The sequence below is a fragment of the Dipodomys merriami genome, unplaced genomic scaffold, assembly GCF_024711535.1.
Source record: "Dipodomys merriami isolate MVZ:Mamm:240054 unplaced genomic scaffold, mDipMer1.0.p SCAF_60, whole genome shotgun sequence".
In the NCBI taxonomy this organism is placed as follows: domain Eukaryota; kingdom Metazoa; phylum Chordata; class Mammalia; order Rodentia; family Heteromyidae; genus Dipodomys; species Dipodomys merriami.
The window spans coordinates 2,824,825-2,961,117 of NW_027206180.1; the positions used below are offsets into that span (position 1 = coordinate 2,824,825).

Here is a 136,293-nt window from a genome sequence, read left to right on the forward strand (position 1 = left end):
TTATCAGTGGTCTCCATGTGGAATGAGTATTACCATTTATCAAAGACTTGGCCACTTTTACATTGTGATTTGTTTCTGAATAAGATGTTTTATAATTGTATGTCTAATAACTTTGTCCATTCCCTATAATCTTGCTCCTCAGAAAAGCCTAGCCCACTGTGTTCCTGTATTTACAGTCACAAAATGTAAACTTTAATAGTGATTTCTAAACTATGAGATTTCTGTTCATGAGACAAATGAGTCTTAATCTTTAATGGAAAGGGCACTGTTAATGCCCAATGCCCTATAGTGTCTCAAAACTACATCTGTGGCTACTAAGTTACATGAAATCTACATTTCATTATGTCTACAAGTTTCTGGGCTTTTGTTTTTCTGGGAAGAATGGGAGGATGAATCAGGGAAAAAAAAGGTTCTTTTTATATGTTCACATTAATAAGAAAAATTAGCAGTTGCTTTCATCTTATTCTTTAAAAGCTCATGTCATTGAAATTATTCCCAAAGAAATTTCCCTTTTTAAACTGAACATGTTTTCAGAAACCATTTATTTGCTTTTCAAACAAAATATTACATGCCTGTTGCCAAGATTCCCAAGTAAAATGATTTGGATAGAAACTGTGAAGCGCCTACCTCTACAAAATAATGTAATAAAAGTACAAAATACAACTGTAGTTTTCTTTGGATCCTTAACACATTTGCAAGATTAATCCCTACAGTACATTTGACGGGCTTTGAAATCCTTCCAGAAGTGTTTCCAGTCTTGATTATATTTAGTTACAAGTAAGGAAACAGTGTCTGACAAAAACCTGCAGTGTGCAGATGTTGAATTTCTAAAAAAGCAATACACAGTCCTGCTGTCACTACATGTGCAAACTATGATTGACAGGGAGACCTACTACACAGGTATTAAAAACCTCAATATTTTAGCATAGATAAGGTTAGGATCATAAGTTCACATCTTTTTTTACATTAATCATCTTTATAAACAATTTTCATGCTGGGTTATTTAAGGCTTTTAATTTAGTAGGCTGAATTTTAAGAGATAATTGAAATAAACATGTAAGTAGTTGCCGTTTTAAGTCTTTATTTCTTACCTGTGGAAGAAGGGAAAATGTAATATTTCTTGTTTTAATTTGCAGAACTCATCCAGTGAAAATCTATGTAAAATCAAACCAAAAGAGTTGGATTAAGTGTATATTGCCATGGAAATAAGTGACAAGTAGTATTCCTGAATTATTGAACCCATGTGTATTTCTTGTTTTGAACTTTAAGATCTTGAAATACATGTAAGTGAATGTAAGAAAAATAACAACAAAAACAACTTTGTAAAGTACAGGTTATTCCCTGTAATAGGAGGTTAACTTACACTTGTCTGTTAAGAAAACTACAAGAACTTTCACTGGAGGACTTTGAGAGGTGTTTAGGGGAACAATTACTGGCACATCCTCCGAGTTGAAATGCTGCGGATATTTTGAGTTATACTTGCAAGCAGGTGGAGTTTTGCAGCTGAAGGGAAACAGTTGAAACTGCTACCATCTGAAACTGGGGTAGAAACCCCAGCCAGGCTTCAGGAGCACTGGATGACTGCCAACGTGGCAGCGCTCTAGCACCTTTCCTTCCTGGCAGACTGAGTCATGGACTGCTGCTTCACAGAGGAGAGCTTCCTTGCCTTGGGTAGGGATTTATGACAGTCAAGAGACAAATACACAGTATTTATTACAGCTCTTAACATCAGGCAACTTTCAACCTTTAAACCGTTTGTGAAAATTCCAGTTACAGCACTAGAGCTCTGATTGTAGAATGATTAAATGTAATATTCAGTGTTGGCCTACTTTATTAGAATAAACTGTGCAATTAATCCTCTCACAGACATGTGTAAGGTAGATATAGTAGTCAACTGAATTTGGGGGTGATTATCTGTCTCCAAATACCGCATCTTCTCCAGCTTATTTTCCAGTGATCCCAGCACATAGGTCTAGTTACTTATGCTCTTACTTTTTTTCTTAGTTGTTGCCATGGCAGCAGTTTATTAAATAAATGTAACTGTAGGCACAACTCAGAAGACAACTTTAGCTATTGTTTTTTAGGTTTCACAGTAAGTGGACTAGGAAATGCTTTTATTTTCTAGTAGTAATTCAGTGGATTGCATTTGAGCCAGTTTACTGCCAGAATTGAAGTATAGTTCAGATTTGATTCTTGATGGTTTGGGTTCTAGGATATTTCTGATTTTTCAGTATCCTTGAACTTACTAAGTCTTCCCTTCAATAACTAATACTATTCTCACATACCTCTAATCTTATGCTTCCTCGAAACAGTACTATGCCAGCTGAGTTGTTTACTAAGGATTATTGTAAGGGCCTGGGGGTGTGGGAGTAGAAACTAAAACCTATCAGAAGGTCTGATTAGACATAAAGCAGAATTTCCTTGTTTTTCCTGCTTTGTCATAGGGCCACTGTGCCCTCTAGATGGTAACATGGGAACCTTGGGGTCCACCTTGGCCAGGCACAATAGCTCAGTGCTCCAGATGTCAGTCCTTGCTACCTCCTTTCCTGCAGTGGTGGAAGTGAGTGCTGGAGCTGGCGCTGGCACTCTGGCAATCCTCAGGTGATGGCTTTCGCCTCCATTTCCTCCACATGCATTAGGTGGACCAGGTCAGAGCTTGCAAGGTCTGCATTCTAGGGACTCCACATTAAGCTCTCAAAAGCTTACATATGCTTGATGTTTTAAAGGAAATGTGGGTCTCTCACAGGCCAGGACTTACTGACTAGTTTTTACCAGACAACCACTTAATACCTAGACATTTCTAAAGTAGCAACTAAGAGAGGATTAAGTTTGCTGGGTTTTTAAAAACCTAATTCCAAAGCATAGAAGAGTGCTCTGCTAGGTAGAAAAGAAGCCCTTTATGATTTGTAGCTACCTTCTGTGCCTGACTTGGTGCCTGTGTGAGGATTAAGCCCTTATTAGTCTGCTCTTGCAATTAATTATTCAAATGACTGAAGTTAAAAAGAATTGCTTTTGTAATAACAATAAAAGTTGTCATCTTCCCTTTTGACAGACTTGTCTCGTTTATAGTCACTTGTGTGGATAACTCATACTTTTCCATACAGCACTGTATGCAATGTAGGAACCACCTAGCAGAGTTGTTGGATAGAACTAAAAAAGCTGTCATGTAAGGCATTTAAGGAAAATTAAGTGCTTGCACAGAGTTCAAGAGGTCATGCCCTGCCTGACTGCTGGCCTCATCTCCCACTCCGTCTCTGCTCCAGCCACGTAGTTTCCAAATATACCCTGGCCTTTCATCTGATTCGTGCCATTTCCCTCGCCCAAAAGTCTTCCTCCCAAAATTGAATTCTGATGCAGAGCACCTGACAGTCCCACAGCTCTTCCAACATGCTGACACCCAAAGAGCAGTGTAACTACTAACGCTGTTCCAAAAACCAATTTCATCTCAAAGTAAATACCGGGACAGACAAGCTGAAAGAAGCAAAGTATCAAAAGTTTTTTCAAAAGCCGGGTACCAGTTGCTCACGCCTGTAATCCTAGCTGCTCAGGAGGCTGAGCTGTTTGAAGCCAGCCCAGACAAAGTTTGAGACTTAGCGCCAATAATCTCACACACACACACACACACACACACGTGTTCTCTAAGTCTACGGAGGACAACGCCATTGTCTGGCTTAGCCTCGGACTTCCACGGTCTCAAAACCTTACTAGCTGTAAAAGCGCTGCCACCGCCCGGGACGTCCACGCGGTGCCGCCGAGCGGGAAGGTGGTGCGGAACTTCCAGTCCTGCCTCCCAAATACCGAAGGCAGGGGTCGGTTCAACGAAAATGGAAACCTACCCTTCCTTACCAACACAAGAAAAATACCTCTTAAAACACGCCTAGCATATTTCTGGAAGGCTCCAGGAGGTTCTGGGGACTGGTAACCTCTGGGGAGCAAGATGGGGCGGGAAGAGGCCGTTCAATCCACTCTGTCCCCCGGGGACCCCCAGCCAACCTCCCGGCCGGTAATGGCCTGCGGGATCTCACCGCCCGCCGCGGGGGACCGGGAGCTCCGAGGCCGGCCGGGGAATCGGCCCCGGGGAGGGAGGCGACGCCCCACGCCGCGGCCCAGGGCTCCGCGCTCCTTTCTCAGGCTCCAAGGGAGACGCCGAGCCCCGGACGGCGGGAAGACAGGAGAAGCCATCTCCACCATTGCTGCGCCAAGCCCGGAAACCAAATTGCGCGCCTTCCCGGAAGTGACGCGTGCGGATCCTGCCCCCCCGCCTAGTTTCCGGTTCCGGGCCTCCGCGCGTGCGCACGCGGATGCGCCGTCCTCAAGTTCCGCCGATCGCGCGTTTGCACGAGGCGAACCAGCCATGGAGGACGCGGCTTCCACCTCTCCAGAGGCTCTGGCCGTCGGTGCGACCTCCGCCTCGGCTCCAGACGGCCCGACCTCCCTAGAACATCTGGACAAAAGCCAGGTGAGTCCCTGGGTAGGGCAGGTGTTTCGAAAGGAGGGTGTCTGTCCTTTGTGAGGCGTGGCGGTGCCGACGGAAAGGCCTGGAAACCTGGGCCTGCCTGGTGCGGGGCGCGGGGGGCCGTCCCCAGAGCGTTCCGGCTAGCCCGTCGGTTATTCCGCACTGACTCTCTAGCTTCCCCCCAGGCCTGCGACCTGGCGGTCTGTAATTAGATTGCAAAAGTAGTCGGGCACCCGTAGCAGTCGCCTGTAATCCCAGCTACTCGAGGGCCGAGATCTGAAGATCGAGATTCGAAACCGAGCTTAGGCAGGAAAGTCCACGAGGTGGTTTTTTTTTTTTTTTTTTGTCGGTCGTGGGCTTGAACTCTGGGCTCGCTCAAGGCGAGCGCTCTACCACTTGAGCTACAGCGCCACTTCCGGTTTTCTAGTGGTTCACTGGAAATAAGAGTCTCACGGACTTTCCTGCCCGGGCTGGCTTTGAACCGCGATCCTCAGATCTCAGCCTCCTGAGTAGCTAGGATTACAGGCGTGAGCCACCAGCGCCCGGCTCTCCACGAGGTTTTTTAGCAACAGGAAGCCAGAAGTGGAGCTGTGGCTCAAGTGGTAGTGGTACAGCGCTAGCCTTGAGCAGAAAAGCTCGGGGACAGTGGTCAAGCCCTGGGTCAAGCCCCAGAACCAGCCAAGCCCTGGGTCAAGCCCCAGAACCAGCGCGAATAAAAGAAATTACCTTGGACTAGTCTTTTCGCTTTGTTAATTCGTACTTACCACGACCCTGTCTGCTACCTTGCTTTCCCAGAACGCAGGGAGGAATGCTTATGAAGTGCTTTCGGTGGGGACCTAGCACACAATACGAAGTAAATGCTGCTGTCAGTGGGGTGGGGTCTTTTCCTGTGAATCAGTGCCGTCCTCGTCTCCTGTGGTTCAGTCTCATCCTTTTGAGACTGGGTCTCACTTTGTAGCCCAGGTTGACCTCTAACTCTTGATCCTCTTGCTTCTGCCTTCGGAGGTGCTGGGATTACAGACATGCACCACCTCTCGACTACTTAGGCATTCTTTGATTGGTTCTTAAGTTGCTCTGAGTATAAATTGCACGATTCAGTTGTGGTTGTACAGGTTACCTACTACAATTGAATATGGAGCAAAGAAAGTATGGAGAAGGAGGAGTGGACGTTAACCTGAGAAGTTTATATTTCTCGTTTGCAGATTAGGAAGGCAGTAGAAGCCCTGTTGGCCCATTCTAAGGCCAGAAGAAGCAAAAGAGCATTGCTTTTGAATGACAGCGACAATTTATTTTTAATGGTGATATTATGGAAAATTCCCAGTAAAGAACTGAGGGTCAAATTGTAAGTTCTAATTTTCTACTCTTGATCTTTTTATCTACTCATTTATTTGTAGCTTTTAACAGTGGAAATCTGGCATACTCAAAAATCTGAGATCAAATAAAATCACTGCCTTAAAGAATGGTAGAAATGGGGCTGGGAAAGTGGCTCAGTGGTAATAGTGCTTGCCTCCCATGCATGAGGCCCTAGGTTCGATTCCTCAGCACCACATAAGAAAAAGAAAAAAGCCGGAAGTGGCACTGTGGCTCAAGTGGTAGAGCACTAGCCTTGAGCTGAAGAGCTGAGGGACAGCGCCTAGGCCCAGAGTTCAAGCCCTATGATCCAAAAAAAAAAAAAAAAAAAGGTAGAAATTTGGGCTGGGTCTGCTGGTGGCTCACACTTCTAATTCTAGCAGCTCTGTGATCTGAGGATCACACTGTTCAAATCCAGGCAAGGCAGCAAAGTTTGTGAAACTTACCTTAAACAAGCTACCCAGAAAGAGCAGAAAGTGGCTCTGTAGCTAACCTTGAGCACAAAGACTCTCAAGCAGCATCCAGGCCCTAAATTCAAGCCCCAGGAACAGCAAAGAAAAAAAAAGATAGAAATTTGGACATTTTTAGCAGTAAAATGTCTTATAACTTGGGGCCTAGACTTATACTCTTTAAAACAAAAAATAAAGAACCCTTAACGATTTTATTTTATTTATTTATTTATTTATTTTTGGGTCCAGCCGTGGGGCCTGAACTCTGGGCCTGGGCGCTGTCCCTTAGCTCTTCAGCTCAAGGCGAGCGCTCTACCACTTGAGCCACAGCACCACTTCAGGCTTTTTTCTTTTTGCTTATGTGGTGCTGAGGAATTGAACCCAGGGCCTCGAGCATGCAAGGAAAGCGCTCTACCACTGAGCCACCTTCCCAGCCCCCCTTAACGATTTTATATTTATATCTGGGGTACATTTTCAGTCAGTCTTGCTGTCTAGCCCAGCTTGTTCTGGAAATCTGGGTCCTCCTACCTCAACCTCCGCCAGTGTTGGGATTATAGGTGTGTATAACCATGTCAGGCTAGCTGTCTCTTCTTAGTCCTAAGACATGCGTTAAAAATTTAAGGAGCTAGGCGGGCGCTGGTAGCTCATGCCTATAATCCTAGCTACTCAGGAGGATGAGATCTGAGGATCACGGTTCAAAGCCAGCCCAGGCAGGAGAGACCATGAGACTCCTATCTCCAGTAAACCACCAGAAAACTGGAAGTGGCACTGTAGCTCAAGTGGTAGAGCGCTCACCTTGAGCTGAAGAGCTGAGGGACAGCGCCCAGGCCCAGACAGAGTTCAAGCCCCACGACCGACAAAAAACAAAAAACAAACAAAAAAAATTTAAGGAGCTAATAAGTTCAAATATACCAGAAGATAACGTTTTAAACCTTGCAATATGGTTATTCTCCCTCCCACATTACAATACATGAGTCACTGTAACAACACAATTACATTATAGTGTTTACATATGTATTGTTTGGGTGTCTTTGTATTTTTATTTACTTCCCAGTTGTCAATTGACATTTTAAGCCTCTGGGAGTTCATAGTAATTTCTTGGAATATAAAATCTTTTCTCTAAAACATAGCTTGTTGCTTTTTTTTTTTTTCTTTCTATTTCTTTTTCAGTTTTAGGCTAGGGATGGAACCCAGGCCTGTCACATGCTACACAAGCACTTTACCTCTGCACTAAGGCTCTAGCCTTTTCTTTCCCCTGGGTGTATTTTTTTTCCATTGTCAAAGTTATGTACAGAGGGGTTATAGTTAAATAAGTAAGGTAATAAGTACATTTCTTGTCAAACTTGTTATCCCCTCATTTTTCTTCTATTTTCCCTCATCCCCCCAACATCCCCCCCAACTTGTATAGATCATTTCCAACATTATTGTCTGTGTATATCACTGTTGCCCTAGGTGTATTTCTAAATGGTGTTTTGGTGTAGTGTTCACATAAATGAAGGTTGGTCAAGTGACATAATGATCTTCAGATGGTGTCTGAAATAACACTTTACTCCTGGATGTCTTCTCATGTGTTTTGCAGGTCCTTGCCTCATAATATTCAGTCAGATTTGGCTGAAATCTGTTTATTTACCAAAGATGAACTTGAATCACCTGAAGATACAGAACGTTTCTATAGAAAGCTTTTGAAGAAGCATGGGATTGAATCCATCTCTCGAGTAGGAAGTAGACTAATACTTTTCCAGATGTTTCAAGGATTTTTAATTACATTGATGTAATACATAATACACTTCTAAGTTGCCAGATTGGCTTCTAACCTGCATCTTCCCCAGTAGTTGGGCTTATAGGCATGTGCTGTTAGCTCAGCCAATCCTTCCCAGTCTCAATCTAGGGGCCTTGCTCATTTATCACCATGACCCTTACATGGTTCTTGCAACATTTTAGGTGCTTATATGTTTGCTAAACCATAAAGGGCAAGGTTCTAGGTTCATATTGTTGCCTAAGTATTTTTCCTTTTCTGTATTCTTATTCTTATATTTTTACTGTTTGTATTTTCTAGATCATCCCTTTCCATACTTTAAAGACTGAATATAAAGCATATGAAGCCAAACTCCGCCTCCTGGGGAGTTTTGATCTTTTCCTTACTGATGAAAGAATTAGGCGGCTTTTACCCACGCACATAGGGAGACATTTCTATCAAAGAAAGAAGTAAGTTTCTTAACAGTGACTAAACGTCAGCATGAAATGACGTTTCTTTGTGTGCGTTATTCTGATGCCCATGTGTTTTGTAGAGTTCCAGTACCTGTAAACCTTCTTGCCAAGAATTTATCCAGAGAGATCAACTACTGTTTGGGTGGAACTGTCCTGAACATCTCCAAGAGTGGTTCCTGCAGGTAGGCAGCTAGCATGCGTTGTGTATCACTTCACATTTGGTAGTGACTGTCCACTCTTTTAAAGGTGCTGTTAATGAAACCATGTTCTACAGTTTAAAACTAAAGTCTTCTCTCAAGAGTGTTCCGTTCTCATCAGAAAACTAGAAGTGGGGTTGTGGGTGAGAGTTGTATATCACTAGCCTTCAGCAAAAGAGCTAAGGGACAGCATCCAGACCCTGAGTATATTATTCTCTGGAATAAGGCTGCCTGGTAGAAGTTTATATTCTGTCCAGTGGCTGAGTATTGGAATGGGGCCTCTGTGCCTGTGGAACTGAGTTTTTAATTTGATGTGGTTTAATGAGTGAGAAGGACACATGTAACCTAGTGTTGTGGTTATTGTATTGGACAGAACAACTCTGGGTATTAAGGAAAGCCAGGGTAAGATCAATGCTTAGAGAGCTGTTGTAGTCCTGGGCTTGCATGTTGCGCTGTAAGATCCACCTCAGTCTTGTTACATAATTCCGAATCCATCTTGATCCATCTGGCTCTCTGAAGCATTTCTGATCCCCCTGCCTAATGTTGGGCTGAGCTGTATGGGCTTCCCACTCTGCATCTGCTGAAGGGTGGTTTCTAGCGTGAGAATGAATTACATTTCAGTCTTTAAAAATTAGTTTAGAACCCAGTGCTTTTAACATTTTTACATTTTAAAAGAAAAGGCTTAGAATGATGTGTTTCTATTTCTCAGGAACATGCCAGCGCTTTATTTTGAAGCATCATCTTAAATTTTTTTTAAATGTTCACTGACTACTGTGTTTGATTCCAGTACTGTACGCATCGGTCACACTGCAATGGAGCCTCAGCACCTCACTGAAAACATTGTTGCTGTCGTGAAAAAGCTGGCAGAAAAGTTGCCAAAGGTACATCCAGTGTGCCGGGCAGGTGTATTGGTGACTCATGGAAGAAAAGCGAGGAGTAGATAGTTGTTGTTCTTTTCTTTGTTTCAGAAGTTGCAGAGCATTAAACTCCTATTCGTGAAAACCGAGAGGTCTGCTTCCCTTCCCATCTTTTCCTCATTTGTCAGCTGTGTGGATGAAAACAGCCCACTATCCTTCAATGGTCTTCAGAGAAAAGTTAGTAGATGTTTAAATACTAGATGGGCTTGATGAAGGTGTGAATGTGGTTCCCAGTGGCCAGAACCCTTGCCTTTCCTGCGTGCCCTGCCCATGCCCCTGGCTGCTCCCGAGCCTGTGCTTTGTTCCTTGTTCTCACTTCTCAGAGATGAGCTAAAGAAGTTGTTTTTTTTTTTTTTTTTTTTAAGATTCGTTGGAGTCTGTGAAGGTATTGAAATGTAAAGATGGAATTATTAAGATCGGTTGTTGACAAACCATGTCATATAGTTCAGGAGTACATCATTAAGAGTCAGAAACAAAGTGACAGGTGTGGTGACACCTGTGGTCTCAGCACTCAGGCTGAGCAGGAGGATCCAGAGTTCTGGGGTCTGCTTGGGCTACAGAGCTGGGCTGTAGGGCCCTGTGTGAAAGTGGAGTTGAGGTTCCAATGTTTATGGTAGAGGTCAAAGCTCTTGGAGGGGCGGGGGAGGGACTGTGAGTACTGAGAGCTACCAGCGCTCATTCTTTATCCTTTGGCTCATTCTTTATCCTTTGTTTTTCTTCGAAAGTCTTCCTACTTATCTTTATCTTCTGTCTGATGTTCTTGGTAGGAAAGAAAGAAAAAAGAGATGAAATTGCGTGCAAAGCAAAAGAAGAAAAACAAAAAGTTGAGGGCAAGAATTCGGAAGTCTACACCAGTCTTACCATGGGACCTGGCATCTCAAGGTGGGGATGATCCAGTGAAGGACTCTGGGTCTCAGAAAAAAAAGACAGGCAAAGTGAAAGGCCAGCCTAAAGCGACAGGCGAAGTTAACGTCCAGCCTAAAGTGACAGGCAAAGTCAAAGGCCAGCCTACAGTGACAGATGACGAAGACGAAATCCCACAGTTGGTACCAATAGAAGGAACTCCAGCAAAAGAAAATGTCCAGGTATTTTTTATTGCTGTTTAATAGTGATATTGAATGGTTTGGTGGCCAGTTGTGTCTGGGCAGGCTCAGTGCTGAGTGATGACTAATGAAAAACATGAGTAAACCAAGAGCCATGTGGTAGCCAGTTTACTTCATCCTGTAAACACCTGTTGAGGGGTAAGTCATGTTTTGGTTCACAGTGGGACACTTGAACATGACTGTAGTATAGGCTGTGCACATAGCTGGAGTGGTGTGGGTCACTCTCCCCTACGAGCTATGAGATATAAGCTGCTGCTGTGTTGATGTGGTCGCATGCTAGGTCATTTGGTTTTCTGATTGAGCTAAGGCCTAGCACTTACCACTTAAAAACACTCCCCACCCTTTTTGGTTTAGTTGTTTTCAGATAGGATCTCACTTTTTGTCCAGGCTGGACAAAATGCCATATAACTGGAATGTTAGGCGCACGCCTCCACACCCAGTTTTTGTTCATTGAATGAGGGGTTCACAAACTTCATTTGGGCTGGCCTTAGAACCAAGATCCTCCCAATCCCAAATAGCTAGAATGACAGACAAGAGCCATCACTCCATCTTATAGCATACTGTAGCTTCCCCCCCCCGACATGGTCTCCCTTTGTACCTCAGTCTGGCTCAATAGTAATTCTATTTTCTATGTGTGTATGTATTCATGCCATCAGTGAGGCTTGAACTCAGAACTTCATATTCTATTCCATTCAAGACTGGTGTTCTGGGGCTGAGAAGGTAGCTCAGTGGTAGAGTGCTTGACTTGCATGCATGAGGCCCTGGGTTCGATTCCTCAGTACCACATAAGCAGAGAAAATAAAGAGCCAGAAGTGGTGCTGTAGCTCAACTGGTAGAGTGTTAACCTTGAGCTAAAGAGCTGAGGGACAGTGCCCAGGCCCACAACTGACAAAAAAAAAGAAAAAGCCTGGTGCTCTATGACTTGAATGATTGATGCCTCTAGTTTAGCATTTTGCTGATTAATTGGCAATGGAGTCTCAATGGACTTTTTTCCTGGGCTGGCTTTGAGCCTCAGCCTCAATCCTCCAGGTCTCAGCCTCCTGAGTAGCTAGGATTACAGGCATGAGCCTGGCAGTAATCTTTAAAATATTAACTTCTTTTTACAAGTGATAGGTTAGGACCTGAAGGGTAGTGTTGGCAGGGATAGGTCAGTGATAGCGCACCTGGCTGACATGAAGGCCCAGTCCTTTAAACCCATCTAGGAAATAGAATCGTGGCAGTTTCATAATTTCAGTGCTTACCTAGAAGCTCAGCTACTAGGAAGACAGGCAGGAAATTAAAACTTCAAAGACTTAAAAATAAACATATGGAGATACTATAATAGGTTGATTTTGGGGGTTTGTGTTTGTGGTTAGGTTTATATAAAAATAGTTTTGTCTGGTGCCTCTTCTGAACCAGCAGAAAAACTGGAAGTGGAACTCTGGCTCGAGTAGAATGGCAGCCTTGAGCAAGAATGCTAAGGGAGAGTGCAGAGAGTTCAAGGCTCCAAGTACTGGAACACGTACAAAGTTTAGTTTGGTCTTCAGTTGTATCTGTGGACTGGGTAGACTTTGCTGCTAGATCCTTGCTGCATCTTGGGCTGCTCCCCCTTTTGAATAGCTTCTTTGAGTTAGAATGGGAACCTGAAGGCCGCCTTCAAGGGACTCACTAACAGGAAATCAGGTTGGGGCACAGCTCTCTCTGCACTTAGGAAGTGTTCACTGGTCACTTTCCTTAGGAAGAGGGGCCTCTTGAGAGACCCTCAGACTGCCTTTACAAAGTCTTTAGTAGAAGGCTGGAGGTGTGGCGGTAACAACAGCAACATGCCCAGTAGGCATGAGACAGTGAGTTCTCAGCTTGCCCCTCCTGTAAGGTTAAATAGAACAGCTACTCCTGCCAGACTTAACTTTTCTTCTCTTGCAGGTGCAAAACAGTGCCACAGCAAAGAAGTCTCCAAAGAAGAGTGTCAGGCCCAGCACACCTGTTGGCAAGAAGAGAAAGGCCCTGCCTACCACAGAGACCCCTGGAAAATCTCCAGGGAAGAAGCAGAAGGTGAACCAGAAAGACAAAGTAACAGACTCTGTGCTGGGAAAAAAAGACCCGAGACAGACTCCAAAAAAGCCAGAAGCCAAGTTCTTCACCACTTGTAAGAAATCTGGAAGTAATGATCCCAGCACCCCTAAACAGGGGCGAAAAATCCCCTCTGAGGGCCAGTCTAACTAAAAAAAAATCACTGGCTCTGCCCAGGACTTAACAGTTACCTGAGACTCTGTTTTTTTTTTTTTTTTTTTTTGTTATTATAAAGGTGATGTACAGAGGGTTACAGTTACATAACAGCTTGAGATGCTTTTTTCTAATATAGTTCATTTGGGCACAGCAGGATATGCCTGCCACTGTGGGGTGCTCAGGCTGCGGACCGCCCGGGCTGGAAAACAGTAAACCTGGCTTCCTTGGGCTTGGCTCAGCATGGGGGCTGAGTTCCACCCCAGCATTGGGGGAATAAAGAAGTGAAATTAAAAGTATTTGGATCCCAACCCCCATTGCTACTTTCTCTATGAGTGGGGTTTTAAGAACCTCCATAGGTGATTCTAACCTATACTCCTGTTTGTAAAAGCCAATGGCAAAGTAAAATCTATTTTTCATTGTTGCTCTGTGTATTTGCTGATGTAACAGTCTTCTCTGTGGTCATCATACAAATAAACTGTAACATCTGTCTCGTTATTGGATAATGAGCATATGTGAGCTGTTTTGTCATTTGCTGTAATATTTTTACTTGTGCATCAGTTCACAAGACTGCAAACATTAGCAAAGTAGTGCTGAGGGGCTTGATGCACAAGAATCTCAGAATGTAGAGACAGTCTGCCTGTCCCATCTAGGCACATATGCCTACAGTAAAGGAAATTTCTTCTTTTCCTTCTACCTCCTCTGTACAGATAGAGTGGCCGTCCATATCCAGCTCACTTGTGAGGCTTTCAGTGACACTGGCGTTGCATTGCGTTTAAGCTGCATGTGTTCCCGGCTAGGAAGGACTGTACTTCAGCAATGCTTCCAAGGGTTACTAGCTCACAAACAGGTGATACCAACATGCTGGTATCAGGTTTATTGGAGACAGTTCTGAAATGTAATGGAAAAGTCTCCTAACTCTGGACTCGGGTTTCCAACACTTAAACACTGCAGAGCTAGGCTCCTGTGTCTCTCACATAATCCTAGCTACTCAGGAGGCTGAGATCTGAGGATCAAGGTTTGAAGCCAGCTCAAGCAGGAAAGTCCTTGAGACCCTAGCCTCCAGTAAAACTACTCAGAAAAAGCCAGAAGTGGCACTGTGGTTCAAGTGGTAGAGTGCTAGTCTTCAGGGATAAAAAAAACCAACAAAAACAAAAAACAAACTAGGACCCTAAACTCAAGTACCAGGACCACAAAAACAAAAAAAAATGGGGGGTGGGTGCTGGGAAGGTGGCTCAGTGGTAAGAGTGCTTGCCTTGCATGCATGAGGCCCTAGATTTGAGTCTTCAGCACCACATAAGCCAAAAAAAAACAATTGTGCTGGTCCTGGGGCTTTAACTCCCTCTGGGTGCTGTCTCTGAGCTCCTTTTCGCTCAAGGCTAGTTCTCTACCACTTGAGTTAGAGCTCCACTTCGCACTGTTAGGTAGTTAATTGGAGATAGTCTTACGACTTCCCTGCCTGGCCTGGCTCTGAACTGTGATCTTCAGATCTCAGCCTCCTGAGTAGCTAGGATTTCGAGTGTGAGCCCCTAGCATCCGGCTAGAAAGACTTAAATACTTAAGAGTCCCAGTGGCTCAAATGCCAGTTAGCACTGAGATCTGAGCACTTAAATTCAGAGCCAGCTGGGTAGACAAATCCAAGAGACTTTCCAGTTAGCTAGGCAGTAGCCAGACCTAGAGATAAAAGGCTCCTGTGGTAGGAAGCCAGCCTTGAGTGAAAAGTGAATTCTAGGCTGAGTTCAAGCCCCAATGTCAAAAAATGGCAAAGTAAGCAAGTACAGTTTCATCAAATAAGGATCAGTGGCCTCATCAGCACCTTTTTGGCATTAGACACATGTAACTGGTCAACCTGTGTCTAAGGAGGAGCCAGATGGTTGTGTGGTTGGCTTCAAACCTCTATCAAATCTAAGGCTTTGAGTAGGATTACAGGCATGAACCACCAGCACTTGATCAGCTAAGGTGATTCTTCAGCAGTTCAAACTCAATGAAGGTCAACCAGAGTAGGGCAGATTCTTTCTTTAGTTTTCCTACTAGAAAGTATCTATGTAGATTTCAATCGAACTACTGTAGCATTCGTGGCCAGTTTCTCCTTGTTAGGAGTCTTCCATATCTGGAGAATATTGAAGGCATACCAGGTCCCTGTGGCTCATGCCTGTAATCCTAGCTACTCAGGAGGCTGAGATCAGAGCCAGCCCTGGCAGGAAAGTCTGTGAGACTCATCTCCATTAACAATCAGAAAACTGGAAGTGGCCCTGTGGCTCAAGAGCTGAGGGACAGTGCCCCAGGTCTAGTGTTTTAAGTCCCACAACCAACCCCCTCCCCCTCAAAAAAAATTGAGATTCCTTCATTGATCCACTTCATTGAATAGCTGCAGGCAAACATTGCAGTGTCCAATCCAGTGGTCCTCCTGAGGCACATTTGGGAGGACCCTAGCTCATGTCCTGCATGGGACTGCTGGGTTTGGGTCTGGAATCATCCTCATGTAGAACACCTTGGACCACTGTATAAGCCTGGCTGCTGGAAGATCTATGGCAGCAGCAGGTGTTTTCCTCCTTGTCCTTAGCAGCCTGTTTTCTTCAGAGCCAGTGAAGACCAGAAGGGATTCAGGAGACGGGCTGGAAGTACAGGTGAAGGGCAGGCGTCCCCTACACAGTGCAGAGTCCTGAGCATCAGAACATCTGCATGTCACTCCAGACTGGACCAGGGCATCTTACATCCCTTGAAGTTTTTAAGTCTTCTAGGTGTATTTTATTTATTTTTATCAGTTGTGGGGCTTGAACTCTGAGCCTGGGCATTGTCCCTGAGCTCTTCAACTCAAGGCTAGTGCTCTACCACCTGTGCCACAGCACCACTTTGAGTCTTCTGATGGATAGTTGGTGATAAGGGTCTCACATTCTTTCCTGCCTGGGCTGGCTTTGAACTTTGATCCTCAGATCTCAGATCCTGAGTAGCTCAGATTATAGGCGTGAGCCATCAGTGCCTGGTCTCAGCATATTTTAAATAATAATAAACATTGACTTTTAAAAACTTATATTCTTTCTCTTTCTTCCCTCTCCCTTCCCTCTTTTTCTTTCATTTTCTGATCTGCCAAGTTAGCTGGAATTGTGAACAGGAGTCAACATGCCTAGTGGCTCCCCCTGCCCCTTTCCTATTCTAACATCCACTTCCCAAGTCCACACCTGGGAGGAAATCCTCAAATAGCATTTTTTTTTTTTAAAAACAGGGTCTCATTAGTTCTCAAATGGCAGATCCGCCTGCTTCAGCCTTCCAAATACTAGATTACAGGCATGTACTACTCTGTGTGGCTATCAAATAGCTTTTGAAGAATCTGTAGGGATGTCTTTCTGTTGCTGTTTGTGCTTCTGGGGATGGAACCCTGAGCCTTGCATATGATAGTCAAGGGCCATATCCACTGAGCTACATCCTCAGCCTTAGGATCTTGCCAGTAGAAACCATTGCTGTTACACGGTCGTTCAAACCAAGTGCCCTGGGGGTAGTTGACACAGAAGGTGCACTTCCAGGTGACCTGAGTGTCAGAGCCTGGAGGCCCCATTGCTGAGGAACCTTGGGGTCATTCCAAGAGTCAGAATGGAGGGAGAAGAGCCAGCAGGGCACGGAAGACAGAAGCCATAAAATGGAGCCTGCATTCCAACGTTGGGGCCTGGGAGGCTGCAGAAGAGAATCGGACCTGGCTCTGGAAAACCAGAAATGCTCACTTCCCAAAGTTCCTCCTCCCTCGGAAGCGCCTCAGGTGTGTGTGTGTGGGGGTGGTGGTGGTGTAGAATTAAATAATTTCCTGCCTATTAAATGTGACATTTTTCACAAATACAAGTAGGGAACTGATACACTGTGGCAACCCAGTATCAGATGGAGGTTGAGAAGCAAAACGCTGCCTTCTCTCTCTCTCCTTTTGGTGTCTTTTCATTTTTGATACTGAGGATCGAACCCAGGACATGGCCTAGCAAGTCCTTTGCTACTGAGTTACATCCAGGCCCGTTTTCCCTCTTCCCCGCCCTCTCCCCCTCGGTGTGCCTTTCCTGGCCTGGACTCTTGGAGCTTTTTTGCTCAAAGACTAGAGCTGTACCACTTGGAGCCACAGTCTCTGACTTTCCTGCCCGGGCTGGCTTCGAACCGCGATCCTCCCATCTCAGCCTCCCGAGCAGCTGGGATTGCAGGCGGGAGGGGCCGGCGCGGGGCTCGCACACGAGGACGCGCGGCGCGCACCCGGTCCCCGTCCCCGGCCGCCACCCGCAGGGCCGGTTTCCTCTCCTGTCATTCACTATTTTAAGTGTGCGTTACCCGCACCGGGCGTCCGGGCGCGGTCTGCGGGGCTCTGTCCGGTTGGGTAAACCGACGTCCCGGGCGCGGAGCGACGACACAGGCGGCCGCGGCGGCCCAGCTCCGCGGGGACTCGGGCGACCCCCGGACGCCTCCCGGGCCGGCACACCCGGAGCCCGTCGTTCGACTAACCGCCGCCGTCGCTTCCGCCGCCGCCGCCGCCGCCGGGAGCCCGACGTGGCGCCTCCGCCTCCGGCCCCACGCTCCCGGGCGCAGCCAATGGCAGCGGCTCCCGGACGCGGGGCGCGGCCTCCCGCCGCCAGGGGGCGCCGCCGCGGGCGCCGCCGGGAGAGCCGCCGCCGTCAGCGCCGCGGTGGCCGAGGGAAGCTGCGAGCGTGCGAGCGGACGAGCCAGCGAGCGCCGGGCCGCCGCCGCCGCCTCCGCCGCCATCGCCCCCGCGCCCCCCGCCGCCGCGTCCCGCCGCCCCCGGCGCGCGCTCCCGCAGGTAGGGGGAGGTCCCGCGCGCGCCGCCGCGTGCTCGTGCCCGCGTTCGCGCGCCGCCGCCGCCGCCGCCGCCGCTCGGGTCCGGGCCGGGTGGGGGAGGGGCGCGGCGGGGAACGCGGGCCCCGGAAGCCGCGGCAAAGCCCGGGAGCCGCGGGGATGACGGGGATGAGGGGCGGGGGGATCGCGCGCGTCCCCGGATCCGGAGGCAGCAGGGCGCCCCCTGCTCCAGCCGGGAAGGACGTCACCCCGTCCCGTCCTCTCGGTAGTTACTGCGCTTGAAATACCGTGATGGTCCCCCCTCCCCCCGTCCCCGGGGGTGCTGGGTGGGCGTGGGGGCGCCCGGGGCTGGGGCGGGAAGGATGCCCGGCGAGTGGGTTCCGCCTCGACGGCGAGGCGCACCCCTCGGGCGGGCGGGGGGCCGCGGGCCCCGCCGGGTGTGTGGGGGGGTCTGCGCCGGGCGGGCACGGAGACCTGTCAGTTCCCATCAGCGCGCGTTTCCGGTCCGGGCCGGTCCGGGCCGGGTCGGGGTGGTCCCCGCAGGGGTGTGGTCACTCGGGGACGGGGCGCGGTGGCGCCTGCGCCGGGATTGGGTGACTTTCCCGGGCGTGGGGCGTCTTCCGGGTGGGGTTGGGGGGGGGAATGCTGCGCCCGAAAGAGGAAAGGGTCGGTGTCCCGGGGACGGGGGCGCGCCGGGCCTGGAACGGAGATGGGGCCGGGCTGAGCTGTCAGAGGTTTAGGATGAGGAGAAAGAAAGGTCAGCTTGCACACTCGCGTGCCCGCCGGAGTCGGTGGAGCAGCCGCTGGATCCGTGCCGCCTGGACAGTTGAGCGGGGCCGGGCCGGGCTGGCACCGTGTGTGGCGGGCCTGGGCCTGGGCGTCGGGGTGCAGCCGCCGGAGGCCCTGCTTGCTGGAGGCCTCTCGGGAATGGGTGCCACCCCACCCCGGTGGATCTGGAGAGCTGAAGTTGCTAGGTGGTGTGTCCCGGTTTGCAAGGTGCAAATCCTTCTTTTTGTGGGTCTTGGGGCTTGAACTCAGGGCCTGGGCGCTGTCTCTGAGCTTTTTCACCCAAGCCTGGTGCTCTACCACTTGGAGCAGCCAGCTCCACTTCTGAGAGTTTTCTGGCGGTTAGTTGGAGATAGGAGTCTCCTGGACTTTTTCCTGCCCAGGCCGGCTTTGGACCACGATGCTCAGATTTCAGCCTCCTGCAGTAACTTGGATGACAGGCGTGAGCCATGGGCACCGGGCCTAGAGGTGGAATTCTGTCTGGAGAACAGTTTCCCCTTGTTATGTGCTGGACTGGTCGGGTGAGTTCAGAATCTAATGATGAATATTATCAACGTGCTTGTGTTCTGCACAAAGCCACATTGGATTTCCTGCTGTCCACGTGAACAGCAGGCTCCTGCCCTGCTGTGTACCTGTGGCTTGAGGTGTGTGCCTGTGTGAGTGGGTGTGCATGCTTGGGGGTTGCACCCTGACCTGCGCCCTCTTTCCTGTCATTCTGGGGACACTTGTCAGGTTTTGCTAGTAAGAGAATCAGTTGTTACTTCTGGCTGATTAGGGTTGCATTAACAGTGTTGCAGGTGGAGGAATCTATTAGGATAGACCCTTAAAGCTGGGAAGATCTGAACATTGTAATAAAAGAAGTAGAAACGGAATATGTCTGCCACTGGTTGCACAAGTCCTCTGAAATGGGCTTTTAAACAAAGTATGCAAGGAAAGTCTAGATAATATCTTCAAGTGCTCAGTGTAGATGAAATTAGTTTTTCTCTTGAATCTTAGAGGTAGAATATGTGTTCTTTAAAGTGTAAAGTATTAGCAATAACTTGAGGTGTTTTCAGATCAAGAAAAAGCCATATATAATTACTATTTATTTATTTATTGTCAGTTGTGGGGCTTGAACTCTGGGCTTGAGGACTGTACTTGAGCTCTTCAGCTCAAGGCTAGTGCTCTACCACTTGAGCCACAGTGCCACTTCAGGCTTTTTCTGTTTATGTGGTGCTGAGTAATCAAACCCAGAGCCTCATGCATGCAAGCCAAGCACTCTACCACTGAGCCACCTTTCCAGCCCATAACTACTATTTATTATATATTCATTAACTTACAATTTAATGCCAGTGGCCCTATGTCTGTTTTAATTCTCTCCCTCCCTCCCTCCCTGGCACAATATTTTTATTTTGAAATGTGCTCATTACCTCACTCATGTAACTGTAACCCCTCTATACAGTATTTTTACAATAAAAAACATATAAAAAAGAGACCAATAAAAAAGAATCATTAAAAAAAAGAAACCAGACAACAAATTTTGCCTTTGAATTTTATGAGTTCAGTACTGTGTTGTCTAGTTGGCTAATTAGTGCTAATTAATTTCACGGAGCCCGTGAAGCCTTCAGGAGCCATGGATGGAAGGCAAGGCCAGCAGAACATTGCTGTTTGGCCAATAGAAAAGTGCAGGTGTGGGCTGGGATGTGGCAAGTGGCAAAGCACTTGCCTAGCAGGTGCAATGTCCTGGGTTCAATCCCCAGTACCAAAAAAAGAAAAGTACAAGTGCTATACTTTATGAAAGATCCTCATTTGGAGTTTGCATTCTGAGGCATTTGCTAGGGAGATGAGTGCCTTGTGGGGTGGGGGTGGGGGTGTGCGTTTCACTCTAGAAGGAAAACCTCTTGAGGGTCCTGGGCATATCTTGGGGTCTGAGTGACCCCAAGCAAGTCCAATTATCAGATTTCACTGGGGCTCTTTCTTGTTGAGTCCCTGGAAGAGAGTGTGGATGAGACTTAGTGTCCTTGTGAACCACTTGGTTGACCAGCACTTGTTTCACTTTACAGAATCTCAAAATATCTCTCTCCCCCCTCCTTCCCTTTTTTTCTCTCTCTAGCTCTCTGTCTCTGTCTCTCTGTATATATCTCAGTACTGGGATTTGAACTCAGCCTTGTGCTTGTTAGGCTGGTGCTCTACCACTTGAGCCACATTGTGCTGGTCATATTAAAGATGTAGTTGATAGGACTTTTCTACCTCAGCTGGCTTCAGACCTCCATCCTCCAGATGGTTACAGGTGTTAGTGATCAGTGTCCAGTTTCTACCAGCTTAAAACTCCGGGCCTAGGTATTCTTTCTTACATCTTTTTGCTCAAGCCTAGTGCTTTACTACTTTGACCCACAACTCTACTTCCAGTTTGGGGGTGGTTAATTGGAGATAAGAGTTCATGACTTTTCTGCCAGGCTGGCATTGAACCGAGATCCTCAGATCTCTGCCGAGGCTTTGAATTGTGATCCTCAGAGCTCACTCAGCCTCCTGAGTAGCTAGGAAAACAAGTGTGAGCCACCAGCACCCTACCTCCACCAGTATTTTTTTTTTTTTGGTTGGTCGTGGGGCCTGAACTCTGGGCCTGGGTGCTGTCCCTCAGCTCTTCAGCTCAAGGCTAACCTCTACCACTTGAGCCACAGTGCCACTAAGGCTTTTTCTGCTTCTGTAGTGTTGAAGAATTGAACCCAGGGCCTCATGCATGCAAGACAAGCACTCTACTACTGAGCCACCTGCCCAGCCCCTCCACCAGTAATTTCTTTTTGTTTGTTTGTTTTTTGTCCGTCATGGGGCTTGAACTCTAGGCTTGGGTGCTGTCCCTGTGCTCTTCAGTTCAAGGCGAGTACTCTACTGCTTGAGCCACAGCACTACTTCTGGTTTATTAGTGGTTTATTGGAGATGAGAGTCTCATGAGCTTTCCTGCCCGGCCCGGGCTGGCTTTGAACCGCAATCCTCAGATCTTAGCCTCCTGTGTAGCTAGGATTATAGGCGTGAGCCACCGGCGCCCGGCTCTGCCAGTAATTTCTTTTTTTTGGCGGGGGGGGGGGGGGGTCCAGTCATGGGGCCTGAACTAGGGGCCTGGGCGCTGTCCTTCAGCTCTTCAGCTCAAGGCTAGCGCTCTACCACTTGAGCCACAGCGCCACTTCCGGCTTTTTTTTTCTGCTTATGTGGTGCTGAGGAATCGAACCCAGGGCCTCATGTATGCAAGGCAAGCGCTCTACCACTGAGCCACCTTCCCAGCCCCTCCACCAGTAATTTCTAAGTAAATAGTTACATCAAGAAAACATGCTGGAGCAAGGGCGGGACAGGAAGTTACCTGATGCTGGATGCCATAGCCTCCATCAGGAAGTTTTTGGGTTTTTTTTCACAAGAAGAGAGAAACTTCCACAAACTGTCCATTAGAGTGTTAGAAGAAGGTGGGCAAATGTATACAGTAATGTTTCTATACCTGGTTTGCAGCCCATTAAGCTGGCACCGTGCCCACTCCACCCCCAGACCCTGGGAAGTGTTGGGAGGATTAGCTAGGACGCTGTTCCTGGACAGGCTTGTCAGTAATGTTACTTAACCTATGCAGTAGATGCTTTACAGTTGTTGAAGAGAAGCTGTAGAATGGAAGGCAGACTGCTGGTTAATGTTTTTTAAACTTGAAAGTCAAGAATACTTTCCTAGGCGAGAGTATCAACGCTGTGTTGCCTTCCCTGCAACTCCTCTGGTCAGTGTTAAGATCTTCAATTTCCGCAGTACTGGGGTTCAACAGGCATCACACTTACTAGGCAGGTGCTCTGCCACACATTCATAGGCAGGCTGCTTTGCATTAAGGACTGGCATCTGAGCACCTGGAAAGCTTTCCTGGCGCGACACTCATGTCCTGGTGTTGCTTTCCTGGCAAAGCCCTTTGCTTGTGCCCACGTGCTCCGAGTGGCATCCCTTGAGCGGGTCTGTTGCACACGGTGTGGGAGTGTGGAAAGTACTCGCTCATCTGTCAGCATCCAGCCCCGGCCATCCAAGATGGGTGCTGCCCGGGCAGAGCCCCGGCCCGGGGCCAGCCTGTCTGGCTTGGAAAGCTAGCTAGCTCTGCCACTTCCTCCCCAGGATTCTGGGCTCCTGTAAGCTTCACTTTGTCAGGATTAAATGACTTAAGTCTCCGAGAGCTCTGAGCCAGTGGGAGCCAGCTCCCTCCCGCCTCCGTGCGGTGCAGACACAGCCCTGGGGTTTTCTCTAACCTCAGCCTGCTTCTGTCATCCAGAGGTGCACGGGTCTCGTGTGGGCATCTTCTTATTGCTCTGTACTAGGCGTTCAGACGTGCTTTGCAGGGGAGGCACTGACCACACTCAGAGTCACAGTGCATATGGGGTACATTCTACCCTTCTCCAACTTCTTAGTGAGCAGGAGATGAAGTCAGCTGATGCCAGGAAGGTGGAATTCCAGCCCGTGATGCTTTAGTTCACTTAGTGGCCCTAACTCCTACTTAGCTGTTCACCCTCCACCCTTCTCTCCACCCTTTGGCTCCTGGGAAGCCCTGGTGGTTTTGGGTTCCTCTCTGCTTCTGGCCATTCCCTGCCAGGCATGCTCCTTCCTCTCTGCTCTTGTGAGTTGTCTATCTGGTCAACCTGAGGCCTCTGGACTTGTGTGAAGTCCTCCTTCTCCCCTCCTTCATTCTCCACAGAGCATGTTAGAGTCAGGACTGAGAAAGACAATGTAGCATAGGCTCAAGCCTGTAATCATAGCTACTTGAGAGGTGGAGATTAAGGCATTATAGTTCAAGGGCAGTCTAAATTTGAGAGGCTGTCCGTCAGTCAGTGGCTGGTCATGGCTGCTTGTGCCTCACATACCAGCAGCAGAGGGAGCCCAAATAGAGGCCAGCCTGCTGCAAGTGATACCCTTGTGTGTGTGTGTGTGTGTGTGTGTGTGTGTGTGTGTGTGTGTGTGTGTGTGTGTGTGTGTGTGTGTGTGTGTGTGTGTGTGTGTGTGTGTGTGTGTGTACGCACGCGCGCACCCGTGTACAAGTACAAGTATACAAGTCCAGGGGCTTGAACTCTGGGTCTGGGCTCTGTCCCTGAGCTGCTTTTGTTCAAGGCTTGCGCTCTACCACTTGAGCTCAGTTTTTTGGAAGTTTAGCAGAGATAAGAGTCTCATAGACGTTCCTGCCCAGGCTGGCTTTGAACAGCAATCCTTAGATCTCAGCCTCCTGAGTAGCTAAGATTGCAGGCATGAGCCACCTGCATGTCCAGCTAGATCCATTCTGGTAAAGCAATACAGGAGATAGTGGGGGCTGGGAAGGTGGCTCAGTGGTAGAGTGCTTACCTAGCATGCATGAAGCCCTGGGTTCTAGTCCTCAGTACCACATACACAGAAAATGCCAGAAGTGGTGCTGTGGCTCAGGTGGTAGAGTGCTATCCTTGAGCAAAAGAAGCTCAGGGACAGTGCCTAGGCCCTGAGTTCAACTGCCAGGACTGGTAAAAAAAAAAAAAAAAAAAAAAAAGGGAGGGCTGGGAAGGTGGCTCAGTGGTAGAATGTTTGCCCTGCATGCATGAGGCCCTGGGTTTGATTCCTCAGCACCACATAAACAGGAAAAAAAAAAAAAAAGCCAGAAGTGACTCTGTGGCTTAAGTGGTAGAGCGCTATCCTTGAGCTGAAGAGCTGAGAGACAGCACCCAGGCCCAGAGTTCAGGCTCCATAACCGACAAAAAAAAAAAAAGAAAAAGAAAAAGGAAAAGGAAGGGACTGTTGAAGTGGTAAAGTGGTAGAGCATCTGCCTGGCAAAAGCAAGACTCTGAGTTCAAATCTCAGTATTGCCCAATAAATAAATGTATGAATGAGTGAACAAATAAATAATAAACCGTTTGTTGTCAAAAATTCCCTGATTGACATCAGGAACTAAACATACCCAAGCCCTTTATCTGACAGAAGTTCTTAGAAGGACACAACTTGACCTCCTAAGCTTCCAGGATGTGGACAGCAAGAATGTCTGCCCCAGGCCGGGTTAGGTTAGGGAAGCACACGTGTACTAACACAGAGTGACAAACCACTTCATGTGGAAAGCCAAGTGCAGGCCCCGTTCACAGCCCTGGATTGGTGCAAAAACAACACAGGTCCTTTCAACTTTCTGCTTGAAGATAATTATAGACGCACAGGAAATTGCAAAAGTAGAACACAGAGTCCAGCTCCCCACATGGGTGACATAACTGTAGCACACATTGCCTCCAGGAAGTCGCCGTTGGTATGGTGCTGTCCCGTGCCACCGGATGAACTCCATCCTCCCCTCCCCCCATCAGTGCCTGTGCACTGGGGGCATCACATCTGCACACGAGGGATTGCAACCTGTGTCGGTGCCACATTCATCAGGTGAATCAGGCGAAACAGCGGTTGATTGCCCTTGGGGAGGGCTTAATGTGGTGGCCAAAGGTGACAGTGTATGAGACACTCTTTTTCACTGTCACGTTAAACTTTTGTGTGTGTGTGTGCGTGTGGGTCCCTGAGCTTTTGCTCAAAGCTAGCATTCTACCACTTTGAACCGCAACGCCACTTCCAAGCCTGTGACTGTGAGCGGACTCATGTCTCAAAAAACTCACAGCCTCAAATGCAGTTAATACAAAGCTTATAAAGGCAAAACCACATGATTAGTATAAGGAACTAACCCCAGGTGCTGTGTTCAAGCACCAGGACCAGCCTGTAATCCTAGCTAGTTCATGCCTGTAATCCTAACTACTCAGGAGGCTGAGATCTGAAGATCATGGTTCTAAGCCAGGCTAGGCAGGAAAGTCTGTGAAACTCTTATCTCTAATAAACCACCAGAGAACTGGAAGTGACACTGTGGCTCAAAGTGGCAGAGTGCTAACCTTTTTTTTTTTTTTTTTTTTTTCCGGTCGTAGGGCTTGACTTCTGGGGCATGGGTGCTGTTCCTGAGCTCTTCAGCTCAAGGCGAGCACTCTTCCATTTGAGCCATAGCACCACTTCCAGTTTTCTGGTGGTTTATTGGAGATAAGAGTCCCACAGACTTTTCTGCCTGGGCTGGCTTTGAACCGTGATCCTCAAATCTCAGCCTCCTGAGTGACTAGGATTATAGCCGTGAGCCACAGGCGCCTGGCTAGAGTGCTAGTCTTCAGTGAAAGAGCTCAGGGATATCACCTAGGCCCTGAGTTCAAGCCCCAGGACTGAGAAATTTAATAAAGAAAATTGTGTGCTTGCTGTCCACGCTTCCCAACACCCTGAAGTCTTCCTCTGTTCTCCTGTGTAGCTTGTTGGGATACTTTAGAGCAAATGCAGGCATCTTGCTTTTCTCCTGTGAGCACCTCAGCACACCTAGAACTTGTCTCCCGTGTAGCAGACCTTTAGAACTGGCAGTATTTTCCAGGCAGTTATCAGCCTCACAGATTTACAAGGACAACTTCCAGGGGTGTCTGTATCAAAACGGTTCCAGCTCTGCGCTTATGGTGGGGGCACTTCCGCTTTGTGTCCCCCTGGCTGCCCTGGTGGGCGTGGACTTCCACCTTGTGTCCCCAAGGTGGTCCAAGCCAGTGATTTTTGTACTAGAGTGTCATCTCAGTGTCGGACATCCCAGGTGGCCTTCCCTGCCTGTCACCAGGGACACTTGGCGATACGTGGCGACCTCTTGGTTGTCACAGATGGTGGGGTGACATGGGGTCAGGGGCTGCCACCGATGGGTAGACTGCTAACATCCCGATGGCACTTGTCTGGCGCCAAGCACCAGCCCTGGGGGAGCTGACACTCCTCAAGCGTGTGACTTGCAGGAGCCGCCTGGTGCCCGCTATGCCCTGCTCTGTGTGGGCACACCCTCCTGACATCTGCCAATGCTGGGGTGAACACAAGCCCTCCATTCAGGGAGCTCCCCTTGGAGTGTCCGCAGAAATGGTTTAGAAATTTGTGAGTTCTTGGGGGGGGGGTCTAGAACCCTTGCCTAACTTGGAGATGGGTGTGTCTACCACTCATTCGAGGGGTGGTGAATTAGGGGTGTGGTGAAGGTGATCCAGGAGCCCAGGTGCCTGATGGGATGTGTGTCCTGTTCCTTTGCAGACCGTGCCCCCAGCAAGCGGATGTGCGGGGTAACATGTCCAGCGTGTCTGAGGAGAGGAGGAGAAGGCAGCAGAATATCACGGAAGGACTGCAGTTCATCCAGTAAGAGAGCCGAGCGCGGTGGCCTGCCTCCTCCTCAGGGCCTTCTTGTCTGGGGTGGAGGTCGCACATTTTTGCCAACATGGAGAACTTTGCTCGAGTGTAACAGGTCCTGGTAGTGGGGTTAGACGTGACATTTGTGCTCTGAAATGAGCCATGCTGTTGCTGGTTTCGAGGGCGTCCACAATACTGAACTGGAGTGTTTTTGCGTTTGTCTTCCTCCGTCTATCTGGGTCCTCCGACATTAGGAAATGTGCTAGTGACGGGTGACAGCCCTGGGGTGGGGGGCAAGCGGGCGGATCAGAAGGAGATATTGTCCTCCAGTAAATTGGATCAGATGGTGTTAGTACTTCTGAACTATTTTTAACCTCTTTGGTATTTGAAGAATTAGGCCTTCTTTTAATAGAAGTACATTTGAAAGGATCATGGTATACTTAAGAAAATAACAGGAATAACTTAGATTTTTTCTTCTTCATAACAACCACAACAAATACTATTGGTAAAGGAGATGTGAATCTTTCTTTAAAAAGTGCTTTGTGGAGCTGGGCGACAGTGGCCTGTAATCCTAGCTACTCAGGAGCTGAGGTCTGAGGATCACAGTTCAAAGCCAGCCTGGGCAGAAAAGTCCCCAGAAGTGATGCTGTGGCTCAAGTGGTAGAGCACTAGTCTTGAGCACAGAGAGACTCAGGAACAGCACCCAGGCCCTGAGTTCAAGTCACAGGATCAGCGTGTGCGCGTGTGCGTGTAAACACACATAAACAGACAGACATACACACTCAAATGTGCTTTGTGCCAGCAGCAAGCTGATTGGATCTACAGTTTAAGAACATGTGTTTAAGAACACGTTCTGCTATGTGCCCAGTTCTGACTTTTTTTCTTGTTCTTAGGTCTCCACTGTCATACCCAGGGACCCAGGAACAATATGCGGTAATGACCCTGGGAAGGTGGGCTTGGAGGTTGGGTGTGGATTGCTGGGGAGCTGTAATCTTCAGCAGAGGCTGCCACACTCCGATCTTGTGGCTCAGATCAGCACAGCTGCCCTTGTTCACAAATAAAGTTTTATTGAAATGTCCCAGCCACGTGCTGCTGTTGGTATATTATCTGTGGCTGCTTTTGTGACATGTGGCCATTGGGACAGAGATCATACAGCCCAAGAAGGCTTAAAATAATCACTATTTTAGCATTTATGGAAAAGTTTGCCAGACTCTGCTAGGCAGCCTTTGTGGAGGCATACTTGGACAGTTACCCTGTATTTGCTGAGTTCGTATCCTTGGAATTAGTTTATCTTTAGTTTCTTGAAAACTGCCCCTCCTTTTACCAAAGATAAGTGATGCAAGATTGAGAGGAGAGGGTTGGGTGTGTGGTTTTTATTTGGAGGACAGGCGATCTGGATAGCTAAATGGGAGGGGTTCACCGTGGGCAGCCCTGCCTGCAGGACATAATGGCCAGCTGTTTGAGCCTTGAGCAATAACCAGCAGCTGGTCACCCATGGCTTCTCATCTCTGAGGATTTGGTGCTACTACCTGTCAGCTCAGTGCCTTGACCGCTCTCTCTTCCCTTCCTCTTCCATTCAGTTCTTTCCTCTTCCTTTTCCCTGCCTCCATGCTGATGCGGAGTCAGGAAGTATTGAAAGAATCCCTTTCATTTTGAACATGGGGCTGGGGCTCACAGACTGTCACGGTCCTACTAGCTGTTAATCTAGTCAGCTTAGACATGAATTCATAAAATGAGACCAGAAAAGTTTTGACTATTTGTGATATCTTCTGATGGAAAAGGACTTTTGAAATACCTTAGCAATGACAGACAAAACTTTGGTACCAACCCAGAGAATGTCCACCCTTACTAAAGAAAATGACTTAGCTCCCATCCCTCCCCCAAACCAGTAAATGACCAGGCAAATGCTTTACCTAAGACGCCATACAGATGGTCTCAAGGCTGTGAAAACCAAAAGTCACACAAAGAAAAAAAGAATAAATAGTATTTTCCACCTAGAAACTGTCCAATAACACACAGGCGCACGTACAGGCACTCATTTACATATGCATGTCTTCTGTCAGAGGTGAAGTTAGTGTAAAGCCATGTGCTGACATGTTCCTCATTGTGTAAGCGGGACCTGGCTCGGAGCGATCTTGCTGTGGTAGGCTCAAAATCAGAGCTGGGCACCCGCGCCTCTTGACTTAAAAAGGCCAGAGTCCCTACCAGGAGGCACCCATGGCTCTGTCCCAGCATCTTAGCTGCTTCCCTGCTCCAGTCAGATGGGTTCTGAGAAGTGTTACATTTAAACCATAGAGTTTATTTAGACCCCCATCTTGCTTACAGAGGCAGCTTTCTCATTTTAGGTGTATTTGCGTGCTCTTGTGAGAAATCTTTTTAATGAAGGAAATGATGTTTATCGGGAACGTGATTGGACTAGCTCAATAAGCCAATATACAGAAGCCTTGAATATAGCTGATTATGCAAAGTCTGAAGAAATTTTAATCCCTAAAGACATCATTGAAAAACTGCATATAAATCGTATTGCCTGCTATTCTAATATGGTGAGTGTGTTTTTTGAAACAGTGTTTCTAGAGGAAAGATCTTCCTCATTGCTATGTAACATTTCTCTGTGTATGTGGGATATGGGATGTGTGTTTGAACCCTAACACTGATCTATATCCCCAGCCATCTTCTAGCTTTCTTAAAAAACACAGCATAGGGCTGGGAAGGTGGCTCAGTGGTAGAGCGCTTACCTTGCATGCCTGAGGCCCTGGGTTGGATTCCTCAGCACCACATAAGCAAAAAGAAAAAAGCTGGAAGTGGCGCTGTGGCTCAAGTGGTAGAGTGCTAGCCTTGAGCTGAAGAGCTGAGGGACAGCGCCCAGGCCCAGAATTCAGACCCCACGACCAGGACCCCCCCCCCCCAAAAAAAAACCCACAGCTTATTGTTACCTGTGCTCACCCAAGACATTTTTCTCCTCCTCCTCCTCCTCCTCCTCCTCCTCTTCCTCCTTGTCTTTCTCCTTTTTTGCTAGTCATGAGATGAGACTTAAACTTAGGGCCTAGGCACTATCCCAGAGCTTTTCTGCTTAAGGCTAGTGCTCTACCACTTTGAGCCACAGCTCCACTTCCACTTGCCTGCCTGGGCTGCCTTTGAACAGTGGTCCTCAGATCTCAGCCTCTCTAGTAGTTAGGATTATAGGCGTGAGCCATCAGCGCCTAGCTACCCATGACTTTTTTTTTTTTTTTTTGGTCAGTAGTGGAGGCTGAACTCTGGGCCTCGGTGCTGTCCCTCAGCTCTTCAGCTCAAGGCTAGTGCCCTACCCTTGAGCCACAGCACCATTTCTGGCTTTTTTCTGCTTATGTGGTGCTAAGGAATGGAACCCAGGGCCTCATCCATGTGAGGCAAGCACTCTACCACGTAACCAACTTCCCAGCCCCTACCCATGACATTTTTAATGTACTTCAGAAAGGTGACAACCCAGGGGTTCTTAGGATGGGGAGGGGCACTGGGCACCAGCCATGTCTTGGGGACCTGAGCATTCATGGCCAAGTAGTAACATGCAAATGTTCCTGACTTTTTTTTTTTTTTAAACAGTCATAGGGCTTGAACTCAGGGCCTGGGCACTGTCTCTGAGCTTCTTTTGCTCAAGGCTAGCACTCTACCACTTGAGCCACAGCACCATTTATGGCTTTTTCTGTGTATGTGGTACTGAGGAATTGAACCCAGGGCTTCATGCATGCTAGGCAAGCACTCTACCACTGAGCCACATTCCCAGTCCCTGACATTCTTTTTTTTTTTTTGTCATGGGGCCTGAATTCTGGGCCTGGGCGCTGTCCCTCAGCTCTTCAGCTCAGGGCTAGCACCCTACCACTTGAGCCACAGCGCCACTTCTGGCTTTTTCTGCTTATGTGGTGCTGAGGAATCCAACCCAGGGCCTCAGGCATGCAAGGCAAGCGCTCTACCACTGAGCCACCTTCCCAGCCCCCTGACATTCTTTTTATTTCTATGTATTTGGAATCTTTTTTTTTTTTTTTTTTTGCCGGTTGTGGACCTCTGGGCCTAGGTGCTGTCTCTCAGCTCTTCAGCTCAAGGCAAGCACTCTACCGCTTGAGCCACAGCGCCACTTCTGGCTTTTTCTGTTTATGTGGTGCTGAGGAATCGAACCCAGGGCCTCATGCATGCAAGGCAAGCACTCTACCACTGAGCCACCTTCCCAGCCCTGTATTTGGAATCTTATAACAAAAATCATCCACACAGGAAACAAACGCTTTGGGTGTGGGTGAAGGGCCTCACACAGGAGTATGGTGTGGCACTGACTCTCTCTGGCCTTCCACTCAGGGTTTCCACGAGAAGGTTTTGGAAGACTGCAACGCTGTCCTCAGCTTCAATAGCGGTAACTGCAAGGCTCTGTATCGCAAGTCCAAGGCCTTAAGTGACTTGGGAAGGTACCGAGAGGCTTATGACGCGGTGGCCAAGTGCTCCTTAGCAGTGCCTCAGGTATGCACCTAATACTCCAGTTCATCTATTTTCCCACCTGCCTCTGGCCTGCTCTCTTATACCCAGTTAGAGGAATGGGAGTGAATGGGTTAAATTTCCCACATAGCTGCCAGCCTGCAGGACAAGTGTGTAGACAGGGAAATGGCGCCTCTTTTCCCTGTTCTCCGGCACGGTTAGCCGGGTATCCTTCCATGAATTAGACATGTTGTCTTTTTTTCAGGATGAACATGTAATCAAACTAACACAAGAGCTAGCTCAGAAATTGGGATTTAAAATAAGGAAAGCATATGTTAGAGCTGAGGTAAGCCAGAGTGCTCCGCATTAAGGTCGTCTTCATTTTGCCTTAGTGCTTGGAGTCAATTGTGTTTCTAAAGATGTGTCCTGGTTTTATTCCAGCTCTCAATGAAAGCAGTCCCTGGGGATGAAGTAACTAAGGTAAAGTCACTGTCTGTGTCAGAATTTACCTTAAGAGTCCTGCTGTTCACCTCTTCAGTGTGAGCCTCCTAATTCCACAAGCTCATAGCAGGCCATAGCTTCCTGTCACTTATTTTATATTTTATTTTTGTGCAGGTCCCAGGGCTTGAACTCTGGGCCTAGATGCTGTCCCTGAGCTTTTTTTTTTTTTTTTAATTTAATTTAATTTTATTTGTGAACATACTGTACAGAGGAGTTACAATTACGTGGGCAGGGTAATGTGTACATTTCTTACCAAGCATTGCAGCCTCCTCCTTTGTTTACCCTTCACATCCCTTCCCAGCCTCCCCCCTCCCCCCCCAATCCCGATCCTTCTCCCCCCCCCCCCCCCCCACCGACGTTGTAAAGCTAGTTTTGGACATGACAACTTGTACTTCTAATTGTTGCAACAGGTCTACCTGTATCCTTAAACAACTGGTTTTTCTCCATCTCCTCCACAAGTTATACTGACATCAAATATAGTGAAAGCAGGGGTTATACTGTGGGGGAGGGACATACAAAGCAACAAAGAGATAATCTTATAAATGTGTTAGAAACACATGCATGAAAGAAAAAAACATTAAAATACACATCTAAGGGTTCATTTTCCTGACATCACATTATCTGACCTTTTCCGCTTGACTCATACATATACTAGATATTACAAATAAGGAAAACCATGGGACCTATGTTTCTTTGGGCCTGGCTTACTTCACTTAATATAATTTTTTCCAAGTTTTTCCATTTCCTAACAAATGGGGCAATGTCATTCTTTCTGATGGAGGCATAGTGTCCCTGAGCTTTTATGCTCTATACTAGAACTGTATCACTTTGAACCACAGCTCCATTTCAGGGCTTTTTGGTGGTTAATTGGAAATAAGAGACTCATGGACTTTCCTTGTCAGAGCTGGCTTTGAACCAAGATGCTCAGATCTCAGTCTCCTGAGAAGCTAGGAAGCTCTATAGAGTGAGCCACCAGTGCCCAGACAAGTTACAGTTTCTTTATTTCGTTGTAGTTTGATTTTCAAGCTTAGGCCAAGTCTTGTATTGGGGTAGCTAGGATGCCAGCGGCCATGGCGAAGGGATTAGAAGTGGAGTGGTGATTGGATTAGTCCTTGGTGTTCAGCCAAGTGGTTTTTGTTTTTTGTTTTCTTTGTCAGTCCCGGGCTTGAAATCAGGGCTTGTGCACTGTCCTGAGCTTCTTTTGCTCAAGGCTAGCACTCTACCACTTGAGTCACAGTGCCCCTTCTAGCTTTTTGGTGATTAATTGGAGATAAGAATCTCATGAACTTTCCTGCCTGGGCTGGTTTCAAACTGTGATCCTCATATCTTAGCTTCCTGTGTCGCTGGTTACAGATGTGGGCCACCAGTGCCTGGCTCCGAGTGGCCTGTGAGCAATGTGGGCCACTAAAAATAAGTGGTGGTGGCCAGATAGGGTGATGCGCCCTCTCATCCTAGCTCCTTGGGAGGCTGAGGCAGGAGGATTGCTTGGGCCCACATATAATGAGATTCCTCCTCAAAAAAAAGGACCAGGGGCTGGGAAGGTGGCTTAGTGGTAGAGTGCTTGCCTAGCATGCATGGAGCCCTGGGTTGGATTCCTCAGTACCTCATAAACAGAAAAAGCCAGAAGTGGTGCTGTGGCTCAAGTGGTAGATGACTAGCCTTGAGCAAAAGAAACTCAGGGACAGTACCCAGGCCCCGAGTTCAAGTCCCAGGAGTGGCACAAAAAAGGAAAAAAAAGAAAAGGAAGAGCAAAGAGATGCTACTACTGCTCTGTAGGTTTGAACATGTCTTTAGTTCTGGGAGCTAAGTCAGATTTCTATGCAAGTCTGTGTTGCCCACTTAAGATGAGTTCTACAAAGTACTTTGCAGTTTAGAATGCTGAAAATTCTATGTTTGGTTTGATTTTTAGCCCATGAGCTGTTCCGTGGAGGATATCGAGCCAGGTAAGTTTAAGTTTCGTGTTCTTCCTGTGACGTTGCTCAAGCACCATGAGATGATCCATGTGGCCAGGCAGTGTCACTGGACTGCACTGTCACGTGGCCACGTCTTCCCTGGCCCTTTGCGGTCCCCTCACACTGTTTCAGATCTATTGCACATCTATTGCACATCTGTTTCAGATCTATTGACCCCAAGGCAAGAAGTGCTTCCTGTGGTCTCCCTGCCCGCACCTGTTTTTTCTCACGGCGTTGGAAATGAGCTGGCCTCAGTCCCTATGATGCCTTTGACTTCTGTCTTGCCACTGCACGTGGAAGAGGGCGCTCTGCCACCCACGGTGCTGGCCAATGGAGGGAAGACGCCCTTCTCCGCGTCCGAGGCTTTCCTGGACGACGGAGACATGGTCCTGGGTGATGAGCTGGATGACCTGCTTGATTCTACGCCCGAGAGCGAGGACGCCATTATGGTGAGTAGTAGCCTTCAGCCTCTGGTCTGGAGGATTTACTTTTTTGTTTAAATTGCAGCTTAGCCTGGGAGGACGCCTTCCCATGTGCCTGCATCAAACTTGGGGTTTCTTACTTTCAAATGATGTGGGTTTTTGTTTGGTGTTGGTCCTGGGGCTTGCACTCAGGACCAGGGCACTGTTTCTTAGCTCTTTTTCTCTGATGCTTTATCACTGGAACTACATACACCTCCACTTCTGGCTGTTTGCTGGTTAGTTGGAGATAAGTCCCACAAACTTTTCTGTCCAGGCTGGCTTTGAATCAAAATCCTCAGGTCTCAGCCTCCTGAGTAGCTAGGATGACAGGCGTGAGCCACCAGCGCCCGGCAATACATTGTTCTGGGAACACAGTCTTGGGCCCTCTTGTGCTATCTGCATCTGCCACCACTGCTGTGAGTAGAGTGGGTGCGGAGGGGACCACGTCACCTGCCAAGCCTAGTCCTTCCTAGAGAGCACTTCCCAACCCCTGCCATGCAGGGAATATGGAAAGAATATAGAAAGACCCTTCACACCCTGGACTTGATAAGAAAGAAGAGCGGTGGTGAAATTGTCCAATGAATCATGGCTCCTATGAAGCTGGTGCAGGACAAGCCCACCTGTGCCGTTTGTTTCTGGGCAGCTAGAAAAGAAGCCGGCAAAACTTGGTCAGCTTATGAATGGTATTCAATCTTTCTTCTCCAGCCCTCAGCTCTAGTCCGAGGACCCCTCCAGACAGCCAGTGTCCAGTCCCGGCTGCCCTTCTCTACTCCCTTACTGGGAACCTTGCCCCTGGGTGCAAGGTGCGCACCCTTGCCCTCCTTTGCCGAGCTGTACCCACCTCTGACCTCCTCCCTGGAGGACTTTTGCTCATCTTTCAGTTCATTTGCAATGACCGAGCCCAAACCAGGTAAGCATCCAGCTGAATGCTGCATGATTGCAGTCACTTACGAGCAGGAGAACCCGTGTTGTCAGTTACAGCCTTGTAGGGATTTGAGTTGTTTTTACTGTAAGGACAAAGGGTAGGCTTGAACCTCCATCGGGAGAGCAAGGGGCCAAAGTGTGAGTTTGGACATGGGCCCTGGTGTCCTGCAGGGGGCTTGGTGCAGGTGGGGCAGGGTCTCTGGTGCATTCGCCAGTAAAGATCAGCCCTGTCCTAAAGGTTTCAGAAAATAGTGCATCTCGTCTCATCCCGAACTGGAAACACACCGTTCACATGTACCTTTAGATGATCGCAGATGCCATGTCTGGGGTGTGTGCTCTTAGGCTCAGCATGCTGCCCACAATGCTAAGGGCTTAGGCACACTCCCATTTTTGTCTTCTTCTTTTTTTTTCCCCAGTCCTAGGGCTTGAACTCTGGGCCTGGGCACTGACCCGGAGTTTCTTTTGCTCAAGGCTAGTGCTCTACCACTTGAGCCACAGCGCCACTTCTGGCTTTATTTGTTTATGTGGTACTGAGGAATCGAACCCAGGGCTTCATGCATGCAAGGCAAGCACTCTACCACTAAGCCACCTTCCCAGCCCAGTTTTTGTCTTCTTTAACAAAAACTTTGTGTGTGTTTTTGTTTTTGTTTTTTTTGGGGGGGTCCTTATGAATGTTAGAAAGAGCTGTACCACTGAGCAAACCCTCTGCCCTTTATTTATATTAGTGAGGCATTGTGATGTGGCTAAAAGGCCTAAATTGAAACCCATTAAAACTTTTCTAATTAAAGAGGAGACAGATGGCAGAGAGGATATAGTGGCAGAATAAGACTGAGTGAGCTGTCCTGCCTTTCAGAGGGAACTCTTTTTCCATTTAATTTTTTTTAATATGTAATTTTATTATTATTTTTTGTTTATGTGATATTGAGGGATCGAACCCAGGGCCTCATGCATGCTAGGCAAGCATTCCACCACCAAGCCATGTTCCCAGTCTTCTTTTCCATTTTTGAATGGGAACAGTTCTCTTAGATTTTTAACAGCCCCCTTGATAGGCCTAGCTTAGGTCAGGTCTCCCAGGGGTAGCTCATTATTTGAATTTGGTGACGAAGGGTTAATTCCACTCTGGTTTCTAGAGGGAAGGGAAAGCCTCAGGGCTCTGTGCAAGGCAGTGGTGAGCACAAAGGTTTCAGGAGCCCAGGGAGGGAAAGCGTGGGGAGCCGGTGGCAGGCAGCCCTCCTAAACCCTGATGTTCTTATTGCATGGTTAGAAAAGGTCTGTTAAAGTTTTTTTTTTGTTTGTTTGTTTTATCATTTTAGATGTGTCCACCTCAACTACTAGAGAGGGATCAACGTTTAACAGCAGTAATTCCTCCCTTTTACTTGTAAGTGCCACTTCCTCTTTTGTAATACATCGCTTCCATTGAACCTCGGTCTTGTAATGAGTAAACTGAATGACGTGAGTGAACACCGCAGGCTCGCTCACGTTTCCTGTGTGCTGTGGAAGAGTCTGTAAGGCTTGCCTGGAATGCCAGTAACAGATGACACTGTCAGAGCAGACCCACACATGGGGCAGGTAGCCCACAGGCTCGAGGGCTGTCACAGATCAGGCACGGGAGGTGCGTGCCCGTGCTGCACAGCACTTGTGTTACTTCAGCACTCACAAAGCAAGGACCACAGGAAGGGGCTCAGACCCACAAGAGAAAATCCTAAACACAGATGGAATCCCCTCGTCCTTACTCTTCGCATGACTCACTGTTCTTTAGTGATAGTACAATATTTGTTGCCTGTTTCTTTTTTTTCTTCTTGTTGTTTGTTTTCTTTTTTCCTCCCTCCCTCCCTCCCTCCTTCCCTCCCTCCTTCCCTCCCTCCCTCCCTCTCTTCCTCCCTCCCTCCCTCCCTCCCTTTCTTCCTTTCTTTCTTTTTTTTTGTTTTTATTCTTCTTTTGCAGATGAATGGACCAGGTAGTTTGTTTGCTTCTGAGAATTTCCTGGGAATTTCAAGTCAGCTTAGAAATGACTTTGGAAACTTTTTTGGAAGTGTGATTACTAAATCCTCTCCACCAGTGACTCCAAGACATCCCCTTGAAGGAACTCATGAGTTGAGACAAGCTTGCCAGATCTGCTTTGTAAAATCAGGTCAGGACCACCAACAGGACAGAGCATGAACGCTGGCCCCGGGGAGCTGCTAAGAGAACTAGGTGCCTGAGAAGAGAGCAGTCCCTGGGGTTCCTTCTAGGGAAAAGGCACCTCCCTTTTTCTTTTTGTTTTTGGTCCAATTGTGGGGCCTGAACTCTGGGCCTGGGCGCTGTCCCTCAGCTCTTCAGCTCAAGGCTAGCGCTTTACCACTTGAGCCACAGCGCCACTTCTGGCTTTTTTCTTTTTACTTATGTGGTGCTGAGGAATCGAACCCAGGGCCTCATGCATGCAAGGCAAGCGCTCTTCCACTGAGCCACCTTCCCAGCCCCAGCACCTCCCTTTCTCATATAGGGCATTTGGACTCTGAGAAGTTGCTAGTTCCTTCTGTACACTCTTACTATATGTGCTGCTGAAGCGAGCACTTCTGTACGCTTTTATTTCTCATGTGAAACTAATAGGAAAGTCCTTTTGCTCCAAGGGTATATTTAAGAGCTATATGATGTGGTGCAGCAGTTAGGAAAATCAAAGATCTCTTTTTTAGCTACTTTCAAATTAGGAGTGTAATCAGTTCTGATTTTTTTTTTTTTTTGGTGGGGGGCGTTGGTTTGCTTTTGGGGAACTGGGTTTCCCCTTCCTGACTTTTATGATAAGCTGTCAGAATTTCCATCTACATTATGTCCCTAGAAGTTAAATAAATATATGTTTTGGGAGGACTTGGATTGAAGAGAGCTTTGAGCATAAAAGTGAACGTCTGCCTGGCTAGGCTGAAGGTGTTTGCTGAGATTGTGGGCAGTGGTCACCTGCCTGCCCCTGTGGCCTGGGGTGGTGTGGATGCAATGGATGTCATAGCATTCCTCATGTGTATGAATAATCCTCTTTACATCTTTTTCAGGCCCTAAGTTAATGGATTTCACCTATCATGCTACTATAGATCATAAATGTAAGAAAGATATTTTAATTGGTAGGATAAAGAATGTTGAAGATAAATCATGGAAAAAAATACGTCCAAGACCAACAAAAACAAATTATGAAGGACCATATTATATATGTAAAGGTACATATTGTAATTACCATCTATTACATAAGTAATAAGTTAACTACAGTTTTTTGTAAGGGCTCCAATATTGACTTCCGAAAAATACTTACACAGAGAGTTGATAGCAAGTTCCCTGAATTGAGATCGGAGTCTTTGTTTTGGACAATATTGGGTTTGAACTCAGGGCTTCCTACCTGCGAGGCTGCTGCTATATACCCAGTCTTGCTTTTTTGTTCGTTATTTTGGAGCTGGAATCTAGAGGACTTTTTGCCTGTTGGTCTCAAACTTTAATCCTCCAGATCTCAGCTTCTTCAGCTAGGATTACAAGTATGAGCCAATGGCACTTGGCATTTCTGTATCATTTTTACTGCTGTTTGTAGTCTTTTATGTGTGTTTTATAGTGCCTTATAAAAGTAAGATTTTGACCAAATTTTAAACAGAAAATGCTGTCTATTTAGAATCAGAACACTGAACTAAAACTTTGATTGAGAATGTTGCTCTATTTAAGATACTCTCTCAGTTTTTGTGCTGTTACTGAGGCTTGAATTCAGTGCCTTGCCCTCTAGCTTGTCTTTTTTGTTCGTGGTTGGTGCTCTACCACTTGACCCACATCTCTACTTTCAGCCTTTTGGTGCTTAGTTGGAGATAAGAATCTCTTGGCTTCTTCTGCTGAAGCTGGCTTTAAACCTGGGTCCTCAGCTCTCAGCCTCCTGAATAGCAAGGATTACAGACATGGGCCACCAGTGTCTGGCTGTCAAATGCTTTTTGAGAGAATCTGGCACTTTTGCATTTGTCAAACTGCTTGATCTGATGGAGTTTAAATGGCCCCAAGATGGTTTTTGATTTTACATGGAATACACAGGCATACAGAAGCAGTTTTTGCTTGTCTGTAGTAAAAGCTGTTGACTCAAAGACTAAATTCAACCCATCCCTGAATAATACTAAGAATATTATTAAACTGGGTGTTGGTGGCTTATGCCTGTAATCCTAACTACTCAGGAGGCTGAGATCTGAGTATTAAGGTTCAAAGCCAGCCCAGGCAGAAAAGTCTGTGAGAATCTTATCTCCAGTTAACCACCAGAAAACTGGAAGTGGCTCTGTGGCTCAAGAGGTAGAGTGCTAGCCTTGAGCTGAAGAGCTGAGGGATAGCGCCCAGGCTCAGAGTTCAAGCTCTATAACTGACTGGAAAAAAATATATATTGCTTGAAGCTGTGTTTGGAAAAACAGTTAACCATGATTGAATGTCTCGTCCTCCCTGTCTCTCTAGATGTGGCTGCTGAGGAAGAATGTCGCTATTCCGGCCACTGCACATTTGCTTATTGCCAGGAAGAGATAGACATCTGGACCCTGGAGAGAAAGGGAGCTTTCAGCCGAGAGGCTTTCTTTGGTGGCAATGGGAAGATCAATCTTTCTGTGGGCAAACTTCTCCAAGAGCATCTTGGAGAATTTATATTCCTTTGTGAGGTGCTTTCTCTGAGACTTCTTTTCTGTTGGAAGATTGGTTTTGGTGCTGATTGTGTAATATAGGACTGTCCAGCATGCGGAAGGCTCTGTGCTAGTTTCTGATTGGCAAGCCTGGCAGTAGGAAGGCCTCAGGCGACCCTGGCATAAGATCATGTAGTTACTCAGTAAATGGTAGTATTACTTTTACCAGAAAGAATTATACTGAGGCTTCACGTTGAAGGTTAATGTTTGTAGTGGGCACTGGTGGCTCACTTCTATAATCCTAGCTATTTAGGAGGCTGAGGTCTGAGGATTGCAGTTTGAAGCTAGTCTGAGCAGGAAAGTCCCTGACTTATCACCAGTTACCCACCAGAAAACTGGAAGTGGCACTGTGGCTCAAAGTGGTAGAGTGCTAGCCTTGAGCAGAAAAGCTCAGGAATAGAATGTAGGCCCAGAATTCAAGCTCCATGACCAACCAAAAAAAGAAAGAAAAAAGAAAATAGAATAATATATTTATAAAGATTCTGGAGTTAAGACAATATCTTGTGTCTACAAAATGCCAAGTTTGGGTCAGGTAATGGTTGACTCACGCCTGTAATCCTAGGTATGCAGGAGGTTGAGATCTGAGGATCATGGTTTAAAGCCAGCCCAGGCAGTCAAATCCAGGAGACTCTTATTTCCCATTAACCACCAAATACCAGAAGTGGAGCTGTGACTCAAATACCAGTCTTGAGCAAATAAAACTAAGCAAGAGCCAGGCGCTGATGGCTCACACCTGTGGTCCTAACTACTCAGGAGGCTGAAATCTGAGGATCAAGGTTCAAAGCCAGCCCAGGCAGGAAAGTACATGAGACTCTTATCCCCAATAAACTACCAGAAAACCTGAAGTAGTGCTGTAGCCCAAGAGGTAAAGCACTTGCCTTGAGCTGAAGAGCTGAGGAACAGCGCCCAGGCCCAGAGTTCAAGCCCCACAACCGATAAAAAAAAAAACCCAAAAACTAAGCAAGAATGTGAGGCCCTGAGTTCAAACCCCAGTACCAGCACGAAAATAAATACATACATACATAAACCACAGTTTGTATTTATTTGTATGGTAACCTTTCTGTTTTCTCTATTACAGAAATGTTTTGATCATAAACCTAGAATGATAAGTAAAAGAAATAAAGATAATTCTTCTGCCTGTTCTCACCCTGATACAAAGCATGAATTTGAAGACAATAAGTATGTTGATGGTTTCTACTTCTTAAAATGACAAAATAGATTTCTTTCTTAGATCAAAACAAAATCAGTAGTGATATTTTCCCAGGCATTACTTCTGCCCTGCTGTTGTTGTCTAGAAGAGCAACAGTGACTGTTTTAAAATGCCTTTTAGTAGATTTGATTAATAGTTAATGGATTATCTAAGACAGAATAGTGTCATTTATTATGGCTTCTCATGATACGGTTGTATGGAGTTTTTTGTCTAAAATATAATTACCATCCACATTAATTTGACAATTGCATAATTTTTTTTGGTTTTTGTTTTTTTTTTTTCCTGATAAATATTTACAATGGGTTGGGCACTAGTGGTTCACACCTATAATTCTAGCTACTTAGGAGGCTGAGTTCTGAGGATTATGGTTCAAAGCCAACCCTTGTAGACAAATCCTTGAGACCCTTATCTCCAATTAGCCAGCAAAAAGTCAGAAGTGGAGCTGTGTCTCAAGTGGTAGAGTGCTACCGTTGAGCAAAAATTGCTAAGGGACAGCATCCAGGCCCTGAGTACGGGCACAAAAAGGAAAAAATAAAAAGATTTACGATGGAGTCTGTCATTTCCAGTCTAGACCACGACATTGTGTGTGTGTGCCTGCGTGTCTATGCATATTTCTTGTAAATAGTGACAGAAGGATATTAAAATGTCTCTGTTTTCATCGCAGGTGCCTCGTCCACATTTTGCGAGAGACAACAGTAAAATATTCTAAAATCCGTTCTTTTCATGGTCAGTGTCAGCTTGACCTGTGTCGCCATGAGGTTCGCTATGGTTGCCAGCGGGAAGATGAGTGCTTCTATGCCCACAGTTTAGTGGAGCTGAAAGTCTGGACTATGCAGAGTGAAACAGGTCGGTTCGCAGCTCAGTGTTCAAATTGGTGGCCTGCGGACCAGGGCCTGAGAGGTGCAGAGGCTGAGTGCACCCTTGTCATCATGCTCCTGCGCTTGCTCTGCTTTGGTCCTGTACTGTCTGCTCTGAGTTGATACAGTTCTTAACTGTAGCACGGGTCGGGAGCAGGTTGCTCAGATGACACAAGCTGTATTTGTAAATATTCTATTTGAAAAGGGATAATGTGGTACCACTCACCCTCGGGGATAGATCAGGTGGTCTAAGAATACCTGGGGAGTGGAGGGTTCTCTTGAGTTTGACCGCAAGTGGGAGGTGGATTTCTGTTCAGTGCAAAATCTAAAGGAAGGCTTCTCTTATCTCCCACCAGGTATTTCGCATGATGCCATTGCTCAAGAATCGAAACAGTATTGGCAAAATTTGGAAGCAGTCGGGCCTGGAGCTCAGGTACCTTTTCCTGTGTGCTTTCTGTGTTTGGTGGCTTCCTGTCTCGGCCCGTGGGGACAGTGGCAGTCATGAACAGTTCAGTCTCCTCAGTCACATCCCATGCAGTTGAGCAATTCTTCTGAAAACAGTTGGTTTTAGTTGTCCATTGTTATAAAATTAGATATTGTACAATATGTGACAACAATGGAGGGTACTGTTTTCTTATTTAGCCTAGTTGGGGCTCATAGAGAAAGAGAGGAGGGTTAGGTTTTTAATTTTGGTTCCCACCTGTCATAACTTGCTTGTCTGTTGTTCTCCTCAATGGCCATCAAAATCAAACCAATCTTAAGCTTAAACTAGCGTTTGCAAGTTGAGGGTTGGCATCTATAGTCCACCTTCCTTTTATATTTTTGCATAAACGTGAGGGGTATTTGAGGTTTTGCTATAAGATAGACACACACATATACAACACATACATGTGTTGTATATGTGTGTGTGTATATATATATATATATAATTGTATATTATCATGAAAGAAAAGTGTGTAATGATTTAGTGTTTTGTACTTAGACATCTGGTTTTCTGTTAACATATGGATCTTCTGTTTAAGGTATTTGGCAATCAAATAATGCCTGGATCTCTTAATATGAAGATAAAATTTGTATGTGCTCAGTGTCTGAGAAATGGCCAAATCATTGAACCAGACAAGAACAGGAAATACTGTAGTGCAAAAGCCATGCACTCGTAAGTATTGGGGGAGGAATCAGTGCTTGCTTTGTAACCACCTGTTTCCTAGGTATGAGGCCACACACCTGAGAAAAGAGTCAGGCTCCAAGGAGGGCAGGTAGACACGCAGGGGTAGTCACAAAGCGGAAGAACTTTTTAGGATTAGTTAAGAATTCCAAAATTGTGTTTTCCCACTATCCACCTGTTTAGGATTCCTAGGGAATGCTTCAAAGTGTCAGCAGGAAATGATAATCACGAGGCATTTCTTTTAGAAGTGTTGAGAGAGGAAAACCTCTGTCCTTCAGGTACAAGTGTGTACCTCCCTGTGTTGTTGTGCCTTTTGCCCCGTGTGTCTGTTTTTTTTCTGAACTCCATTTTCCTTAGGTGGACCAAAGATCGCCGGGCGATGAGAGTGATGTCTTTTGAACGTAAGAAGTGGATGAACATCCGTCCTCTCCCCACAAAGAAACAAATGCCTTTACAGTTTGATGTACATACGTAATTTTTAAGCCACTTTTTTTTTTAAAAAAAATTAGGCGTTTCAAATCATTAGCAAGTAGTGGTAATTGCCTGGACATGGAAGCCTTTTAATGAGGCTCATGAGTAGGGATGAAGTACAGTGCTCCTGCCCTCCCTTCCCCTTAGCTGTGTGACTCCGTGGCAGTTTTCACATGGATGGCGAGTTTGTGGGGTGCTTGGGCAGAGTGCATAGATCCTGGTTATGGGTGTAATTTAACTTGTTTTTCTACGGAATCAGTTTTAGAGGAGATGAGAAAAATGTCACCTGACTTCGATTGCTCAGGTCTGCTCTGAACTCTAGGCCTGTGTGTTAGCACAGAGGGCTGTGGTGCCTCTTCATCGCTCCTGCTTGCTTCACTGAAGCCAGTGGCTCGGTGGCACAGGACTTGCTCAGGTAGCTGGCAGCAGGGGTGCCCAGTGCCTGTCCAGAGCATGTGGTCCTCTGCCCAAGGCAGCTTAGTCAGGAGTGTCCTTGGTCATGGCCATGACTGCCAGGAAGATCACTTGAGTTGTCCCCAGACTTCTCCTTTGCCAAGAGAGGATCTAGAGAATCCACACGTGATCCACTGGACCTGAGGGACAGGGACAGTGGCGTGTTGCCAGGCAGCCAGCTTTCTGCACCCACAGAGGAGAGATGGAGGACTTCTTGTCCCAGAAGCAGGGCAGCGGCTGATAAATGGCCATAAAGACTTGAGGAAGAGGGCGATGGGTTTATCACCTCACAGCTTTGGAAAGCTTAGCACACGTCCCAAGGACCAGTCTTGGCTCTCTCTTCCCCACAGTGGTTCTGGACTCTGCTTTTATAGGAAGGGGGAAAGAGGTTTACTGGAGCCATGGTACTTGGGTGCTAGATGGCTGGTCATACTTTCATGTCGTGTGTGTTGTCCTGCTGTGCTGTGCAGCTTCTCAGCAGCTATTTCCTTTTCCTCCTCCTAGACATTGTTAAGGGTCATTTCTAAAAGAAGCAGTCACACTCCGTGTGTGTGGAGAGTATAGGCAGGTGAATGGAGACGGGCTCTGAATGCCAGAAGGGCCTGTCGTTACTCAGCCTCCTTTGCTCAGCCATCATAGGGAGCAGTTACCAATATGGTTCTCTGTGAAACCCAGCACAGTGCCTGGACTACTTTTTTTTTTTTTTTTTTTTTTTTTTTTGCCAGTCCTGGGGCTTGAACTTAGGACCTAGGCACTGTTTCTGAGCTTCTTTTGCCCAAGGTTAGTACTCCACCACTAGAGCCACAGCGCCACTTCCGGCTTTCTCTGTTTATGTCGTACTGAGGAATCGAATTCAGGGCTTTGTGCATGCTAGGCTACCACTAAGCCATATTCCCAGCCATGGTCCTCTGTCTTGAACTCAGGGCCTGTGCACTGTTCCTGAGTTTTTCTCCTCAAAGCTGATGCTCTACCCCTTGAGCCACAGCTCTACTTCCAGCTTTTTGGTGGTTAATTGGAGATAAAGTCTGATGTACTTTCTTGCTTGGGCTGGTTTTAAACAATGATCCTTAGATCTCAGACTCCTAAGTAGCTAGGATTACAGGTGTGAGCCACTGGTGCCTGGCTGTGTGGTCTATGTCTTATGATAGTGGGGGAATAACTGGGGACATTGTGTTTGCTTGTTGAGAAAGGGCTCTGTCCCTTGAACCATGTGCTCAGCCCTGCTTCATTATACTTCTCTTCCTCCTGCTCCTTGTTGTGAGCCATCAAGGACGTCTTTCCTTAGGGACACCACTGAGTGCCTCTTGGGCCTTGAGCAGGGATGGTATGAGAAAGTCGGGCCTTGAGCAGGGATGGTATGAGAAAGTCGGGGACAAGAACTGTTTCTTAGCTGCCACCTTCCTGCAGAAGATTTTCAGGATGGGGCACTGAGTTCATCCAAGAGAGAAGATGGTTAAGAAGTGTTAAGGGCTGACTGCTCTTAGAGTCAACCATCCACAGCCTAGACTGTTTTTTTTTTTTTAAAGCACATGCTAATTACTTAACACTATCTAAGTTCCAATTGTAACACAAACTACCATCAGTCATCATAAGCTGTATTAGAACTTGGGATCTACTAAGAGAAGGCAATGGATGCCTCTTGTTCTGGGTAGTCATGGTTCTTAAGGAAGGCCCTGTTCTGTCGTCGCTGTCACTTCATTTTCCTACCGGTGTCACCATGTGTTCTTTGTCACATCAAAACAGGAATGCCCAGTCGAGGCATTATTTGACAGCCCTGTCACTCCACAGCCTGGTGGTGTGCCGTTTGTCGTCGGATAAGTCTTATCTAGGAGTGCGGCTAGCTCTTGTGTTGTTCTCAGTGGGTGATGTTGCAAAGTCCCCTGGGACTGTCTGGTGGCCCCTGGAGCTGGCTTTTGGCCTGGAGGCCCCGAGGTTTGTTTCCTGGGAGGGTAGGAGCCATCAGGTGGAGAGGACCAGAGCTGCAGGGGTGGAAGGTCCTTCAGTGTGTGAGCTTGTCAGCGTTGTCTTGTACAATGTTCTCTGTTACTATAGAAACCTCTACTATCAATCTCATCTCAGGTATTGGGGGATCACAGTCAATTTAAATGAACTCAAGTCCATCGTACTTAAAAACTCTTACTTCTGAGCATTAGCATCATAGTAAGGCTTATTAATTGCTTAAGTTGGAGTCACCATTTTGACAAAGGCTGCTCCATCTTAAAGCATATGTGTTTGTGTGTGTGTGTGTGTGTGTGCTTTTCTTTACAGCTGTGCAACCACATTGCTTCTGGGAAAAAGTGTCAGTATGTTGGGAACTGTTCTTTTGCACATAGTCTTGAGGAGCGGGAAGTGTGGACCTACATGAAGGAGAATGGGAGTAAGTTCTTTGCACTGTCTTGCCTCTGTGACGTGAAACATGCAGCTTCCCGTGAGCTGGTTCTGGGGTTGAACTCAGGGGCCTAGGCACTGTCCCTGAGCTTTTGTGCTCAAGGCTAGTACTCAAAACAAGCTGGCTTTGAGCCATGATCCTCAGATCTCAGCCTCCTGAATAGATAGGATTACAGGCATGAGCCACCTACGCCTGGCACCAGGACCAGTTTTGTTTGTTTGTTTGTTTGTTTTTTTGGGTCCGGTCTTGGGGCCTGAACTCTGGGCCTGGGCGCTGTCTCGCAGCTCTTCAGCTCAAGGCTAGCTCTCTACCACTTGAGCCACAGCGCCACTTCCGGCTTTTTTTTTCCTGCTTATGTGGTGCTGAGGAATTGAACCCAGGGCCTCATGCATGCAAGGCAAGTGCTCTACCACTAAGCCACCTTCCCAGCCCCAGGACCAATTTTATTTTATTTATTTATTTTTTTTGTCGGTCGTGGGGCTTGAACTCTGGGCCTGGGCGCTGTCCCTCAGCTCTTCAGCTCAAGGCGAGCGCTCTACCACTTGAGCTACAGCGCTACTTCCGGTTTTCTGGTGGTTTATTGGAGATAGGAGTCTCACGGTCTCTCCTGCCCGAGCTGGCTTTGAACCGCGATCCTCAGATCTCAGCCTCCTGAGTAGCTAGGATTACAGGCGTGAGCCACCAGCGCCCGGCCCCGGGACCAATTTTAAACAGGGAGTTTGAGGAGAGCCCAGGGTCATTGCTAAGTACACCCCACTGCACTGTGGGCCAGCTGTCAGCAGAAAGCAGGAGAGGTTGTAAGTCAGCAGTGCTGAGGCTGCAGATCCCTGCATCAGCACTTGTCAGTTCCTCACCTGTTCTTACCACTGCCAGGAGGTAGCCCAGTGGTAATCGTACCCAGCATGCCGGCCCTCTGGGACTATGGCGCCATGGGTGACTCCCACCAGGGTCAGTCTTGACCCTGGAGGAGTCTGTTTCTCATCTTTCTCAGTGAACAGGGGGAGCGTATCAGCTCCCAGCCCCCAAGTTGTCTAAGTGGCCTCATGTGTTCCTGGCCCTGACCAGGTATGTCACATAGGATGACACAAAATGGTGCCGAGGTTCTTTGGGCCAAAACCTGCGGCTGTTCTGAGATTTCAGCACCCCACATGTTTGCCCATGCAGGGAGAAGTTACTTAATGTGGAGAATTGTTTGCTATCTGTTGGGTCTTGCGCATGGGTTTATCTGCTGCTGAGGCTGGACTGGAGTCGCCTGTCTAATACAGCCCTTGCTTTGTTTTGAAAATGTATGCTGAGGGGCTGGGAAGGTGGCTCAGTGGTAGAGCGCTTGCCTTGCATGCCTGAAGCCCTGAGTTCGATTCCTCAGCACCACATAAGCAAGAAGAAAAAAGCTGGAAGTAGCACTGTGGCTCAAGTGGTAGAGCTCTAGCCTTGAGCTGAAGAGCTGAGGGACAGCGCCCAGGCCCAGAGTTCAGGCCCACGACCGGACCCCCCCCCCCCCCAAAAAAAAAAGAAAATGTATGCTGACTGAAACGTGTGTGTGTGTGTGTGTGTGTGTGTGTGTGTGTGTGTGTGTGTGTGTGTGTGTGTGTGTGTGTGTGTGTGTGTGTGTGTGTGTGTGTGTGTGTGTGTGTGTGTGCGCGCGCGCGCGCGTGCGTGCGCGTGCGTGCGCGCACATGCCCATAAGAAAAGGCCATTTCATTGTTGCTGAAAGTGGTTTGTTTTTCTTTAGTACAAGATATGGAGCAATTTTATGAACTGTGGCTCAAGAGTCAAAAAAATGACAAGAGTGATGATGTAGCCAGCCAGTCAAACAAGGAAAATGGGAAACAAATCCATATGCCAACAGACTATGCAGAAGTTACTGTAAGTACCTGCTCACACCAGAAGCCTTTCCTTTCCCCTTCCCCAGCTCTGCCTCCATCCCCCGCTGCCTCCCCTCTGCTGCCCGCTGCTGCCAGCTCCTCTCCACCACTGGCTCCTGCCATTTGCTGTTGTCTCCTCGTGCTAGAGCATCCCACCTTAGTTCCCAGTTCACAATGCTAATGCTTGCACTTGCTTCTGTCAAATGCTGTGCTAGAGATCATGTTGGAGCTTGACACTGTGGCTCACGCCTATAATCCTAACCTCTCAGGAGGCTGACATCTAAGATTGCAGTTCAAAGCCAGCCCTGGCAGGAAAGTCCGTGAGACTCTTTTCTCTAGTGAACTACTCAAATAAAGCCAGAAGTGGCTCTGTACCTCATGTAATAAAGCACTAACCTTGAGCACAAAGAGGCACAGGGACAATACCCAGGCCCTGAGTTCAAGCCCCATGACCAGCAAAAAAGAAAGCACACTGGAGTCTGCATGACCCCTCCATTGCATACATTCCCACAACCCATTTTCTGAATCCCTGGTGTGTTTGTCCTTAAGCTATGGTCCTTCCTGCCTGCTGAGTTTCACAATCTCCATGAAATGCTGCAGCTTCTTCTGGTATGGTTCATGGCATCTCATACTGGCTTGCTGCTTATCCATTGCCCTGCAGGGCTGGTGTCGCTGTGCCCAGTGCCCTTAGGAAATACGGTCTTCCCCCGGATACTCCTGCAGTATCTGTCACAGCACTTCTATCTCTTTGTGACTGGTGCCTCCTGAGGAGGATGGTCCCCTCAGGGCCACCATCTTTACTTCTGCCACCTGGCACCAGCCTGCCTATACTGAGGGCTCAGTTATTGTGTATGGAGTGGAGCTGCTGCTTGCCCTTTTAAGTTGGCACATCTCAGGCTCTCATGGCCTCCTGGCTTTGCCACAGATCTGAATTCTAGGCAGAGAATTTGAGTTTGCACACTGCGTTTGCACACTGGTTTGCCCACTGAATGCTCTGGTGTACACCCTGGCTCCTCTGGCTCCTTGCTGATGCTTGCTTCCAGAACGTGCTCCTTTCCTGACCCTCTCTGACTTTGAGTCATGTGTCCTCTCCCAGCTCCCTGAGAGTGGTCTGGGTCTTAGATCAGGTAGCATCTGGTCCTCCTGGGCCTGGGCGCCAGTCTGCACTCAGGTGACCTCTGACAGCCGCATGTCTTACCACACACACTCACTAGGTGGACTTCCACTGCTGGATGTGCGGGAAGAACTGTAACAGCGAGAAGCAGTGGCAGGGCCACATCTCGTCCGAGAAGCACAAGGAGAAGGTCTTCCACACAGAAGACGACCAGTATTGCTGGCAGCACCGCTTCCCCACCGGCTATTTTAGTATTTGTGAGAGGTAGGTCACTTGTAAGGTTGGGGGGGGGGGGGGCGTGTCACTGAATGGTGCCGGGCCCGGGGCTCAGGGATGCATGGCTGCTCTGTGATCAGTTCTGTCTTCCTGGCCATGATGGCAGTACTCAGTGGGTTTCCCAGACTGCCTTGAACCGTCTTCCCAGAGAACTGTGCAGAGAAGCGTGTTCATCCACATGCACCTTCTCAGCAATCATTCTCTGGCTCTCTGCATCACCCACTGCTCAAAAATTCATGATCAGCTGGGTGCTGGTGGCTCATGCCTGTAATCCTAGCTACTCAAGAGGCTGAAATCTGAGGATCACGGTACAAAGCCAGTCCAGGCAGGAGTCCGTGAAACTGATCTCCAATTATCGACCAGAAAACAAAGTGGTGTTGTGGCTCAAGTAGTAGAGCGCTAGCCTTGAGTTGAAGAGCTGAGGGACAGCGCCCAGGCCAAGTTCAATCCCCATGACCAGCCAAAAAAATAGTTAATGATCATCAGGTTGGGGGTGACCTTTAAGTTCTATTCTAATGCTAGACCCAAAACATAGGTCAAAGGAAATAATGGTATAAAACCATCACTCCTTTCTTTTTGTTCTAGGCCTAGGGCTTGAACTCAGGGCCTGGGTGCTGTTCCTAGCTTTTTTACTCAAGGCTAGTGCTCTGCCACTTGAACCCTCAGCTCTGATTCCAGTTTTTGGTAGTTAATGTTTTTTTTCTTTCGGTCCGGTTGTGGGGCCTGAACTCTTCTGCTTTTTTCATTTTGCTTATGTGGTGCTGAGGAATCGAACCTAGGGCCTCAGGCATAAGCGCTCTACCACTGAGCCATCTTCCCAGCCCCTTTTGGTAGTTAATTGGAGATAGGAATGTCATGGTCTTTTCTGCCTGGGCTAGCTTCAAACTGTAACCTTCAGATCTCAGAAGATTATAGACATGAGCCACCAAGACCCAGCTTCCTTTGTTTTCTTTTTCTTTTTCTTTTTCCTTTTCCTTTTCCTTTTTTTTTGTTGATTGTGGGGCTTGAACTCTGGGCTGGGCACTGTCCCTGAGCTCTTCAGCTCAAGGTGAGTGCTCTCCCACTTGAGCCACAGTGCCACTTCTGGTTTTCTGGTGGTTAATTGTAGATAAGAGTATCATGGATGTTCCTGTCTGGACTGGCTTTGACCTGTGATCCTCAGATCTCAGCCTCCTGAGTAGCTAAGATGACAGACGTAAGCCACCAGTGCCCAGCTTCTTTTGTTTTCTTAAAAGTTAATTGTTTATTTATTTATTTATTTATTTATTTATTTATTTATGCTAGTCGTGGGACCTGAACTCTGGGCCTGGGCACTGTCCCTGAGTTCTTCAGCTCAAGGCTAGCGCCCTACCACTTGAGCCACAGCACCACTTCTAGCTTTTTCTGCTTATGTGGTGTTAAGGAATCGAACCCAGGGCCTCATGCATGCAAGGCAAGCACTTTACCACTGAGCCACCTTCCCAGCCTAAAAGTTAAATTTTAATGAAAAACTAAGTCAGGCATGGTAGTACACACTTGTAGTCCCAGATTGTATAGCTCTTATCAGGTTGGGCTTTGGCTGTTCCTGCTCAGATAAACAAAAAAGAAAAAAATCCTAAGTAATTTTTGTTTTCTTTTGTGCCAGTTGGGGGTTGGAGTAGCTAGGATTATAGCATGAGCAACAGCATCTGGCTTAGATAATTTTGAATTAGCCTTTCTTCTTTTGATTGTATGCCACCACACCTAGTCTGTTGCCATTCTACTTTTGATTGTATGACACCACACCCAGCCTATTGCCACTTCGGAGGTCTTCCTTCTACATGAAGAGTGGCTGTGGTCTCTGTTTCCCCATCATTTAGTATTTTTTCCTTCATATGTATGTTATTGTAAAGATACTGTATACAGAGGAGTTACAGTTACATGAGTAAGGTAATGAGTACATTTCCTATCAAGCATTGTTACCCCCTCCTTTGTTTTTCCCCTACCATCCCTTCCCTCCCACCTCCCCAACTCCTCCTTCCCCCTTCTTTTTTAAAAAAAAAATGGTTCAGGGGTCAAACTCAGGGCCTTGAACATGTTAGACAAACTACTACTGAGTTCTACCTCAAGTTATTGTTGTCCTGTTATTGAATATGTTTTAATAATTTATCATAGCAGTAAAATACTCATCTTTAGTGTTAAGCCTTCCCTAAAGGCTGGCTTCAGTGGTAGAAGGTATACTTAACGGGCCTTTGGGCCTTGGGTTTGATCCCCAGTGGAGGTAAAGGGGATTCCTCACATTGGAGATTGCAAGAAGTTGTATGCAAATCACAAAGCTAGTGAAGTGATAGTTTCAGGAATCTTGACCTGGATTCTTTCCATGCCTGTGTACGCTCACCAAGTTGCCTCTTCCTGACAGGTATATGACTGGCACTTGCCCAGAAGGGAGTGGCTGTAAATTTGCACATGGAAATGCTGAACTTCAAGAATGGGAAGAAAGAAGAAACGCCCTAAAGATGAAGCTCAACAAAGCAAGAAAAGATCACTTAATTGCCCCAAATGATAATGACTTTGGAAAATATAGTTTTTTGTTTAAAGATTTAAACTAATAATGCTGGCTTTTCTGTAACCTAATCAGAGCACTGACCAGAAAAAAATTACAAGTATTGTAAGGTGCGAGGCAGAGGAGCTGCAGCCTTCCTGCTTTGTGGCGAACCTCGTTCCTCCTCCTCCCGAGCAGCAACCACAGTAGGTAGGAAAACGGGATGTTTCACAGGTCTGGCCAAGCTCTCACAGAACCGTTGGCATCAAATGGTGAAGTGACCGCGCCCTGGTGGCCATCTGTTGAACGGACTTTTGGATGAAGTGTGTTGGGATGAGGAAAAGGTTATGTCTAGGATGATTCTTTGAGTTGGTCCTTCAGATAAGAACCATGGCAAGAGAACAGACACTTGTGCTGGGGTCAGAATACACAATGGATGTGATTCTTTACATGTTTTAGCAGAACGAATTGTTTAATAAAAGTTTGCTACTTATCTGTATGTAGGTTGCTAAAAAGGATTTTCTTAACTCAGATTTTAAGCCAAATAACCATTTAACAGTAGTATATGTTAAATGGGGTATTTTTCTGTATTTGTATGTTTCACTACAATAAGGGAACCAGAATAATGTGCATTGAGAATATTTTGAAAAATAATCAATTGACTTAAATTTTATTTCTTGGTCTTTTGCTGTTTAAATGATGATTTTGAACGATTACACTTGTACTGCTGGTATTGTGTAGTATATGGACCAATATTGCCTGTAATAAAATATTTTATATATATGAGACTTTGGTCTTTTGGTGTGGTTTTTCTCCATCAAGAAGTGGCAACTGACTAAAAGTCACAGGATGGTTTTTGTACTACTGGAGTTTGGACTCTGGGCCTTACAGCATCTAAAAGCGCAACGGGTCACCCAGCACCGTCCCACGGGCCGGGGCCGGGATTCACACCCAACACCACCCCGACGTGGCCGGGGCTGGAATATTTGATTTCACCAGCTCCGCGGCAGCGCCTGCGCAGACTCCGTGTGGGCGTGGCGGACGCCATCGGAGGCTGACGCGGCCGTGAGCCGCGCGGGCAATTCGCGCAGACTCTGTAGGTGGGGGCGTGGCCACCCAGAGAGTCTGCGACTGCGCAGGCTCGGGGGGAGGGGAGGGGCGGTGTCGGCGTCCCGGGGGCGGGGCGCTGCCGCGCCGCGGCTGACGTGGAGGGTCCGGGTTAGCGGGCTCGGCCGGCTGCGGGATTGGGGAGCGACGGGCCGGGCCGGGCCCCTGGGCCCGAGGCGGCGGCTGCGGCGGCGGTATAAAGCCGGCGACGGGGAGCATGTAATGTCGGAATGCGGAGGCCGCGACGGCGGCAGCAGCGGCAGCGACGACGCCGAGGACGCGGGTGGTGGCGGCGGCGGCGGCCCCGCGGGCTCCGGCTCCCTCAGCCCGGCCCCAGCGTCCTCGGAGGGCCGGCTCCGCCGCGGGCTGCGCGGCGCCTCCCTCATGGCGCGCCGGCGGCCCGAGCTGCTCTGCGGGGCGGTGGCGCTCGGCTGCGCGCTGCTCCTGGCCCTCAAGTTCACCTGCAGGTGAGGCCCGGCGCTCCGCACTCCCCGGCCCCGCGGCGCGGCGCCCCGCAGCCCGGGCCGGCCCCGCGGAGCCGCCTCGGGGCCCGGCGTGTCGGGGACCGGGGCGTAAGCGGCCTGACCCTGCCTGGAGCGGAGGGGTGTGACCCGGGAGGCCCGTGACCGTGGGCCGCGTCCCCCTTTTCCCCCCGCGTTCGTACCGAGGGAGGTGGAACCCGATGTTTGCGCTGCTTCCCAACGCTTGAGGACCTGAGGGGGGGGGGGGGGGAGGCGTGTGTGCACCTGTCATCTCTGCCGAGGCTGGAAGACCCTCGTGTTTCCTTTCCCCTGAGCTTCCAGTGTATAGCGATTTCCAGACACCGAAGAGCCTCAGGAACCTATGAATGGTTATTTACCAGCATGACTGCCCTGCACGCCAACGATGACCAAAGTCCCAAATAGCTCTGGTGGCAATTTCAGTGCAGGGGATGTTACAGGAGACAAGGAGAGGCAGCTTGATTTTTTTTTGGGGGGGGGGGTCGGTCATGGGGCTTAAACTCTGGGCCTGGACTTTGTCCCTGAACTCTTCAGTTCAAGGCGAGCCCATCTACCACTTAGCCACTATGCCACTTCCAACAGCTTGATTTTTAAAAGTGCTTCCTAAGTGCCCTGCAGGTTCCCGAAGGCCTGGAGGTAAGACAGAAAGGCCTTCCTCAGGAAGTGACATCGGAAGCTTAGGCCAGAGAGGAAGGGGTCGGCTCTGGGACGACCCGGGGGAAGTGGATAGGGAAGGGGGAACAAGTCCAGAGTCCTGAGACTGGACTGGCTTGTCTTCCTGAAGTTAGAAAAGGAACTGAGTCAGTAGGCTGGAGTTCAGTAAGCAAGGAAGAACGAGACCTGTGTGCCCATTTTCAGGAAAGAACACAGATACAAATTTTCTATTTCTGCTGAATTTCTGGCCTCCCCAAGCTCCAGAGAATCTCTCTTTTTTTTTTATTTTTATTTTTTTTGTCGGTCATGGGGCTTGAACTCTGGACCCTGGGCTCTTCAGCTGAAGGCAAGTGCTCTACCACTTGAGCCACGGTGCCACTTGGTTTTCTGGTGGTTAATTGGAGATAAGAGTCTCACGACCTTCCTGTCCAGGCTGGCTTTGAACCATGATCTTCATATCTCAGCCTCCTGAGTAGCTAGGATTGCAGACATGAGCCACTGGCACCCGGCTGAATCTCTTAAAAACAACAACAACAACAACAACAAAAAACATCTTTTTTATGTGCAGGTAGTGGAGCTTGAACTCAAGGCCTGGGAGCTTTCCCTGAGGTTTTTTTCAACTTTCTCTGCCACTTGAGCCACACCTCTATTTCTAGCTTTTTGGTGGTTAATTGGAGATAAAAATCTTACTGATTTTGCTGTCCCTGCTGGCTTCAAACTTCGAACCTCCGATCTTAGCCTCCTGAGTAGTTAGGATTTACTGGTGTGAGCCATCCATGTCTGGCTCTAGAGTTATCTTCTGAACTATCAGGTTTTAAAAGCTCTGTTGCCCCTGAAATTTCAGCTGATGACATTTCTCAGCTTATTGAGCACAATTTGTGGCTCCTGTTGTCAAAGAGGTGTCAGAGGGTTGGGGATTGGAGTGGAAGGAGCAGTTTGTCATTGAGCATTAGCCATGTGCCAGATGCTAAACTCAGCAAGTTTCTCAGTCTCTGGCACTGCTGATCTTTTGGGGCAGATAATTGTGTGTTGTAGAGGGCTGTCCTATGCCTTCTCTCGTGCTCAGTGGCTGTGCCCACTGGATGTGAATAGCACACACTTCAGATGTGGCACCCTGAAATGTCTCCAGATACTGCTTGACAGCTCCTGGCAGACAAAAGTGCCTGCTTGGGAACTAGTGTTTCCATCAATGAATTTGCTCATTTAACATCTACATAAGAGCCTCTTAAGGATGTCATTTAAAACTTATAGTTCTGGGGCTGGGAAGGTGGCTCAGTGGTAGAGTGCTTGCCTTGCATGCATGAGGCCCTGGGTTGGATTCCTTAGCACCACATAAGCAAAAAGAAAAAAGCTGAAAGTGGCGCTGTGGCTCAAGTGGTAGAGCGCTAGCCTTGAGCTGAAGAGCTGAGGGACAGCGCCCAGAGTTCAGGCCCCACGACCGGACCCCCCAAAAAAAGCTTATAGTTCCTAAAAATGGCTGGATACACTATAATTCTTCCCACCTTATAGATGAAGCAGACAAGGCTTGGTCATCTTGCAAAACCTGCCCCAAATCATACCCACCTATTAAGTGACACAGTTGTTGGAGTTTGAATTCATTATCAGGACCTACACTCCTTTTCTCCCCGGCCCCCTACCCCATTTTGATCAGTCCTAGGGCTTGAACTCAGGGCCTGGGCACTGTCCCTGAGCTTCTTTTTGCTCAAAGCTAGTGCTCTACCACTAGAGCCACAGCACCACTTCCAGCCTTCCCCCCACTCCACCCTGTGGTACGGAGGAATTGAACCTAGGGCATCCAAGTCAAGCAGTCTCCTACTAAGCCCCATTCCTAGCCCCAGGACCTACACTCTTAACCTTGCTCTTTATCACTGTTCTCCACAAGAAAGATATACAATGTATTTTCCAGGTAGAATATTGCAAGTTGACATTTAGGTTCAAATTAAGGAAGGTCCTCTCCTGCAAGAATGAGGATTTTATTTACATTGATCTGCCCAGCTGTCGAAATAATGTTTAACATTTTATCAGAGACAACTTAGTTTGACGTAGTAGATAAGAGAGTCCTTGAGACTTCAGGAAGAAGGGATAGTGTAAATCCGGTTTCTAGAGTTGGCAGAACAAGGTCCTTACCCACTTCTGGTGACGAGAATGAGGCTGTGAATGCTGTTTGTTTACTCATTGTTTTTTTATGCTGCTGCTGGCAGATAGGACAGTCTTTTTTTATTAGTCTCCCATTAATATTTTGATCCTTTTGGATAGAATGGTGTCAAGATACTACTTTATTGTTGAACAACTGGCACTAACATTTCTACCCTTAACTTTAACATCTTTAAAGCTGGGTGCCACGGGCACATGCCTGTAATCCTATCTACTTGGGAGGCTACGATTCAAGGCCAGCCCAGGTAGAAAACTTGTTGCGACCTTGTTACATCATTGTGACCACAGGATGTCTCCATTGGTAGTTCTCTTTATCTCTGAGGAAGGTGGCACTTTAAGAGGGTTGTGTGCTACCTGCTGCAGCCTCAGTACCTGTGCTCAGTACACAACAAGTTGCCCAGTGAATGGTTTTGTTTTTGTGCCAATGGTGGGGTTTGAACTCAGGACCTAGGCTGTCCTTTAGCCTCTCTGCTCAAGGCTGGTGCTCTACCACTTGAGCCACAGTCCCATTTCCAGCTTTTTGCTAGTAAATTGGAGATTAATACCTGATTTATTGGGATATTTAATCGGATTTGTCTTCCTGGGATAGCTTTGAATTATCTTCAGATATCAGGCTCCTGGGTAGCTAGAATTACAGGCCAGCTAGGGAGTCTTCAACTAAGACTTTCCAATGATTGATGGGGTTTTCAGTTGTGATTATGTTCAGCATGGACTGAGCAGTTCACTGAGCAGTTCACTGCTCAGTTCACCAAGCAGTTTCAATGATTGAGTAGATTTGCTATTTTTAGCACTTGCTATTTTTTAGTACTTTGCCTGTTTGAAGATTTTGTATAAATGTGGTCATAGTTTTAGAATTTCTTTTTGCCTTGGACTGTTCGTTTTTCTTTATTCTTATTTTAGTACTAGGGTTTGAACTCGGGGCCTTGTGCTTGCTAGGCAGGTGCTCTACTACTTGAACCACACCTCTAGACCCAAATGCAAGTATTTTATATGTACTCTATAGTTCTCCCCCCCTCCTCGTTTCCTTTGGAACTTGTCCAAGTTATGGTATGTGTAAGGAAGCTTTTGTTATCTGTTTGGGAATAATGTTGAACTTAGAAGAATAAGGAAGCCTTAGTTTATCCTTTGGGCTGATGAGTCATGCCAGAGCCTGTGTGTACTATGAATATGGTGTCTCTTCTGATCCTTATGCTTCTGTTTGTGTGTGTGTGTGTCTGTGTGTGTGTGTGTGCATGCGTGCATGCATACATGTGCATGCATGCTCCAGCCAGCCAGTCCTGGTTCTTGAACTCTGGGACTGGGTGCTGTCCCTGACCTTTTTTTTTTTTTTTTGTCGGTCGTGGGGCTTGAACTCTGGGCCTGGGCGCTGTCCCTTAGCTCTTCAGCTCAAGGCGAGCGCTCTACCACTTGAGCTACAGCGCCACTTCCGGTTTTCTGGTGATTTTATTGGAGATAGGAGTCTCACGGTCTCTCCTGCCCGGGCTGGCTTTGAACCGCGATCCTCAGATCTCAGCCTCCTGAGTAGCTAGGATTGTCCCTGACCTTTTTGTGCTCAAGGCTAGAGCACTGTCACTTAAGCTATTATCCAACTTTTTGGTAATTTGGTGGAGCTAAGAGTCTCATAGACTTTCTTGCCTGAGGTGGCTTCAAACTGCAATCCACAGATCTCAGCCTCCTGACTAGCTAGGGAGACGTGAGTCACCAGCACCTGACTCATGTCTATTTTAAGGTGTCTCCCTTAGATGACTTACACCTAGGCCTGGCAGTCTCTTCCTCTCAGTGTACATGTTTTGTTCCCTTACAGTTCATGTGGTTTAAGTATTGCCACTTGTTTTTCCACCGGCACCTTCTAGGTTTTGATCTTTTTTTGTAAGTGGAGGCGGGGGTTGGGAGGGGTGGGGAGAGGGACAGTCGTGGGGCCTGAACTCTGGGCCTGGGCACTCTCCCTGAGCTCTTCAGCTCAAGGTGAGTGCTATACTACTTGAGCCACAGCACCACTTCTGGCTTTTTCTGCTTATGTGATGGTGAGGACTCAAACCCAGGGCCTCATGTATGCAAGGCAAGTGCTCTACCACTGAGCCACCTTCCCAGCTGTGGTTTTGATCTTTTCTTGGTTCTCTTTGCCTTCTTTTGGGTTAGTCTAGTATTTTTAGGGTTCCATTTTTATGTCCTTTGTCTCCATGCTAAGCTGCTCTAAGGGCTTCGTGCTGGGGAGTGCATTTATGGGAAGAGCTCAGGGTAATTGTCAGATTCATTTTAACTTGGTGGGTCACTGCCCTCGCCCAGACCTGTTTCAGTGGGAAAGTTGCAGCTTTCTGGCTTCTGTTTGTTCAGCACCTCAGGCTTCTGTTTGTTCAGCACCTCAGGTGTTCTGGAAGCCTGCTTTCTAGTTAAGTAGGTGACTGCTGTTACTCAGCTTCCTTGCCCTGTGGATTTTGATGTGAGAAGAAAGGTGTATTGTTGCTGAGCTGTTACTTTGGTCTGAGTGCCCTGGGTAAGGTCGGTAGCTATTAGTCTACCTACTAAACTTTCTGCTCCCTAAAGTTGCATCCACCAGAGCATCTCTCTTAGAAATCTCACTAGTGTGGCCTCAGTGCTCCTTCCCCATACTCTGTGTACAAGAGTTGGTGACGCTCATGGCTTGGAGATGAGTGTGTCCTGTCGGGGCAAAGCAGTGAGGATGGGGCCTTGGGTGTGGGAGGTAAAACTGGAGTTGACTGGTTTCCACTGTTCTCCTAGTCTTTATCAGTCACCTCGGAAGTGTTCATGTCTATATTAGCCTGGCTAATGGCACCTTAGCATAGTGTATTACTTTTTCAGGTGCTTTGTACATACCAGGCAAAGATTTTTACCACTTGAGCCATACCTGTAGTCCTTCTTGCTTTAGTTATTTTTCTAGTAATTATTTTCAAATAATTATTCTTAGATTAGTGCCTAGGTTAACCTGGACTGCAGTCCTCCTGTTTTTGCTTCCCACACAGCTGGGATGACAGGCTACATATACATCACTGTGCACAGCTGTTGGTTGAGATGGAGGTCTCATAAACTGTTTGCCCTGGCTGGCCTCAAACTACGGTCTTTCTGATCTCTACCTCCTGAGTGACTTCATTAATGGACATGACCTTCATTTTCCTTTCACACAAAGTGTTGTTGGATTGTTGTGTTAGAAGATTAAAAATTATCATTGTTAGAAGATTAAAGTTGTTATATTTGCTCTTTTTTAGTCGAGCAAAAGATGTGATAATACCAGCAAAGCCACCTGTCAGCTTTTTCTCCTCGAGGTCTCCGGTCCTTGACCTCTTCCAGGGGCAGCTGGACTATGCAGAGCATGTTCGCCACAACTCAGAGGTGGTACTGCTGTTCTTCTATGCCCCGTGGTGTGGCCAGTCAATCGCCGCCAGAGCAGAAATCGAGCATGCAGCAAGCCAGCTTTCAGACCAGGTAACACTTTCTGCCCAAGAAACTAATGATGGTGAAGCCTGGGTGTAGGGGAAGATTGCCCATACAGACACCTTGACTACCTGTCAGTTTTGCCAAGGTGAACTCTAGGAGTGGTTGGTGACTGGTAAAGCCTTTTGGAAAGAAACAGGGATTCTAGCTGTGATGTTATAATCAGAGTCAAGAGTGAGAGAAATTTCTACATTTACAGATGTGGGCCAGTGCTCATCCTATGATGCCAGTCTGATTTCAGTGCTGCAGGAAATAGGGAGAGTGAAAATATAAGTTCTTACATAGCCATTGATATTTACTTATTGGAGCATTATATCTAAGGGTATGTATGAGAAGACTACATTGTAACAAGACTGACCTTTTTACTACATGGTCCAGAATAATATTCAACAGATGTGTAATGAATGCCACCTTGGACTAGGAGAGATGATAGATAAAATGAATCCCTTGAGCAAGGTGCTATTGGCTATGCCTATAATCCTAGCTATTCAGGAGACTGAAATCTGAAGATCACAGTTCAAAGCCTGCCAAGGCAGGGAAGTCCATGAAACTCTTTATCTCCACTAAAAACAAAACAAAACAAAAAACAAACAAACAGAGGTAGAGTTGTGGCTCAAGTGGTAGAGTGCTAGCCTTGAGCATTAACAGCTCAGGAACAGTGTGTAGGCCCTAAGTTCAAGCCACAGGACCGGCACCAAAACTAAAAACAAAACAAAACACAACAAACCCTTGTTATGCAGTAAATCCCAGTTATCCTTTAGAAAACAAGTATTTGAAGATGTCCCTTTTTCATCATAGGTGATACAATTTCCCCACACATGCAATTTCAAAATCATCTAGTGCGCTGATTATAACAAAGAAGTGGTGGGGATAAGGATGTATACAGATGCACAGGAAAAGCGAGTCCTTTTACCTCTGTGCAGAGCCATGGACATGGACAGTTAGCCATTCAAACTGATGACGTTTCCCAGGCTCCCTGCTGGCTCTGGGCCAGACAAAGCCCTTGTTCTCTGTCCTGTTCACACAAGAGGATTCAGGGAACACAGTCCCTGTGCCTTGTGTTCCTGTGTAAGCAACAAGGAGGCTGGGTCTGGGTCTGGGTCATGACATGGGTTTTCCCCAGCACTTGTGTCTGGCAGGCATTTAGAACTGCTATAAGGGGATATGGATGGCTGTTCCCTGTCCTGAGCAGCCTTGAGTTTTGCAAGACATCTGCCAGTGCCCTGCCTTACACATGCCCTGTGGCTTCCCCCAGCCATTACAGAAAACACCACGGAGTTGTCAGAGGTCCTGCTGAGATGCACAGATCTGAGGTTCTCTGCTACACTCTGACTTGCAGAAGTTTGTGTGGAACTCTCAGTTATTTTTTTCTTAGAAACAAGAAGTGTTGTAAATGGTGCCAGCCCAGCCCAGCAAAGCTGCCTTAACCATTACAACCCCCAAAGTATACCAGATACTTGTACAGTGCAGCCCTGCATTCTTTACTACATCAGCCCTTCCAGTGTGGACTCAGCACCAGGAGGCTGGCAGCAGTATGCAAGCAGAGTATCATCTTCTGCAGTCAGTTCCCAGTTTTGAGTGAGTGTGGAGAGGATAGGCCCTGACTCCCTGTAGGGAAGGGGGAATCTAAGGTGTATACTACATAAGCTTGCTGTCACTCTAAGTGGTGACACGAATGGGAACAGGTGCTGCTCCTGTTCCCAACAGCTCTGGAAGCTGCTGCCATTTGTAGTCTAGGCTTTCTAAAGTAGAGACTTGGGCGCGGAGGGTGCTGGCATGTTGTTAAAGGTCCCATAGCAACAGGCAGTGTGGCACTTTAAAAAAACGTTTTCTCAGTTCATTCCAAATTGAGAGCATATTGTTCCATGTGCTCACTAGGGAAAAGCACTAGATTTATTTTTAGAACATTTTGCTTAGTAAAATTAGCAAGGTGGTAGTTTGCCTTGTTTTTGAGAAAAAAGGAAATTTCACCCATAAGTAAATATGTTGCTTTTCCTGTCTTAGAACTAGACTCTAAGAGTAATTCTGTTCTAAACATTTGCCACTAAGTTTTGAACAACTGTGGGTTTTTTTGGGTGTTGTTTTGTTTTTGGTATAGGACCTGGGGCTTGAATTCAGGGCATGGGCATTGTCCTTGGGGTCTTGTGTTCAAGGCTAGTGCTCTAGTACTTGAGCCCACATCTCCACTTGCAGTTTTTTTGTTGCTGGTTAATTGGAGATAAGAGTCTCATGGACTTTCCTGCCTGGGCTAGCTTAGAACCATGATCCTCAGATCCTCAGCCTCCTGAGGAGCTAGGTGTGAGCCACTGGCACCCAGCTAACAATGGTGTTTTGTGCTAGGTGGTGTAAAGCATTTGAAGGTGGCTTTTTGTATGTTTGAATTACAAGCTATGAAAAATTTCAGACATGCAGCAAAGATTTAAGAATTTTACCTTTACTTCCCATGTAAATTCTGCTAGCATTTTGTGTATGAGTTTGTCATGTATTTATCATCTTACCTCTATCTGGGTTGTTGGCTAGAGACATTTTTTTTTCCCCCTTGGTAACCCTGGGTTTAAACTCAGGTTCTCAAATTTGCTTGCTAAGCAAACCTGAAAAGTCTACTACTTGAATCATTCTTGAGCCCTTAGAGACTTTTTTCCCCCTGCTGCCTGGCTCGCAGGACATGTATCTCTCTGCCTGGATACAATTTGATGGTCACTTCAGGAAAAGAGGGTGCTATTGGTATCTAGCGGGTAAAGGCCAGGAAAATTGTTAAACATCCTGCATCATCCTCAACCACTCTCATAATGAGAGCAAATGAAACCCTAACACTTCTCAGCTCAGGGTGACAAGAGTACTCCAAGCCATCAAGCCGTCTTAGTTATGGATGAATTTCAAAGTGAATTGCAGATATCAGGACACAGCTTTGGCATCTGTTTATAAGGTGCATTTAATTCATGTTTTTACTTTTTTTTTTTTTTTCCCTAGAGCTGGGGAACAAACCCAAGTCCTTGTCCATGCAAGGCAAGCACTGTACCATTGAGCTACATCCCCATCCCTTTTATTGTTCACTATGAACTAACTTTTTGTTTTGTTGGGGTTTTTTGTTGAGGTGGAGCTTGAACTCAGGGCCTGGAATCTGTCTCTGAGGTCTTTTGCTAAAGGCTAGCACTCTACCACTTTGAGTCATAGTGCCACTTCCTGAACTAGCTTTTAGAGTAAGGCTTAAGCCATTAGTTACCTCATTAGCTTTAAAGTAATCATTTATTTCTATGACATTCAAAATGTTTTATTGGCAGTAACATTTCATATTTTATTTTCAGACACTCCGTTTGACAATCAAAAGACCTCTACCCCCAGGTTTTCACTATGCTGGGCAAGCACTGTATTGCTGAGCTACATCCCTAGCCTGGGGCATTTCCCATGTCTTTTTTCTTTTCTTTTTTGTGTCAGTATTGGGGCTTGATCTCAGGGCCTAGGCTCTGGGCTTAGCTTTTTCACTCCAGTCTGATACTCTGCCACTTGAGCCACAGCTCCACTTCTGACTTTCTGGTGGTTAATTTGAGATAAACTTCTCACAGACGTTCCTGCCTGGGCTAGCTTCAAATTCTGAAATCTTAGCCTCCTAAGTAACCATGAGTATAGGTGTGAGGCAGTGGTTCTCTGCTCATTTCCTTCTAACTATGTATGCTGAAGACAAACTCCTTGGTACTCATTCACTTCAAGTAATTTCCTGTTGGGCCAGATTCCAAGTTCTAGCTGACACTGGAGACGAGTCTGTCTTTTTTATTTTAGTGGCAGATGCTTGAAACAGATTTTTAAAAATATACTTTCTGTTTCATTGAGAGGACTAGTTCCATTTTTATCCTTTCATCTTTCAGTCTGGTAACTGTTGGGTTGTTCTTCATGGTTATTTGAAACCTTACTTGGCTCTGCAGGTGTTGTTTGTGGCAGTTAACTGTTGGTGGAACCAGGGAAAATGCAGAAAGCAGAAGCACTTCTTCTACTTTCCTGTCATCCATCTGTATCACCGCAGGTAAGAGCTACCCTGGGCCTTCCAGCTTCACTTCCTGTTATCCTCATGAGAAAGTACTAGTGGTGCACTGTGGGAGACACAAATAGGTAAATTAATAAATAAATAACTCCAAAACAGTCACATCCATATGTAATCACTGTGTTTTGCTTTATTTTCTCCTTTGAATATACATTATCTATGCCCTTTCTATTTATTTATTTAATTAATTAATTTATTTATTATTTTTGTCAGTTGTGGGAATTGAACTCGGCCTGGGCACTGTCCCTGTGCTCTTTTGCTCAATGCTAGTGCTCTACCACTTTGAGCCACAGTGCCACTTCCTGTTTTTGAGTGGCTAATTGGAAATAAGAGTCTCATGGGGACTATTCTGTCCTGGCTGGCTGGGAGCCGTGATCCTCAGATCTCAGCTTCCTGAGTAGCTAGGATTACAGGCGTGAGCTACTTACTCCTGGCTTCTATGCCCTTTTTATAAAGATGGGACCAAATTAATAATCTTATTTCCTAAACTGCTTTTTCTCACTTTTTACATCATTATGTATATTACAGAATTGGTTTCAAATACACAATTACTACATTGTATGGCTTGCAAAGCAAGCTACCAGATACTTTTCTGTTCTTTTCTTTTAGGCGGTACTGACGTTTGAACTTAGGACCTTGCACTTACTAAGCAGGTGCTTTTTTAAGCCACAGCCCCCAGCCCTTTTTGGTATAGTTGCTTTTTGAATTAGGGTCTCACATTTATGACTAGGCTGACCTGAACTGTACTCTTCCCTCCTGTTTACACTTCCATATAGCTGTGATAACAAGTGTGTGCCACTGTGCCCAGCTTTTTATTGGTTTCAGAGGGTCTCATTAATTTTTTGCCTGGGCTGGCTGGAAATTTGATCCTTCAGATCCATTTCCTAAGTATTTAGGATTTCAGGTGTAAGCAATTGCATCAAGTTATGACTTTTTTCTTGAAATTATAATTTGTTAGTGGTTGATGGGATTGGTAGTGATAATGTGGTTTTTAAGCTGAGCTAATTTGTGGCCTTAACTCTTGAGTTCCAGCTATGCATGTGGAATGCTGGTTTATTTTTCTCACACTGTTTCTTTGCTATCATTCTGCAATGCACAATGGAGAATTGTGTTTGTCTTGTGTATTCTTATAACCAAGGATGAATAAAATTCTTTACTGTGCTCTGGCTGTTGTTGCTATTAACCATAAACTTTCTGTGTAGAGGAAGGAATGTTACAGACTTGCTGGATTTTATACCCCTTCCCTTTAGTTCATTTGGCCGTGTTTTGAAGATGGAGACAGCCAGGCCCTGTTTCGGATTAGTTTGGGAGGCTATTGAGAGCCAGGTGAGACGCTGACTAGATCAGAGGACAACTGAATGGTAGTTGTATCACAGAGCAGTACTGGATCATCAGCTCCCCACCCCCCCCAAGCCCTAAGGAAAAGGAAGACTTTTTTCTGTTGCAATAATATATATATACAAACATATATATGTACCTGAGATAATATTAAACAGCTACTTCTTTTCTTTTTTTTTTCAAAATTTTTATTGTGATTAAGTGCTTACATAATTTCCCAAATTTCACAGTATTGTCGGATAGTGATGCTTAGTTAAAGTCATAGACACCTTCTAACTTTCATGGAGCAAATTGTCTATCATGGTCTATAACATTTATGAATTCTATGAGCTTTGCAATAGTTATTTCTTCCATGTTGGGTGATATATACATTTCTTTTGTTTTGCATACTGTCAGCTGTTCCCTCTTTCCCACTTGTTCCCTCCCTCCCATCGCTGCCATTGAGTTGCTTAGTTCATTTTGGTCAATGTCTAGTGCAGCTGATGGGTCCCGCTGTTGTATGTTTTTCTGATTCCTTCTGGTTCTAAACAGCTACTTCTTAGTAGGCTGGGGGTTCACTGCCCACCTTGTTCTTTACTGCAAAGTGACATGAAGAAAGAATCTATCTACTCAAATTGTGTCTTACAGTCTTGGAGTCCCTGAGCCTGGGCTTAGTACCAGGGCCATGCTTTTTGGTTTTATAAACATTTTGTGGGAATTGATTACTTTCAGAGAGTTAGAATGGATTTAATTTGCAGTTGAACTAAACACATAGAAGGCTAACAGCTGCTGGGACCTCCTTGTATCTAAAGTAGAGATTCTTTCTGTTTTCTTGCTTTTCAAGACAAGGTTGTGTCTTGTTGCTTCTTAATTACACCTGCAGTCACTTCTAAGCAGCAGCTGTTTACCTGTGAACCCATCAGATACTAAAGTGGGACATTTTCATTCTGTGGTATTCATGATTTTAGTTCTTCATTGCAGTTTGTGCACATTATAATTATTTTTTTACTTCTTTTTTTTTTGGCACTAGTTTTGGACCAATTGAATACAAAGGCCCCATGAGTGCTGTTTACATTGAGAAGTTTATCCGCCGGGTGATGAAGCCCCTTTTGTACATCCCATCTCAATCGGAGCTACTAGATTTTCTCTCAAACTATGAGGTACCATTTCTAACATCTCCTGTCTGTTTTCAAGACCTTTTATTTCTATTCTGCATTGTTTGTATCAAAAGTGGCTTTTTTCCAGTATTGTACAATAATTGTAATTGTACAAAGTGGTATGTTTCATTATGACATTTTCATACTAATTGAAAAATATCTTTATGCTGGATACCAGTGGCTCATGCTTGTAATCCTGACTACTCATGAGGCTGAAATCTGAGGATCACAGTTTGAATCCAGCGTGGGCAGGAAAGTCTGGGAGACTCTTATCTCCACTTACCTACCAAAAAGCTGGTGGTGGAGCTGTGGCTTAAGTGATAGAATACCAACCTTGAGTAAAAAAGCTAACGGATATCCCTTAGGCTCTGAGTTCAAGCACCAGGACTGGCATAAAAAAACAGCAGCAACAACAACAAAAACATTAAAAATGTACCTTTAGAGTTGCAGCAATAATAAGCCCAAATTATAGATAAGATCCCCAGTTCAATGCATTCAGATGCTGATCTTGGATGGCTTGGCCACATGAAATTAAGAGACTAGAAAACAGCAAAATCTTATTTGTGGTTTGCTTGACAACTTTTAGCAAACTTACACCTTGTTTCAGTTCACTGCGGTATATGAAAATTATCTTGTAAATTACACACAGCTGCAAGTTTCTGTGACCTACCTTTGCTTTGTTTTGCTTTGTTTTTTGTGTTTTTTTTTTTGTTGGTCATGGGGCTGAACTCTTGGCCTTGGCTCTGTCCCTGAGCTCTTCCGCTCATGGCTAGCACTCTACTACTTGAGCTATAGCACTACTTCCTGCTTTTTCTGCTTATGTGATGCTGAGGAATTGAACCAGGGCCTCATATATGCAAGGCAAGCACTCTACCACTGAGCCACCTTCCCAGCTCCTGTACCTGGTTTTCTTGTTTTGTTTTGTTTTTTTGTTGGTTGTGGGGCTTGAATTCTGGGCCTGGGCGCTGTCCTTCAGCTCTTCAGGTCAAGGTGAGCACTCTACCACTTGAGCCACAATGCTACTTCTGGTTTTCTGGTGGTTAATTGGAGATAAGAGTCTCACAGACTTTCCTGCTCAGGCTGGTTTTTAACTACAATCTCAGCCTCCTGAGTAGCTAGGATTATAGCTGTGAGCCACTGGTGCCTGGCTCTGGCTTTTCTTGTTGTAGCTGGGCTTTTCTAAAAACTTGATATTTCTTTTCTGTTTTATTTATAAATTAAATTTGATGGTGCTGGGTTTTGAACTCAGGGTAGGGCCTCATGCTTGCTAGACCAGTTCTGAACCACCTCAGCCATACCCTCGGCCCCTTTCTGTTTTGTTGAGTGTGTGCTGCTTCAAGGTCTTACAGCCTGTTTCCTAACTTTGGTAACATGGCTTCTTTCCTGCCTCCCCATCACCACCTTCAACCTCATAAATTGGCACCCAGCTGGAATTCCCACTTCTATAAGGAATTGTTTTGTAATAAAACTGATAAAAAAAAAAAAAAGTGTTCTTTTGGTGTTGGGCACTAGTGGTTCATGCCTGTAATCTTAGTTACTCAAGAGGCTGAGATCTCGCAGTTCAAAGCCAGCCTAGGCAAGAAAGTTCATGAAACTTTTATCTCCAGTTAATCAGCAAAAAAAGCCAGAAGTAGAGGTGTGACTCAACAGGTAGAGCACCATCCTTGAGCCAAAAAAACAAGTGAGAGTGAGAGGCCTTGAGTTCACACCAGCATCAAAAGAAGAAAAAAGAAAAAAAGGAAAGTTCATATCCAAGCTGGCAACTTCTGAAATCCTAGTTACCCAGGAGACTTGAGATCTGAGAATCTTTGTTTAGAGCCAGCCTGGGCAAAAAAAGTACTTGAGACTCCATCTCCAAATCAGAAAAATGCAGGACTGAAAGGTTTTTTGTTTGTTTTTTCAGTTATGGGGCTTAAACAAGGGTCTGGGTGCTGTTCCTAAGCTCCTTTGCTCAAGGCTAGTGCTCAACCACCTTGAGTCACAGCACTACTTTCAGTTTTCTGGTGGTTAGATTTAAGAGTCTCATGGATTTTCCTGCATGGGCTGGCTTTGAACCATTATCCTCAGATCTCAACCTCCTGAGTAGCTAAGATTACAGGTGTAAGAATTGAAACTTCAGAATCTAGCTAGAGGTTAAAGTTTCAAATATTTAATTATTTTCTGAACATTTGAATCTTCTTCCATGATAGAAAAGTTTGGAAGGTGTTGGCCTTCATTTATCTTAGATATTATGTGAGTAATGTTTTTTATTCTTTTAAAGCACGTAACCAAAGTTTCTGATTTGTACGTCAACCCTCAAAATGGTAATGGTATTAGTATTTAAAACTTTTATTTGTACCTGGCGCTGTTGGCTCACGCCTGTAATCCTAGCTTCTCAGGAGGTCTAGATCTGAGGATTGTGGTTCAAAGCCAGACTGGGCAGGAAAGTCTGTGAGACTCTTTATCTCCAACAAACCACCAAAAAAAGTGGCACTGTGACTCAAGTGGTAGAGCACTTTCCTTGAGCTGAAGGGCTGAGGGATAGCACCCAGGCCCAGAGTTCAAGCCTTACAACTGAGAGAAAAAAACAAAACAACTTTTATTTTGTAAAATATTTTATAAATCTTTTTGTGAACTTATACAATTTACCTATTCAGAACAGCTAGTTAATGTTCGTTCATTCATCCATCTGTTAATTCATTTGTTTATTTTTGGCCAGTCATAGGGCTTGAACTCAGGGCCTGGGTGCTGTCCCTTAGCTTCTCCACTCAAGGCTAGTGCTCTATTAGTTGAACCACTCTTCCATTTCTGGCTTTTTGCTGGTTAATTGTTGATAAGAATGTCTCAGGGGATTTGTCTGCATAAGTTGGGTTTGATCTGTGATGCTCAGATCTTAGCCTCTTAGCCAAGATTATAGCCAACAGCTCCTAGACGTTCATTTATTCTTAAAGTCTTGTGAAGTGTTTTAAATTTAAGTAGGATTGAAAAAGGCTTGGGATTGTTTTTGAGGGAGTGAGAGTTAGGTTAATTGCCAGGTGAGAGAAAAATCTAGATTTTGGAGAAAACTTAGAATGCTTACCTCCCAGTATTACAATATTGGCTTGTCAATATATGATTTACATAATTTACATGTAAATCTCCACCTGAATGTTGAGCAGAGAGCTACCTCTGTGAGTGTATAGCTTTACAGCACAAACAGTCAAAACAGTTTTATATTTTCTAGGTGTGAGTGTTAACATTTGAAATAAAGAAGTATTTCAGGTAGCATTGAGTAAAAGCACATGGAGAAGGGTGTGTGCCATCTGCTGGATGTAGTTGGTACTACTTGCAGGTGATTTTCACCTGCTCATTAAAACGGCTCTAAATGCACCACACCACAGAGTGGCATGAACATATCAGCTAGGTCAGGTTATGCTCTGCCACTCACTAGGTCTTGCTGCTTTAAAAAATTTTTTTTTCCTTTGGGGGGTGGTGGTGGCGGTTTGAACTCAGAGCCTGGGCTTTCTAAAACCCTGAGCTCCTTTGCTTGGTTGCACTACTTTCAGCTCTTTTGGTGGTTAATTGGAGACAATAGTCTCATGGATTTTCCTGCTCAGGCTAGTTTAAAGCTGCGATCCTCAGATCTCAGCCTCCTGAGTTGCTAGGATTATTGGCGGGAGTCACGAGCACCTGGCTGGGTCTTGCTGTTTGCTAAATTAAAAACTTGAAGGAGGAGCTTTGTTTTAGTTACTTTTTTACTTTTTTTGGTCAGTTATTGGGCTTGAACTCTGGGCCTGGACGCTGTCCCTGTGCTCTTCAGCTCGAGGTGAGCATTCTACCACTTGAGCCACAGCACCACTTTCTCAACTTTTTTACTTTTTTGTCCCTGTTGTAAATTGTTTGCTGTTCTGTGTTAGGCACCTTCTGATGTGGAAGTATATTTATGAACAAGAGAGTCTCTATTTCATAGAGTTATAGCATGGACATAGACAACAAACAGGAAAACATTTTTTAGTAGGTGCTAGAACTCAAAATCATGCCCTTTGCTCATGCAAGCTGCACCCCGGGCAAGTAGCCCTTAGAATGTATTTAACCTATTATATATAGCTGGTATTTCACATTTATATATCCTCTAATTATCATATGTAGTCATTGAATTTGTATTCCTCATTTGTTTGGTAAGGTGAAAATAATTTTGTGTGTCCTGTTGGTGAATTTCTTTGGTCAAAGAACCAGCTTAGGTCAGGCACCAGTAGTTCACCCCTGTAATTCTAGCTACTCAGGAGGAGGCTGAAATCTGAGGATTGTAGTTCAAAGCTAGCCTGGGCAGGAAAGTTCGTGATACTCTTATCTCCAATAAACTACCAAGAAAGCTGGAAGTGGTGCTGTGGCTCAAGTGGTAGAGTGCTACTGAGCAAAAGAAGTTCAGGGACAGAGTCCAGGCCCAGAGTTCAAGTCCCAGGATTGGGGGGGTGAAGGGAGGAACCAGCATAGGCCAGGCACTGATGGTTCACACTTGTAGTCCTAGCTAGTAAGGAGGCTGAGATCTAAGGATCTCAGTTTGAAGCCAGCCCAGGCAGGAAAGTCCATGAGACTCTCACCTCCAATTAATGACCAAAAAGCCAGAAGTGGAGTTGTGGCTCAAAGTGGTAGAGCATTAGCCTTGAGCATAAAAGTTCAGGGACATTACTCAGGTTATAAGTTCAAGCCCTAAGACCAGCACACACAGAAAATAACCAGCTTGAGTTGGTTTGTCTTCTTCCTTCCCTTTCTCCTTCCTTCTTCCTTTTCTTCCCTCTTTTCCTCATCCTCCTGCACTTGTTGTTGTTGGTGGTGGTGGTGGTGGTGGTAGTGGTCATGGGGCCTGAACTCAGCCTGGGGGCTGTCCCTGAGCTCTTCAGCTTAAGGTGAGCACTCTACCACTTGAGCCACAGCACCACTTCTGGTTTTCTGAGTGGTTTATTGGAGATGAGAGTCTCATGGGCTTCTCCTGCCGGGGCTAGCTTTGAACCAAGATCCTCAGATCTTAGCCTCCTCAGTAGCTAGGATTACAGGCATGAGCCACTGGCGCCTGGCTCCGCACTTCTTTTTATAGTATTGTGGTTTTGAATTCAGGGCCACCTCGCACTATATACCTTAGCCCTCTTTGCTTTAGTTATTTTTCAGGTAAGGTTTCATTCTTTCTGTCCAAGGTTGGCTTCAGACTGTGGTTCTTCTACCTAACCTTCTGCATCGCTGAGATTATAACCAACCTTTCACCATGCCTGGCTTATTGTTTGAGTGATAGTCTCACCAATTTTTTGCCTGGACTGGTCTTGAGCTTTGATCCTCCTATCTCCTCCTTGGTCACTAGAATGACAGAGTAAGAGCCACTGTATTTGGCAAGCTTATGCCTTCTGACTTCAGACACAGTACTTTTTCCTTGGGCATTTTACAATTGAGCTTTCATAGATAGATCAGATTATCACAGAACCAAACTGGGCAGACCCCACAGGACTCCCAAAGAGTGAGTCACAGGAGGCGGGTGATCCCTGTGGGGCCAGTTCACAGGTTGGCAAATGGCAGGACCTCCCTGCCCAGATGAGAGCAGGGGATGGAGCAGGTAGCAATGAGTGTGAGTGTGAAAGAGCAAGAGGACACACTAAGCTGGCCAGAAAGGAGGCTTCGCCCTGGTAGTGTGGGGGCTTGATCCTAGGGGAGGCCATTCAGTAAAGCCTGGCTTCCAGCAAGGCAGAAGGTAACAGAAGCTATCTCCCAGGCCTACATACAGGAATACAAATCAACAAGGGGTCTTGAGCTGAACAGTATGTATAAACTAAACCCAGGAAAAGGTGTACACAATTTGGCTATAGCTCGCCTGGAGTCGTGACAACAAAGGCAGTGAGCATTCCTTCCCTTCACACCCCCTCATCTATACATAGTGAGGTTTCCAGCCACGGGCTGGAAAAGCTTGCAGCAGAGGCCAAAACCTCTGCCTGGGGAAGGAGAAAGAAGTCCAGCTTCTGGGACCACCCTTGAAACTGCTGGGGCTCCATCCCTTCTCCCTGGTGGTATCACAAAGAGATGAAGTTCCCCCAGCTCCAGCCTTCCTCGGGCTTCCTAGAGAGGGAAGCACAGCACACTGCACTGGTCAGATGTTCTAATTCTGCAAATGTCTGTCACTGACCTGCCTGTGTCTTCTTCCTGCAGCCTGGGGTTCTGGGCTACTTTGAGTTCAGCGGCTCGCCACAGCCTCCCGGCTACTTGACCTTCTTCGCCTCAGCCCTGCACTCGCTGAAGAAAGGTGAGCTGACCTGTCAGGCCTCCAGTCCTAGCGCACGCACATTTATGTATATTCACTGCCATTATACTTCCTACTTTGCTTGATTACTGTTCTCAGTGTATTCTTAGTACACAATTACATTGTGTGTAGTGTTCTATTATTAGTAGAGTTCAGTACTATTTCAATTATTTTCTCTTTAGCTTTCAGGACATATAGCTCGATCATATGGTGCCTACAAGTATATACTTGGTATTTTTTAAAACAAAAATGTATTGTATTCTAGTCATTTTTGGCCCAGTTACAGGTTTTGCACAGGGTCTTCACTAGTTACCTGCTCTGTTAGGTAACTTAGCTGAACACTTCTTGGAGGGCTATTTCTCACGTGTCAGAGTCATGACATGGCACCGAGTATGCTGCCGATTTCCTCTTGCACTCATACCTCACGGACTTAGCTGAGTCTTGTATTATTTGGATTCCCACTGTTTGCATCAGATGTCATCTTTCCATATGGATGTGTCCTGTCATGAGGCCACGCCTGCCAGCTCTGTTGGACACGTCCATGTCTTCTTCTTTGTTACCACTCTGGCCCTGCACCTGCACCTGCACTGGACAGTAGACAGGCTCAGCTCTACACCCACCAATCTCTTATGCAACCTTTAGGGGCCAGCTGAAAAATGTAATTACTAATATCTTGTTGTTTAGGAACTTGTCCTTCTCTAGTCTAAATTGTTGTTACCTTCCTAGCCCTTCATAGCTTGCCTTTTCTCCAGCAGTTACTAGATGAGTTGTTGAATGTCACTCTGCTTTCGCAGACTCAGATTTCTGAGGGTGGCTTCAGTTTAGTGTTTCTCTCCAGTGTCTGGCACATAGCAGAGACACCATCAATATTTGCCCATTGAGTAACCAAATTAGTATCCTCTTAGCCAGGAGATCCACAGAGAGAATGCAACCATCTCTTTATTACTGGATACTGGATTGCTTCAGGTGTTTTTGTTTTGAATTATAACAGCTTATTATCAACACACCAAACAATTGTACAACTGTTTTAAAATATACACTGTCAGGCTGAGAATGTGGCTTAGTGGTAGAATGCTTGTCTAGCATACATGAAGCCCTGGGTTTGATTCCTCTGTACCTCATAAACAGAAAAAGTCAGAAGTAGCTCTGTGGTTCAATTGGTAGAATGCTAACCTTGAGCAAAAGAAGCTTAGGGACAGTACTTAGGCCCTGAGTTCAAGCCCCAGGACTGGCAGACACACACACCTCTCTCTCTCTCTCTCTCTCTCTCTCTCTCTCTCTCTCTCTCTCTCTCTCTCTCTCTCTCTTCTCTCTCTCTCTTTCTCTCTCTCTCTCTCTCTCTCTCTCTCTCTCTCTCTCTCTCTCTTTCTCTCTCTCTCTCTCTCTCAAGGTTTTATGCCTAGAGAATTTACTGTGTTCACATTTTTATCTGGGAGTCATCAGGGAGGAAAGCACGCTTTCTGTCCACTTGAAAGACTTGGTACTCTATAGCTTCACGTGATAAGAAAACTCAGTGACCCTAAGGTAGAAAACGAAACACTTGCAACTTAAATACATTTAGAAGCAGATGTTCAAAGCCCTCTGTGGAAAATTAAGACCTTTCAAAACAGACCTTACCTTAAAATTTCTATAAAGGTTACCTAGAGATATTCAATGAGATGATGTTGCATTCAAGCCCCTGAGCTAATGGGATGTTTAGGATAGGGGAGGGTTTGGTTAGCTTATATTGTGTGCTATTCTGTTGTACTATTGTGAAACAAGTAGCTCATCCTCAACTTTTATTCAGAGGCTTCCAACCTGGATACAAAATAGCCGTTTTTTTCCCTTTCAGTCTTTAGACTGAGAGAGGGCAAGATTGGGATAGAATGGAGTTAAGAGGGAAAGTGCCAGGTGTGATGGCATACAGTTATAGTCCCAGCTACCCCGGAGGCTGAGGTAGGAGGATAATTGGAGCCCGGGAGTTCAAAGCCAGCTTGGGCAACATAGAGAGACCCTGTCTCAAAACAGAAAAAACACATAACCTAGGGATAGACTCTCTGAGGTGCAGTTTGGGTAGCACATTTGGAGTTCTAGCATTCTCAAGGCCCTGGGTTCCACTCCCAGCACCCAGAAAATGCAAACAGAAAATGCAAACTGATCTTGCTAATTTTGACAGCTGACTGTTTGAAGACTCCCCTCATAGTATGGTCTGGTTTATCTCTATTTCTTCCCTACCCCATGATTCTACTTGATTTTATGAGGTCCTGTCTGTATACATGTTCATAGGAGCCAAGATTCATTATAATCATCCCAATTCATTCCATTGCTGTGTGTGTATACATGGCCAAGTTCCCACTTAGGCTTAATGATCCATTTTGAGAAACAAAAAGGGGAATCTGGAATGGTATTTTCCCTAATGCATGCTCTCTGAAGGATTACCTAAAATAAATCTTGCCTTGAGCATGTGGGCTTTCCTTTTCTTTCTTACACTATGCAGTTCAACAGTGTTGCCTTATATTAGCAGCAGATGTGCAGTGAGAGACATGGGTGCTTTTCTTTTCATTTCTTTTCTTTCTTGGTTGTGGGGCTTGAACTCTAGGCCTGGGCGCTGTCCCTCAGCTCTTCAGCTTAAGGCAAGCCTCTACCACTTGAGCCACAGCGCCACTTCCATTTTCTGGTGGATAATTGGAGATCAGAGTTTCACAGACTTTCCTTCCCAGGCTGGCTTTGAACCGTGATCCTCAAATCTCAGCCTCCTGAGTAGCTAGGATTACAGGTATGAGCCACTAGCACCAGGTTGGTGGGCGCTTTTCTTACGCTGGGGTTGCAGATGACAGTTTTAGGTCAAGATCCTTTTTACACTGTCTATACAAATGGGGACCTGAGGGCTGGGGATGTGGTTTAGTGGTAGAGTGCTTACCTGTTATACATGAAGCCCTGGATTTGATTCCTCAGTACCACATCAACAGAAAAAGCCAGAAGTAGCGCTGTGGCTCAGGTGGTAGGGTGCTAGCCTTGAGCAAAAGAAGCTCAGGAACAGTGCCCAGGCCCTGAGTTCAAGCCCCAGGACTGGCAAAAATAAAATAAAATAAAAAATGAGGACCTGAGACACTTAACGTTTGTTTGTTGTACAGCTGATGTGAAGAAGTGTTTTGGTGATCATGGTAGAAAACAGATGCCCTGCTTTGATTGTTTGTTTGTTTGTTTGTTTTGCTGGTCCTGGTGATTGAATCCACTTGTAACACTTCTAGTTACATCCCCCAGCCCAGTATAATGATTTTTTTTTTTTTTTTTGTCAGTCATGGGGCTTGAACTCTGGGCTTGAGCACTGTCCCTTAGCTCGCTCAAGGCTAGTGCTCTACCACTTGAGCCACAGTGCCACTTCCAGTTTTCTGGTGGTTTATTGGAGATAAAAGTCTCATGGACTTTCCTGCCCAGGCTGGCTTTGAACTGTGTCCTCAGATCTCAGCCTCCTAAGTAGCTAGCATTACAAGTGTGAGACACCAGCATCTGGCTCTTTTTCTTTCTTTCTTTCTTTTTTTTTTTTTTTTTTGGTCAGTCATGGGGCCTGAATTCTTGGCCTGGGCACTGTCCCTCAGTTCTTCAGCTCAAGGCTAGTGTTCTACCACTTGAGCCACAGTGCCACTTCTGGCTTTTTCTGCTTATGTGGTGCTGAGGAATCGAACCCAGGGCTTTGTGCATGCAAGGCAAGCACTCTACCACTGAGCCACCTTCCCAGCCCCCAGATTAATGCTTTTTTTTGAAACTGTCATATAAATAGTCAGGACAGGGGCTGGGAAGGTGGCTCAGTGGTAGAGCACTTGCCTTGCATGCCTGAGGCCCTGGGTTCGATTCCTCAGCACCACATAAGCAAAAAGAAAAAAGCTGGAAGTGGCGCTGTGGCTCAAGTGGTAGAGTGCTAGCCTTGAGATGAAGAGCTGAGGGACAGCACCCAGGCCCAGAGTTCAGGCCCCACGATTGGACCCCCCCCCCCCAAAAAAAAAGTCAGGACACTCGAGTTCTGTCTTTTTTTCTTTTTTCTCTTATCTTTTTTGTACCAGTCCTAAGGCTTGAACTCAAGGGCCTGGATGCTGCTTCCTAGCTCCTCTGCCCCCTCTACCCCTACCCCACAAGGCTAGCACTGTTACTTGAGCCACAACTCCACTTCCAGCTTTTTGTTGGCTAATTGGAGATAAGAGTCTCAGGGACTTTCCTGCCCAGTCTGACTTTGAACTGCAATCCTTAGATCTCGGCCTCCTGAGTCTCTAGGATATCAAGCATGAGCCCCTAGCACTTAGCTTAGGTCTACATTTTTTTGAAGCTACCTGGTCATCAGTCTGCAAATAACTTGGAAGTGTGCTGGTGCCGGGATGCCAAGAGGAGAGCTCAGTCCTGCCTCTCGGGTGTGAGAGTGGAGCTCTGTGTGCCACCCCCCCCCCCCCGCCCCCCAAGGCTGTCTGTTGTTTGATCTGCACATGACGGTAAGGAAGAGCAGGGAGCGTTCACATACTGTCTCTGCACTGCCACAGTTGCTTTCTCTCTGTTTTAACTCTCTCCTTTGTTCCCCACTGTCTCTGGCCTCAACTTGTGGATCTCTGCCGTGGTGCTAATCTACCAGTTGATAGAGGCCACTTACTAGGTGGTGGGGTGGGACTCTGGGTTGTATTTCTACCCATTATTTTCCTAGCCTCCTTAAGTTTAGCATTAAGTCTTTATTTATATTTTCATGTATTTAAATCTCTGGTTCTTTTTCTTCTTTTTTCTGTAAATATGATGACTTACATTCTTTTTAAAAGTTATTTGGAACTTTACACTACTTGCTTATAGTTGACTCAAAGCAACACGCAGGTTTTTTTCCCCCCTTCTCATTAACTAATTGGTTAGTGCTATTTATTTACAAAATGATGTTTTCTTTCCTGTTATCTGGCTGGTACTTGCTTAGCCACAAAATACATGCACGTATACTTGTGTCTTTTCCTGTGTTTTCTCTTGGTCTAGGCATCTGTTTTCATAGGAGTAAATATAGTATTTGTTTCTTTATAAGTTGTGATTTCCTGGAAAAGTGCAGGCTTCATTCACTTCCTCTACTTCAGATGTTCTACAGAATATTCTTTATCCATCCATGTCTTCATCTGGTTTTTGGTTGGAATTTAACATGTTAATTGACTTGGAGATACTAGATGTGGTATCATTTACCTTCCCCTTTTAGGTTTGAAGCATTATCATCCATTTATTTAAACGTTCGTTTTAATTTTTCATAGCAAGTCTTACAGGACTTATTAATGTTTAATGGTTTCTAAGTGCCGAGTGATGAAGTGAGGGCTGGCAGTCTGTGTGTTCCAGAAGCTTTGTCTGCTCTTCTTAGTCTACACAGCTGCTTCCCTCGGAACCATTCCATATTGGCACCCAGCCTGCATTATTCTGCCTCAAGAAAGCTTGGTAGAGGGCTTATAATTTAAGAATTTTTTAATCTTATGAATACTTCATTGTTTTTTATAAAAATGTGTTCTGGTAAAATGTTATATTCTAATATGATTTGGAGACTTTTAAAAAAGAAAATTTGCGGGCTGGGAAAGTAGCTCAGTGGTAGAGCGCTTGCCTTGCATGCATGAGGCCCTGGGTTCGATTCCTCAGCACCACATAAGCAGAAAAAAAAAAAAAAAAGTTCTTAAAAAAAGAAAATTTGCTGGAGAAGACGATGTGCATGCTAGGTGGGTGCTCCCCCACTAAGTTATATCCCGAGTCCTTACAGAAAACTTCGATCCTGCTTTCTATCTGATTTACAAAGGGGGAGCAGGGGCTCAGAAGCTGGAGCGTTTGCCCTTATCCTTTTTCTCAGCTGGGGCTGTAAGTTTGGAATAAAAAAAGTTAAATTTTCTGTTTGGGTTTATCTACCTAAGCATTTGAGGAGAGTAGAGATGAGAGTAAACGCTTATTTTATAAGACCAAACTACATGTTACCTGTGAATGAAGTCTGCAATACCTTAGAAGCTAAGCTTGCTGAAAGCATCCCAAGCTTTCATTATTGTTTTGGAAGGAGCATCTACACATGAAATTTATGTTACTTGACTGCCTGCATGTGTGCATCTTCCTCTTCTCCTTCCAGTAGCACTGGCACCTGCTCCTCATGGGTTTCTCAGTGTTGGCTGGATTCCCCTTCCGCACAGCAGGAGCTGTTGACATTGTGTGTATTGAGTGAGTTATTTTCCTGTCCTTGTGCACTGTACGTGACTCGAGGTGAATGAATGACTAATAAAGGACTTGAAAAAGATTTTGTGTCGCTTGATTGCAGGACGTGGCGCGCATGCCTGTAATCTCAGCACTCTCAAAAGGTGGAGACAGGAGAATTTTGTAAGATTGAGGCAAGCCTGGATTACACAATCGGGACCCTGTCTCAAAAACCCAAGTCATTTGGGTCCCTACCATTTCTTCTCAGTTTGGGCCCGCAAAGTGAGAGCACTATGTGTGGCAGGGCTGTGGCAGGGCTGCACGGAGCCCTGCTTAGACCATGCTTGTTTTCCCTCCACTGGCTTCTCCCTGTACCCTGATACTACAGTCCTAATGAATCATAACTCATATAGTTTTAAGTGGCTTGAAAATACAGTGAGTTGTTACCCACAACTAGTATTTCCCTTCCTTTCTGCCATATGATCCCTTTGGGAATTATAATCTTAGTTAACAGGGAACCTTGTGGCATACGATTTTCTTAGGAACACATTTTGGAAGTACAGTTGGCCGGCTATGTCCACAGATTAATTATATAAATTACTTTTGTTAAAGTAATTTTGAAAAAACTTTGCCTACTCAGGGAGCTGAGACAGAAAGATTATTTGAATCCAGGAATTTGGGGCTGGTGTAGACAATAATGTATAACCTTGTCTCTTTAAAAATATGTATTGCCTCTGTATTGAATGTGTACAGATTTTTTTCCTTGTCATTCCTCAAACAATAGAGTACAGCAGCCGTTTGTGTGAGAATCACATTATATAAGGCATGGTAGGAAATATAGGGGTGATGGACATTGTACCAGGGCTGTGTATGTGTTATGTTCCAAGGGTGCAGGGGTTTGGGTGTGTTACTTATAATGTTAGTGTACCATTTTGCATAAGAGACTTGAGCATCCTAGGTTTTGGTATCGCTGGTATGAGGTCCTGAAACCTCCAGGCCCCTAATCCCCCATCTGGATAGTGAGGGGTGACCACTAGTCTCATGAGCTCTTTGTAATTGCATGTATGTTCCCTTTGCTCTGCCAGGTGGCATCTGGTAGAGCTGGGTTGGCACACAGGGTCCTCCATATAGTTGCTTATAAAGAAAGCTTTTCTGGAGCACTTTAAGCACTTTTTTTTTCCTTAGTTCTGGAACTTGAATTCAGGACTTGGGTGCTGTCCCTGAGCCTCTGTGCTCAAGACTAGCACTCTGCAACTTGAGCCTCAGTGCCACCTCTTGCTTTTTTGGAATAGTTTATTGGAGATATGCGTCTCATGGACTTTCCTGCCCAAGCTGGCTTTGAACTGTGATCCTCAGATCTCTGTCTTCTGAGTAGCTAGGATTACAGGCTTGTGATTTAAAAAAAAAAAAAAAAACAGCTTCACAGAGCCTGGAAGGTAGCATTGTCTTCCCCTGCATGTGTATATTTTTCTAGGGCTTTGGAAAAACAAGGGCCTGCTAACCAAGAAGGACCCAGAGACTGCTCAGTATGTTTGTGTGGGTCTTTGAGTAGAACAGGTTATAGGACCACTCTGTTGTATTGGATAATCTTGTCATTATCACTGTGTTTTAACTATAGAGAGCAAAACTACAGAAACAGAATGAAGACAGAGGTAGGCCACATGTTCCTCCAGATTTTAGTTAACTATGGGCCCAAATAAGGAGTCTATGCTGTTCAGTAAAAGCAGTTTCAATATCTGTTTCAGGCCCATAGTAAACAGAAGGATTCTTAGAAGTAGAATTGGAAGCAGAACAGGCAACGAGAGTGATGTGGAGTGAGGACTTGCCTGGCTATTGATAGTTCTGAAGATGGAGGAAGAGGCTGCAGCCAAGGCGCTAGAGAGGGCCAGGAGACAGGGGTCCCTGGAACTTCTAGAAGGAACACACTCTGCAGATAGGGCAGGGTTGAGTTTAGCCTAGTGAGACTCAATTTTACACTTCTGATCTGCAGAACTCTTAAGATAAGTTTGTGTTATATTTAAGCCAGTAAGTTGGCAATTGTTTGTTATAGTAGCATCCAGTCACACAGCAACAAACCCAGACCCCTCGTATAGAAGCTCCCTCCTTTCTCACCCTACTCTATTTGTGTTCTGCCTTTGGCTGTTGTGCTCCTCTGGGATGAGGCAGAAAGTACATCTCTTCCTAACCTTGCCTGTGATAGAACATTCAGTGGAATGTCTTTTGTTACCTCCTCGCTCGCGCGCGCGTGCGTGCGTGCGTGCGTGCGTGTGTGCGTGTGCGTGTGTGTGTGTGTGTGTGTGTGTGTGTGTGTGTGTGTGTGTGTGTGTTTTCTCCAATCCTAGCCTTGAACTCAGGGCCTGGGTGCTGTACCTAAGCTTCTTTTGCTCAAGGCTCGCACTCTACCGCTTGAGCCACAGCACCACTTTTGGCTTTTTCTGTTTATGTGATACTGAGGAATCAAACCCAGGCCTTCATGCATGCTAGGCAAGCACTTTACTACTAAGCTACATTCCCAGCCTGACCTCCTCATTTTTTAAGTCCTAGTCAAGAAGCTGTGTAAGTATTAAGTATTGCCTTGCTAACATGACATTTTATATACTGCAGGTATCAACTATAGGTTTCCATACCTCTGCCCCCTTCTTGGAACTCCTGTTGCATTAATAGGCAATGTTTCCCATTGACTAGCCTGTTTCTAATATTCTCTTGGACTTTAATGATCTCTTCCTGACAAGACATTCCCAAAGACAGGGACCAGTTCCCTGAGGACGAGTCATTTCAGTGGCAAACATTCTGCTATGATAGCCCACTCACCCCTACTCTGATTTTCAGGTTTCCCAGCTGAAAAACAAGGGAGCCTTGAAAGGGACATTTCACCTTGTCACTGGCCAAGGGCCAGTCTTTAGGCCTGGGAGCTAAGAATCGGTTTTATTTTGGTATTTTAGTGGGAGGGGTATTGAACTCAGTGCCTTACACTTATTAGGCAAGCACTCTACCACTTGAGCTGTGACCCCAGCTGGTTTTTCCATTTTTAGAGGATTGTTTGTGGTGAGGAAGAATGTGTCAGGCCTCCTACAGCTGACCAAGTACTGAGATCCTAGAGCAGCCCGAAAGAGATAGAGGTGGTCTGCTAGGCAAATAAATTTAGCCTGGAAAGTTCTTCCTTCTAAATGGATGAGAAGGAAAGAAAAGGAAGTGTTTGAATAGAGGTCAAGTTGATACTGTGCTTCAGTTGTTACTAAATGACAATAGTTGGTGCGAGGGTATGTGTTTTACTGTCAGGTTAAGTGTATATGACGGTGCATACTTAGCTTCAGTTTATTTTCCCTAAAGGAATATACAGACCCATAAAAAAGAAAAAGGTCACAGGTAAGCTGTTGATGTTTGTTGTAGCAGCATCTTGGCAAATATCAGAATTTGCTGTGGTGCCCAGAGGCAAGATTTCTTTTCTAGGTAATTGTTTTGTGCTTCACTTGGAGAATTTTGAAGACAGACAAGATTCAAAGTCCCATTTCTAGAGGGAAATGTAGATCCTAGCATGAGTTCATTCAGTGAGGACACAGTGCTATATTCTGTTACCATCTTAGAGGGTTTTCATTTGCTGGGCATAGTTACCATTGGAAGTGTGTGGAGTCATCCGGTAACGGGTTGTAAAGCACTTCAAAGGAGTGACTGGGAACTGCAGAGGCAGTTTTTTTTTTTTTTTAAATCAGAACCCTTTTATGTAATCCCATTATTCTCCTTCTCCGTATTTTTCTCCTAGAGAAAAGTGGGAAAACAGAAATTAATAAAAATGATAGAGTAACTTGCAAACTGTTTCCAAGCAGATGGAAGGTACTATGTACTGTCATACTGCCTTGCCGGTTGAAATGTCACTTTCCCTGTGTAAAATCAAGGAGGAATTTCCCCAGGGAGTAAGTGACTTCTCAGACATGCTGATTAAGTGCCTTGTGACTTAATGTAGTGGTATTTAGTTCTGAAGCTCACCATGGTTTATTTTTTTAGTGGTTATCATATTTTTCTTGAATTGACATTTCATTTTGTTTCATAATCCCTAGAGATTAGCTCATACAGAAGTCTCCCGGAGGAGCTCCAGGGGCACATTCAGTTAGCAAGGTACTTACCCATAGTCCTCTGGACATCCCTGGCCAACCTTGATTTGAGGAGCACCGCCTTGCTAGCAGGAGGAGAGGGCACATCCGTGGTGTAGTACTCATTCTCAGAGGTTGGGGGATTGTCCTATGTCCTGCCCCAAGACATCCTCACTGTAGCTACTATGTCCTGCCCCAAGACATCCTCACTGTAGCTACAGCTTCTCAGCCTAACTTTCCTCCTGAGTAAGCCAATCTTATCTTTTCACTAGAATATGAACCATAGTCAGCTTAAAAATGTCCAGTGATGGCATTAAAATATTAAAAAGATGCTAGCGGTGGTTCATGCCTATAATCCTAACGGCTCAGCAGGCTGAGATCTGAGGATCATGGTTCAAAATCAGCCCAGGCAGAAAAGTCCCTGCAAGATTCTTATCTCCAATTAACCACTCAAAAACTGGAAGTGGAGCTGTAGCTCAAAGTGGTAGAGTGCTAGCTTAGAGTAAAAGAGCTCAGGGACAGTGCCCGGGCCCTGAGTTCAAGCCCCACAACGCCCCTCCCCCCCCAAAAAAAGGCCAAGTGAAGTTAGTCTAATACCGTATTTATCTGACCCCAGTGTTACCTATGTTATTACCACATTACCATGTAACCAGTTTAAAAATTGTTGAAATATTTTATTCTTTTTTTTAATCCCATTTCTTTTTTTTTTAATCCCATGTTTGAGAATTATATACTTTGACACTTTTCACTGAACAGCACATCTCCATTCATACACCAGATTTTCAATGGAAGTACTCGATGTTTAGTATTTAGCTCTTACAGAACTTAACCATTGGAAACAGTGAGTCTCAGGGAACCCCACACAGGGAAGGGGAAAAAATTGAGTCTCATAGAATCACATTATTTCAAACATACTTAAAAGTTTTCTAATACATAAGTGTCAATTTAAAATTTAGGTGAAAAGCACGCAGGCTTAATTCTTCATTGTACAATGACCACCTGTGGCTCTTGGCATCCACCTAACTGGACAGCACAGCTATGGACATGCGCCTCAACGTAGGACCACCCAGGTTAAAGCTGCTTTGATTGGATACATGTCTCCTTCTGAGTATCCTTAAGGTCATGTGTCAGAGTGGTCCACATAGCTAGAAGACAGGTATGAGTGTGTGTGTGCTCACGTGTGCATGTTTGAATGAGGTTTGAACTCTCCTTCTTGCTTGGCTTTTTTGCTCTGGGCTGGCCCTCTACCACTTGAGCCACATCTCCACTTTCTGGCTTTTACTGATTAATTGGAGATAAGAGTCTCACAGATTTGTCTATCCAGCTGGCTTTGAATTTCAGATCCCAGCCTCCTGAGTAGTTGGAGCTACTCTTGGAGTGGTGTGTGACATATTGATAGCCCTGTGTTGTTCTAAACATCTCAGAGTATTTGTGCATAGATGGGCGTTGGCCCTTTTCTGCCAAATTGTGTCAGAGCAGTCATTGCCCTGTTGGCTGGCCGGTCACTAATACTAGATTTGGGGCACCATAAAGGTCAAAATTGGTATTTTGTTTTGATTTGCTTTCCTTAGAGTGAGGTTGACTTTTTCCATGTAGTTATTATCTGTGTACATTTCCTTTTTTGTGATTTGCCCATTTTAACCATTTTCTTTTTCTTAGTGATTTGTATGAGTTCTTTGTGTATTGTAGATTCATATTCACTTAACAAGCATTTGTTCAGTCTTTTGCTGTATGCCCAGGCTCTACTTGAAGTGCTAGGGTACCAGTAAGAAACACGGTCTTTAATTATTCATAGGACTGACATTCTGAAGAGGTAGTTAGGCCAAGGAAAACCTAAGCAAATGAATAAGATTATGTATATCTTACTGAGTTAGAAGTAACATAGTGGTAAGGAAGATTCCCCTGTAGCCCCTTCCTCTGGGACTTTGCTGCTAGGTAGGTGGGCCGGGAAGGCAGGAGTTGAGATGAGCCAGCCATGTCCATAAAGTAGAAAGCAAGAGCCTTGACCCTGAGGTAGGTCTGGTGTTGAGGGGGTAGGATAGGGTGGCAGATCGCTCAGATGGTCATATGTGGATATGCAGACTTGTGCCCGAGTGAGCTTGACTCCCAGTTACCCTCCCATTCCTCTCTGCAGTAGACTGGACACTTGAAGGGCCAAGAAGAGAGGGTTTCCCTGGCTATGCTAGCTTACCAAAAAGCCTTGCTCTAGGGGATTTGTGTGGCAGGACTGGATCATTGGGTTTGTGGTTGTTGTGAGGCCTAGGCCTTCTCTTTAATAAAGGAAAATTTTCTGTTTCAGATTACCTAGGAACAGTACGATTTGGGGTTATCACAAATAAACATCTTGCGAAACTGGTATCCTTAGTACACTCTGGAAGTGTGTATTTACATAGACATTTCAACACATCACTTGTAAGTATTTTGAAATCACGTTTGTATTAGTGCAGTGGTTCTTTACCTTGTGTAGGTCTCAGACTCCTTTGAGGTTGGATGAAGGTTATGGGCACTTTCCCTAGGAAAGTGAGCATGGTTTTTCTGTGTGCAAACTGACAGTTCTTACATGCCCACCTAGAGCCTATGCTCTTATTAAGAATCAACATCAGCAAGTTCTCTGTATTCTTAGGTTTGGGTACAGCCTTGTAGTTGTCCTTCTTGAAAGAGATTGCAGAGTTGCTCATCAGTTGGAGAGAGAATGGTTACTCTGGGCCTGGTTCCCAAAGGTTTAGTGGCCATTGGGAGATGTTTGTTCATCTGTTTCTTTTCTGAAGAGTAGTAATGTGACATGTTTTTCTCCTTAGCTGATGTAATGAGTTTTGAAGTTCTTGTCAAGTCACAATAACAAATTGATGGCATCTCACTCCCTAGATCCTTGGTTCCCCATCGGCTCCTTTGTTCCCTAATTTCATTTACTTTTTGGTGAGCCAAGCTCCCTTCAGCTGCTCTGAGCTTCCACCTGTGTCCTGTGCAGTCCTATGCTTCTCTATTGATGGCTACTTCTTCAGCCCGTCACAGAGAGCTTATTTTTCTGAAGTGTTTTCTGTCTCTTACATCATTGGCAGTGTCACTGGCTCACAGGTCCCTTGCCTAGTGCACTAGCTCCGTAAACCTGAGTTCCTCTGGCTCAGCGTGTAGATCCTGTCAGACTCTTGAGTGAGGGGGTGAGGCTCACTTAACCAGTCACCCTAGCTCCTACCTATCTTCAGATAGACATGCTTTACTTCTTACCATTCGTATCCCAAGGCCCAGTGTATTTTATGTTTTCCACACATGCCGTGTTTATGTGATCTTTGTGATGCTGTTAGATGTGCTTTCACATTCCACCTGTCTGGCTCTGCCTCATTGCCAGGACAGCTGCCCGCTGCCCATCTCAGCTGCTGCTTTCCACCTCATCTGCTTAACTAGCTGTCATCTCCTCAAGCTTTATTTGTGGCCTACACTTACATTTCAGTAAAAGATACTGAGGAAGGCGTTTGAAATGGACAGAGGAAAAAAAGGTAGAACTGTAGAACTGTGCGGGAACTGAAACAAATTGGGGTTACTGTTTCGGTTGTGTGACTCCCACTGATTCCCCTTATTGAATGAGATATTTGGGGGACAGCAAAATTTTTAAAAGGAATAGCAGTGGTCATCTTTGTTATGAGATCATTTAAATGTACATGTTTTAGGGGGAGTCAAATTTCTCATTTGTGAAATCCTCCAGAGCAACTCTGTTGAAACCAGTGATTTGTATCATTAGGCTTTTGAAAACAGTCTAAGGTTTTGTTCCAATGTTGTAGAGAACCAAAGCATAAGCAGTGCCTCCTTCCTTCATCTGTATACACAAAGTAATCTGGGCATGTGCAAACTTATGTCATTCATTCCCTGACTCATTCGGAGAGCTGTTGAATCTCTGCTACTGTGCCAGGTGTGCAGCCTGGTACTTGGATTCCAGGGAGTAAAGTAGACAGCCAAAGTAGAAATAAATCTGTCCTTGACTCCGTGGTTCCTATTCCTGTGGCTCTGCCTTTGTCCTTTTGTAAACACCCAGTGACCCGTCTATAGCTCTCCTTGGTCAGGGTAGTAAGGTCCTTACAGCCATCAGCACCCAGGGAGCATTACCTGGATCGGTGACTCTAAGAGGAAAAAGGCAAATCTGGTGATGTGACAGCTGTCTGCTTCCACTTTTGCATTCTGACCACTGTGAGGGTGTGCCATGAGAAGAAGCTGGCTGAGTGTGGGCTTCCTGACAAGTGGCATCCATGCCTCTGGCTCCATTTCCTCCTGTGCAGGGTGGGTAGACTGGGCCTCTGCAAGATGGTGCTGGTGCTTTGCTGGCTCTTCCTTGCTTAGCTTTACTTTATCCTTGGTGCCTTTGTCTTCTCCGCAGGTCTTCCCCAGGGAGGTCATGAACTTCACAGCTGAGAACATCTATAAGTGGGCCTCGGAAAACCAGGAGCTGCTCTTCCGATGGCTGCGGCCCCATGGGGGTAAGAGTCTGCTGCTGAATAACGAGCTGAAGAAGGGACCAGCGCTGTTCCTGTTCATACCCTTTGACCCCTTAGCCGAAAGGCATCCTCTCTTAGATGAGGTAAGCGTCCCTGAGGCCATTGTCCCCATGAGGAATGGGAAACCTTACTAGCACAGACTGCTCTCCTTCCATGTTCAGGGTGCTTCTCTAGCACCAAGTAGCTGCCAGGAGTGGAAGAGAAAAGCCCTGGAGCTGAGACAGGGGTGCCCCAGCCTCTCTTGCCATGGCTGTTGACAGCTATTTAGGTGTGGGTTGACTAGGACAGAAGGCCTCCCAAAGGTAGACCACACAGCCCTCTTTCAAGGCAGCTGAGGCAGAGCTTCTCATTTGGAAGTGTCAGGAATATAGGCAAAGGTGTGATCTTAAAGGTACCATGGTCAAAAAGGGGTGACTAGCAGTCCTTGGGAGTTTGCAGCCCTGTAGTCAGGAGCAGCAGCAGTGACAGTGGGATATCATGTTTGTCTAATCCTGTCCTGTCATGCTGGTAGCTAGTGGTTTCCAGAGGCAAGCCTCTGCCAGGCGTCTGCCCCCTGTCCTGCACCCGTACTGCTTGCTGGAGCACTCAGTGTCTGATTTGACTTCATTTAATACATGGATCACTTGGGGGCACTTAGAGCAGACACAGTCAGCAGAGAACGCATGGGATTGCTAAATTGAATTTACTAGGGTTTTATTTTTTCTTTCAAGGATTCCTTAATTGGCCCAAACCAATTTTTACAGCCAGCATAGCACAGGCCAGGCAGTGCCTCTCCCTCAGCCCCAAAGTGCCACTGGAGTGGTGGACACATCTCCAGCACTGTGCCTGCTGCTCTGGAGCCTTAAAGTTAGTATCCCAGCCAGGCACCGGTGGCTCACACCTGTAATCCTAGCTACTCAGGAGGGTGAGATCTGAGGATCACAGTTCAAAGCCAGCCCAGGTAGGAAAGTCTGTGAGACTCTTATCTCCAATAAACAACCAGAAAACCAGAAGTGGCGCTGTGGCTCAAGTGGTAGAACACTCGCCTTGAGCTGAAGGGCTCAGGGACAGTGCCCAGGCTCAGAGTTCAAGCCCCACAACCACCCCACCCCCAGTCCCCCAAAAAAGTTAACTATCCCACTGGCAACCTCTGGATGGCTGCTGCTGTCCTGACTCAGGAGGAGAGGAGAGAAACTAGTTTTGTTCCTTCCCGTCAGCTTAGAAGGACAGGAAGTAATAAAGCTTTGTACTTTATGAACCCAGGAGCTCTTTCCCATGCTGGGCATCTACTGTGGCCCAGGAAACCCTAGTGGACTTTGCAGGAAAATTAGAGTTTCAACCAAGGCACTGGCTGTGCTTGTGGGTTTTTGCTGTAGATTACAGGCTTCCAGAGGGTTTTCTTGACTGGTTTGGGTGTGCCCAGGTCCTGGGTGGGGTGGCATGTTGGGCAGGAGCCCAGGTGCTATCTTCCCTGCAGATAGTTATGTTGGACTAGGCTGTCAGTGGACCCTAAAGGCTTTCCAGTCTGCTCTTCCAGACAGGGAGTCCCCCCATTTCCTGAACCTGCCAACAGGCCTTGTTTTAGTCACATTTCTATCTGTGGCCCCTTCCTTGGGTTCCCAGGGTCCTGGGAGGTAGGTGGATCTCTCGGTGAACAGAGGACATGACGGGAAAGCAGACAGCCCTCCCCATGTTGTGAAGTCCATAAGCAGGCAGCAAATGGTCCTCTGAGTCAAACCAATCAGACCAGAGCTTAATGAGCACCATGTGGGGAGCACAGGGGAAGGAAGATACATAGCAGTCTCAGCTCTCTGGGCTTTGAGCTATTGCAGTATGGAAATAAGAGCCTGTTCATAGTTCTCACAGAGAAGTAATGGCCCAGGTGCAGGCTTAGGCTCAGGCCATGATCCAAGGGCATCACCATGAGGCCTTGCCCTGGAAAGCTGGGAGCTGGAAAGAAGAAGAGGAAGAAGAAGAGGAGGGTGGGGGGGGGGGGGAAGGGAGGGGAGGAGGCAGCTTTGGGAAGTGTTTGAGACAGACTTTTAGGGGCAGCCAGGATCTTGATGGGTTGAGGCAGAATAAGGACAGGAAGAACCTAGACAGAGGCACAGCAGTGTTGGGACCTAGCCTGTGCTTACTGGAAGAGCTGGCAGTGGAGGACCCCAAGAGAACTTTGGGGAATGCCTAAGAAGTCAGAATAAACTAACTGTAGTCCTCCAAATATCATTGACAATGTCCTGTGACCATAGTGGAACATTTTCCTGAAAGCAGGTTCTCGAAAAGTGAGAAGTAGGACTGGGAAGGTGGTTCAGTGGTAGAGTGCTTGCCTTGCATGCATGGGCCCCTAGGTTCAATTCCTTAGCATCACAGTGCTAAGTGTGGAAACCATTTCAAGTGTATGTGTAGAGCATGTTGTATAAGAGACAGGAATGAAAAACCTGGGGAAAGGACTTTTCTACAGGTTGTGTTTTCTTTGATGAGTATAGTCGTAGTTAATTTCTATGAAAGGTGGCCAGGGATTTGGAGTTCTGTGTGGTGTCTAAGGGAGTTCCCTGCTGCCCTGTTGAGCACAGGCAGTTCCAGAATGGGCAGAGGGCAGGGACTCTCAGGTTTGCGTCAGCTCACAGCTTTTCCATGAAGGATGGAACTGTTTGTTTCTGTGTGGAAAGCAAGCAATTTTAAATAGCAATTTTCATCTAAAGTGACTTTTTAATACCAAAAATGGTTGGGACAGTTTATTTTTTTCATAAAAATCTATATATTTTGAGTCAGTCCATAAATATTGTTATAAAGCTTGTTCCTGTTTTTGTTTTTTTTTCTTTTTAAATTAAAAATATACTCTTTGAATGGTTCTGTGTACATATAAACACTTCTTTTTTTTTTTGGGTCCGGTCGTGGGGCCTGAACTCTGGGCCTGGGCACTGTCCCTCAGCTCTTCAGCTCAAGGCTAGCGCTCTACCACTTGAGCCACAGCGCCACTTCCGGCTTTTTTCTTTTTGCTTATGTGGTGCTGAGGAATCGAACCCAGGGCCTCATGCTTGCAAGGCAAGTGCTCTTCCCAGCCCCTCTTTTTTTAAAATTTAAAAAAAATTTTTTTTTGGTTGGTCGAAAGGCTTGAACTCTGGGCCTGGGCGCCGTCCCTGAGCTCTTCAGCTCAAGGCAAGCGCTCTATCGCTTGAGCCACAGCGCCACTTCCTGTTTTCTGGTGGTTTATTGGAGATAAGAGTTTCACAGACTTTCCTGCCCAGGCTTGTTTTGAACCGTGTTCCTCAGATCTCAGCCTCCTGAGTAGCTAGGATTACAGGTGTGAGCCACTGGCACCTGGCAAATAGCTTAGTTTTTTTGTTTTGTTTTTGTCAGTCATGGAGCTTGACCTCTGGCCTGGGCGCTGTCCCTCAGCTCTTTAGCTCAAGGTGAGTGCTCTACCATTTGAGCCACAGCTCTACTTCCTGACCCACAATGTCACTTCTTTAAACACATCTTAAAAACTTTTTTGAGATAGATTCTTGATAGGTGTGTACCCATACCCATGCTCCTATCTCACCCTTCAGAGTCCAGGGGCCATCTTGCCCTGTCTTGAGTAACTGGATGCCGTTTAGCTTACTGGTGAGATTTGATTCTAGGTATCATATTATTTCATTTGAGATAGTAAATGCCTTTGGATCATAACTTGCTCTTTTTGTGGGAGTAAAGCTACTGTTGGGAGTGGGAAGATTCTGGGGAAATGCTCATGAGAGATCTCAGACCATTCCCATTGTTCCATTGGCCCAGCCCCTCATCTGAGCTGCCATGTCTCTGAGATTCCTTCTCCTGCTATAGGTGAATATCTATAAGATGCCTCCACTTCAAAACAGTGGGCTCAAAAAAAAAACAAAAAAACAACCAGTGGGCTCGTTTCTTGTTGATAATGTGACAAAGTTCTCCGTGCCAGCAGGTTTTGTGATGGTTTTCTCAGTGACTGCACATAGAGTGCCTCCAGGCTTGGCACTGACTGCCAGTCTCCTGCAGCAGTCCTCAAGCCCTCACCACCTCTCCCTTCTCTTTCAGATCACCCAAGTGGCCTTGGAGTACAACAACTGTCACAGGGACCAGGTGGTGGAGCGGCTTCTTCAGCACCTGCGGCGGGTAGATATGCCTGGCCTCCAGTCCCTGGCACCGGAGCCACTGGCCCCGCTTCAAGATGCCCCGCTGAGGCCAGCGTCCCCCTGCTGTAACACTGTGGTGCTGCCCCAGGGGCACACCTTCTCCAGGACCCACAATGTGTGCGAGCTGTGTGTCAACCAGACGGTGGGGGGCACCAAGCCCAGCTCAGTCAGCGTGCCGCACTGCAGCTTCTTTGAGATGGCGGCAGCTCTGGATTCCTTCTACCTCAAGGAACAGACCTTTTACCATGTGGCATCGGGCAGCATGGAGTGCAGCAATTTTTTAACTTCCTACAGCCCTTTCAGCTACTGCACTGCATGCTGTAGGACCATACACCGCGGTGTGGCAGGCTTCGTTGATTCTGAGCAAGAAGCCTTCGAAACCCCTGCTGTGGCATTCTCTCCCCTGGAGAAGTGTGAGGCCACCACCCCCAGCCCCGTTCCTCACATTGAGGAGAACAGGTATCTCTTTCCAGAAGTGAGCCTCACTAGCACAGCCTTCACGGGCCTGAGCTGCAGAACCAACAAGACCCTCAACATCTACCTTTTGGATTCCAATTTATTTTGGTTATATGCAGAGAGACTGGGTGCTCCAAGCTCCACTCACGTGAAAGAATTTGCCACAATTGTGGATGTGAAAGAAGAGTCTCACTATATCTTGGATCCAAAGCAAGCCCTCATGAAGTTCACCCTAGGTACTGTAGGCGATTTCCGTCCCCGGGCAAATGCGTTTTCATTAACCTAAGACCAGTCATAGGGTGCTCAGAGGGTTGACCTAAACTCTGAGACATTTGATCATAAATTGTCTTGTCAATTGGTTGTAGTTTTACAAGAAGCTACATTTGTCTATAAAATAGGACTCCCGAGTTAAGCAATTAGCCTGGAAGGGTAAGGGTCCATCACCGGTCACATGAGTGAGGTAGAGGTAGCTGTCCTTGGTGTGGACAGGCTACTGTAGTGGCAAGGAGGTGAGAGGATTCTTGAGGGATCCCTGGGACTGATGAATGCAGTCATCTATAGCAGCATCGTCAAGTATGAAACTCTATGGTTTGAATGTTTGAGTGTCAAGGCCACCGGCACTGGAAGAATGCTGCCACAAGAGGTACCTAAAATGTACTATGCCAGTGCCACATGCCGTGAATAAATTCCAGAGCTGGGCCCCACTGTGGGAAAGTACCCAGAGCTTGCCCCTAGGGCTTGGCAGCAGCAGACTAGCCACACGGCCCTGTTCCCAGGACTTTGCTGAAGTCCTGCCATATGCCAGGAAGTGAGAATTCAAAAGCCTCCTTAGTTCAGCCTCAGTGGAAATGCAGAGAGAATCAGTGTTCAACAAATGGAGGGAGGAAATTTGACCTTCAAGTTTAGATTAGGAAACAGGAGTAGCTCTGTGTCCTCTGGCTGTCCTCTTGCCCATCTTTCCTTCTAGGTGAAGCATGTTCTACCATTAGTCATGTTTGTGAAATATTCCTGTAAATGTCAGGATTTCTATGATAAATTAGATTCCACTATAATCAGGGTGGCTCCTTGCTGTTTCAAGGGAAGTCCTGGGACCAGCCACTTTGTGGAGGACATGATCTTTTCATATGACCCATGATTCCCAATTCGTGTTTTCTGAAAGCATTGGTGTATTGTTTCATTTTAAGAAAATGAATAGTGTGTGTGTGTGTGTGTGTGTGTGTGTGTGTGTGTGTGTGTGTGTGTGTGTGTGTGTGTGTGTGTGTGTGTGTGTGTGTGTGTGTGTGTGTGTGTGTGTGTGTGTGTGTGTGTGTGTGTGTGTGTGTACGTACATGCACGAGCGAGACCTAGGGTTTGAACTCAGTGCCTAGGTGCTGTTCCTAGGCTTTTGTGCTCAAGCCTAGTGCGATATCACTTGAGCCACAGCTCCATTTCTGGATTTTTTGCTGCTAAATTGGACATAAGAGTCTCAGTCTTAAAAGTGTATTAAGTGTATCTGTGAGTCATCATTGAAATTCTCCAGATGATTGGTACTGCTGTGACCACCCTGTTGGACTTAGATGCTCCTTCACAGACCCCATGCCTGAACCTACCAGATACTTTTCCAGGCTGCATTCCATAGTCCCTGTGGATTTGGTCTCTTAGCCTTGCACTCTACTTCCACGTTTTCTTAAGCTTGCCAGGGTAGCCAGACTTGCCACAGTAGATGTCTGAAGGTGGCAGGCCTTGGAGCCACAGCAGCCAGTGGCATAATGTATGCCTCTTGGCTCAGCACTTTTAGAAGAGTGGTGTTCCCTTCAGGAAGCATGTGGAGCAAAGGCACTTAACAGAAAGGAAAGGCCTTCTTCAGGTTTTGTTCCATCTCTGTACTCATTTGGAAATGTCTGGCTCAGTTGCAGTTTTCCCACAGTTGGTGACGGCTTTAAGGGGATTTCTGAAACAAGCCATGTACCATCATAGTTGTTAATAGCAAAATCATCCATCTCTAGGTAGCTTCAGAATGTTTAGATTCCCTCAAAATTAGGAAAAAATTGTTTTATGTTCCAAAAACAGTCCAGTGAGTGTAATTATAGTGTGATAATAATGTGTCTAAGTATTCACAGGCATTCTACACCTCCCCCCTCTGAAGACCATGGCAGGGCCCATTGAGCCCTCACAGTAGGGAATTAGGAGTTGCTCAGCCTTCTGTGGAGGAATGGAAGGATGCTATCGATGGTGGCTTTTGTGGTGGGGTTCAAGTTAGGGCTTTGGAGTATTTATTTATATATTTTTCCAATACATATCATTGAACTTATTTTAGTTAACCTCTTGAAAAAGAAAGGTGCAGGGTGCTAATGGATCACACCTATAATTCAAGCAACCAGGAGTGTGTCGCCGCAGCTTGTGCAGTTTTCATTTTATGGTTGTGTTCACCAGCCTTAGTATTTACTACAGGTTGAAATCTCTTGAAAAGAGTTTGGCACAGGAGAGGTAGAGGTATGGCTCAGGTGGTAGAGTGCCTGCCTAGCAAGCACAAAGCCCTGAGTTCAGACCCCAGTATAACAAAAAAAAAAAAAAAGATGTGGCATTAGATACTGTATGCTCTCTCAGTTGTGGGGCAGTCCTTAAAAAGAACAAGACAGAATCTTACTGTGTAAGTGTAGAACATCCCAGGCTTTACAGTGGTTTGTTTCTTAAAGGAGTTCCTCCAAGGTACTTTTACCAAAGCTGAGCCTGATTGCTCCAGAGCATCTTTGTGCAAGGTTGTGCTTACAAATACAGTACTAAAAATATAAGCATGTGAAGTCATTTCAGTTTTTAAAACGTGGAGTTTAAAGTAGGTCAGCTGTTCTGCCTGTACCTGGAGAAGAGTCGATCTCATTTTCTCTTTTATTTTTAGAATCTTTTATTCAAAACTTCAGTGTTCTCTACAGTCCCTTAAAAAGACATCTCATTGGAAGCAACTCCGCCCAGTTCCCTTCTCAGCATCTAATCACTGAAGTGACAACTGATACCTTCTGGGAAGTGGTCCTTCGGAAGCAGGTATAGACTCATGAGAAAAGGCAGAATTCAAGCCATCCATCCCTCCTACAATAATTACCCATGCAGTGATTATTAGAGTGAGTAGGTTTTGTGGGGGTTGGGTTTGCTTTTTGTTTTTTCCTTTTTTTTTTTTTTTTTTGGTACGTTTGGTTTTTGTTCCAGAACTGGGTGTAAACACAGGGTAGTTGTTAAGGTGACTGGTTGGAGTTTTTTGTTGTTTTTGTGTGTGTGCTAGTACTGGGGCTTGAATTCAGGACCCTGTGTTCTTTTTCTTTCTTTCTTTCTTTCTTTTTTTTTTGTTTGGTTGTGGGGCTTGAACTCTGGGCCTGGGCGCTGTCCCTGAGCTCTTCAGCTCAAGGCAAGCGCTCTACCACTTGAACCACAGTGCCACTTCCAGTTTCTGGTGGTTTATTGGAGATAAGAGTCTCACAGACTTTCCTGCCTGGGCTGGCTCTGAACTGTGATCCTCAGATCTCACCCTCCTGAGTAGCTAGGATTACAGGCGTGAGCTACCGGTGCCCTGTGGGCCTTGTGCTCTTGCTTAGCTTTTCTGCCCACAGCTGGGGGACTCCCACTTGAACTACACCTCTGGTCTTAGATGTTGGTTTTTGATGTACAGAGATTTTTCTGGCTAAGCACTGTGGCTCACACTTGTAATTCAACATGCCATCTGGAATTCGAATCATACCATCTCTACCTCTATACTTAGGAGGTAGAGATTAGGAAGATCAAAGTTCAAGGCTGGGTTGGAGACCTCATCTCAACCAATGAGCTAGGTGTGGTGTTCAGATGTCATCCTAGCTATGTGGGAAGCAGGTCCAGGCTAGCCCCTGGCAAAAATTCAAGACCCTTTTGGAAAAGTAAAAGCTCTAGCGGAAGGAAGGAGGTGCATAGCTCACATGGTAGAGCACCTATTTAGCAAGCTCTAGCCCTAAATTAAGAAGCCCAGTACTGCTGGATGGTAGTGGCACCTGTCATCTTAGCTACTCAGGAAGCTGAGGACCAGTTCACTCAGGAAAGTCCATGAGATCTGATTTCCAGTTTATTAAAGCCAGAAGTAGAGCTGTGGCTCAAGTGATAGAGTGCTAGCCTTGAGCAAAAAAGGTCAGGAACAATGTCTAGGCCTTGAGGTCAAGCTCCAGGACTGGCACACATGCATGCATGCATGCACGCGCATGCGTGCATATACACACACATGCACACACACAACTACACACACACATCACACACATAGAAAAACAAGATTGTTCTGATGATGGCACATGAGTGAATGACATGGTTTTCTAACTGTAGAATATTCTTCATGAAGCACAAAGTTGGGAGGATCTAGAGATGCAAACTTCATTGCAATTTCTGCATGGTTTGTGGCATGGACTGATGCTGTCAGACTGTGCACCCATCAGGGAGGCAGGTGGGTCCTAGGTTCAGTAACAGTTTCTTCCCTTCCTGCAGGATGTTTTGCTGCTCTACTACGCCCCGTGGTGTGGCTTCTGTCCATCCCTCAATCACGTCTTCATCCAGCTTGCTCGGCTCCTGCCAGGGGATGCACTCACTGTGGCTAGGTAAGGACTCTGTTCCGCAGCATGGTGAGCCTCACTTTCCTTTGTCCTACTTTCCCTTGATGCCAGGATTGCCCATTAGTGGAGAGTAAGGCTTGGATTCAGTGATGAGGCTAAAGCCACAAGCAAAGCCTCATTGAAGCCAACTTTTTCCTGTCAAATTCTGAATGTCCACAATGCAGAGTATGTTCAGTGCTGGAGATTCATGGAGGCACAAGCAGAACTCTGGCTGCTTGGAGTTCCTGGCATGGGGTTCCCACAGTTGCCATCTGGTCTGGAACCCAGAGCACCAGCTCCTGTTTTCCTCTTCATTTGTGAAACCAAGAGGAAGGATTGGGTGATAGCTACAGGTCCTAGTTTTAGAATTCCCTGGGTACGCTGTGAGAGCTCTTGCATACATTTAAAATTGTTAGGAGGAAGTAAGCAATTTTGGTACCAGGTTCTTTAGATTTAAATTATGTCTTCTCTCCCTTTCCCCACAAGAAATCCTCCATATACATTAAATATAAAAGATAAATAACAGAAGGTAGCATATTGAGTTTGGTATCTTTATGAGAGAGAGAGATTTTCTGAAGTAGCCACAAGGCCGGGTGCCTGTGGCTCATGCCTGTAATCCTAACTACTCAGGAGATTGAGATCTGAGGATCAGTTACCATCCCAGGCAGGAAAGTCTGTAAAGGTCTTACGTCCAGTAAATTAGCAAAAGTCCAAAAGGGGAGCTATGGCTCAAGTGATAGAGCACTAACCTGGAACAAAAGAAGCTCAGGCACAGCACCCAGACCCTGTATTCAAGCCCAACACAAAAATACGAACCCATTCCTTGAGAAGTATGTCTGTTTTGTTTGTGTTGCAAACAAAAGAGGAACACAGATCTAGAAAAGGAGCTGGAAGTATGGTTCCAGCGTCCCCAGTTGAGCTTTATATGCAGTGCGCATCTGGAATAGAGCCAGGGATTTTGTATGCACCCATGACTTAATCCTCAGAAGACCCAGTGAAGCCAGGGTGGGCATCGCTCTCTTTAGCTAGGAGGACACTGACTGCACAGAAAGATTAGATAACTTGCTGGGAGTAACACCATCTGTAAGTACAGACTGGGATTCAGAAGCAGGCAACCCTACTGCAGACCACGCACATATGGGGTGGTGGAGGGGAACTCTGGTGCCAGTGAAGGACACAGGTAGGTCTTCATGTAAGGGGATGGCTGGGAAGTTGGAACCTAAGCAGTATAAATGAAAACAAATGCAAAGTATCCTTTATGCTTGGCAAAATTAATAAATACATGTGACAGAATTTGTGTTGATAAAATAAAGTGAAATTGGTAAAATAAAGTGAAATTGGAACAGTTGGTTGTAACTAATGGAATAAGTAGGCTGGCATAACCCTTTTGGAAAGTGTTTTGGCAACATTTGCAACAAATCTCCAGTTAATTTCATTTCTGGTCCAGTTAATTTCAGTGTGGAGAATTGGGGACTAGAAATTCCTGAGACTCATGACTAGTCTCTTCAGCTTTATGTATTTATTTATTTGCCATAAGCAAAGCCTCATTGAAACCAACTCTTTCCTGACAAACTACGTATCTTTGAAATTTAGATTCTGCAAATGAGTGAAAACATGCAGTGACTGGTTTTTGGAACTTGGCTTATCTTGTTCAGGCTTCAGCATTACCTATGCCAGTGAAGAGGAGTGGCAAATGCAATGGCATTTGTATCCATTCCTGAGAGCAGCACTTTTCAGACAATTAATAAACCTTTCTTATAACTCTATAAGCTAACAGTCTAGCCTAGTGGAGAGTTCAGAAAGAAGACCCAAGTAGCCTAGTGGAGTAACTCTGAATGCAGTTTGTTCTTGCACTGAAGCAAACGTCAGGAGGACATAGAATATAGTACCCAGCATGTGCTTGAAAAGTGGAACTTGGGTTTTTTGTAGGCAAGCTCCTGGAGCCAGGCAGGCATGCTGGTTGTTAATGAAGCAGGGAACTTGTTTTTATTTGGACAAATGCTTGGCACTGACTTGCACCCCCAACTCCAGGTGTGAAACCTTCCCTCTCTTCACATACTTGTGAATATTGCCCACCCAGCCCTTCCCTGAAGGATGCAGATGACACCCTGTGCCCGCTCAGTGCCTGCTGTTGGAGGGCTATCTGCCCAGTGCAGCTGCAGTCCATTGCAGGCATTAAGTGAAGGATGGGTATCATCTTGTGTATTCAGAACTCTGCTTAGAAAATGTACTGTTGGGCCTCCATCCAGATTTACAGCTTAGAAAAGAGTATCATCTTTCATTTTCAAAGAGGCTTGTGTATTTGGTGATTTCCTTTGTTTTTCCAGGACTAATTTGGGGGATAAAATGCAGTTGAGGTGTTCATTTATGTTTGAGGTCCTTCTTCCTTCTCGGTGGGTTGTTTCCCTGGAGAATACAGTTGTGTTTCCAGAAGTTGTGAGTGCCTCACTCACCCACTTGTGCACTCTGCGAGAGCGTGGGCCAGCCAGGGTGACCGACAAAGGTGGTTTCTGGTGGGTATGCCCTACATGCTCTTCCTTACCTCCTCTCGCTTTTTGCTTTCTGCCAGGATTGATGTGTCTCAGAATGATCTTCCTTGGGAATTTATGGTTGACCGTCTCCCTACCATCTTGTTTTTTCCCTGCAACAGGTAAGACTGAGTTCTTTGGCAGATAGAATTATCTGGTTGAGGTCTCAAGACGAAGTAGGTTTCTTAGGATGTTGTTATTCATTGTGACTGAGCTAAAAGAAAACCCACAAAACTGCCATTAGAGCTACCTTCCTTCCTCAGGTTCAAGCAGCTCATGAAAGAGCTTTCTTTGTGTGCAGACTGTGAATGTCTTCTTGGGACTATCACTTTGACCTTTTGTCCTTTGCCCATAGGCTGTTCCAAGGCTGATTGCTCCAACAGCTGTGCTGAGATCCCCAGCAAGCAGGAACAAGGCCTTAGTAAAATAGGCAGGTTTGGCAGTGGGCTTAAATGTTTCAACAGAAAGGGAATGACCTCTCTCAGCCTTTTAAAGCCAAGGAAGCCAGCAGCTGGCTCCCTATTGGCATTGATTTCTTCTGGTTTGAGGATGGGTCCTTGGGGACCCACTTCTGTCCTCTATGGGAAATTTGCTTTCAGGATCGTTTAGGCAGGGCCCTGACTCTGTGCAGCTTGTGGTTTTCATTTCCTGCTTCCTTTTATGATCTGCTTCTCCAGCATGGGTTTTCCTTTGCAGCTGGTGAATCATTGCCTTACTGCTTCCGAATGGAATAACCTTTGTGCTACTCTCAGTGGAATATGGTATAGTGGTAGTGTTTTGTCAAGGCATGCACTACATACAGTGTGACTCACTGCTGCCGCCGCCTGTATCCGATAATCCTTTTCCTTTCTAAGAAGTATTTAAATTGCCACTGGATTAATATAGACTATAACACTAGCAATTTCATCTGTGGGGGACAAGTTGGGCAGGTAGTTTATGACATCTAGTTTTTAAAATTCCAAACTTACTTTGAAAAAGCATTGACTGTCAGCACCCAACACATGCGTTTGCATGGAGTTCTCACCATGTGAGTGTGTGTGGAGGGAGAGTGCTTGCACATGGTGGAGGGCTTGTTTAGAGGCTTGCTTGGGAGCACAACAGTGAGCCCCCACTCCAAACCCTGGGTCAGGAGGTCGGGGGTGCTGGACAGGAAGATGGGTTCAATTAAATGGAGAGAGATTAGTAAGTCAAAGCCTTACTGCTTTGGAATGGAATTTTTCTCATTTCTTTAAAACTGTTGATAGGCAGGCTGGGAATATGGCTTTGTGATAGAGTGCTTGCCTAGCATGCATGAAGCCCTGGGTTCGATTCCTCAGTACTACATAAACAGAAAAGGCTGGAAGTGGTACTGTGGCTCAAATGGTAGAATGCTAGCCTTGAGCAAAAGAAGCTCAAGGACAGTGCCTAGACCCTGAGTTCAAGCCCCAGGACTGGCCAAAAAAAAAACAGCAACAACAACAACAAAAAATGTTGATAGGCATGAGTGAAGGAAACTTCATCATCAGCTGGTCCAAAGAGGGTTGGGCCAGCCCAAGAGAGAAAATGAAAAAGTCGGAATCACATGCAGTGAGACTTATTTCCACAATTCACCGGCATACCACTGTTGAATGCAAAGTGATCAGTCTCGTATGAGTGCTAGGGAAATGAAGACTTGTATGTGCCCTGAGTGTGTGCACGGAGATTGTGCTGGTGTTGACAGCAATTGCTCGGAGGGGAGAGGAATCCATGTGCTCTGAGGATGCTGCTTGTGGGACTTCATCGCTGCTGCACATTGACGACAGGGAACATGTCCCAGTTTATAAAAATCACAAAGAAACCTGTCCTCAGCCCAGTGTGCAGCCTGCCCAGCTGTGGTCTGGTCCTGGGCCTACCTCCCCTTGCCCCAGGCTGGAGAAAGGGTAGGATCCTGGCGGGAGGGACAGTCTCTGTCCTGCGTAGGACATCTCTGAATACTCCTAGCCAATGGCCTACATGGAACTTTTGAGTGACACTTCAAAATGCAGATGCTCTGGCGTGCTCCTGGATCAGGGCTGGAGGAGGGGAAGCCACATAAGCTCTACAAAGAGACTGTAGTGTGGCCCCATGAAGAACCCAGTCCTTCCCTCAGGATGAGAGAGGCAGATTAAACATGTTAGCACCATGATCTCTAAAGGTTTACTTTTGGACTGGGGATGTAGCTCAAGTGGCCTAGCAAACACAAATACTTAAGTTCAAACTCCAGTACCACCAAGAAAAATAATGTGTGAGCCAGACACCAGTGGCCCATGCCTGTAACCCTAACTTCTCAGGAGCTGAGATCTGAGGAACATGGATTGGAGCCAGCTGGGGCAGAAAAGTCCCCATGATACTCTATCTCCAAACCACTCAAAAAACTGGAAGTGGCGCTGTGGCTCAGGCGGTAGAGCACACTTGCCTTGATTAAAAGAAGCTCAGAGATAGCACTAGGCCCAGAGTTCAAGGCCCAGGACTGGCAAAACGAAAAAAAAAAAAAAAGAAAACATGAAAGTAGTTGGGTATAGTAGGGCATGCCTTTAATCCCAGCACTCAGGAGGCTGAAACAAGAGGAGGATGGTAAGTTCAAGATAAGCCTTGGCCACGTATTGAGACCTTGTCTCAAAACACCAAAAACTAATAAATGTACACAGCCATTAGAGACAGTCATGGCATTGCCTAAAGACCTATAAGGGTCCTTGCAGTGCCATAAGTGTTGCAGCCCCTCCCCGGTGGCTCACCTGCACCCTGTCCTGGAGACACGGAAAAGCCGTGTGCCTTCCCCTCTGGAGTGCTGAGATTACAGGCACACACCACACGCCTGTTAAAAGCTAACATTGAGCACTCGCTGAACTCAGTCCTTACAACGGTCTCCTGAGATGGTCATCATCCCCACCTGACAGAGCCATCACTTGTCTCCGAGCACACTGGCAGTGACAGGGCCATGTTGGCCAGCTGGCCTCTGAGTTCCTACTCTGACCATCAGTCACTGGACCTCTAAGGGGGCTGGTTCCTAACGGATTACTGCGGCCCGCTTGTATGCTGTGGGAGCCCCTTCCTCTGCCACCCTCCTTCTCTACTCCAAGGGGCCAGCAGTTATATATAGTTCAGTGTCCGCTGGGCCAGGTACAGACACCCTCAGTTGAGAACCCCTGCTGTAGACAAATGCTTATTGACAAAACTGCCAAGTGTTTTACCCTTCCCAGTGTCACCAAGCACTGCTAGTGCCAGTGACATGGTTGGTGACAGTCCTACTCAGGAATCCCACCTGGCCCCACTAGTGGGCCACACCTAATTTAGAGAATGCCATGTCACCGACTTTAGGCTTGGGCCTCTTGTCTTTCTGGAAAGTTGGGCACAGAAACAGTGCTCTGTCCTCAGGAATGAACAGTTCAAGTAAGCCACATTAATAGCACACGGTACCAGAGACCACTGCGGCTCTGCCGGGAGCTGCTGTGCAGCGCCAGCATCTCCTTCCTTCCGTTCTCTGCATAGCCCACCTGACTGGAAACAGAACACCTGGTTTGGGACTGTGCCTGTGGGCCTGATTCCTCTCTTTCTCTCTCTCCAGAAAGGACCTAAGTGTGAAGTACCCCGGAGACCTCCCCGTTACCCTCCCGAATCTGCTGAAGTTCATCTTGCATCACTCAGACCCCACCCCTGCCCCCCAGAACTTGGCCAACCCTCAAGAATGTCTTCAGAGTGAAGTGGCCTTAAAGCAGGGCCACATGGCCCACTTGGAGAGAGAGATGCAAAGGCTGCGAGCAGAGAGGGGCAGCCTGCACCGGGCACAGGTGCAGGTGGAGGGCCGGCTGTCACGGGCACGCAGGGACGGGCGCCGCCTGCTGCGGCAACAGCAGAACCTGGAACGGCAGCACAGCCTGCTCCGGCGGCACGGCCAGCAGCTGCAGGCCCTGTACGCACAGAAGGCCCGAGAGCTCCAAGACCTGGCCGCCCACTCTGAGATACTCTCCGAGAACAACACCTGGCTCAAGGTCCTCATGGCCACTATGGAGAGGCACCTGGAGGGTCAAGATCACGCTGAGAACCCCGCTCCCCCCAAAGAGGCACACCCTGACCCCCCCAAGCCTCCAGGTGCCCCCCACTTACCTGGCGGCTCCTCTCTCTCTTCCAGCACCAGCGCCACACTGGCACCTGAGAGGAAGAATGAGAATAGGACAGACTAACATTGACATGAAGGAATCAGAGGTGAAATGTACATTGGGAATGTATTTATGCAAATTTTATTGAAATTTATTGTAAATAAAGATTTTCTCAGTCGTCTAGAAAATGGACTTGAATGCCATTGAACTTTTATTGAACAGGGAAGCCTCCCTTTCACTTATTGCACAAACTTGGTAGCTTGAGACAAAAACAGTAGCACAGTCCACCGGAAGAAGTGTGAGAAGTCAGTCCATGTCATAGCGGCTCAGTGTCCGGTCCCTCCCCACCCCTTCCCATTGCTCTCGTGTGATACGACATGTAGGATGAAAGGTCAATTCCTTGATGAGTTGGGAAACTTGAATGCAACAGTTGGGCTATTGAGAACGGACTCCAAGAGAGGTCATAACTCTAAGCCACTGAAGTGTGTGGCTCTGATGTCTGCTAGAAACATAGCCATTGGTGAGTAAGAACAGGAGCGCTATTGTGTGATGGTGGTAGGCCAATCCAGAGACACTGTCACCCCCTAGTGCCTCAAGGCGCCACCCACACCAATGGGCTGGCCCTGGGCTCCCAACATGGTCCTGGCCTCTGGGGAGGAGAGAAAGCTCCAAAAGCTTAACTGATGGGAAAGGGAAGCGTGGGCAATCCAAAAGGAAACTTCACTGGCACAGGCCGAACCACTGACTCACAGGGTCAGACTCCCACTGCTCCTGGATGGTTAAGCTGGGAGCAGAAGGACAAACAGCCTGTGTTTTGTGGCTAGCTTCCAGAGTAGAGGTAGAAAGCCTGGAGGGTCTACTGTGGGATGGGGACTGACCACGTACCTCAGCCTCTTTGGGGGCAGAGCAAACCTTCCCCAACCTTCAGGCCTTTGCACTTGCTCCTAGGCCAGTTGCCACTCCCAGCCCATGCTGTTAGGGACCAGGGCAGTTCCTTGGGGTGCTTCATGCCCCATCTTCATTAGCTCCCCCTCCTCACCCCACCTGCTACTTAATGCCCGACTCCCCCCAGTTCAGGTGTGTGGTGCCACAGTGCCCTTCAGCTCCCCTGGGGCTCCAGGAAGTGCATTGTTGAGCATGCTTTTCAGAAAAGGGGCCCCCAGCTTGCACATGCCATGCGCCAGCAGGCAGCTCCAGCAGGAAGAGCCAGTGCTCAGCCACGGAAAAGCGGGGCTGGCCTCAGGCGGGCTCTTTACCCAGGATCCCGACCTAGGTCATGTTTTAGTCATGACGGTTTACAATGTGCTTACAGTGGGGGATTAAAAACCTAAGCAAGCTCGCTGACTGCCCACGGGGATGCTTCATGGCTGGTTCCGCAGGGAACTACCCCCTCCTACCCACTCCTACTCCTGCACCATGCCCAGACTGGCAGGGAGCACCTGCGGCTCCCGTGTGAATACACACAGTGGCAACCTCCCACGGGCACCTGATGCCCGACAGCCAGATCCGAGGACTCGGCCTGCGGAGAGCCAGGATGGAGAAAAGTGAGCTCCACTACCCAGCAGGTGGGTGGTCATCAAAAGAGGAAGCTACAGAGAGAAAGGAAGAGGGGGGACCAGACTCCGCCCCTCCAGTGCAGAAAATATTAAATACAGAAACAAGATGACGCCTCTCTCCTGGGCCAATCAGGTTTCAAACTAAAAGTAGCCATCTGGAGTTTCATAAGGATAGCAATTCAGCAAAGCCTGCACTACAGGTGTGCTCAGCATGCTTGAGACCAAAAGGGCAAGAAACTGCTCTGCTACCACCACGCCCGGCAGCCTCAGGACTCATGCCTCACTGTCCTTCACCAGCTCCCAGGCACATGTGGTAGCGTCCTTGCAGTCATTCCGCCATCACCAGCTCTGCTGTTGAACAGTCTGTCTGGGGCAAGGGAGAGGCTTGGTCCTCCTTCTACCCATCACTAACCAAGCAGAAATCACCGGAGCGCCCCAGCTGGCCAGCCATGAGACACAAAACTGACCTCCTACTTCCTGTCCACACAGACAGACAGAAAGACACTGGCAATCCTGCCAGGTACAGCCTGGACTTGAGGAGACCAAGGTTCCCCCAGGGTGTTTTGCCTGGGCCCCTCATGAGGACCAGAACCCGTTCCATGGGCTCTACATCGTAGTAAAAATCAGCAGAGAGGCTTAAGCACGTGCTTCCGGGGCCTATTTACAGTTCACAGGTTGGTTAGTTCACGTGTTACAGTAGTAGCTCCATCAAAAACAGGCTCAGCTAAACATTCAAGTAACAAAAGCGTAAAGGGGCCATGAGCTCCAGCAAGGCCAGGCCTGCCCACTGCCAGCAATGGGCAGCCCCCACCAGGAGTCTGAGGGGAAGCCTAGGGCGGCCGGGACCCAGAGTCAGTGCATGCGATGATGGAGCCCACCGAGGCCATGCCAGCAATGTCAGCCCTTCTGCTCAGCAGCATGCCCGTGGTTCTCTCTCAGCGTCTCGAGGCTGGCTGCAGACCGGACCAGGGTCTTGCAGCTCATATCAGCCATGCACTTCTGGGCCGTTGGCAGTCATCAGCTTGGCCTTTCTCTCCACACAGGGTCCCTTGGCAGAGTACTGCACCAGCAGGAAGGGTTCCTTGGTCTCACCATCGCCCACAATGCTCTCCTCATCCTCTGACTGGCCAATGCGCTGCAGCCGCAGGTAGCACCAGCAGCCTAGAATCAGGGCTCCAAGGGCTGCGATGGCGATGAGGATGACAATGACAGTGACCACACCGGTGGTGGGGCTGTGGTCCATAATAGACATGGTCAGTGCTAGGAGGGGCTTCCTTGACCGGAAGCTGTTGTGCTGGCTGGTTCAACAAGGCTGGAACTCAGGCTGGACCCGACATTCCTGAAAGACAGCAAGAAGAGACTACCAGAGATTCCACTGGGGATTTCCAGGGTGCAAATTCATGTAGTCTGCTTTTTGGGGTTTTGGTACTAGGAATCAAACTCAGGTCTCACTCATGCCGACAAGCTATCACTTGAGGCACACCCCTGGGTCTTTTTTTTTGTGTGTCGGTCATGGGGGCTGAAATTGGTCCCTTAGCTCTTCAGCTCAAGGCTAGTGCCCTACCACTTGAGCCACAGTGCAACTTCCGGCTTTTTCCTGCTTATGTGGTGCTGAGGAATCGAACCCAGGGCCTCAAGCACTCTACCGCTGAGCCACCTTCCCAGCCCTTCCCCTTCCCCCCCCCCCCCGCCACCTTTTTTTTTTTTTTTTTTTTTTTTTGGCCAGGGCTTAAACTCAACCTGGGCACTGTCCTTGAGCTATTTTGCTCAAAGCCAGTTTTCTAGCACTTGAGCCATAGCTCCACTTCTGGCTTTTGGTGCTCACAGACTTTCCTGCCTGGGCTGGCTTTGAACCGCAATACTCAGACTTCAGACTCCTGAGTAGCTAGGATAATAGGTGTGAGCCACCAGCTCCCAGCTGGTAAGATAGGGTCTTTTGGTCCTGGGGCTTGAACTCAGGGCCTGGGCTCTATCCTAGATCCTCTCTGTGCCCAAGGCTAGCACTCTATCACTTGAGCCACAGTACCACCTTGGTTTTTTTCTGTTTATGTGGTACTGAGGAATCAGACCCAGGGCTTCATACATGCTAGGCAAGTACTCTACCACTGAGCCACATTCCCAGCCCTGAGATAGGGTCTTAATAACTTTGCTCTGGGTCTTAATAACTTTGCTCTGGTTGGCCTTAAACTCAACCCTCCAGCCTCTACCTTCTGAGTATAGGATTACGAGGATTACAGGTATGTGTCGTCCCACTCATAGGGACTATTTGAAAGAGTTCTTCAGCCTGATGCTCCCACCCTCACACTGGTGAGAATGAGGTGTCTACTCTTGGCACACACAAGCTCACCCGGCTGTTTCTCTGACTATCTTGGACACCTCAGCACTGCACCTCCAGTCAGCAGTCACCCCCACTCAGCCATGAGCCCCAAAACATGGGCACCATGACAGCTGTGGCAGAGGCTACAAGAGAGCCGGGTGCTACTGGCGCTCTTATGTAGAAAGACAGGGCCACCAGGGCTAGATGTTTCGCAGCCACTAGGGGACAGAGAAGAGCAGAGGGCTTCCTGAACAGTAGAGAGGAGGGATTTGAAAGTGGGATCCCGTCAGCCCCTGGGCACAAGTAACAGGTGACAGGAGCAAGTGGCTTCTTCCAGGACCCATGGGAAAAGGCACAACTGACAACAGCTATTGCTCCACGGGAGCACCTGCTCAGGGAAGACCATGCAGACTGAGGCCATACAAGGGTGCAAAAGGCTGAGGTCCTGCAAAGGGAAAGCCGGGGGGAGCAGCACTGCCCCCTCCTCCTTGCCAAGAAGTCTTACACTAGGCCTAACCCCAGGCCAGCTACCCTCGGAGGCTAGGGTTCACTCTCTGGGGCCTGGAAGCAGGCAGGTTGCCCAGCTGCCCCCAGGCCCCACCCTCTTCTGCCTTGTCTACATGGAGCCAATCACAGTAACACTGGTTTGTGGTCACAGAAGACCAGCCGGCGGTCCGTCCTGCCCAGGCTGGTGCACAGGAAGAACAGGTCTGAATCCATGATCATTTTAAGAAGAGTCACGGTGGCCATGCAAGTTTTTCCCTCCAAACAGGATCGAACCTGTTGTGTCCTTGAACAAAGCGGCTTTAATTAGAAGTGACGCTTACCCAGGCTGGGGGAGGTTCCTAGGGTGAGCCAGGCCTGCTGAAGGTCACAGGCAGCTAAGTCATCACCCAACAGTGTCCAGGAGGCGGGTGCTGTCAGCCTCCACCCTTGGAGGCCTACTGAGACCAGGAACCCTGCTCCCCAAACTGGAAGACACAGAACGTACCCCAGTGCTTACAGACAGAACAGAACCTGTCCCCGCCACTGCCTACTCCCTCAGCCTGGCACTTCCTTCCCACTCGTGTCCTGTGGCCTCACCTGAGGCAGCATGCCCCATGAGGAGGGGGCACCTGATCTCCACAACCACAGCACAACCTGGCCTAATGTCACCGTGTGGAGGTGACCTAGTTAACGCCTGCTCCAGCAAGGCCACCGTCCCAACCTGGGGCCCTTCCCCAGCACCACCCTTGGGAACAGGCCATGTGCCAGGACTGCCCTGCTCACCCTGCACCCTGCTCCCCAGCCACCAGCAACTCTCACCACCCTCCGGGAACAGGGCACCCTGGCCCAGGGAGCCTGCCTCTACCTCCCTGTCCCTGGGCCTCTGGCTGAGCACTGCCCAGATTCCTGCCCTCTCATGGCTTTCTGAACAGGAAGGCCAGGCAGTGTCAGTTCGGAAGGGGAAGTGCGTGCTGGGGTGGGGGGTTCAGGGGCAGGAAGTTGGAAAGGGACAACAGTACCAGAACCTGAGGGAAAGCCCAGAAAGAATCCATTGAGTCCAGTAGGGACCAGCAATGCCAGGGCTGACAAGGAAACTGAGGCACAGGCAGCCGCAGCTTAGAGGAGCCCAAAGGAGTGGTAAACGCAAGTCTCAGTGTGCAGCCCCAAAGGGGCCAGGTCTGGACTTCTTGGGCCTGAAGACAGAGCCCAGTGAACCGTCCAGCTGCTGTGGGCTGGTCCTCCACTAGTATGCTTCCTCCTTTTTTAACTCAGCAAGTATTTCCTGAGAACTGATCAAAAACATCAGATCACCTCATTGCCGCAGACCCTCCCAGAAGATCCTGCGCCCATCAGGCCTCTGCTGCTGCTTCCTCAGCCTACTACTCCATGCTGGCTTCTTCCTGCAACTAGGAGGTTCCTCAGAAGCACCCCCCCCCAAAAGCACCTGGCCCCAGAAGCCACCACCACTCCATGGTGTCTTTCCTAGAGCTCCCTGGCAGCTGTCTCGTTACCTACAGACTCCAGCTGCCCATCACCATACCCCTGCTCTCACACACACATGGGGGGCAGTGAAGATTTCCTGAATGCAGCCACATTGGGGATGTGGTGAGAAACTTAGAAGAGACTCTGCTCTCCAGGAGACCAGCCAGGGGTCCCCAGTCTGAGCCACCTCCCAAACTCTGTGACATTCCTGAGTCCCTGAGCAGGACCCATGCCTGCCCCAGCCGCATGTGGGGAGGAACAGAGAGGTGCTGTGCCAGTGGACTTGGTCATGCTGGGCAGCTGCCTTTGTGCATTCTGAGATGGCAGAAACCCAAAGCAGTGGGGTGGCCAGGCCCTGGGAATCCCCTTTGCCTGGCTGGACCCCAGCCTGGGCTGTCTCCTGCAAGCTGACTGACCCCTCACCTGGACAGAACAAAGCCTACCCAGGGGACAGGACGGGACAGGAAGAGTCACAACTCAAGCAAGGAAACCCAACCCACTTCACACCACACTGATGCCCCCTTTACCAACTGCTCGCCCATGAGCACCCTTGCTGTGCACGAGAAAACTGAGGCCCCAGATGTGCAAGTGGAGTGTGCAAGTGTGAAGAGCAAGAGAGGGTACGTGAACCTGGACCACTCTGGGCATAAGCACACAGGGCCAGGGCCAGGTCTCCACTGCACTGCTGATCACCCTTTACCAGCAAACTTGCCACACACATCCAAGGCCCCTGGCTCCCCCAAACAGTTAACTCCCTACCCAGCCTGTACCCTCTTGCTTTGCACACCCTGAACCACTCTCCAACGCTAGAAAAACCTAGGTGCTCCACTCTGCATAACCCCCATCACTCCCCTAAATACTACAAGGGGTGAGCTGGGACACAGGACATGCCATATCAGCAACAGCCAAGTCCACCGGCCAGCCCAGGCTTCCTAAAGCCTGTGAGGTGGGCAGCTGGGTGCTAGGCATACAGGCTAGAGCCCAGCTCTGTCCTGCAGTGGGTTCAGTGGACAGCCGCAGCCAGCAGCCAGCTCAGGGCAGGGAACTGTTAAGACACTGCTGCCCCTCTCAGGCCCACAGTTGCTCGCCCAGGCCACCCCCACGTGAAGACACTGCCCCTTCCCACAGTGTGGGCACTTGGCACAGCCAGCAGCAGGACTGGCGTCCCCTTCCTCTGCCAGCCCACCAAACTGTTTCCGCCTACCAGCCTGTTTCTCAAGGTGCAAAGTGGACGTAAGCCCGGATCTCACCACAGAGCCAGAAGGCCTGGCCAGGGCACGGTGCCACAAAGCACCCTTCCCTGGGGACTCTGCTCGTCCTTTTCACTTAACTGGGCGCATCACGCGCATTGCTCAGCTGGGCTGGGCACCCTGTCTGCAGCTCCTTCCTCTGCTGCTCTCCTGGGAAGTCAGGGGACTGCCCTGCTTACCGGAGCTCGCCAACTCCCAGGGGCTGCTGGCACTGCCTGCAGGGAGGAGCCATCCCAGTCCCAAATGGAGTTGCCAAAGATGCCAACCAACCAGGCCTTCTGCCCCCAGAGGATCCTGGTTTGCAAGCCAGAAACATTTCCAGCTCTGGGGTCTTGCCCTAGACGAGGACTCAGGTAGAACGTCCCCTGTGCAGCAGGCCCTGGGAGGCACTGCGACACAAGGACCAGTCACCCCAGGTCTCTGCCTGGACCAAGAAGAGAAGGGGCACCAGTGGCAACCATTATGGGGCTGTCATCTCACCCCCACCTCCTCTCCTCTGCCAGAAGAGAAACTCACCCCCAGAACTCCCCAAGTTCCCACAGCAGAAGAGGAAGCTAAGTGTGGCAGTTCAGGGACTGCCCCAAGGTCAGCTGGGGTCTCTGGTGACTGTGAATCCCCTGCCGGGCATTCTGGGGACCAATCCATTTGGCCAAACAACTCTGGCCGTAAATAGAAGATGCTACCAAAAGTTGTTGATGATTTCAAGGTGCAAGACATGAGCTAAACACTTTTGGTGTGTCTGAGATTTCTGCCTCACAACCACCCCAGACTTGGTACTCTTCCCATCTAGCAGATAAAGAGTCTGTGGCTCCTAGAAGTTGCGTCAACTGCCCAAGGACACACAGCTCAAGAGAAGAAGCGCAGAGATTCAAACCCAGGCAGCCGCGATCCTAAATTCCAGATTTCCGTCTTGCCCTGTTTCTGACTCCAGCCTCCTCTCCCCCGGATGGAGCGGTGGAGGACAAGTGAACCCCGGCGTGGCCGTCTGCGTGACCTGTGCAAAGGACCCGATGCAGGGGACTCGGCGATGACAAGCGCCCGCGTGCCAAGCCCGGGCGGCGTGCGGGCGCGGCGCCAGGCGCCCCACGCACCCCCTCATTTCACCCCGCCAGGCGACGCCGCGACCCCCACCCTCTGGAGCCGCGAGGCAAGGCGCCGGGAGGCAGGCAGGGGCCCGGCCGGGGGTGCGACAGCTGGAGCGGCAGCCCGGCCCGCCGGGGGCGGGGGCTGGGGGAGGGGACGCGGGACCACGAGACCTAGTCATGCCCACGCCGCGCAGTCACTGCCAACCGCGCAAAGCGCTGCGGCTCGGCCTCAGTTTCCCCACCCACGAAATGGGCGCCAGACTCTACCTAGGCCCCTCCATGCCCCAAAGCGCTGACCATGCTGGGGGCTGCCAGGACCCCCAATTCTCCCAGGATGCTTTTTGCTTTGTTTTTTGTTTTAATCCCCGAGTATGGGGTGGGGGGCAGCAACCCAGCGCCGGGCGCGGGACTGCGGGTGGCGGCGGGGACTCGCGCTGGCGGCGGGGGAGGGGGCGCCGCTGCCCGAACCGCGGCCTCCGCCCCCCGCCGCCGCCGCCTTTGTCCCGATCCCGCAGCAGCGCAGCGGACAAAGAGCCCCCGCCCGCGGGTGCGCCCCCCGATTCCTGCACAGACCCTCCCCGGAGGCCGCGCGCCCGCCCCGGCCGCCCCTCCCCCGCCGCGGAGACCCCCCCCCCCGGCCGCTGGCACGGCGCCCGCGCGCGCCCCCACCCGTCCCGGGCCGCCCCTCCCTTCCCGCAGGCCCGCTCCCGGACCCAGCGCCCAGCCCGTCCGGCCCCGCTCACCATGGCGGGGCCCGGTAGCCCCGCAGCAGTCCCACCGGCCCGGTTCCGCCCGCCCGCTGGCCCGGTCCAGCGGCGGCGTACCGTCCGGACGCAGGAGCCCAGTTCTGCGGCGGGCGGGGCGCCTTCGGCTTCTCCCAGGCTGGGGGCGGGACCCGTCGAGAAAAGCCAATGGGCGCTCGCGCTAGGACGGCGAGGGCGTGGCTAGAGTGGGGCGGGGTCACGTGTGCTCAGGGCTGGGGCGGCCGGGCGGGGCGGGGGCTGCGCGCAGCTGGCAGCTCTGGGGGGTGGGAGGCGGGAGGCGGGTTGGGCCTCGGCGCGCGCCGATTGGGCGCGAGTGGGAGCGGGGCCCGTGACAAGCGTCTTTCCTCCCTCAGTCTCTTCCCCAGCGGCAGCAGGCCACCCTATGCCTGCCTGCTCTCGGAGGGGAAACTGAGGCACGCAACAGGTAGGAGTGTTGCAGATCTCCGGGAAGCTGGAGCGGCGCACTCCAGAGCAGGGGCCAGCGTGACCTTGCTTGCAAAGGGCCCCGCGCGTCCTCCTATTCACATGCGCGTCACTGCCCCTCGACTCTCACTGTGGTGCCCGCTCCCTCTGCTTGCTGAGCCGGCCTGAACCCCTCCAACCCCAGGGGCCGCGGAGCACCGGCCCTGAGCGCTCACCCGCGGCCGCCCCGGCTGTCACTGGTAACATAAAAACCCCAGGATTGGCCCCAGTGCCAGGCCTGCACAGACCGCTCAACACATTGTATCAAAATAACTCTGAGCCCCTTTGGCAGGCTCCAGAAAGAGCGCCTCCAGGAGCAGCCGGTGACTCCTGGCCTGTAATCCTAGTTACTCAGAGGCTGAGATCTGAGGATTGCAGTTCTAAGCCAGCCCTGCCTGTGAGACTCTTATTTCCAATTAACAAAACAACAACAAAAGGTACAGCACCAGCCTTGAGTGAAAAAACTAAGTGACAGTGCCCAGACCCTGAGTTCATACACACACACACACACACACACACACACACACACACACACACACACACACACACACACACACACACACCAGAAAGACCACCACCTGCTCCCATGGAGACAGGATTTGAGGACAGGCATGTCTGTTTGAGAATGCAGAAATGCCATTTTATGCAATAATTGCCACTTGTCTGCTCCAAGAAAGCAGTGGGGAAGAAGATCCTCCTCCAGACAGAGGGGCTAGAAGAGGTGGGCCCTTTGAGGCCTCTGACTTGGGATGCTGAGGAAGGAAGGAGGGGGAGGGGGCTGTCAACTCTGGGAGCTGGGACCTTGTCTTCCAGAAACCTCTTTCCCAGGCTGAGTTTAGTGTCCAGAGAACAGTGCCTGGCACTCAGTAGGTGCTGCATAAAAATGAGTTGCATGAAGAAGTGGGCTGCAGATCTGCAGGGCTGAGTGAGCTGGAGGAAGCTGGGACCTAGGCCAGCTGCCCTGGGGGCTGGAGCCAGGCGTCTGTGAACTGCTTCTACTCTGGAAGCTGACCAATGGCCGTCCTCAGAGCGTCCACTCTGCAGGCCACACCTGAGAGTGCCAAACAGAAGGAAACTAGTTTTTCCCACAAAGCCAGTTCCAGTGGCTTCTGTGGTCCAGCCTCAAGTTGGCCAAGAGCTCATTAGTGGTGAAGGTTGGGGAGAGGTGGCTCAGAGAAAGCCAAACCCAGGGCTGACAGTGAGATGATCGGGGAGGCCGGGACAGGCTGGAGGACAGGATTGGGATTGGGAGGACAGGAGGAGATGGTGAGAGGCACACAGCGCAGTCTAGAAGTAAGAACCCAGTGTCCAATCTAGCCTTTGCTGCTTGGAGGGGCTTTGCAAAAACAGCCTAGCCTAGTCGGTGCCTCACTTCTCATCTGACAAATGGAGATGACAAGCTAGGTGCCATCGACTCCTGCCTCTCATCCAAGCTACTCTGAAGGCTGAGGACTGGGAGGATAGCCATTTGAATTGAGCCTGGGCAGAAAAGTTTGCTAGACTCCATCTTCAATTAACCAGCAAAAATCCAGGCTGGAGGTATGACTCAAGTGATAGAGTGCCAGCCTTAAGCAAGCAAGCAATAATATAATAATAACAGTGGTAATAGTAATAGTAGTAGTAGCGGTAGTGTAGTAGCAGAGACAATCAGGCATTTGCCCTGTGGTACAACTGTTCTAATCCCCACAGATGTGTGAATTCATTTTACCCCCATGGTAAGGTTGGGAAAACAGAGGCATCTGGGGCTGTGTGCCTGCGCACGCCACATGCCACCCAGATCCCAAAGTCAAATCGCAGCTGCCTGCAGCCAAGCCCTCAGGGCCAGGACCGGCTACACATGAGTGGGACTGGTGACAGGGCCTGCCCCCATAAAGCAACAGGAAGTACAGCACCCCTCCCCCCTCAGGTCCATTTCCTCTCTCTGGGCCCCTGCCACCTCCCTCCACAGTGACATCTGGCCCAGATCCCTGGGGTCCTTCCTGTTGCTCAGGCGGGAAGTTCTCAGATACTTATTAGCCTGAGAGCTAATTAAGGGTGAGGGGTGAGCTCACCCAGCTGCCTGGAGCTTGCTGGGGCCCAGCTGGACCTGCCCTGTGCCACCCTGGCTGAATGCCCACTTCCCCCGGGATGCTGGAGAGGTCAGGACAAGAAGGAGCTCGCTGGGGCTGGAGAGGCCCCAGGCAGTCTCATGAGTGCCGCCTTGCAGCGCAGCCACCAGGCTGGGTGGATTCTGTTCCTGGGGTGACCCTACCGGGTTCCAGCCCTCTCCCCCCGAAAAAAATGCTTGTGCCTGGACACAGGAGTTCTTGGAGGGTGTTGTGGGGACCACTAGTGAGTTCCGCTGGAGCACAGAGAGGGTGTTGCCTGGCTGTGAGACACACAGCCATTCTCTTTCAGGGGGAAACAGCCTTGTTTGCTGTTAAGATGGCTGGCTCAGCTCTCTACAACCAGGACAAGGCCGACTTCAGCTGAGTCTTGGGCAGTCTAGGCTCATGAGTTGGTGTGTTGTTTTCTGTGTATTTACGCTGCAGTTGCAGTTTCTTTTTCGAAGTACTAGGATTTGAATTCAGGGCCTGGTTCTTGATAGGCAGTCAGGCAGGCACTCCACCACTGAACCACGCACCCAATCATCTTCTCTTTTTTATGGAGGGGCAGGTCTCATGTTTTTGCCCTGGGACTATGATTTTTCTACCGTTGGAATCTCTGGGATTACAGCAATTACTATGTCCAGCCTCAGTCTTTCTGTCTTTTACTTTTTTGTCTGTCATGAGGCTTCAACTAGGGGCCCTGGTGCTGTCCCTGAGCTCTTTTGCTCAAGGCTAGTGCTCTACCACTTGAGCCGCAGCACCACTTTGGTTTTTCCTGACTTTGGTTTTTCCTGCGTATGTGGTACTGAAGAATCCAACCCAGGGCTTCATGCATGCAAGGCAAGCACTCTACCACTGAGTCACCTTCCCAGCCCACACATTTCTTTTAATACTCAGTTCTATTTAGGTGCTGAGCATGGTGCTGCATGCTTGGAATCTCAGCATTCAGGAGGCAGAAGAATTTCTAAACATTTTATCAATACATAAAATTCAATGAAGAAAGAAAAGGCTGCAGGGGGAGATTCCTATTCTCTCAGGGACTCCATAGGTGAGGTCCCAGAAGCACCTGGGGTAAGGCTATGGAAATGCAGGTTCCTGGGCCCATCTGAATGTCCTGGCTCAGAAACTCAGGGTTTCTCTTTAGGTTAATTTTGCTTTGCCTGGGCTGGAACCCAGAGCCTGGAGTGCCTGCTGTGCACATGCTCAGCCACAGGCTCCGCCCCCAGCTTTCTGTGAGTCGGATACACACTCCACACCTTTTGGCTCACCCTCTCCTCCTCCTACCCTCAGGCTGAATTTCCACATTTGAGCTGCCATATTGGAGTGGCTCAGATGGCCAGCAGCTAAGGACAACCTGATCCAGTGGCCAACAAGAAGTGGACACCATCTGTCTAGCAGTGCACGAGTCACGGAATCACCAGCTTCTACCAAGTGAGTTGGAAGGTATCCTCAGCCCACAGCAGAGCACATGGCCCTGACAGGCAGACGTCTCAATTGCCACCTCAGGGTCCCTCAAGCTGATGAAGCCTCACCCCAGTTCCTGCCACACACAACAGGTAAGCTCATGAATTCATGTCCTTGGAAGCTGGGAAGGTGGGAAAATTTGTAGCAATTTGTTGCATAGCAAGTACATGACTATGTTGGATGCTGGTGGGGGGTATGTGCAGCTGGAATAATTTAGAGGTTATGGAGTAGGCCTGCTTTCCATGCTGATTTGAATATATTCACTGGTTTGGTTTGGTTTTTTTGATTTGGACATTGGCTACAGAGTTACACGAAGAGGTTGTGGTTATTTTCTTTGGTGTGATGATGGTGGTGTTGTGGTTCGGCTCTGCCATCTCCCTCTAATAACTTTTTAGAGAAGCATATTAATTATTTACAGCTGGTGTGGTATGCACTTGGGGATTTGCTTCAAAATAATCTGGGTAGGAGGGGGATGTGTGAAGTAAAATGATCAGCCATAAATTGTTGGCAGCTGGTGGCATGCGTGCTTCTGTGTGTGTTCAAAATATTCTGTTTGCAAATTGTGTGTGTGTGTGTGTGTGTGTGTGTGTGTGTGTGTGTGTGTGTGTGTGTGTGTGTGTGCTAGTATTGGGACTTGAACTCACTGTTTTCTGATCTTCACCTTTTTCACTCGAAGCTGGAGCTCTACTGCTTGAGCCACAGCTCCATTCCTGGTTTTTTGCTGGTTAATTGGAGACTGAAATTCTCCCTGACTTTGCTGCCTTGGCTGGCTTTGAACCTCCACTTTCATATTGCTAGGGTTACACCCAGGCATGAGCCACTGGTGCCTGGCTGGTATTTTGTTGTTGAGATAAGGTTTTACTACTCTTGTCAGAGCTGGCCTGGAATTCACAATCCTCTTGCCTCCCACTTCTGAGTAGCTGGGCTGACACTCGTGGCAAGAAGCTTTTGTCTTGCTACATTAAGTCGTCTCCGTGGGTGTGCTTTTTGTGTGTGTTATTTTAGCTCTTTCTTTTTCAAGGAACATCCTTACTCATAGTGAAATCAAAGAGAGGACCACAGAAAGCCCTTCTCCCTCCCGCTTGTCCTTCAGTCATTCCTCCCAAATAGCAAGCTAGTTACTTTAGTTTTACTGATTTGTTTTTGGCAACAGGAGCTTGCTAGGTAACCCGGGCTGGTCTCCTCCAGCAGGGCCCAGCTCGGGCAGCCTTGCCCTAGCCCAGGGAGCTTCAAGTCCTGGGGACAGTCCTGCAATGATGGTAGCTCTGGAGGCCATGGGCTGGGGACACATCAGTGGACAAGTATCATTTCAGAGAGAGACAACTGTCATGATGAGTGATGGAGATCCGTGGTGGTTTGCATTAGAGAGATCAGGGAGGGTCCCTGGGGACACAGCTGAGGCCTAAAGAAAGCAAAGATGCCAGGCATGGAGCCAGGCATGGTGGTATATGCCTGTAATCCCAGCACTCAGAAGGCTGAGGCAAAAGGATCCTGAGTTTGGGGCCAACCTGGTCTACATAGTGAAACTTGTTTCAGAGGGAAGGAAGGGAGGGAGGGAGGGAGAGAGGGAGGGAAAGGAGGGAGGAGGAAAGCCAAGGGTATGGGGCGGAGGTCAGATGAGGGTCACGGTGGCAGGTCAAGCCTGGGAGTTGAGAATGAGAGCTGGGGCCCTGATGTCCAGATGGGGAAGGGGGTTCCTTTCCCCTCACCACCGAATCTCCCTTTCCTCGCAGGCAGAAAGCCCTTTCTTGATGCTGCCTGGTTTGGGCGTCCCTTCTGGGTACTTCCCAGGGTCTCTGTCCTACGTCCCGTCCTCTCTGGGGGTGAGGTCTGCTCCAGGTGCAAGCAAGCAGGATTTGAAGCCAGAAAGAGCAACAAAAGGTAACACATAGCCCACCTGAGAGCAGACCCCAGCACTTCACTCCCGGCCGCAGGGCCAGCAGGCAGGGCAGAGGGCACAGTCAGTTACCCCAAGGGATTGTCACATGTCCTGAAGGTGACACAGGTGACTTTGCAGATGCCATTGCCCCTGGCCTACCTGCCCTAGTTCAGCTGTCCAGTGGCTGACCGACAACACAGAACCGTTCTCTGCTATTTCCCATCCAGGGGCTCCTGCAGGGGCCTGAGGTACATAGTACGTCCTGCATGCATCCTTTTCCATCCAGAGAGCTCAGGGAGAAATCAGCTTGTGGCAGGTTATCCTTGCTCTGGAGAAAGCCTCACGAAGATCTGTACAGATGCATTTCTCCGGGTTGCAGTAATGCAGCACCTGGCTGGCCAGCTGGGGGTGGGGCAGCGGTGCATGTCTCAGAGCTTACATGATGCTAAATACACTAAAATCACTGGGCACCGGTGGCTCACGCCTGTAACCCTAGCTGCTCAGGAGGCTGAGATCTGAGGATGGGAGTTCAAAGCCAGCCTGGGCAGGCAAGTTTGTGAGGCTCAAAGTGGTAGAGCACTAGCCTTGAACAAGAGCTCCGGGACCGTGGCCAGGCCCTGAGAGCTGCCTCCCCTCTCCTGAGGGAGAGGGCTGCCTTCCTGCTTCTAGCTTATGTGCCCCGACGCCCTGCCCAAGGGCTGCTGCAGCTGGGGAGATGACACACAGAAAACGAGGGTGACTCAGTGTCCCCTGTGCCCCTCCCCCAGCACCACACGCAGGAGGAAAACAACCAGTCATGATGGGGTGCAGATGGCAGGGGGCGCTGTTGCCCCTGCTGTTTGGCTTGTGAGAGGCTGGTGCAGACGCTGGGAGCCAATGATGAAAAGGGGGGTGCTGTCCGTGGTTCTGAACCCACCCCAAGCCGACCTCTGGCCTGGGATTGGGCAGGATGAGGGTTTTGTGTCTCATTTCTACCTTGATGTCCAAAGTCCTAACTAAAGCAGCAGCAGCAGCAGCAGCAGCAGCCTAGAAGAAGGTATAGGCTGGGATACATTGCAATTTTCTTAGTCATAATCAGTGACTCAGTTTCCTTGTCTAAAAAATGAACCCGCCCTCCGGACAGGCTTGATGGGAAGATGAGATAGGTAGAGTCACATTCTAAGGGCAAATTAATACTTGTCAAGTGCCGGGGACCTGGGGCAGTACTGTCAGTAAGTGGGGCTCTTTGACCTTTGACCTTCAGCCTTTGACACAGCTTCTGTGTTGTTGACAGCTTCAGTTTTTCAGGACATCATGTCCCAGGCTTATCTTCCACATTGCCACATGGAACCAGCCACTTCTCCAGGGGGTGCTGTTCCTTGGGGTGGGAAAGGGGAGTTAGGGACCACTAGGAAGGAGTTTCAGGTGTTCCTGCCTACTGGGTTGTCATTGCAACCAGGCTTAAAGCTCATCTTTATCCAATTTCAGATTACAACCGGGTGCCAGTGGCTCACACCTGCCATCCTAGCTACTCTGGAGGCGGAGATCTCTGAGGATCATGGTTCAAAGCCAGCCCAGGCAGAAAAGTCTGTGAGTCTCTAATCTCCAATAAACTAACCAAAAAAAAAAAGCCAGAAGTGGAAATGTTGCTCAAATGGTAGATCACTAGCTTTGAGCAAAAGAAGTTCAGGGACAGCACCCAGGCTGAGTTCAAACCCCAGGACTGGTGCACATGTGCGTGCATGTGCACGCGCACGCTCGTGCACGCACACACACACATACACAATTAAGATTACAAATTTGCTCAATTGTTTGTGGAGACAGGGTCTCATTATGGAGCCCAGGCTTGTTCTAACTCATGCTTCTGCCACAGCCTCCCGAATGCTGAGATTATAGGCATGTATTATTGTACTCAGCCTCTGAATGTATTTTCCTATCCAAAATCTGATCATTACTGTGCTGTACCTATGGAAGATGTTCTACCATCATCACTATGCTCTACTTATGGAAGGGGAAAGAAGGAAAATCATGAAGAGGGCTCAGCCTTTCCCTTATGGCCTAGATGCAAGGGAAGTTGGGAAATGTAGTCTCTATCCTGGGTAGGCTGCAAGGGAGATTGGGAAATGAAGTTTCCATTCTGGGTGGCCTGCTCAGCTAGGTAAGGAGGGGTTCTATTACTATGGAAGAAAGATATAGGAACATAAGGACTGTAGCTTTCTATCCTTGCAAGGCCTGGCTTGGCTTGAAGTCCGGTCTCTGTGCAGGGTGGAGGGAACAGAACTCAAGCAGCCAGGAAACTAAGCTCAAGGTGCAATCCAGGGGGAACCTGATCCGTTCTTGGAAGAGAGAGTGGGGTATGACTGGCTCTCCCTCCCCCTTTCCCTCCTCCCTTCCCCCAGAAAAGGAACTGAGACCCTGGCAGACTGGTATGGTCCTATGGAGCCCTGGCTGGGGTAAAAATGACCCTTTTAGACCTAAGGAAGCCAACCTCAATTTGGCTCAGAGCTGAAAGACATGCAGCTGGCTTCAAACTCAAGCCATGCCTGTAATGTCAGGCAAATTGCTGATCCTCTCTGAGTCTCAGGGTTTTTGTGTATAACAGGAGCTAGACAGGACCTGCCTTTCTGGTGAGGATGCTGGGGAACGGGGAGTCAGAGAGCAGGTGAATGGCCTGGCCCAGGACCTGCACACACAGTGGGCACTCTGGAGTGTTTGTCTCCTGGCTGATGAGTGGTGACAGCCCTACCCAGCCTCAGGGTGGCCTGCTTTGCTGAGCTGGAGCAGCTGGCATGGCCAGGTTCTTGAAGTAGAGTGGGGAAAGGTGAAGGTGTAGAGGAGGAAAAGGATCTGAGAATGGCAGCCACACCTGTGATCCCAGTACTTGGGAGGCAGAGGAAGATCATGAGTTTGATTCCAGCCTGTGCTAGAATGAGACTAGGATGGGAGGGAGGGAGGGACGAAGGAAGGAGTATCAGATGAAACTTGGGGCCCCCGAGAGGACAGGCACACAGTGATTGTCAAGGATCATGTTTTGTTCTTTTTTTTTTTTTTTGGTCGGCCGTGGGGCTTGAACTCTGGGCCTGGGCGCTGTCCCTCAGCTCTTCAGCTCAAGGTGAGCGCTCTACCACTTGAGCTACAGCGCCACTTCCGGTTTTCTGGTGGTTTTATTGGAGATAAGGAGTCTCAAGGTCTCTCCTGCCCGGGCTGGCTTTGAACAGCGATCCTCAGATCTCAGCCTCCTGAGTAGCTAGGATTACAGGCGTGAGCCACCAGCGCCCGGCTAAGGATCATGTGTTAAAAAGGTAAGCTCACGATTCATACAATTATAAAGACTTTTAACACATTAATTAAAGAGAGAACTAATAAGAAATCTCCTCCAATTCAAAGGACACCTCAAAAAACATAGCAATGAAGATACTGAACTTAATTCACAGATCAATGCAACTCTCTCCATGGATAATCAGTTGTGTCTCTGACACTCAGCCTGGCAGTACCACTTCAGTTGTTAAAAAAGCAGCTGGGAGACAAAGAAGGCCAAGGTTACTCGGGGGGCACATGGGGCAAGATCCGGGGATACTGTTCCCCCACTTTCAAACCTTTCCTCATTTTTCTTGACAGCCACACCAGCACAAATATAAACCAAGTCATGAGCTATGAAGTCACCTAATCACACACACACACACACACACACACACACACACACACATAAAACCACACACACATAAAACCACACACACAGGATCACAGTACACAATCATGCACACACACACAACTACACACGATCATGCACATGATCACACAGAACCACATAGGATCACACAACCAGGCACACACATGATCATGTATGCATGATTTCACTCACACATACCATCACACGACCACATGCACACACACCATCACATGACCACATGATTGTGCACACACAATCACAATTACACTGGATCACACACCTTTGGTCACACATGTACATACAGACATGTGACCACACACAATATAGATGATCACACACAGTCACATATCATTACACGGAATCATATGATTACACACATGAGCATACACAATCACAAATGCAAACACAGACATCCCTGTGTGTGCACCTGTCTGTCTTCCCCTTTGCTCACTGTCTTAGATCACAGTGCCTCATGCTCCCATCTCCACGCCATTGCTCCGGCTGTTTCCCTGATCAGCAGCTCCTGCCTCTTGCTCACCTCAGAGCACTCCCTTGAATACCCCTCTCCAGGGTCCTCTTTTCCCACTGCCTTCCGTGTGCCTTTCCAATGTGGGTTATGAGGGTTTGAGTCCCAAGTTCAGAAGCTCTGAACTTGGCAGGCAGAGGTCAGTGGTTGAGTCCCAGTAACCCAACTCATAAATAGGGTCACAACACAGTTGGCCTCAAAAGAGGAATTTGGTTTTATTTTGGTATGAAATTAGCAGAGGCTACAAATGAGCTTGGTAGGAGGCCGGGGGCGTGGTCTGTCCTCAGAGCTCCACCCCAGAAGGCTGGCCCCACCCCTGTGTGCTGGGGTGAGGCCCAGCACAGGTGATCTGGGGAAGGGTCACTGCCTACGGAGGGCCGAGGGAATGGCCTGCTTACTGCTGTGTCCTTGGCTCCCAGAACAGCCTCTGCCCCAGACACTGTGGCCGGAGGGACTGGATACAGCCCAGGGGATACAAGGCCCAGTAGCTGCAGCTGGGCCATGGTCAGCCTCTACTGCTAACAGAGGACAAGGCCAGACACTGCTGGACAGCGTGGAGTTCCAGCTGCAGGGAGGACAGGACAGTCTGGGGCTGAGGGACGCCCCAGGAGCTCAGCCTTGGCAGGAGCCACTCTGTCAAGCACAGAAGGTGTCCAGGCATGGTGAGTCACAGGCAGAGCACAGGCCAGTACCCCCAGTGGGATGACCTAGGCCTTCTTTAAACAATCCCAGAGCTTTGGTACCCAAGCATCAGGCTGTATGACTTGGACTGTGTGGGCCTCAGTTTACTCATCTGTAAAACAGATCACATAGGGTTTGTGATGGTTAATTTTATGCCTCAACTTGATTTGGCTAGGGGATGCCCAGATAGCTGCGGGGTGCGGGGGGTGGGGGGGAGAAATGCGATTCCTGGCGTTCTGGGAGGGTGTTTCTGGAAGAGATGGACATTTGAATCAGGATACTGGGGAAGGAAGATGGCTTTATCCTATGTCTGTGGGCCTCATCTAATCTGTTGAGGGCCTGAACAAAACCCAGTCAAGAGGTTGCAAATTTGCTCTCTGTTCTGGAGCAGAGACACCCCCCCCCCCACCTCCTGCACATCAGGGCTGCAGTATCTTGATCTTGGAGCTCTGGACTCAGGGACTTCCCCACGCCCTCTGCTCCTTCCTGGTCGTCTGGCCTCTGGGCTCTATGCACAGGGTGGCGATGGATGTCTTTCCTGAGTGGCCAGCCAGCACCAGCAGCCAGCAGGACAAGATGGTGGGATTTGTCCCCTCCAGCATCGTGTGCCAGTTCCCATCATAAATCCCATCAGATCTGTTCCTTTAGAGAACCGTGACTAATCCAGGCTGCTGTGTGGCTCAAGCCAGTAGTGTTCAAAATCAGAATCTGCACAGGCTCAGTAAACACAAGAGGAAATAGCAGCTCCTCCCTTAATTCTCAGCTCTGGACCAGAGAGTGTGGTGCAGAGAAGCCCCAGGAGTCATGTCAAGTGCTGGGTGGGGCCAAAAAAAAAACCCACCTGGGACTGTTATGTGGAAATTCACTCTTTTCAGATCAGATTAGTTGTAGGATTAAGTTCCCCCCAATGCAACAGGCTGAATTAAAGAAGGAGGGAGGTGATGGCTAAGACACCCATTGGGCGCAACGGCGTGGGAAGGATTCAGGGACATGATCCAAACACACAACAAGGACCTCCAGCAGCTGCTACCTAAAGCCAAGAATAGGAAAGGACTGGTCCTCTCTGGAGTCTGAGGGGATGCACACCTAGTTCTGGACTTTTGCTCTCAGAATGGGGAGAGAAGACATTTCTGGCTTGTTTGGTTTGTCACCGGATTTGTGGGGATTTGTTCTGGGACCCCAGTGAAGTTAGCAGAGGGGTGGAGAGAAGAGCTAGAACTGCAGAAGTGAGGCCTGGTGCTGATGACGGGGCTTCTCGGATGCAGGGAAAGGTTGGACAGGACCCAGGCCCAGGCCCAGGCAGGACAGGGCGGGCTGTGGACAGAGAAGGGGTTGGTGAGGGTTACAGGAAGGGGCTCATGTGGGGCGCCAGTGGCTCACACCTGTAATCTTAGCTACTCGGGAGGCTGAGCTCTGAGGATCGCAGTCCAGAGCTGGCACAAGCAGTAAAGTCCATGAGACTCTTATCTCCAATAAACCACCAGAGAAACCGAAGTGGCGCTGTGGCTCAAGTGGTACAGTGCTAGCCTTGAGCGGAAGAGCTCAGGGACAGTGTCCAGGCCCAGAGTTCAAGCCCCACGACCAATAAAAAAAAGGGGGGGCTGGGAAGGTGACTCAGTGGTATAGTACTTGCCTTGCATGCATGAGGCCCTGGGTTCGATTCCTCAGCACCACATAAGCAGAAAAGGCAGAAGTGGCGCTGTGGTTCAAATGGTAGAGGGCTAGCCTTGAGCTGAAGAGCTGAGGGACAGCGCTCAGGGCCAGACCAAAAAAAAAGAAAGAAAGAAAGAAAGAAAGAAAGAAAGAAAGAAAGAAAGAAAGAAAGAAAGAAAGAAAGAAAACAAAAGGAAAAAAAAGAAAAAAGAAAAGAAAAGAAAAGAATAGGCTCAGACTCACAATAGTGATTTTTGCAAGCCAGCAAACAATGTTAGGATTTAGGAATTGCAGCTGCATTTGTAACTAGGGGCATGTGTGGACTTTTCTATTTTTGTTTTTGTTTTGGGGGGAGGGAGGGGCTGGTCCTGGGGCTTGAACTCAGGGCCTGGGCACTGTCCTATTAGCTCAAGGCTAGTGCTTTACCAGTTGAGCACAGCGCCACTTCCAGCTTTTTGGTGTTTAATTGGAAATAAGAGTTTTCACAGGCTTTGCTGCCCTGGCTGGATTTGAAACCCGAGCCTCAGATCACTGCCTCAGGCGTGAACCACCAGTGCCAGCTGGACTTTTCTTTTCTTTTCTTTTTTTTTTTAAATGTCGGTCATTGGGCTGGGAAGGTGGCTCAGTGGTAGAGAGCTTGCCTTGCATGCATGAGGCCCTGGGTTCGATTCCTCAGTACCACATAAGCAAAAAGAAAAAAGCCAGAAGTAGCGCTGTGGCTCAAGTGGTAGAGCGCTAGCCTTGAGCTGAAGAGCTGAGGGACAGCACCCAGGCCCAGAGTTCAGGCCCCACAACTGGACATCAAAAAAAAAAATGTCGGTCATGGGGCTTGAACTCTGGGCCTGGGCACTGTCCCTCAGCTCTTCAGCTCAAGGCAAACGCCCTACCACTTGAGCCACAGCACCACTTCCCCAGCTGGGCTTTTCTATTCTTCCCCTGGGGAAGTCACCAGGGTGTTGTCTCTGAGACCCCACTCACGGTGCCCTGCAGAACGGCACCGTTGTTCCTTCCCACAGGGGGTTTGTGTCTCTGCCAAAAATTACAGGCAAGCATTGTTTTAAGAAGAAAATCACATTCATTTAACAAATGATCCAGCATGGGATTAAAATTTGAGAAATTCCTTAACACCCGTGAGTTTCTCTTAGCAAGTTACAGAGCTGAGATTGGCAGACACATTGGCCTGGGCCCGGGACCTTTCGGATCTCTGATCCTGTACTGGTAGATATATGTGTTCCAAGCTGCTCTTCCTGAAATAGCCTGTTGGGGGCAGCAGAGAACAGGCCGTGTGCAAAGGGCGGAAGGCACCGGCCAGCAGGGGGCGATGCCACCACAGGTAGCTGCTGAGACCTTCTGGGCCCTCCTGACCTTCCAGCAAAGCAGCAGCAGAACTTGGGCACCCGGGGTTCTCTGGCAGGGTGGGTCAGTGGGGAGAGGGAGGGCAGGAGGGTCATCCAGGCTGGGGGATGAGCCAGGCTGGTGGCTCTTGCTCCAGCTGCCTGGCCACATAAGCAAGCCAGGCTGGAGCTGTGCCTGGAGGAGGGCTCGGAGCTGTGACCCCTGGGCTTGTCACCTGCCTCCCCCAGCCTGTTCCGTAAGGTGGCTTTTTGCTGGATAGGATATAAACGTTTCAAGGACTATTCTGTCTTGGCTGGCTTTGAACTGTGGTCCTCTGGATCACAGTCTCCTGAATAGCTGGGATTACAGGCATGAGATACTGGTGTCCTGCTCAAAAGGCACCTGGATTTGTAGTTTAATAGTAGAACATGCCCTTTGCAATATTCAATAAATAACACCAAATACGCATGAAAAAAACAAACAAACAAACAAACCCAGGGCTCCACTGTGACCAGGAGAAAAACTACCCCAGCTGAGGAACATGGTAGAGCACTCACCAATGAGGAAAAGTCAGGTACTGAGTTTTGAGTTCCAGTCTCAAATCTAAAAAACAGAAAAGAAAAGAAAAACAACAGAAGTGGAGAGGCGGCCACAGCTGGATGGCTGGGGCGATGGGAGGAAGGAAGTAAAACACTGTCTCTTGGGCTCTCTGGGCCCCTCTCTTCCCTAGGGTGGGCCCTGCCTTCTGATCAGGTCAGAGGATTTCTTCATCCCTTGTTGGCCAGGGACTTTGTGCCTCAGTTTCCTTGGATGTTGTGAGGGCCAAGGGCAGGAGTGACTACAGGAACTCAGTGGGAGTTCAGCACCCCGCTTTTTTGTCCCCAGTGTGGACATAGAGGGAGAGGCCCTGGGACAGATATACCCCGCAGTCATTGAGGACGGAGCCCCCCTTTCAAAGCCAACCAAGGCAGGAAAGTCCATGAAACTCTTATCTCCGATGAAGCACCAGAAAACCGGAAGTGGCGCTGTGGCTCAAAGTGGTGGAGCGCTAGCCTTGAGCAAAAGAGCCCAGAGACAGTGTCCAAGCCCTGAGTTCAAGCCCCATGACTGGCAAGAAAAAAAGAACATGAACAGCCACCCCATGGCCTGCGCCCCGGGTCTACCCACCCTGGGCTCTGGCGCCATCCACAAGCGATCATGGCGGCTGTGTGGCCCTGGGCAGTGTCCTGGAGATCTGGGAGCAGCCATGTTCCCCGTGGACACGTGGGGAGCTGCTCGGTGTGCACTGGCCAGTTCGGGGCCTCGCTGTGTCCCGGTCCTTGGTGGCTGCGTGGGGACAGGAGACCTACACCTGGGCAGATGTATGCATAAGGAACATGAGGCCCCCAGTGGGGAGGCCGGGCAGCCCCGATGCTGGGCGCTGAGGCCAGTGTGTGCCCGAGGGCCAGGTTCCTCCTGGGCACTGAGCCAGGGCTGCTGCCCACTGGGCCTGGCCCAGAGGCTGACATAGGTGTGCTCTGCCTCTGGGGGCCTCTGTGAACAGGACCCCCTCCCCCAGGATCCTAGAACCCTGCCAGGCCTGCAAGGCTTGGGGCCCGTCATGGGGACCCCTGGCAAAGCCCTTGGTGTGTGTGTGTGTGTGTGTGTGTGTGTGTGTGTGTGTGTGTGTGTGTGTGTGTGTGTGTGTGTGTGTGTGTGTGTGTGTGTGTGTGTGTGTGTGTGTGTGTGTGTGTGTGTGTTGGTACTGGGGCTCGAACTCAGGGCCTCATGCTCTTACTCAGTTTATTTATTTATATATTTTTGGTGCCTATCCTGTGGTTTGAACTCAGGGCCTGGGTGCTGTCCCTGAGCTGCTTTTGCTCAAGGCTAGCACTCTACCACTTGAGTCACAGCTCCACTTCCAGCTTTTTTGGTAGTTTATTGGAGGTAAGAGTTCCACAAACTTGGAAGTGGCGCTGTAGCTCAAGTGGTAGAGTGCTCGCCTTGAGCTGAAGAGCTGAGGGACAGCACCCAGGCCTAGAGTTCAAGTCCCATGACCGACCAAAAAAAAAGAGTTCCACAAACTTTCCTGCCCTGGCTGGCTTTGAACTGCTATCCTCAGATCTCAGCATCCCCAGTAACTAGGATTACAGGTGTGAGCCACCAACTCTTGGCTCACTCAGGTTTGTTTTGTTTTGTTTTGTTTTTTGCTCAAGGCTGGTGCTCTACCACTTGAGCCACACCTCCACTTTCAGCTTTTTACTGGTTAATTGGATATAAGAGTCTCTTGAATTATCTTCTTAGGCTGGCTTTGAACTTTGATCTCTAGATCGCAGCCTCCTGAGTAGCCAGAATGACAGGCATGAGCCACCTGTGCCTGGCTTACAAAATACTCCTGTGTAAGATGTGCTGGAATGTTCTTTCTGTTGTTTGTGACTGGGCGTTCAGCACGTAAAGGTGGCTTTTGGTTTCCGAGCATCCCAGGAGCCTCCAGGGGCTCAGGACGGAACGAGTTCTGGGCTGGCAGCCTGTGCGCCACGGCGGCGGTGCTGGGGCAGCGCCCCCCACAGGGCCCCAGCGCCTCTGCTGCTGTGCCCTCTGCCCCGCCTGCTGCTGCTGTGCCCCGTGGATCAGGCGCCTGGGGGACATGGGGGTGCAGAGTGGCCCTGCCCGCCCCAGGTTGCAGATTTCTGGACTCCCTCCACCATGGATCGTTGCTTCCACCCAGGCCGAGGGAGTTCTGTGGAATTCGAGGCATTTGGCCTTCAGGGGGTGGAGGCTGGTAGGGAACCCACCCAGGCGGGGCCTTCCCCTGGTCTGGAAGGACAGCGGCTGGCCATGGCTGGAATCTGGCTGGCTGCCCTGGTCTGGCTCTTGGGGGACCCCGGGCCGGGACACCCAGGCCAGAGGCCACAGCACCCAGTGAGCATTTTGGGACCGCCGAGCCCTCTGTCCTCCTAACTAACTGCCTCTCCCTTAGGCCCCCTGCTCCCCTTCCCCAACTCCCAGGCCCCGTGGAGAGGCACCACTGAGAGATTTGCACTGAGCCTGTACCCAGTCGACAGTCCCCACACCTCCACCCAAGATGAGCCTCCTCCATGGCAGGTGTCCTTGTCAGTCCCAATTACGTCAGGAGCTCCAGCCCCGGGCCTTTGCATATGCCATCCCTGGCAGACAGGACACAGAGCAGGCTTGGAAGGGGGCAGAGGTTGAGTTGGGGCAGGCCCAGCCCTGGGACACTGGGAGCCCCAGCTCAGTGGACATGGTGTTCTCAGCCAGGTCCCACCTCTAAGTGCCCTTGTGGCAGCCCCTTCCCGGGACCCCCTTCCCCTGGCCAGGGGCTCACAGGGTGATTAGATGGCTCAGAGACCCAGCCTTCTTCCAGGGGCTCACAGATCCAGTCTGGCCTGCGGAGCCCCAGGGTTGTAGAACCTCTCCCCAGGCTAGCCCCTCCCCATCCTCTTCTGTTCTTACTCTGCCTATCCATCCAAAAGCCACGTGCGCTCCGGTTCTTGCCCAGTCCTGCCTCTGGGGAAGCCAGTGAAGACGCCAGGGCTGCAAGGGTCTGGAGAATGTTCCAGAAAATGTCCTGACCTCATCTGTCCCCCCCCCACACACCCCTATGCCGAGGGTTCGAGATCTTTATGCTGGCAAGGCCACTTCCGCCTTCAGCCTTGCAGTGGCTCCTGCCCGGTGCAACCCAGGATGCCGGCAAGGACCAGGCGGGGCTTCTCCAAGGCGACGGGGATGATGATGATGACGATGATGATGATGATGATGATGATGATGATGATGATGATGACGATGACGATGACGATGATGATGATGATGATGACCACGACCACAGCCACGACCGTTCTCTTGGCACTACCGGGGTTTGAACTCAGGGCCCCTCACTTGCTAGGCAGGTCATCTACCACTTTCAGGTAGGGTCTCCTACTTCGGCATGGACTAGCCTCAGACCTCAGTCCCCCTATCTCAGCCTGCTGAGATTACAGGTGGGAGCCACCACACCCGGCCCTTCTGGAAACTTTTGAACCCAGCTCCCAGGACTGTGGGCTGAGTCAGGAATGGATGCAGACCTGGTTTGCGCGGGAGCAGGGGAGCGCTGAGAGGCGGGGAGGGCCTCAGGCTCTCCCTTCCTCCCAGCTGGGGCTGGGGTGAGTCATGGCTGCTAGGCCGGACAACCTGTGGAGACACGAGCCAGGTCTTATTCCATCTTCTGATTCATCCCGAAAGAATGAGAAACATCTCTCCCTCCTCCATTCCCTTCAAATGCAACTTGTCTTTGTGTCACGCCTTGGGCTTTGGGTTTGTTTATTTTTTTTTGAGCCTAATACATTAGGCCAGGCTAATAGCAACATTCTGTCAGCAACAACACCCAGCTGACATTGGCTTGTACCACAGCAGGAAGCTTTGGTTCGTGTCGTGTGGGAAGTCGAGTGAGATGGCTTCAGGCATGGCTGGTCCAGGGGCTCAGGTAGTGTTTTCAGGGTTAGCAGGCTTCCCTGGCCCGGTGGAGAATCCTTGTTGCTCTGGGCTCCTGGGGTGGCGTCTCATTGGCTCAGCCTGGGTCACATGTCCAGGTCTGAGGCTGAAGCACTGCAGTGGTGTCAGGGGTTGGCCTGGGGGGGGGGGGGGCAGAGCACCAGGCAGGCCCGGTTGGACGTGTGTCTACACCGAGGCTTCCAGGCTGCCCAGGACTGGGAGTCCCTCGGCAGGCAGCAGGCTTCTAAGTGGGCCCGGCCGGTCCCTCGGGCAGGGCCCAGAGCAGAATTTTACCTGACTCCCACCCGCTCCACCCTGCTCAGAGCACTGGAGCCCGTGGCCCTCCATTTCTTTTTCCTTTCCTGAGCTCGGCCTCCTGAGTAGCCTGGCTGACAGGCGCGAGCCTCCACGCTGCATGCTCCTGTCTCCTTAAACAGGCCAGAAAGCACGGAAAGCCATGGCTTCCAACAACCACGGGAAATGATGCAAGGCTACCTGGGGACCCCCTCTCCGTCCCCAGAGAGGGGGGAGCCAGCCCTATCTGTGCAGAACTAGAAGGAGGTTCACTAGGGCGGGGCCCAGCCCTGCCCCTGCTCCCCTGCCCCCCTGCCCCTGCTCCCCTGCCCCCTCCTCCTCTGCCTCCTCCTCTCCTGCCCCCTCCTCCCCTAACCCCTCTTCCCCTTCCCCTTCCTCCTCTGCCCCCTCCTCCCGTATGCCCTCCTCCCCTGCCCTCTTCTCCTCTGCCTTCCTCTCCCCTGTCCCCTCCTCCCCTGCCCTCTCCTCCCCTGCCCTCCCTTCCCTCCTGCCCCCTCCTCCTCCCCTGCCCCCTCCTCTCCTGTGCCATCCTCCTTTGCCCTCTCCTCCCCTGCCCCTCCTCCTTCCCTGTCCCCTCTCTCCTCCTCTGCCCTCCCCTCCCCTGCCCCCTCCTCCTTCTCTGCTCCCTCCTCCCCTACCCCTCCTTGGGTGGCCTGGGTCTGAGTGGGGAGCAAGCTCTCTAGCTGCCTATTCTCTGAGTCTCCTGAGGCCCTGGGGGCCCCTCACTGGGCCTTCCAGATGTTTCCAGCTGGGCCTCTGAGCAGCCCCTTCCCCAGGCTGGTCCCCTCCTTGGCTGACAGGTGGGCCCCACAGCCCCCCCCAATCCCCCGACAGCCTGGACTGGAGTGTTCGGGTTGCTCTGTTTTATTTCATTTTATTTTGTTTAATTTGAGCTGGCAATTTAAAACTTGGGGTGATTTCACCAGAAATGGTCAGAATTCTCCCCAGCCCTCCCACAATCCCTGGCTGCAGCTGGAACAGCTGGTCTGGAATCCTGTCACCCCCGGCAGGGCTGCGCCTAGCCTCTGGATGAGGTCCTTGTGAGGGTCAGGAGCCCTGGAAGGCCTCAGGAGAGGGGCAAGGGAGATAGGCAGGGGCGGGTACGGTGAGCAGTGCTGGTATCGGAACTCAGGGCCTCAAGCTGGGGAGGCAGGTTCTCTACCACCTGCCCCAGTCCTTTCCGCTCTCACTATTTTTCAGATAGGGTCTCGTGCTTTTGTGTGGGCCAGCCTGGGATTGCGATCCTCCTACCTCTGCCTCCCAGGTAGCTGGGACTACAGGCAGGGAGGACCTCGCCCTGCTGCCTGCCAGTCCAGGAGACAGATGCAGCCTTCAGACTGGAGGTTTAGTGGTGGAAGGCCAGAGGCTCTTCCTGGAAGACATTTAAGAGCTTATCTTACATCCAGTGTGCTCAGGCCTTAGTGGGCTGCAGTCTGTGATAAGGTGATTAAGATCTTGAGATCTTTCCAGATTATTTGAGACCGGGGCAGCGGCTTGCTTGCGTGGGTCTTCCCTCTGCCCATGGCAGCGTCTGGCCAGCTCTGAACGCACAGTCATTTCCTGGCTCCTCTATGTCCGTGTAGTATTTTCCCAGCCACCCCTCTGCGCACCCCTCTCTGCACTGCTGAGGGGTCCCCTGAGCCCCGCATTGCACGTCACTGCCCCCCTCACCACGGCACCTTTCCTGCTCTTCTCCCTTGCATTTCCCTTCCTCCTCCTGTGCCACTTCCTCCAGGAAGTCCTCCCTGCCTGTCTCCCCTTCCCTCCCCCCCCCCCGCCAGAGAACTGTATGGCTCGCCAGCAGGGCCACCTAGACCCCCCTCCCCAGGGGCTGGTGGGTCTCTGTGGATGTAGGGTGACCAGAGCCCAGAAACCACAATGACAGTCACAAACAGTGAGCATCTTGGGAGATCAGGACTTTGGGGCGACAGGGGGCAGACCCCCAAGGTACAGCAGGTGATCCCAAGGCAACGGCCCAAGGGCTACCCTACCCTTACCTGACACCCTGGAGGGCCCCCCAAACCCCTTCCCCCACTTCTGCAGAAGTAGAGCAAGGTGTGAGTCAGGGTGACACTGCGTGGGAAGTCATCTGACGGGACCGGATGTCCCGGCCACATAGGCCGGCCTTGCGCAAGATGGACTCCGGGTAGGGGGTGGGGTGGCTTTGACACCTGTTCCCACGCTCCCAGGGAGGCTGCCCACCCATCCAGGTCGGGCTGCAGAGCCTCTTGGGGAGCAAAGGGGGGCCCAGGGGAGGGGGTGATGGCACCCTTGAACCGGTGGGAGCAGGGAGCCGCCGAAAGCCAGGGCGGGTGGGCCGCACCAAAGTAGCCTCGGGACCAGCAGCCTGGGGTGGGGTAGCCAGGCGTCAGACAGTGCACGCGGCACAACCTGCCGCACAGCTGGACCTCCCCGCTCGCCCGCGCCTCCCTCCGCGAGGACAGCTGCGCCAGGCTGGCCCACGGCGGGCACAGAGGGGGCTTTGATTCTGCCGGAGGGCAGGACGCTGCAGCCACCGCCTGCTGCCCAGAGAGCCGGGGTGGAGGCCTCCCGCCGCTGACCCCCCTCATCCCCGCCCCCCGGCATAATTTTAGAAACTTAATGAGGATCACTCTGCTGTGGGGGGCGGGCTGGGACACGCGAGTCTCTCAGGCCAGGCGGGGGAGGTCGGAGCTCTGAGGGGCTATTGTGTGCCACTGGCTCCTGCTCCCACACTTGCTTCTTTGTGGGACCTCCTCCCCCTCACCCCAACCTCCCCCTTCTTGCTGGCCTTGGACTATTTCTGAGGTCAACGTCACCTCCTGCTCTCTCCTGAGGCCCCCAGAGCCACCAGGAAAAGTGTGGAAAGAGTAGACAGCCCCAGGATGCTAAGGCCCAAGTCTTCTTTTTTTTTTTTTTGGTCGGTCGTGGGGCTTGAACTCTGGGCCTGGGCGCTGTCCCTCAGCTCTTCAGCTCAAGGCGAGCGCTCTACCACTTGAGCTACAGCGCCACTTCCGGTTTTCTGGTGGTTTATTGGAGATAGGAGTCTCAGGGTCTCTCCTGCCCGGGCTGGCTTTGAACCGCGATCCTCAGATCTCAGCCTCCTGAGTAGCTAGGATTACAGGCGTGAGCCACCAGCGCCCGGCTCCAAGTCGTCTTTAAAAATAACTGAGGCCCATGTCGGCAGCTCATGCCTGTAGTCCCAGCTACTCAGGAGGCGGAGATCAAAGCTAGCCAGGGCAGACAAATCCAAGAGAGTCTCAGCTCCATCTTCCAGCGAAAAGCTGGAAGTAGAGGTGTGGTTCAAGTGATAGAGCACCACCTTGAGCCAAAAAACTAAGCAAGAATATGAGGCCCTGCGTTCAAGCCCCAGTGCCAGCACACACATGTGTGCGCGTGCGGACACACACACACACACGCATGCATGCACGCACGCACGCACGCACGCACGCACAAGGTCTAGGAGTAGGGCCCAAGCATGCTTGGTGTCCTGAGTTCAGGCCTTAGCATTGTAAAGCCGAATTGGGAAATCCTTACCCAAAAGACCACCAGAAACTGTCACCAATGTAAAAGCAACGGAGTCTGTATTGCAAGCTCGAGCTTGCCCCCCCCCAGCCCCCTTGGCTCCCCCCCCCCCCCCCCCCGCAGCAGCCGATGATGCTGAGAGGCCCCGAGCCCAGGGTGACAGCACTTTTTATACACTTTTTTAGGGAAGGCAGGGGCTTTGCATACATCATAACTTCTTGTAACAAATGACTACAAACTTCTGGAAAATCATAAAACAACTCTATAGTATGACTGGCGCACTACAAAGCAGGAAAGGACCAGAAACAAGTTGTTGGTTAGATCAAGGGGGCTGACGTACTTTAAACTGGTCAGCTTCACCACAGCGGAGTCTCAAGAGGATAGGTGCTAAACTGCAGGGTGTCTGGTTTAGATAATGGTCACCAGACCCTAGAAGGGGCTGTTCTGGAATTTCAGATATCGTAATTCCAGGCATTGGGGCTGACGTGGGTCGAGGGTTAAGTAGCAGAACTGAAATGGGGGTCTTAAGTGAAATGGAGCTGCTTAGGTTCCTCAGCATAACAAAAACGACCCAGAAAATCAGCTCTAATTAGTGAAATACTACTGGCAGTGACAATTACTAGTCACCTTTACATTAACCAATGGGCAGCTGCTGTTTCATGGCAGGGGCGGGACATTGAGCCCACAGCGGCTTCTGCACAGCTCCTGGTCACACAGCTCTGCTCCAGTCACCCCTCTGAGCTGCCCTTCTGGGGAGCCCTGTTGGCCCAGCCTTCCTTCCCAGGCCTCCATGAGAGGCTGTCCTTCCCGCTGCCTCCCTTTGTCACCTCTCAGGGGACCCTTCCTCTGGGCCATGGAGATACAAGTTGGGTCCCAAGGCAAAGCTGGGGAGCAGCTGTGACAGTGGGGGGGGTTCCCCTAAGGCCTCAGGATAGAGGGGGTCCCCACTCCTCCAGGGACAGGCTTGTGGTGGGGAGAGGGCACCCTAGCTGAGCCACTGAGGCCTGAGCCCTGTGTGCTGTCTGGTGACCCGTTCCTGGCAGAGGACAGGAGGGGGCAGCTGGCAGTGCAGGCCGGCCGGGGAGGGCGGGGCCTCAGGGCCTGGGGATGTGGGGGCACTTCTCCAAGGGGCCCAGCGGAGGCCTGGAGGAGGGGCAGGAGGAAGGCTGGGGGGCTGGGGCCTCCTTGGAGGTCCGGCCTGGTGATGGGATGCAAAGCCCTCGCTCCGCTCCAGGCCCAGGTGTTTATTTGTTCTAAAACAGTCTCCGTGCCTGCTGCCTGCTCAAGATCCAACGTGCAGAACTGTGGAGAACCCAGTCTCTGTCCCCGCTGCCTCCTCTCCCCGAGGAGCTGGTTTTTGTTTTGCTTTGTTCTGTTTTCAGATCTCAGCCTCCTCAGTAGCTAGGATCATAGGCGTGAGCTACCGCACCCACCTTTCTTCTTGTTGTTGTTTTAGTATTTCTTTCTGCAGCTACTAGCCCAGGGTAGTGGGTTTTAGGTGGTAACCAGGTCTCATTTCATTTCCTGCATCTGGCTCCCAAGTGCTGGGATTACAGATGAGTGCTACTGCACCTGGCTGTCCTTATCCTTTTTTTTTTTTTTTTTTAATTTGGTGGCAATGTGCATTTGCTTGGCAGACGCTCTTCCACTTGAGTAATGCTTCCAGTCCTGTCCACCTCCTTTTCTTTTCTTTTGTCTTTTCTTTTTTGGTGCTGATCCTGGGGCTTGAACTCAGGGCCTGGGCCTTGTCCCTGAGCTTTTTTTGCACTTTACCACTTAAGCCACACCTCTACTTCTGGCTTTTTGATGGTTAATTGGAGATAAGAGTCTCGTGGACTTACCTATCCAGGTTGGCTTCCAACCATGATCCTCAGATCTCAGCCTCCTGAGTAGCTAGGATGACAGGCCTGAGCCGCCAGCGCCTACCTGGCTTTATCTCCTTCTCAACAGCCACCTGCATTGTGCCTGCTTTGAGGCTGCTGCCTGCAGAGCCGTTCTGTCACATCCTCCACATCTGTGTGCTGAATTCCCAGCTTACACAGCACACACTGGGTAGGGCTTGGTGGTTTACACTTGTAGTCCCAGCACTCCGGAGGCAGAGGCAGGAGGACCTTGAATTCTATACACCCTGAAACCCTGTCTCAAAAGGGCCTTGTCACCACTGGCACTGGGCCAGGGAGGCTCAAGGGATGGCCCTTCCTGGAACCTGGAGCACATAGGGCTCCAAGAAGGAAGGAGGTTTTTGGTTGCACAACCTGCTTATGATGGGGGAGTGGGGGAAATGCTAAATAGGTTTAGAAATGAGTCAGGTCCTGACTCACTTCTCCTTTCTTCCTGGCTTTTGTCATTTTAGGAGGAATTGACCCTGTGTGGCAGAAGCTTTCCTGTTGGGGCCTTGGGACAT

At 48.7% G+C, this 136,293-nt stretch overlaps 4 protein-coding genes across 6 annotated transcripts; 3 read left to right on the plus strand and 1 right to left on the minus strand.

Annotated features, from left to right (window-relative positions):
• The first annotated feature begins 4,318 nt into the window (after positions 1-4,318).
• Rsl1d1 (ribosomal L1 domain containing 1) lies at positions 4,319-13,392 on the plus strand. The gene is made up of 9 exons (XM_070003467.1): positions 4,319-4,459; positions 5,659-5,798; positions 7,835-7,970; positions 8,312-8,460; positions 8,544-8,645; positions 9,448-9,541; positions 9,629-9,754; positions 10,345-10,662; positions 12,583-13,392. Exons 1-9 carry the CDS (start codon positions 4,355-4,357, stop codon positions 12,880-12,882), a joined length of 1,470 nt encoding a protein of 489 aa, XP_069859568.1. The 5' UTR covers positions 4,319-4,354; the 3' UTR covers positions 12,883-13,392.
• A 4,177-nt stretch (positions 13,393-17,569) lies between these two features.
• Zc3h7a (zinc finger CCCH-type containing 7A) lies at positions 17,570-52,605 on the plus strand. 2 transcript variants are annotated; one of them, XM_070003468.1, is made up of 23 exons: positions 17,570-17,665; positions 26,500-26,601; positions 27,486-27,525; positions 28,938-29,135; positions 30,916-31,074; positions 31,295-31,375; positions 31,471-31,509; positions 33,440-33,473; positions 33,648-33,931; positions 34,649-34,853; positions 36,181-36,245; positions 36,812-36,998; positions 37,891-38,052; positions 39,302-39,498; positions 40,598-40,698; positions 41,394-41,575; positions 41,943-42,019; positions 42,609-42,742; positions 43,109-43,214; positions 45,944-46,052; positions 47,797-47,930; positions 49,144-49,307; positions 51,697-52,605. In XM_070003468.1, the coding sequence occupies exons 2-23, from the start codon at positions 26,534-26,536 to the stop codon at positions 51,884-51,886; spliced, it is 2,916 nt and encodes a 971-aa protein (XP_069859569.1). In that variant the 5' UTR covers positions 17,570-17,665; positions 26,500-26,533; the 3' UTR covers positions 51,887-52,605. The 2 variants fall into 2 exon arrangements, with proteins under 2 accessions (XP_069859569.1, XP_069859570.1); XM_070003469.1 differs by lacking the exon at positions 17,570-17,665 and adding an exon at positions 18,854-18,968.
• Positions 52,606-53,023: 418 nt separating this feature from the next.
• Txndc11 (thioredoxin domain containing 11) lies at positions 53,024-103,115 on the plus strand. The gene is made up of 12 exons (XM_070003470.1): positions 53,024-53,393; positions 59,459-59,675; positions 63,605-63,702; positions 66,068-66,197; positions 72,342-72,435; positions 84,967-85,079; positions 87,034-87,234; positions 91,178-91,967; positions 94,607-94,749; positions 96,202-96,311; positions 98,875-98,955; positions 102,396-103,115. The coding sequence occupies exons 1-12, from the start codon at positions 53,149-53,151 to the stop codon at positions 103,009-103,011; spliced, it is 2,838 nt and encodes a 945-aa protein (XP_069859571.1). The 5' UTR covers positions 53,024-53,148; the 3' UTR covers positions 103,012-103,115.
• Positions 103,116-111,975, minus strand: Snn (stannin). 2 transcript variants are annotated; one of them, XM_070003472.1, is made up of 3 exons: positions 111,847-111,975; positions 107,628-107,771; positions 103,116-105,822 (listed from the first exon to the last, which is right to left on the minus strand). In XM_070003472.1, the coding sequence occupies exon 3, from the start codon at positions 105,733-105,735 to the stop codon at positions 105,469-105,471; it is 267 nt and encodes an 88-aa protein (XP_069859573.1). In that variant the 5' UTR covers positions 105,736-105,822; positions 107,628-107,771; positions 111,847-111,975; the 3' UTR covers positions 103,116-105,468. The 2 variants fall into 2 exon arrangements, with proteins under 2 accessions (XP_069859573.1, XP_069859572.1); XM_070003471.1 differs by lacking the exon at positions 107,628-107,771.
• Positions 111,976-136,293: the final 24,318 nt, after the last annotated feature.

Excerpts from the sequence above, each read along its gene's own strand:
- Rsl1d1 (XM_070003467.1), top strand. The coding sequence starts at position 4,355 with ATGGAGGACGCGGCTTCCACCTCTCCAGAGGCTCTGGCCGTCGGTGCG. Across the intron at positions 7,971-8,311 it reads GGATTGAATCCATCTCTCGA|ATCATCCCTTTCCATACTTT; the intron begins GTAGGAAGTAGA and ends TGTATTTTCTAG. Across the intron at positions 8,646-9,447 it reads TCCAAGAGTGGTTCCTGCAG|TACTGTACGCATCGGTCACA; the intron begins GTAGGCAGCTAG and ends GTTTGATTCCAG.
- Zc3h7a (XM_070003468.1), top strand. The coding sequence starts at position 26,534 with ATGTCCAGCGTGTCTGAGGAGAGGAGGAGAAGGCAGCAGAATATCACG. Across the intron at positions 33,932-34,648 it reads AGAGCGAGGACGCCATTATG|CCCTCAGCTCTAGTCCGAGG; the intron begins GTGAGTAGTAGC and ends TTTCTTCTCCAG. Across the intron at positions 42,020-42,608 it reads CAGTCGGGCCTGGAGCTCAG|GTATTTGGCAATCAAATAAT; the intron begins GTACCTTTTCCT and ends CTTCTGTTTAAG.
- Txndc11 (XM_070003470.1), top strand. The coding sequence starts at position 53,149 with ATGTCGGAATGCGGAGGCCGCGACGGCGGCAGCAGCGGCAGCGACGAC. Across the intron at positions 91,968-94,606 it reads CCTCATGAAGTTCACCCTAG|AATCTTTTATTCAAAACTTC; the intron begins GTACTGTAGGCG and ends TTTTATTTTTAG. Across the intron at positions 98,956-102,395 it reads TTGTTTTTTCCCTGCAACAG|AAAGGACCTAAGTGTGAAGT; the intron begins GTAAGACTGAGT and ends CTCTCTCTCCAG.
- Snn (XM_070003471.1), bottom strand. The coding sequence starts at position 105,735 with ATGTCTATTATGGACCACAGCCCCACCACCGGTGTGGTCACTGTCATT.